Source organism: Herpailurus yagouaroundi, unplaced genomic scaffold (genome assembly GCF_014898765.1).
Source record: "Herpailurus yagouaroundi ecotype Mexico unplaced genomic scaffold, PumYag 166, whole genome shotgun sequence".
In the NCBI taxonomy this organism is placed as follows: Eukaryota; Metazoa; Chordata; class Mammalia; order Carnivora; family Felidae; genus Herpailurus; species Herpailurus yagouaroundi.
In genome coordinates, this window is record NW_024412407.1 from 23,750,061 (window position 1) to 23,894,239 (window position 144,179).

At 38.4% G+C, this 144,179-nt stretch overlaps 1 protein-coding gene across 3 annotated transcripts in view; it reads left to right on the forward strand.

Moving 5' to 3' along the window:
- Window positions 1–1,760, forward strand: part of BCAT1 (branched chain amino acid transaminase 1) — a 101,405-nt gene extending 99,645 nt beyond the window's left edge. For all 3 annotated transcript variants that reach the window (XM_040488653.1, XM_040488652.1, XM_040488654.1), the window contains exon 11: window positions 941–1,760. In XM_040488653.1, the coding sequence (XP_040344587.1) occupies window positions 941–982 (42 nt within the window). In that variant the 3' untranslated portion in view covers window positions 983–1,760. The remainder of the gene's footprint in view (window positions 1–940) is intronic.
- Window positions 1,761–144,179: the final 142,419 nt, after the last annotated feature.

Consider the following 144,179-nt stretch of genomic DNA (forward strand, 5'->3'; position numbering starts at 1 on the left):
TCTCTGGGGTTACTGTGAGGATAAATTTCGTAGTAAGTCTGTCAAGCTCCTGGCACCATAGCGTTAGCACTGTGAGAGCTCATTTGAACACAGAGATGTTTGATGAATGAATGAATGAATGAATGCACGCATACATGAATGAATGAATAAAAGAACAAATTGATCAAAACTAGCTTTCTGCTTTGGACATCTGGAATGTCTTTGTGTCAGTTAATTCAGTTTTAAGTATTAAAATTCAGGTTTGTGAAAGCAAATTACTTGGAGATGCAAATAATCAAATTCTGATTGTGATCTAGTTCCATCACTTTTGAAGGAATAAGAAAAAATGAGATGCTAACATAACCTGAATGACTTTCATTTAGAGAACAGAGCGTTTGTCAATTTAATATTTTGTCCACGAACACAAAACCCTCTTGAGAAAGGGGGCTTTCAGAGCGGTGATTCTCAAACTTCACTCTCATTAGAATCCCCCGAAAGTGCTGGCTGAAGCATGGTTGCTGGGACCCATCCCCAGTAAAGTCTGAGATATGGCTTGAGAATTTGCATTTCAGACATGCTGCCTGGTGATGCCGATGCTCCGGGTCTGGAGCACACACTCTGAGCATCGCTTCTTTAGAATAAAGATGATTGTAATTAAATTTAACTCAGTTACTTTATTTGGGGAGCAGAAACTAAATACAGAATGGTGATGAAAAGGCATTACTTAGAGACTTATTTCAGCTCTAAATTTGAGTTCAACCATAATTATAAAACTTGTGATTCTCTCCAGGTATTTGATTTATTTCTCTCTAATCCTATTTTTAACACGAATATGCTTTTACTGTTCAAAATAGGAACAGACCTTTTTGTATAACATTGGTTGTATTGCTGAACTTATTTGTAAGCGATTCTTGCGCTGGTAGTGTTTACACTTAAACATGTTTTCTTGCTTTTGTTGTAGTACGGAAGAGAAGAGAGCAACTGGACAATCATAGTATCCTAAATGGAAAATACAGGATATCATCTGTGTGCTATGGAGACAAACTGTCGCAGTTGAATTACAATAGATTTCTTTGGCTACCTGTTTTTAGTTGTGCCTAATGTAGTTTGTGTTATCAGTTGTTACCAGGTGATTGTTTCCTCATGCCAGAGAAAATGAATTGCAATCATCAAGTGGTATTTTGTAAACTCAGTGTTAAAAGCTTACTTCACCTTCTCTTCAAAAGATGATAATGTAAGCCATACGGCATAGACTTTTCCTCAATAATCTTAGTGCCTCCCTTATTAGTTTCCTCAGATACGAAAATATTTTCTTCCTTAGTATAAGTTATGTTCTGCTCCTCAACCAAATGAGTTTCTTTGTGTTTGAAAACTGATCTGAGTAGATTTCATAGGTAATGTTTCCTGTGACGTTATCTTCATCTTCAGAAAATGGCTGTGGGTTTTTGTTTTGTTTTGTTTTGTTTTTTGTTTTTTTAATAATCAAGACTGAAAAACTGGTATTTCTGCTTTCACATTTTTCTTTCCAGGCCCCTTAAATCCATCTTAAAGAGTAGATCTCCTTTCTTCCTGATGTCACAGTCTCCTCCAGGCTCTCCTTGTGCATCAGCAGGACCTGTGCACATCTCCACCATTGTCCTTTCCACATTGTATTGTGATTGGCTGTTTGTCAGCCTCCAACACAAGACTGAGGCTCTTGTGCCTTTGAGATCTTTGTATCCCCCTGCCTGGCACATAATAGGTACTCATTAAATAATGAATGAATGAACATTTAGCTTCTATAGAAGTGTACCTTCTTTGTTTCTATATTATGAAACCTCTTTATTAGAATTTGTGGTTGATTCTGACATTGTGTCCATTTACCTCACATTGTCTTTATTTTCCAGGGACTGCTAAGTCATTAGAGATACTCAGAGGCATAGTTTGTTGGAGGGATTATTTCATATTTGAAGACTGCCTTGGAATTGAAATAGCAGCTCTAGAGAGGTCATGATATCATACCAACCAAATGGAAATGACCTTTGTGAAGTGTTAAATACATATATGTTACATGTTAAATACAAAATAAAGAATCATATTTAGCTTTTGGTAGAAAGCAAAGGGGTATACTTTGATATACCTCATTTCTGTTGAATGGGGCTGGGAGGATCACATGGTTAGAGTACAGGAGAGCGATTCTAGATGATCTTTTCCTCATTTAGGAGCTGTGAGTTAAAATTGAATCCTGGTTTATAATTTAGGGGAAAGTCAGTCAAACCTTGCTAGAAAACGTTTACCCTTGGAAGGTCAACTCTCAGACATATTTTGGTTTCCCTCAGTTCTAGTAACTTTCATCTTGCTGATAATATTTCATTCTCTTTTCAGAGCAAGGGGAAAAAAGACCTTCTAAAAGTTTGATGTGTTAGAAAAATTTCCTTAAGGCATTTAGCAGCACATAGCAAATGGGGCTTTGATTCTTTTCCAAGACTTTTGGCCATAGGGTTCTTTTAGATAGGAATGGTAAAATGAAAATTAGGGAAGTATATAAGATGAAAAGGAATAGTAAAAATATCTTTTAGGGGGCTTTTAATTGGTGATCTGAAGTCTTGGAAGTCTGTTCTTTTCAGGCCTCAGGTGCTTTAACTGTCCTCTGCACACTTCACCAAGTAGTGTTCTAAGGGTATGCATTTACCTTGGCTAAATCCTGTGACCTCCTTTTTAAAGCAGTAATCTAGAAAAGACTTGCAGGTAATTCTAACCTGTCAAGTAGCACTTAATAACTAGACCTACATTTCTATGAGAAATGGAAGTCATTTGTTTGCCATAAATACATTTCACACTTTGCATCTCTAAATTTAGTATGGCAACACATGTCCCTTATAAAAGTTAGAGAACAACATGTCTTGACATTATGTCTCTATGATTTCTTTCATCAAACCTTAAGAGCATTTTAAGCCCTTTCTACCAGATGGAGTGAAAACTAAGGATATATATTTTAAAAAACTGGAGGTCTCCTAAAACTGAGAGAGCGCAGTCTGCCATTTTCTTAAGTAATAAGACAGAAAATTGACCTTGACACTAACTTGTTAAATAGATTTAAAAGGAACATCTGCACATCTTTTTTCCTTGTGCACTATTTGTTTAATTGCAGTGGATTAATACAGCAAGAGTGACACATTATAACTAGGCAATTATCCATTCTTCAAGACTTAGTTATCCTAACACTAATTGATCATTTATGGTGTAAGATAGTCTAGCATTAGGAACATGTGAGGCTAATCTGCTCAAAAAGATCAACAAATTAATATTGTTGCTGATATTTGCATAATTGGCTGCAATTATTTAATGTTTAATTGGGTTGATCAAATGAGATTCAACAATTCACATGTGCATGAATATAAACAGAACTGGTGGCACTTAGAATGATAATGATTAACTTATTTTTCATGTTCTCTTCCTCCCACTTTTTTCATGTTTTACATTTCAGACCAAGTTTGTCAGCTTTTTCCTAAACACATTGGTAGAAACCGGGATCTTTTTATTATTTTTTTAATGTTTATTTATTTTTGAGACAGCATGAGCAGGGGAGGGGCAGAGAGAGATAGAGACAGAATCTGAAGCAGGCTCCAGGCTCTGAGTTGTCAGCACAGAGCCCAGCGTGGTGCTTGAACTCACAAACTGTGAGATCATTACCTGAGCCGAAGTCGGATGCCCAACCGACTGCGCCACCCAGGCGCCCCGAAACCGGGATTTTAAAATGAAGTGTTCAGATATAAACAAAACTTGGGCATTTCCTAAAGATATTTGCTATTAGAATTTTTTTTATTGTTACAGTCATTTATTAAGGATTCAAATCATGGATGCCCCGAAAGAAGCATCAACGGCAGGGGTGTGTGCCATGCTCTGAAGGACCTGCAGCTGGCAGAAGTGAAATTAATAATACCTGTTTTAACCTTTGCTTTCAAAAGTGCAAAGGAAAAGTAAACGGGAAAGAGAAATAAGCGAATGAGAAAACTTGTTAGGAATCATGTTGTTTTTTTTTTTCCTCCCTGGTAAACACCCTCTATTCTTTTCTCAAAATGTTGCCATAAGGTAAAGGGAAAAAAAAAAAAAAAAGATGACAGACAATAGCAGCAGGAAAGTACAGTGAACGCCACTTACATGCCGTGCAGCGTCAGCACTCCTCAAGTTTGGGGAAGCCTACGTGAGATGCCCTAGGATCAGGTTTATTGCTTGATGTTATTGTACCTAAATGAGTGGTCTTGCTTCCTTCAAATTGGCACTCTTGAACACTTGAGGCAATTAATGAGTATGTTTTGGTCAAAAGAATTATAGGAGCCTCTTATGAAAGCAGTAGATTGAACTCCACGTTAGGGGGTTTTTGCTATAAAATCAGCTTCCAGAGTAAGCTTATTTGTTCTCCCTATTCCCACACAGTTACTGTATTCTTTTTCCTTAAAAAGTTCCTTTTTAAGAGCATACATTGAGTTTACCATTACGATTGGGAAAAATGTATTTTAGGCAGAAAATAACAATACTTGTTCACTTGTTTATATTTTCTAAAATATTTAGGGCAATCAATATTTGTCAGATGGACTAAAGCAAAGGGCTTAGGGGTCAGAGAAACATTGTAAGGCTCACTTATTTTATATTCAGATGCTAAATGTGATCAAAGAATTCTTCCTTGTAATGTGGATTTCTTATGTGTATATTCAGAAACTTAAGTTACCAATAGTAATGCTCATGAATAATTAGTGGATAATTCATAATACCTGTCACTTTGTGTTTTTACAAGTAGAATTTGTTCACCTGTTTTCCAGATATCTGCTCCCAACAGAGAGTACCAGCTTTTCAGTAAGGATTACCTATTAATTGACAAAGATCATAGAGATTATAGTTAATTTGATAAATGTTGGTTGAGTACCCACAAATTTGCATCTAACACAGCTGGTGGTAGGGATTAGGAAGTTAGTTTTAGAAAATAGTATATAGACATTATCCTCGTGGAGTTTATACTCTACTAAAATTTTTAGATAAAAAAAGTGTTATTTAATGCAGTTAGATAATAGATGATGACTAGAACACATCTCTTATCAAGAAATCACAATGAACATTTCCATCTCATTTTTTAAGGAAATTCGTCCCTTTTTCCATTCCTTTCTTCTACTGCACAACTACTCGGTAGGATTAGTATTTAGAGGGTTATTCAACCACCGTCTACATGGTGCGATTCCCTGTTGGTTTACCGCTTACTTCCAACCTGCCTAGTACATTTGAAAACTACATTCTCTGGAGCAATGTTAAATTGTCATGGTTCATCTAACAAAAGATCATCTGAAATTACAGCATCCTTGCTGATCTTAAACTCAAAGCCAGATATTATTGAAATAAAATGTTCCTAGAATGAGTTTTTCTGGAAAATGTCTATTATGAATCAAACTCTTTAGAGCTTTGGCTTGAAAATGATGGATCCAGCTACTCAGAAAATCACAAGTAGAGGACTAATATAACAATGACTTTTCATGATTTGAGATTTTAAAAGAAAGGACATTTCACGTATTGCAAAGAGATTCGTATTCATCATGGCCAAAACACGCTTTAAAAAAATTCAGAGGTAGAAGAAAGTGATTTTTCATCCTTAGTGTACATACCACATCAAAAGACTTCAGATATTAATTTGGGGAGCTTGATAAAAAACATATCAACATGATGTAATTGTGTTTGTGGGTAAATAATTCTGTGGGGTCAGATAGAAGTACATACATTTGCTTTCGTGAATGATTTGAATGAATGATTCAAATGTGAATGATGAAGGCATGAAATTTGGTATTAGAAAATGAAGCGGTCTTTAAAATCTGGATGCAGTTGAAGTCTTAAGTAAGCCTTTTTCTGTCTGGAAGTATATGTTTCATACCTCTGTAGACCCTATGAATAAGGCTTAAAGCTTAAGTTGTATAATGTTCCAATTTACAGAATCCACTGTTGGCATGTAAGACTTGACTGCAAGCTGTGGTATGAGAATGAATTAAAATGTAGTTTCAATGACAGATTTCTCTGCACATCCACTTTTATAATGGCTAGGTTCTACTATTAAGTTATGGGGCAAGAAACTTTTAATTAGAGAAGATGTCAGAAGAAGAACAACTGAAGGTAGAGGAAGAAACACAGGAAAAAAGTCAAACTTGCTTCTGTGTTGTCCAGAGAAGCCTTGTCCTTATTCGGCCAACCATAGGGATCTTTAGCGTTCAACATAGGTGCCAAATACCAATAGTGCCGAGGAGGAAGTGGCTAAGTATAAGGGCCAGTTCATTAGGTATTAGAATTAGGCCATGATCTCGAGATAATAACCTGATGGTCGTGTTATATGGAAACCACTGTACTACAAATTTAGAGAAGACTGTATAAATCCTTCAACTACTTAAGATTTGTGAAGCTTCTTGAGGCTGAAAAAATAAGTGACAAGGAGTACATTGTGACTTTTGCACAGCGGGGGCGCCCCCCCCCCCCGCGCGCCTTAGAAATACAGTTTACCACCATCCCCTTTTCCTTGGTGAAGGCTACCTGATTTGGAAATGAGTTGAATATTGTCATTTAGTTTTTAACTAAAATGTGCAACATGCTGCAATTTCTCCAGGTTAATTTCACAGCAGTCATTCTCAGGGTTAACAAAGGAATGCATATATCTGCCTCAATTTTTACGTCTTTGGTAAGTTTCTAAAAAGTGCAGGAATTCTCTCAAGAGTATGGCTATAAGATTTCGAATGAAGTCTTAAAAATAAGCTAGCTAATCTGTATGCATCTGTAAATTCTGCAGATGTTTCCCTGGTGACTTATGAGAATGAATGATTCTGAAATGGACTCAAGTGGCTAATAAACAGAGCCTATGTCACTGCTGAAGAGTTTGCACTTGCTTAATAACGGTGACTGAGAGAAAATAAGTAGTTTGAGGAAGTAGTTTTTAAATCGGAGTTTATAGATAGAAACAGGAGAATATCAGCTTAGCTCTGGAATTTTTAGAATATGTGCTGTTACACCTAAATCTAATTGCAATGAAAAATCCCAACCATTGATTGTCTCAAAGTTCTCTAGTTGTGTAGTCATTCTTGAAATTCTCTTTAAGAAAAATCAAGTGCAGAGAAATAAACACTTTGTAAATAAGGCTTGGCTTTCATGAAAAAATTGTTTAAAGATTACGTTAAAAGATTTAAACTCACTGAAAGTGTAATCGAAATGTGGAGAATAACGTGGGTAAAGGAAACTACCTCATTCTTTGAAGGTTTTGTAGAAGCACAATTAAACATCCTAAAATGGCTTTGTCACTTATGAACCATCTGGTGTGAAAGAACTCTATATTTGTAATGTCTAAAGGACCTGGAATAATTGTATTTTTGCTGGCAATAGACACATTCTTTATTGTTTGCAGGTCTCATGAAATCTTTAATTACGCACTTGTTCCTGTCATCAATAAAACAACTTAAAGGAATCCTGTTTGTGTAGTCTCTTGAAATTAACATTTGTTGGATGCATGAAAGTAATGCTTAATTACCATTTTCGTGACGTTCTAAGGCTTTTGGTCATGGGAAGTAAATGTAGTGTGGTATTTTTAAACCAAAATGACACTGGGAGCATGAAAAGAATTGAGCACACCCGAAAAACCTATTAACTATTCACCTGGGTAGAATCTAAATCTATTTTCAAACATTTGGCTAGAAATACAGTGGGCTTTTAAGAATTGTCCTTTCCCCTGGGTATGGATCTGTCTATAGTAAAATTTAGCTTTGTCTCTTAAATTTTGCACAAAATAAGGGGGATAGATTACTTCTTTCCATTCACTGTCACAGTGAATCTATCTCACTGATACAACACACCCATATGTGGCTAAATAGCTGCAGAATTAAAGACACTGTATAAAATGAAAGGCATTCCATCTAAACTCAGAACATCAGCGATGTGTCCTTTTAGTCAAACCAGACTTTGTATAAACTGCCCTCATGTGCACATGTCTGAGAGAATAAAGCCAAATGCATTATATCTGAGGGTCACATATTTCATACTCATTTTCTTGTGATTTGTCCCAATGATTGCCAAGTACAGCAAAACCTAAGGTTTTTTTCAAGGAGTTACTATAAACTGAAAAGTGTCGAAGTGCTCTGTGGCCCTCTTCTCCCAACGCTGTCAACCTGTGACAATATTAGCCTTTACCAAGATCTTTATCAAGGAGTTACGTGCAGACTTTGAAAGGTCCACGTGAAGGTTATTAGTCAAGTTCTCTCACGGCGTCACTGCTCAAATCCCACAAGAGTGACAAAGACCTGTCATTCCTGAGGGTGAGGACATACATTCATTGGAGCTTATATGATTTATCAGTTGAGACAGCAGTCTCCTTCAGGGGAACAAGTGTCTCTTCTACATCAGTTTACTAACAAAAAATAAAAGGCTTGGAGGAACAGGGAATTTTCAATCTTGGTAATTATTTTTCTGCTAAGCTGATTCAATTTGATTGTAAACATATTTTTAAAATCAAGAAGCTGATTCCACAACAGTTGCCTTCTACCATGATAACTTTTGATGAAATGTTCTATTATAGCCTGACTGGATAGTGGTGATGACTTACAGGATCACATTCTTGTAATCAAAATACCCACAGCCAACATGTAGACACTTGTTATGTGTATGTAAGACAATCACTGGGTTTATTCTCCAGTCATGTCTGTATGCAACAGGGACAGTGCTGACTGAAACCCATGGTCATTCTCTCCAAAGGTTTTGTCACTAAGTCAAGAGGATTTTTGAAAAACCTGTGAGAATAACTCCTGAAAAAAGTTTAGTTACAAGACTCAGGCTGAAAGTATCCCAAACACAGTGTAGCTATATATATATATGTCTTTTTTTTCTTTCTTTTTTCTTTTTTTTTTTTTTTCTTTTTGAGAGAGCACAAGTGGGGAAGGGGCAGAAAGAGGGGAACAGAGGATCTGAAGCAGGCTCTGAGCAGATAGCAGAAAGCCTGATGTGGGGCTGGAACTCAAACCATGAAATCATGACCTGAGCTGAAGGCAGACTCTTAACCAACAGACACCTAGGCGCCTCTAAGGTGTAGCTATTTTTAAACTGAACTGATTTAACTAAAAGGAAGCAACTAAACTGCTTTTGTTTTAAAGATAAGTATAATAATCTAGTAAACATTTCTCAATATTCATGATAATGATAAACAGATAATAGGTACTTTTCATCTCTGGGTTCTTTTCAAGTTATGGCTGGAGGTAAAAAAAACCTCTTTCTTAATATGCACGTTGCCTAATAATTAAGAGAATGGTTAAGGGCCATCACTGATCCTGTGACTTTAAGCCAATTATTTAAATTCATGGAAAAAATGGAGATCATAGCAGTACCAGCCTCATGGGTTATAAGGATTAATGAAGTAATATTGTAAAAAATTTACAATATTCATGAGTAAAGTATGAGCTAATGCAATTTTATTAAAAATAAATAATGAACCCAAAGACAGAGAGGGGCTAGCAAATACTTTAGAAAAATGTACAAAGAAGCTATGATGATCAGTTCTTCCTTCTATGCCTGGTGGAAGTGGTGAACATTTCTAATTCAGACCAGTGGCACAGGACAAGAGGCGTAATCCAGCTTCCCCAGGCTGCTTAGGGTGAATTAGAAACGTGTGATCTAGTCAAGCCTGGAGGTGAAATTCAGTGCTAGGCCAAGCAATGATTGATAAAAAAATTATTAAGAAGGGTTTAGATGGTTTTAGTTTTTAGAAATACAAGTTAAGCTCCAAGTTCTACACGAATACAACTATGATGGTTAATTTTATGTGTCAACTTGACTAGGCTCTAGAGCTCGGTTATTTGGCTAAACACCAGCCTAGATGTTGCTGTGCAGAAGGTATTTTTAAAGTTGTGATTAACATTTAAATTGGTAAAATTTGAGTAAAGCAGATTACCCTCCACAATGTGGGTGGGCCTCATCCAGTTGAAGAAGGCCTTACAAGTAAACATAGGTTTCCCATAGAAGAAGGAATTCATTCTTAAGACTGCAGCATAAAAACCCTGCCTGAGTCACCAGCCTGACTGGCCTGCCATGCTGATTTCAGACTCAAGACTGAAACATTGACTCCTACCGAGTTTTCTGCCTGTCAGCTTGCCCCACAGAGTTTGGACTTGCCAGACCCCACAACTGCATGAGCCAATTCCTTAAAAAAATTTGCGCTCTCTGCATGTGTGTGTATTTTATATGTGTGTGTGTGTATATATATGTATATATATATGATACATTTAAGTGTTACATATTATATACTGTATATTGTATAAGTTCTATATATATGCATATATTGGTTCTGATTCCCTATAGAATCCTGAGTGATACAAAAACAAATAACATTCTTAACATTCCAAACTTAGTTTCCTCTTCTAAGGAAGAAAATCATGTGTTTTATTATGTCCTTTTGACTCAGGTATCTAACCTAAGGCACGCCTTCATTCAGAAACTTGTTAATCATGTAAGGTGTCAACAATAATCTGCTCTAATTGCAAACAGTACTTATGAGAAGGTAAGAATTTCAGGACAAGCGATGTACAACCCAAAGCAACTAAATGAAGGCAGGTTATCACAAGTGAAATTGCAGGCACCTGTGAGGGAAATATTTGAGGGTTGGGCCTTCATCAAATGCCCATATAATATTCTTAGCTTAGTGTTTCTGGCCCAAATCTATGCCCTGAGAATGTAATATGGCCAAAAGTAGATGGAAAGAACCCCTTTCTGGTGTAATTGAGGGATGGGCTTGTTTTGACGGGTAAACGGCCTTCTGATGATACAAATCGGTTTCATACGTTTACTAGATGTATGTTTGCGATCATCATCGCAGGAGTCACCTAGACCCTGCTGACTTCACACAGCACGGCAAACAGTTTCAACCCCATATTTACTGATGCTTTCGCTACCACGTTTAAGAATCATCTTTTATAGTCATTTGGACTTTTATTTACCTGTCTTCCCAGTATATTAAAGTTGTATTTGCAAGACAGTTTCTGTAAATTCCTGAATAAAGATAATAAATTGGTCTGCTTCTCCAATGAGATTTGACAAGGCAATTTTAAAAGGCAATAGGAAGCCAAATGAGGTTAAGTGATGGACACAGAGATCATCCAACATGATCTCCATCTTCACCACTTTGGTCGTTCTCTCAGAGGAGAGGAGGACTTCATATTTCAATTGAGAACGAACAGTATTTTTCTAGGGCTTGCTTTTGTCATAATCGTGAGGTTAATGTTTGCATTTTTGCAAGAACATCCCCACCCCCCCAACCCCCCCCCCCCAACTCTAATGCAAACTTTCTTTCATGGCAATAATCCTCCTCCTCCTGAGGACAATTATTTTGCTAATCGCTTGAATGGCTAGCTTTTAGTCAAATGTGTGAAGGGCACAGTTTTACATTGGAGCTCCGTCTTTCATCTAGGTGACTTATGAGAACTTGTAATTATGCCAATGTTTGCCTCTTCCACTTGCGGAGTAACTCTTCAAAGGATTACAATTTACCGGTTCTCCTGTCTTCCCAGAGGAAAAAAATACTCATTTGTAGACAGTATACACTAAGCACCTTGCACAATGCCTAGCGTCCAGTAGGTACATAATATTTGGCAGCTTCACACCTTCCTTTATCAAAGCCCCAGTTAGCTCCAAGTATTAAAGATGTCTTGTCTGAAGCCTAAATCTCACCAATTCCTGAGTTCATTGGAAATAGGTCTGATAGTGCATTAACAGCTGAGGTTCAGGGGCATGAAATTATCTTTGCTGCCCTAACCCCAGCGTCTGGTGTTTCTCGGATGAGCCCCTGATCCCACTGAACTTTCTTCCTCTCAACCTGCCTGTCCATCCATTCTGATTAACTGGATTTCTGCCCCAGTATAGTTCTTCTCTGTGACAGACACCCTGCTCGCAGCCCCAGCCCAGCTACCATTTCAAGCCTGGGCTTTGTCTCTTCCCATCCTAACATGGACAAATCCAGCTTCAATAAAGATGGACACCTTTGGAACAAAATTACTGCTTCTTGTTCAATTATGGTTATTGCTGGACCCCATCAACTTGACTAACTCTTTGTTATTAAAAATGGCCTTGATTAGGGGCTCCTGGGTGGTTCAGTCTGTTAAGCGTCTGACTTCGGCTCAGGTCTTGATCTCACTGTCCTTGAGTTTGGCCCCGAGTGCTGCGGGGCTCTGTGTGGACAGCTCAGAGCCTGGAGCCTTTTTCAGATTCTGTGTCTCCCTCTCTCTCTGCCCCTCCCCGACTAACGCTCTGTCTCTCTCTGTCTCGGAAAAATGAATAAACCTTAAAAAAAAAAAAATGGCCTTGATGAGTGGCGCCTGGGTGGCTCAGTCGGTTAAGTGTCTGACTTCAGCTCAGGTCATGATCTCATGGCTAGTGAGGTCAAGCCCCGAGTCAGGCTCTGTGATGATAGCTCAGAGACTGGAGTCTGCTTCACGTTCTATGTCTCCCTCTTTCTCTGCCCTCCCGCCTCTCTCTCAAAAATAAACATTAAATTTATTTTTTTAAATGGCCTTGATTAGATAGGAGTTTGCCATAACCCCCTGGGCATGGTGATTTGGGCTGATCCCTACTTCTTCCACAGTGTAGAGGCTTGCCTGGCACTGCTTTGTCTGCCAGCTTGCTCTCAGGATCTCGACTTGCAAAAGCTCTCTTCTTGCCCCAAAGAGACATAACCATTTAGCATTGAAAATCATCCTAGCTTCCTGTTGCCTGGGCTTAATTTAATCTAATTTAATTTAATTTTTTCAGAGAGTGTCTTGAAAAATCTAAAATAGCAAGTGCCAGATGAGTTTAGAAGTTATCTAAAGCCTTGCTACTCAAAGTATCATTACCAGACCAGCAGCATGGGCATTTCCTAGGCTCTGGTTAGAAATGGAGAATCTCAGGCCCCCCTACAGACCTACAGGGTCAGAGTCTGCATTTTAACAAAAGGATTAATCTGCACATTCAAATTTCAAAGCACCGACCTGAATGGGAACAGAGCCACATCAAATGCAGGTACTGCTAAGAAGTCCTTGCGAGGTCAGCAACAAGATTCATTTAAAAGGTAGAGTCAATTTTATAAAGAAAGACATTCATTCTGAAGCGGAAGTGATTTTACATCACTCAAGGTAGCCTGGAGTTTTTGCTCAAACCTGGACATATGCAGGTTCGATTATGAAATGTGCCTCCTAAATTGCTAATTCCTTCTGACTTTTTTCCTGGCACTTCCTTTCTGTCTCAGCCTCATGTGAGTAAATTACCATGGTGGTCTCTGTGAAAATTACCACGCAGGAAACAACAGGAGATTCTTCATTACTGAATTCCTGCACACTATTCTTTATATTTAGAGCCATTGGAGGGCCTCTGGGCATATATACACAATTAAAAAGATAAACAAGATTCCCAGCCAAGCTGCAGCTGTTCTTAGGTTTCTTGGAATACTAAGCCAGATAAGTGCTTCCTTTTACATTAAAGTGAGTTCTCTGCCAATGACAGTTGACTGATGACCTGAGGAACTGGAGCATTCTTGTGAGGTACCACAGGTACAGCACTTGGCCCAGGTGACCTCAATGAGTTACCCTTCCTCAGTTCTGCGTGGAGAACCTTTCCTAGAATCTGAAATTAGGATGTTGAGAATCAAGTCAGTTGGGTTTAGCTCTTACCAAAAACGTGGTTCCTTGTTCTATTTGTAGAACAGAAGTAATTCTTAGATTGGGCTGGACTGCATCCAAATCAGCAAGATCTGAGGAATTTATTTCTTTTGAACTATTGCCAGAACAGGAGAAGCAGCTGACCCTTTAGGAGGTCATTCTAATGTCTAAAGTGTCAAGAATTTTTTTTTCTCTAAAGTTATAGTCCCTTTTGACACCAAAGACATTTTTATATTCTACCTGCAGACAGACATCTACAAACTGAAGGAAATCTAACTTTCCCCATATAATATCCTTCCAGATGATGTAATATTATCCAGCTGTCAATAATTTTTGCTTCTCTAGGTGAAGTTCTAATTTTCCTCTTTGTATCTCATTTTTTGTCTTCAACTGTTGTGCCTATTCTCTTAAGCCTCATGAAGCTCTCTGCTTCTCTCACCCTTCAGACTCTGCACCTGGACAAGGAGCTTTAGTAACATTCTGGTCGATGGAGAGGATACAGTTGTTACTTTCAGGGGCGTTCCTTTTGTACTCCCTGATATAAAGCTCATTTGCTACATTGCTTTGCTACATTGCTTTGCTTCATCTAGATAACTACTTTTAGTTATTTCGTCAGCGTCTCTTTCTTTTTGGCCATGGTGGTTATCCTCATTGCCCCTTATCATCTTTGTTCAAGCTACTTCCTCCGGTTTGCCAATAAAGATCATTTTGAGGTCTACTTCTAACTCACGTGTGTTCCTCGGTCACAAAAATGAAATTTGATGCCACCAGTGACTAAGCAAAAAGGAAACTCAAAGAAGTTATGTAACACTGGGCTCAGACTGCAATCAGGAGTTCTGGATTTGAGATTCGTATTCCCATCTCCTCTACCAACCCCACCAACTGGCTACATGATTGTAACAGATAAACTCTTCTAAAAAGAAGGGCTTCAACTAATTGACCCCTCAAGTCCCTTCTTGTTCTAAGCCTCCTCAATTATGAGAAATCCATCATTAAAGCACTCAATCTTTTCCACAATCCTTTCCAACCCTTCCCTCCTTCCTATTTTTCCTATTTTAAGAGGTTACTTGTTTGAAAACTAATCCTAGGAGAGAATCTGAAGGCAATTACCCATTTAAAAAAAACTACTAAGAAATATACAAAATCCAAAACATTATAGAGATGAATCCTTTATGATTCATGCCCCCACCTCACAACTTCAATAAGTGAAACATTGCTATGAAAGTATAATCTTCTGGATATCCTCTCATCTATAGCAATCCCCTCTCTAACCCTAGGAGGTCCCCTCTCTTCAGGATTGTCACATAGTTTTAATGTAAGTCTAAGTCATAGTGTTATTCCTGCAAGAAATATTATATTCAAGTCTAATCTCTAATAATAAAATAAATAGGTTGTATCTACCTGTAGCAGAATTTTGGGCAGATGGAAAACATGTGAGGAGCAAGATGTCCTTCCCACTAGTAAGAGCTGGCTCTGAGAATCACAGTATACTTACATTTTGTCCTCTGTGCATCAACAAATGGATTTCCTGTGATGTTGCTGGTGCTTTATTTACATAAATAGGGCTCTACAAATAGTGCTAATTCCAGAAAAAAGTATTGTTTCTAACCAAGTGACAGGGTTTCGTTTTGTTTTGATTAAACAAAAAAATTCATTCTTGATCTCTTTCACAAAAAGGCCTGGAGTAGTTTATAAAAAGGACAACTATAATGTCATTATTTTAAAATTAATTACAAAGACGAAAACAAGTTTAAAAGCAGATAAACAAATATATCAGCTCTTGGGGCTAACTCAAAGTTTGTAACCTGATTCTTTGCAAAGTCAACAGATTCTAACTAATTTGCAACTGGAAACATACCAATGCTTCAGAGGGAGACAAAGCGTTTTTTAGTTCCTAAACAATAAAAATTCTCATAAGGGACAACTAAGTATGCTTATAAGAGATATAGTTTTAATCATCTTCCTTGAATTACAGTGAATGTAACAACAAGTGGAGAACCACGAAGCTAATTCATTAGCTAAATTGCTACGTCCCATATGATGTTAGAGCTTATTATAGACCTCGGAGCCACTCACATGCAGTTGAAACACTCACTACTAAATTCTCAAACTTCACAAAAGCACGTTGTGTTTTTAAACTCCTATTTGTCAGTCATAGAGAATAGTCAGGTATGGTAATAATTAGAACTCTTCACAAATACACTGGTTTTCCGCCTTCTGGGTTCCTGTTAAGATTGCAATTCCCTGCCCCACTGAAGTTACACTTGGTCAGTGACTTGCTTCAGCCAATAAAATGTGAGTGGAAGTGACATGTGTCGTTTTCAAGTGGAAGTATTTAATTGGTGGTGCTCAGCTGCAAACTTCCTTTTTCCTACTTCAGTGATTCTGGGCTCATGAGTTAGCATGAAGCCTCTGTCATCCTGGGTTCCTCGGAAACCAGAGTAAGCAGAGCCGCCTGCTGACCCACGTTGGCCATGTTGCATGAAAGAGAAATACACCTGGATGGAGTCACTGAGATGTGAGGGTTGCACATTATCACTCTTTTAACATAGTCCATCTTGGTTGTTACAGAAAAAAGAAATCCCCTAAAATATATTTGATTATTCTGCAAGTCAGGTTTTATTTCTTGAGACCAGGTATGCCCGTTTCCTCCCATTGATGAGTGTAAGAAAGGCTGGTTACAGGGTCTATAAAGGGATATCACCACCAGTTTAGACATAAATATGACTTACTTCCTGTTTCCCGTGAAAACGATCCACATGTGAACTCTACATGAAAAAATGACTCTAAGCAACACACTATCATTTTGGGAGGATCTCATGACTAGTCCCATAAGGACTAGTTGACTAGTTAAAGGAGAACAGCAGATCATTAACATCCAAAGCTGGAGGGTCAAGTGCCAAAGATAGAAGAAAGACTGTGTTTGCCTCTGAGACACCTGGTCTCTGCCACTGATGTGGATGGACTGCTTCCTGCACCTCATCCTTACAGGCACTGAGCACTCTCTGGTGACAAAAGAAGGGGGGAAAAGGTATTCACACGAAGCATTTTTAATTATCTGTTAATTGGATGAAATGACAATTAAAGTGCCTAAAGGCCATATCCATATTCATAGATTGTCTTCAAAGGGTACAATTACTAAAGACGATGAACAGATTAGGAGTTAATATTGGATTGTGATTTGGGGCGGAGGAGGGTGAGGCATGTTCGTTCAGATATCTTCCTCCAAATAGCTGCTAAGATTAATTTGTCTCTCCAGTTTTATACGATAATGTGTGGTGGTACAATTTGCCTGAGAGCATGGCATGTCTGTCAAAAGAACAAGTTCCACAGCGAGCAGTCATTGGCTACTGGCACCTTTCCTGATTACTCTATGTATACACTAGTCCTGAGGTGCAGGATACATTTCTTACTCAATATAAAAGTTTAGATAATATTTTCCGTGATGTTCATGTCTCATATTATTTCCACCAGAAAGAAGTATTTCTGCTTGTGGTAAGGAGTAAGTGTAATATTCCCTTTGTGAATTTCCACAGGAACGCAAAAGCAATATTTTTGAAAGTGGTAGCAAAATTTTCTTTCAGAGTTCCCAAAAAGAGTATGGAAAAGCAATTTGGGGGTACCATGGTGCAGTCCCCCCTCTGCCTTGAAGAATATCTTGACATTTAAGATTTAGTGTTCAAGTGATGATACAGGATGCATAAGTTCAAATTCCATGGGGCTCAAGAATGGATGGAAATTACAGACACTGTATTCTGTCTGCCCTTGTTCTGCTCAGCTGCTGAGGTTCGTGCAGGGGAAGATGTGGAAGGAGGCAAAAAAGCCACACATATCCCCAGGGCACCCTCTAAGTGCCTAAGTTTTTGTCACTATTTTCCTGCCACTTGAGATAATGTAAGGCAGCTGGTGAAATATAAATGCTCAGCGACCACAGTTTGGAGATTTCCAACAATAAAGTATTTCCAGTTACTTCGTTATGTGGATCCATCTGAAAGAACAATTGACCTCTAAAACCTGTATTTTAAATTAATAGACTTTATTTTTTAGAGCTGTTGAGTTTACAGAAAAATTAAGCAAAGGTCTGAAGAATTCTCATGTACTTTCCCCCCCTTTCTCCTATTATCAACATATTGCAACAGTGTGATGCATTAGTTACCATTGATGAATCAATATTGATACATTATTATTAACTAAAATGTGTACTTTATTTAGTGTTCACCTTCTGTGTTGAATGGTTTTCTGGTATGACAAGTTTATAATGTCATGTATCTACCACATGGTATTATGCAGAATAATTTCACAGTGCTAACAATCCCCTGCAAGAGACACTGACTGTATAGCTATTTAGAAGGATGTTCCCAGCCTCATTCCCCTTGGAACACAATCTAGTTGCTCAAGGCTGTATTTTGTACACCAATAAGTGCTCTGAGATAATGAGACCTGTGGCATGACAGTTAAGTAAATTGGCTCTGCTCTGCCACTGCTGAGTCATGTAGTCTTTCTCAATGTACAATGGGGATGAGAACTGTACTTCATGAGTATTAAATGAGATTATACATGTAAAGAACTTAAAATAGTGCCAGGCAGATAGCAGGCACTCCACACATTTTAGCTGAAATCACTATTTAAAAATGAATATAGGTATAAAACTAACACACACACACACACACACACACACACACACATGCACACACACAAGTATAAGTTAAACTAGGAGGATCTGAATAAGGTCAGTGGATTGTATCAATGCCAGTATGCTGGTTATGCTAGAATCTTAAAGTATTGTAATGTAGTATTTATGACTGGGGGAAACAGGGTAAAGTGTACCCAGGACCTTGTGGTATTATTTCTCACTCTACAATTATGTCAATAATAATTTCCGTTTAAAATAATTAATGTTTATTAATTTTTGAGAAAGAGAGACAGAGTGGAAGCTGGGGAGGGGCAGAGAGAGGGAGACACAGAATCTGAAATAGGCTCCAGGCTCTGAGCTGTCAGCACAGAGCCCAATGCAGGGCTCAAACTCACAAACCATGAGATCATGACCTGAGCTGAAGTGAACCGACTGAGCCACCCAGGTGCCCCTCAGTTTAAAATAATTAAAGAAGGGACAGAGAGTGGTGTTGGAGGGGTTACCTAAGACTTATAAGGACACTAGAGGGGAATCAACAGCAATGTGAGATCCCACGCTCTGGCTGGGAACCAAAACTGGGTGACAAGACTTTTGGAAAGAGTTGGAGAAATTTGAATATGGAATGGGAGTTAAATGCTCTTAGGGAACTTTCTTTTTTATTTTTGTTAGGAGTGGTCCAGGTATTGTGGTTACGGAAGGAAAAAGAAATGAATTTACCTCCTCAACTCTCCATGGCCTGGAGCCGCAAGTCTGTGACAAACTGATTCTTGGGAAATCTCCTGAGTTAACTTTTCACTTTAGGTTTATAACCACTGCCACACTTGCAGTGTCTGCTCAAATTTCTAGAAAAGAGACTCAATAGGCCACAGCAGGCCATTATTTTGCCCAAGACCTAAGCCTTTAGATACAGCAAACAAAAATTCTTTCTCTAAGAGGATCACCAGCTCTCCAGGACACATTCTCAACAAGGGATTATTAATCATACATCATGTGCAGACTTTCTCCCCAAATGAACTACCCAGATATGAAACAGAACAACAGGCTCTACTGAGCATTTGGCTTCCTTGAATCTAGATGCCACAGATGTATTTCCTTACAAGAGAAATGAATAATTATTGCTTGGCACAGCGATGGCCTGTGTATTTTAGACAGCTTCCTTTCAACTTGACTTTAGCAGAGGCGTTTAATGTCCCTGTTTGTAAAACACTTGGTTCGCATCAACAGCTGTATCTTGGGAGGTTCCTTATCCTCCAACTTTCTAGTTCTTGCAATTCATGCGAGCATTTCCAAGTATGGGGGGTTTAGGGAACGCCTTTTCACCTGTGGAAGATACTCACGCTGCTCAGAAGTTTCACATAAGGAAACTTCGGCTTCAAAGAATTGTAGAAACATATGTTGTTTTCTTTTGTTTTTCTGCCAAAGAGCTTTTGTCGACCAAGTTCCTGGCTCCTTGATCATTTCTGACAGAACATCAGCAGCATGAACATGCTTGTGGTATTCCTGGAACTGTTACATTAAACCAAAAATTTAAGGGTCTTTTGGATTCAAATATAGGAATAAGCCCCTAAGGGCACCTGGGTGGCTCAGTCAGGTAAGCGTCTGACTTCAGCTCAGGTCATGATGTTGCGGTTCGTGAGTTCGAGCCCCGCATCCAGCTCTGTGCTGACGGCTCAGAGCCTGGAGCCTGCTTCAGATTCTGTGCCTCCCTCTCTCTCCCCCCCTTCCTACTCATGCTCTGTCTCTCTCAAATGAATAAACATTTAAAAAAATTAAAGAAAGAGAGAGTAAGCTCCTGTAGGTTTCTTTTTTTCTGAGTAGAAATATATATATATACAATTATTATATAATTATTATATAATATATATGTTTATATATATTTTTATATATGTATTTAATTTGCTTTTTAAAGTTTTAAGTAGGCTCCATGTCCAATGTCGGGCTTGAACTCACGAACTGGAGATCAAGAGTCACAGGCTTTATGGACTCAGCCAGCTAGACACCCCATCTATTCCTATTTTTTAAAGTATAATATATGTTTTTAAATGTATGCTTTACAGATCAGATATTTATGATAGGTGCCATCCCCCTGTTGTCCCAGGAGTAGCTGTGAACCCTCATGGAGTCATTTTTAATAGACTAAATAGAACAGTTAAAATATATGCAAGCAGCCCTAGCCACTGAATTTCATTTTTCTTTTGGTTAATACTGCTTCTTTCATCAGCTTTACCTATACATTACGGATTATTCCTCATTTGTTCTCAATGACAATATTGTCTCATTCATTAAAGTTGTTTCTTTTTCTTTTTCTTTTTCTTTCCTTTTTTTTTTTTTTTTTTTACATCTTGAGACTAAGGAGGTGTTTGCTTGGGTGATAGTTTAGCCATCACAATTTTCCTTCTTGTAAAGAAAGGCGGGGGAGGAGAGTGGGGAGTTGTTAACAAGTACTCTCTAAGTCCTGTTCAGATTCCATGTTCTATGAATCAACTCAGTGTTAGTCCAGGAGAATACCCATATCTATATCTGTAGATATAGATATACATCTATAGATATATCTATATCTAATTATAATTTCTATCTTCCAAACTACCTTTCTCAACTTGAAATGTTCAGTTGGTTTAGCTTCCCTAGATTTAATTTTTTTTTTTTCCTGGAACAAAGTTAAAACCATTTTGGTAAATTTTGGCTGGCTTTACCTTGAAACCCATTGGAGTTGGAAGGCAATTATTTTCAGATAAATAAAATTACCATTTTCCTATGAGTTAGTGGACATGAAACATTGCTTTGAGAGATGGAAAAGGTACAACTTACAACCATATTAAGTCAAAAAAAAGAGTTCAACAACTTGCCAAATGATAGTAGCAGCATTAGTTATGCTAAGAAAAACATGGCTCTTTAAGGTAAATCTATCTTTGGCAGATGAAAGTAGGGAAAATAACTCTATAGCTTTCTCTTAGATCCTTTCATTGAAGGCATTAAATAACTCGAGTGGTTTCCCTACATATGCATACACACACACACACACACACACACACACACACCTCCTATAGTATCACTTAGAAACTAAATACCTGGGTTAAAATATATCGATAGATGATAGATAGATAGATAGATGACAGACAGATAGACAGATAGATAGATATAATGTGGTATAGTGTCATTTATAGTTTTAAAAATATGGACCATGTCAGGGTGCCAGGTGGCTCAGTTGGTTAAGTGTCTGACTTCGGGGCAGGTCATGATCTCCCAGTTTGTGGGTTTGAGCCCCACGTCAGGCTCTGCACTAACAGCTCAGAGCCTGGAGCCTGTTTCGGATTCTGTGTCTTCCTATCTTTCTGCTCCTCCCCTGCTCAGGCTCTGTCTCTGTCTCTCTCTGTCTCTCAAAAATAAATAAATATTTGGGGCACCTGGGTGACTCAGTCAGTTGAGCGTCCGACTTCAGCTCAGGTCATGATCTCACAGTTCATGAGTTCAAGCCCCGCGTTGGGCTTTGTACTAACAGCTCAGAGCCTGGAGCCTGCTTTGGATTCTGTGTCTCCCTCTCTCTCTGCCCCTCCCCCACTCGTGTTCTGTCTCTCTGTCTTTCAAAAATAAATAAACATTAAAAAATTAAGATAAATAAATAAACATTAAAACAATTTTTTTTAACATGAGCCATGTCAGTTATACCTCAATATGACCAAATAAACACATATTTTAAAAATATATAGACCAGTTCTTTTCTCTGTGTTTAATACTGACCCTTTATGGCTTTTGTTAAACTGTTTGCTCTCATTTAAATTTCATTTGTTATAAGCTATGTGACTGTTGGCCATACATGAGTGTTATTAGGTGGGGTTTTCCCCCATTATCACTTTTATTAGATTAGTTTAGTTTGGTTTTGGATGCAAGCTCCTAAAATCTTGTCCTTTCAGCACGGTCCTAAAAAGTGCCATGTTCAGTGCTGCTGGAGTTTATCTCACAGCTCAGTATTTGGGCCTTTTTAAAGGTAAAAGAGTAATTGTGTTCTCTTCAAAGAGCAAAATCTGTCCTCATACAAAATTGGTCCTTTAGCAGGGAAATCTGCATTCTTCCATGTGAAGAAGATGACGAGCAATTTTATGGAGCATGGTTTCTGTACCTTCCCCCATGAGTTTAAATTAATGTTTGATTTTGAAGTCTTTCCAGGCAACCTCTGTTATTTTCATTTTTATCTTGTCCTTATTTTGGCTTTTCTAAAATAATCTAATTTCCATTGCTCGAGTAGCTTGAGCATACGTTTCCTGGTAAAATGCACTTTCCACCTCTTACTCATTTCACTTAATGTTTATTTATTTTATTATTTTTTTTTATTTTTTTTTCAACGTTTATTTATTTTTGGGACAGAGAGAGACAGAGCATGAACGGGGGAGGGGCAGAGAGAGAGGGAGACACAGAATCGGAAACAGGGTCCAGGCTCTGAGCCATCAGCCCAGAGCCTGATGCGGGGCTCGAACTCACGGACCGCGAGATCGTGACCTGGCTGAAGTCGGATGCTTAACCGACTGTGCCACCCAGGCGCCCCTCACTTAATGTTTAAACCCTGTCTTATCTCCAGCTATTAGAGTGGTCCTCATTGGTTTTGGCTGCCAGAATCACTCAGGGTTATTCTGTACATCAGAGTTTGCATGGGGTTTTTGTTGTGGTTGAAATAGACATAAATTACTTTTTTACTTTCAAAAAGCCATGTAGGCCTTTTCTTCTTCTCTTAAATTAGCTCTGAGACCTGACTTATTTCTATCCAATACAAAGGAATATTACTCCTGCTATATTTTCACACCTCCTAATCAGTGACTTCTTTTCACATGCTTTTTCTACCTTTAACGCCCTAGTCCTTGAAAGTAAGTCCTTGAGAATTCTTATAGTCTAGTAAACAGAAAATGATGTCTTTTCCTCAAGAAACTAGTAATTTTTATAGGAAAGAAGGCTAGGGAAAGTTAAACATTACCTGAGCTTGTTAAGAATAGGTAGAAGTAATTTGGGATGCTTCTTAGATTATGTGGATTTGCTACCGTAGTTGAGGAGTATAGTTGGACAGAGAACTTCCCAGAGATTTCTCACTTCCTTGTAATATGAGAATACTTCTTTAGTCAATTTCTTATATTTATCAGTTTTGACTTTAAAACCCTAATATGACACTGGAAAGAACTGATATGATTATGGCTAGTGGATTGCATATGGGGACCTTCCCGTTTAATGGATATGCATATTTTTTTCCTCCTTTGGGAACAGCAGAGATGTTCAGAAGATCTGGTTTTATCACTGTGATTTTGAAATTTCGTGTTAGTTGAGATGAACTCTCTTCTTTCTAGGTTTGAATGAGAAGTGATTAAGACAGAAAGGAACTGAACATCTGAGCAACAGATGTTCCACATGAAATTCTCAGCAGTAAACCAGGGAACACAGAAGGTGTCACATGCAATGCACACAGGTGGTGAGAATGAACAAATGGATGCCAGGGTGGGCGGAGGAGGAATGGAGAGGTAGGGCCAAGCGTGTGAGAAGAATGTTTCCATAAAGTGGTTGATGGATTGTGAAGAGGAGGGACTTTTCTTTTTTACTTAGTTGAGGCTATGTTTAGGTGTTAACCTAATTACGGCTTTCTTCCAGGCAGAATGAAAGAGTACATCCTTGCACAGAATGTTTGCCTAATGTCCGTAAGTTACAAGTTTTGTGGATAAGTATTTCAAAAAGAAAACATTTTCTCTATTGGTTTTTCACTAAGACCTTGTTTGAGATATTTAGGGGTTCACTTACAAAACTTAAATATTCTCTCTTTGGCATTCCTCTCTCCTTGCATCACCTAAGGCCCATACCGTTTTCTTGACTTGCTTTTGAGTACCTTTTGTATACCAGGTAGCAAACAAGTTCAGGGCTTATCAATGTATTATCTCTGTCCTCATGGCTTTAATTTTGCCTTAATTTTTTTAAATACAGAATTGGTTTATGAGGGAGTTTTAGAAGTATTTTAACTAAACACCAGGAGCATGGATTAATTTTTGGAGGCAGATAAATAGGACCCTTTTGGCTATTGTTAAGGAAAGATTAGGCGTTCCTCTTTGGTTACTGAGAAGTATTAGTTGTGATCATTGCAATGTAACAGCCACTGTCTTACTATGTAGAAATAAATGGGAATTCATTTAAAATAGAAATACTGTGTTACATAAATAATTTTAATTATAAAATTTAATAGTTGAATATTTTTACACTAAATTTGATGATATATATATCCAAATTTGCATACTATTACTCAGCTTATAGAAAAAGAAGAATAAAAAAACCAAATTCTAAAAGGGTGGGATCATACCTCTCAAGTGACTTAATAATGCTTAACCTTTGGGATGGAAACAAGGACAACTTGACCAAAGATAATGCAATCACCAATTGCCTTTGAAGCCAGCAATGATTAAATGCAAAAACAAAAACAAAGCATTATTCCTTGCATTTGACTGAAGACTGAGTGCTATAATGTTTCTTGCTCTAAGAAGTTAAACATTTGAAAAATAACATATAGTGCTTCTCACAAATAAGAATTATATCCTCTGAATCCTTTTACTAGCTAGTTCTCAAGACAGGTGTTTTCTCTTTTACTGTTTCCTTATCAGCATTTAAATCATCTTAAACTTACTATTAAATCTTTTAAATTAGATGTAGCAATTTGAAATACCTCATATGACATTATAATTATTTTTGATAGTTTTAGTACACAGGCTTTGTGTGCACATGCGTCTAGAAGCGCTTCTTTAAAGAAATGAAATGTCTTCTTTTTTAAATGTTTACTTATTTACTTTTGAGAGAGAGAGAGAGAGAGCATGAGTGTGAGTGGGGAGGAGCAGAGAGAGAGGGAGACAGAATCCCAAGCAGGCCCCACACTGTCAGCGCAGAGCTCGACGCGGGGCTCGAACTCATGTGCCATGAGATCATGACCGGAGCTGAAATCAAGAGTCAGATGCTTAGCCAAGCGCACCAGGAGCACTTCTATTTTTTAAATATTTAGTGAAAAATTTTAGGAACAAACAGATCTCAGAAATTTTTATAGAGACATTTTGTGCATATAGGTTCCTAAGTACATTTGAAACTCTTCCTAATGCTAACATGGTTCGGTTTATCCTTTTGTGTGGTTTAATTTTTGTCTATACTTTACAATACATACGGGTAATTTGTCATTTCTCAAGAGCACTTAATTGCCAACTAGCTTAATTGCCAATTTAACATGGCTCTGTGAGTTCCCAGATATATTTCTAAAGTGTGCATAGCACTATGTATCAGTAAGTGTATATCAGTCTTCTTCCAAAGGGGATGGGATATCCATTTAATTCTAACTACATTTTATTTAGCATATGGACCCAGAGACTGATAATGATTTGGACTTATTTTAAAAAATCATGGTATAGTGCCTGTCTCATTTCCAAACATGACTGTTTTGGTATGTATTTGTGTAATGGGGCAGAGTGGGTAGGGCATAGAGGAGTGAGTTAAGTTGGTACCAATTACACGTGGTCAAGAACCATCAACTCATATATCTCAAGTGTCCCGAGGCGATGTTGCTATAACATTTTCTCAAAATGGACTTCTCTTTGCCTGAGAAGAGTAAAATAATATAGTGTAAGTTAGCTGAGGAAATTACTATGTGCTCGTGAGCCCTGAGAGAAATCAGGTCATCTTCTACTACAGAAAGGTGGTAAGCCCTTATGAAACTCGATATGGTATTTCTCGCTTTTCGGTTATTTTCTCGCCAGCCTTTAATTTTGTGGTAGGCAATGTGTAAACGTTTGTCTGTGGCAAATTTTGGAGTCTTAACAGCAGGGTAAGAACCAACAAGAGGAGAGAACATGGTGGGTGACTGAGCAGAGTCAGAAGACACTGAAACGTGGGGAACAGACATGGGTACACTGGACTGTTGTTGGCATCTCAGCCTTACCACTGTCTGAATTTACATTCTTCTGCAGAGGAAATCTCAGAAAATACAATTCTCAGAACCCCTTTCCAATACGTTTCTAGGTTAGATTCTGTTAAGTGATATACATTTATATGAGGTTTCAAAGGTGCAGAAAGGGAGAGCCATTATTCTGTGGCAGCTGAGATCATCCACCGTGGCTTCCGGGGTCCCCCTAGGAGTTGCCCACTGTGGTGCTACAGGTAGCTGTAGATCATTGACGGAAGCTTTCCTGCGATCCCTGTACTTCCTTGTGTCCTGATCAAATAGCTTGGCCAAGGTCAGACAGCTAAGTGAATGACCATGAATTCAAGCTCAGGAATTGAACTCGGGGGCCCATGCTTTGGGCCACTGTATATAGTGACCTCTGTGTAGGGAAGATGGGAGGTTACTCCACTCTCTTCAAGGGCACCTGTGTTTTCTTTTAAATTTTTAAAAAAATATCTTTTAAGTTTTATTTATTATTTTGAGAGAGAGAGAGAGAGAGAGAGAGAGAGAGAGAGAGAGAGAATGAGAAGGCAGGAGGGGCAGAGAGACAGAGGGAGAGAGAGGATCCCACACAGGCTTGGCTTGTCAGTGTGGAGCCCTGTGTAGGGCTCTATCTCACAAACTGTGAGATCATGACCTTAGCTGAAATCAAAAGCCAGATACTTAACCAACAGAGCCTCCCAGGTGCCCCTTTTTAAAAATATTTTTTTAAGTTTATTTACTATCTTGAGAGAGAGAGAGAGAGAGTGCATTGGTGCTTTCTTTTCATTTTTACCAAATCCTTAGGCCAAGTTTTGGTCATTCTTTAACTGAAAAACTTTAACCTTTTTGATTGCCTCCATTTATCACATCAACCTATAACATGGTCTACTTTATTAAATACCTGAAGGGGTACATTATTTGAATTCATCCAAAAGCCTGAGCTTAAAGTGCTTGTATTGGGTAGCTTTGTTAGCACTTCCCAAACCTCATCATTCATCATGATCCCTGGGAGGGCATTCCAATAATAAATAATCCCATATCCTATATCAGACCTACTGAATGAGAATTTCTGGGCTTGGAACCGGACATCTGTCTTCTCAACAAGTATCCCTAGGTGATAATAATGCATTCAGGTAGGTATGATCTCAGGTTTCAACAGAAGAGAAGTTTATTAGAGAGGTTTTACATATTCTACTTCAACAGAGCAACTCCAGTTTTAGGTTGTTTATACATTGAGGTTCCACTGGATTTTATTTGCTAAAAGAGTTCCACTGCTTTTTTTTTTTTTTTTTCTGAATAGCTCTCTTCAGTTCTATATATCTTCCTGTCTAATTTCTCAGCAGCCACATGAAGTTGCAAATGCTTTTCTTTTGCAGCTCACCAGGACACTTTTTAACATTTTGCATTCCATTTCTTCCTGATTCTCACAGACAACTAGAATTGAGCTGTAAATACTCCCAATTAGACAGACGCTCCTTTACTTTTCTCTCAGCACTGAAATCATTGCAGGCATATAATTACAAAATGGAAACACTGAAGAAAAAAAACTCTCTCATTTTTCTTTGAACAGATTTCCATATATCTATGTGACCTTGTTTGTTTGTCATTTATATTAATATATTCTGAAAGAAAAAGGAGTATTTAATTTGCTTGACATAATGTTCATGCTCTGAGTCAGGTGTACTTAAAAGCTGCGATCACTATGCTAAAGTAATGGTTTCTGCCATTTAATGAATCTGTTAGGTTTTTTTCCCTCCTTTGTTTAATGATTATGGACTGTCCCCCTAAGATTCTATGTTACTCGTCTTAAGGAATGAAGGAGGAGAGCAGGTGAGAGAACAATACCACGTACAAATTTCTGATGATGGCTCGAGGTGTATTTCAAAGCACACATCAATAACATCATGTTCACATACAATGCATGGAATATTTCAGAATTTTTGCCCAATTAGAATTATACCAACTTGAAATAAATACATACTATTTTGAAACTATACTATGTGTTTATGTCACTTTCTTTCATCTCTATCTCTATGTCTCTGAGAAAGCTGCAGGCACCCTGAGGGGCTTTAATTTCTCAAATGCCGCACCTATTGCCATCACCGTCCCTCCCTTTCTTTGTGCACCAAACCTGCACCTTTGAGCCGCTATCTATGATGCGTCATGGAAAGCACTTGATGTGCATTGTGTCAAACTATCTTCAATATAATGGCAGGATGTAGCTATCATACCTTCTCCCGCTGTACAGATAAGGAAGCTGAGACCTAAAGATGTTAAGAAACTTTCTCAAGGCCACAGTGCTAGGAAGCAGAGGAAGTTGGATGTAAATCCCAGCTTCTAACTCTAGAAGCCACTTGTGTACCAGGATGCTGTTTTGCCCAGCCCTCTAGGGAAACCGAATGTCAAATGTCAGCTCAACAGTCATTAGCCGAATCTCTTCTACCCTCTGTCTTTTCCTTTTGCCTCCTTTCCAAGTTCAGGAGGCAGCATGCTGTGGTGGGGTAAGCACTGCCTCTATCACTTTGGCAGATATATGAACTTGGGAGCTATACTAGTTATTTTAACTCTTTGAGCTTCAAGTCTTCTGAAAAAAATGGACACACCAACCCTACAGTGTTCTAGTGAAGATTAAACAAAATAGCATGTGTGGATGTGCTAAACCCAGGGCCTAATCAATAGATGTGCAATAAATGCTAGCTTGTCTTCTTGCCTTCTTTGCTCTTTGTATCTTTGTTACTAGCTCTGCAAGACAAATAGACACAAAAGCCCTAAGCTGCTTTTCATTCTATGTTCATCGAATCTCCATAATTGGAGGTGTTCAAGTTAAAAATGAATGGCTCCTGGACTGAATGTTATGGCTAGAATTCAAGCCATCTGGGCTTAACCAACACTTAATTCATCTCAGCTCTCCAATTCTAGGATTCCATGGCACATAACTGATCACAATGTGTCATTTTATTCTTTATTGAAGAATAGTTGACACACAATGTTGCATTAGTCTTAGGTGTGGAGCATATTGATTCGACAACTTTATACATTGTGCTGTGCTCACCACAAGTATAGCTACCATCTCTCACCATACAACATGATTCTAATACCACTGACTATATTCCCTACGCTGTAACGTTTAGCCTTCTGACTTATTTATTCCAAAACTGGAAGGCTGTATCGACCACTCACCTTCACCCATTTTGCCCACCCTTCTTCCTTCTGGCAGCCATCAGTTTGTTCTGGGTCTGTTTCTGCTTTTTGTTTGTTTGTTCATTTGTTTTGCTTTTATACATTCCACATATACGTGAAGTCATATGTTACTTGTCTTTGACTTTTTCATGTACCATAATATACTCTAGGTCTGTCCATGTTGTCACAAATGGCAACTGATTTTTCACTTTTTATTTTCAAAATTTATTAAAAAATATAACTATATCCATATATTTTTTACATTTATTTATTTTTGAGAGACAGAGAGAGACAGAGAGTGAGCGGCGGAGGGGCAGAGAGAGAAAGAGACACAGAATCCGCAGCAGGCTCCAGGCTCCGAGCTGTCAGCACAGGGCCCAATGCAGGGCTGAACCCAACAAACTGTGAGATCATGACGTGAGCCGAAGTTGGACACTGAACTGACTGAGCCACCCAGGTGCCCCTATCTATATTTTTATATTGGGAGGGAGGGAGGAGAAAAGAAAGCAGCTCCTGTACTGGGTCCTATTCAGTCACAGCTTCTTGTTCCATAGGGTTAAGGAAGACTGAGGAAATAAAGGTTGTTTGGAGGAATTCAGGTGCGGCTGCTTCATTTGTTGTGATGGGTACAGGGATGAAGTGAAGTGTGAGGGTTCCTCACAACCTCGGTCTTGTCCTGGAACCTGGGGCAAGTAAAGCGCCATTAAAAAAAAAATTTTTTTTTAAAGGTTTATCTATTTTTGAGGGACAAAGAGAGCGTGAGCAGGAGAGGCGCAGACAGAGAGGGAGACACAGAATCTAAAGCAGGCTCCAGGCTCTGAGTTGTCAGCACAGAGCCTGATGCAGGGCTTGAACTCGCAAACCCGGGAGATCATGACCTGAGCTGAAGTCAGCCACTTAACCGACTGAGCCACCCAGGTGCCCCCAATTTTTTTTTAATGTTTATTTTTGAGAGAGAGAGAGAGACAGAGAGACAGACAGATAGAGACAGAGCTTGAGCAGGGGAGGGGCAGAGAGAGAGGGAGACACAGAATCTGAAGCAGGCTCCAGGCTCTGAGCTGTCAGCACAGGGCCCGACGCGGGGCTCAAATCCACAAACCGCGAGATTGTGACCCCAGCGGAAGTTGGAGGCCGAACCGACTGAGCCACCCAGGCGCCCCGAAAGCGCCATTTTTATTGCCGCCTCTTGGGACTGTCGAGGGCCACGCGGGGGTACGTGCCAGCCCAGCGAGTCTGCAAAGACGGCGAGCAGCAGCCTGACCTTCCTGGCCAGCCGGGCTCAGCTCTGGCGCGGCCTGTGCGCCAGCTCCAGGTAGGAGACTTCAACGGCGTTTTATTCTTAAAAGGTTTAATCACATGCGGCGTTCCTTGTTTCTGTTTTGTTTTATTTAGTTGACTGCGTCTTATCGTGTCAGAAACAGATTTGAAACCGAACTACCCCAGCTCAGCTGCACCAAAGTTGCAGTCAAGTGAATAGCAGTGCCTTCGTTTAATAGCCTGGTATTCAAATTGCTAATAATGAAGCAGAATGAAAACACATGCTTTCATATCTATTCTAGTTTGGCTACTACCCAGATTGTGATCAGTAAGTCATGGAACGAAAGTCTGTGTTGCAAGAAATTCACTTAACTTTGACTAATTTGTTTATTATTTGGCACCTAAATTTTGTATTGGGGTCAACTCTAGCTGCCGTACCCAAAAAATCTCAGTGTCTTAATCTAGTAGAAGTTTATCTCATTCTCAGCGTTAAGGATAATGTGTATGTTCCTGGTCAGGAACAGTCTGCCACCTGGTCATTCCAGGGAAAAAGCCAGGTTGCTACCTCTCCTACTTTCATTATCATTTCGGGCTTTGGCTTTCTTCCCTGGATTCTTTGTAACTCAACCTCAGGACGAGAGAGCGTCACTCAGGAAGTATTGAAGGACTAGAACTTGAAGCTGTTCCTATCATTTCTGCCTACATTTCATCACCCAGGATGCAGTCCCATAATCATCTCTACCAGTAGAACAGGCTGGGAAATGTAATCCAGCTGTGTGTTTAGGAGGCTGGGGAGACAGATTTTGCTGAATATCCCGCAGTTTTTGCTATAGGTTATTTCCAGTGTTTGGCTGTAATAAACAACTGTGAGATGAACATCACTTTATTTCAATCTTTGTTCATATTCTTAAACTTTTCCTTAGAATACATTAGTTACAGTGGAAAATTTGGGGCAAAGACATGTTTTAACAGTTGATATAATCAGCTACCCTTCTGAAAAGCTGGATCAGTTTGCTGGACACTAGAATTACTTAGGGAACTTAGGGAACTTTTAAAAATCCCAATGCCCAGGTTGCACTGTGGACCAATCAAATAAGAATTTCTGGGTGCAGAACCCAGGCATGAGTGTTTTTAATCACTCCAAGTGATTCCGGTGTGTAGCAAAGTTAGGGAACTACTGTCTTAGAGATTCCAGAGCAGGATACTGAAGGTGCCTATGGTGTTGACAGAATGCCAGTCTAGAACTCACTACAACAGGCCCATCACATGTCAAAGAAATAGACTTATAGCTTGTATAAGCCTGTTATTTAGAGTCTCAGTTATATCCACTGGACCTATATACTAAGTAATAAAGGTGGGTCACTGTCATTAAAACTGACTATATTCAACAGAGAAAAAAACAAGAATCTTTTTCCCACTCACATTCTATAATAGTGATCATTTCTCCATATCCTTGTCAACAAGTATGCTGTTTAGAATCCTGGTCAATTATACATGAGCATCAGTTTCTTCAACTGTAGAATAATACCTGTCTTACAGGATTGATGTCATTATCAAGTTAGATGGTCATGAACATTATTTGTAAGTTATAATTTCTGTATACATTCTAGTTATTTTGAGGATAATGATCTGATAGACCTTGAATAGTTACATTAATTTTCAAGTCCTTTTAAAAATTCGGTGCCTTTGTTTTATTATGAAATTTGAGAAATTATAAAAAGAGGCTGCTATGTTCCAAAGTGTCCATTCTTCCTATCCCAAAGTGAGGAACATCAAACACATCCAGAGTGAATACGGCCAGAACAAACTATTTTCTAGGTATTTCCTCCCCACCAGAAATCTTAAAAGTGGTCAGCACTAGTTATAAATCAGTGAGGACTATGAACAGTGTTGTCAGCCAAAAGCGGTCTTCTATATCCAACTGCCACCAGTGTATCTGGTCAGAGAGGGAATGGGTTTCAGATGGAGCGTGTCCACGGAGCATCCCTCTGGCACCTGCTCTTTGCTTTCTCTAGATTAGTCTTGAAATGCCAGAAGCATCCCGAGCATCCAATAGCTCATGCGTCCGTATTACTGTTATAAATACAATAAAACTGGATGCTCAGTACTGATTATCAAAGTTGCCTATCACTAACATACTAATATTATTACTATATAGAACAAATAATACTCACAACTAGCATTTCAGTGTTGTAAGGTAGGTGGGAAAGTTATCTATATGTTCTAAAAGAGACATTCAAAGAAGAACCCCTCAGCGGAACAGGAATCAGCCACTGGAAATTAGTGACATTGATTGATTGTGTTAATATTTTTAGATGTGTGTATGCCTCTGTGTACGTGCATGCATTGGTGACCAGATCACAGGGTGGGATGGAGTGAATGGCAAAGGTTGTGTGTGGGAAGAATAGAGGAAATAAGGACTGACCCTTCCCCTAAGGAATATTTAACTTAGTTGGAATGTTCTTAAAAGATGGTCATTTTAAGAATGCCTACCTAATAGAAAATGAACAATTATAGGCTGGGTTCATAAAAACTAAATGATAACAATGACAAATATTGTAACACTGCAATGCAGCCTTCCTTTTCTTTGCCCTCAACATAAATAGCAATATACCACTGCCAACTATTAACTCCACCAAAAGTCAAGAGACTTACAATTTGGATATTTTTGTACAAGGTTTTTAATTAATGCTCTGTCAGACTCCATGGTAAGCAGAATAATGGCTCCCTGAAGATATCTGGATCCTGATACCTGGAACCTATGAATTTGTTATTTTGCATTAAAAAGGGGATTTGCAGATGTCATTAAGGTTAAGGATTTTGAAGTACAGAGATTATTGTGGACAGACTGGGTTGGTGCCTCCAACTTAATCACACGAGTCCTTAAAAATAGAGAACCTTTTCCAGCTGAGGTCAGAATCAGAGGAGGATGTGACTATGAAAGCATGGTCAGAAAGCATGGAAGAATGCAATAGTTCTGGCTTTGATGATGAAGGAAGGGGGCTATGAGCCAAGGGATGTTGGTGCCTCTAAAAGCTATATCCTTTACAAACTAGAAAAGGCAAAGAAATGGGTTAATTCTCCCATAGAAAGAAATGCTATACTGCTAACCCCTTGATTTTATCCCAGTGAGACCCACTTCAGAATCCTAACCTACAAAATTCAAAGAATAAATTTGTGTTGTTTTGAGCCAGTAAGTTTATGATGATTTGTTACAGCAGTCATAGAAAACTGCTCTTTTTAAAAGCTCTACGTCGAGAATGACTGACTTTCCCCTTTATCATACAGTTGTTTTGTTCTTGAGCAATAGATGGTGCTAAGTATCCATGTTTCTAGTGTTGTTAGCCAGCTCCTCCAATCTAAAATAATTAGTACCATATGATAACGGTTGAAACAGTTTCTTGTGAAAGTCTACAAGTCACATTGTTTCACATTCAGAAAACCTTCAACAGATAGCAGTGAACGCCAGGATGTTGGAAAGTTGGTTGCTATAATTCATAAGTAACTACTTATTAAAAACCCAAAGAACAATGGAACATGTTTTCTCTTTGCCCTATCCAAATGCTTACATGCCCTTGAAAATATTAAAAGGTGATCTCCACCCCCACCTTCAAAAGCAATGAACAAGTGAATTGGAGATTAGAAACTACAGAGAAAAGATGTCTGCAAAAGGAGTTATGTGGCTGTTTTTTTTTTTTCATGTGTTTTCTTCATTTCATATGTGGTGTGGTGCAACACCTAAGAAAAGGCAGTGAAAGATGCCATTCACATTTTTGCTTGCAAATTATTCTATTAAAATGTTTTACTAGTGCCGACTCTGAACAAACACAACATTATTTACATATAGGTCCTAGTGGACAAGATTGTATCTGTTTGGCTATTTTTTAATAGTCTGAAGTATGTGTATATGTAGATTTTTGATATTTGATTATTACAGTTTTTAAAAGCGGGATCTGTAGTCTGATAATATTTTGTACCACACTTCTAAACTCAATTCTCTCCAGTCTAATTGGATAAAATGGATGGTTGACATATTGGATTTGGTGACTAGCGTTGTATAATCTAGCATTTTGGTACTCAAGGAAACCTATTACAAGAGAGAAGGAGGGTGCATTCTGAGGTGTTCAGGGAGCCATGTGTTGGGAAAGGTTCAGGAGCACCCAGCGATCTCATTATCAATACAATCACTACTTTTATCCCTTTCCTTTTCTAAACAGTAAATTAAATATACTCATTTTCTGAAGATAAGCAAACACATCCCTCACTTTCAACTGAGAGTGAAGGCAGGAAATATATTCCCTCTCAGAGAAACCACAGACTCATGGGAACTGAATGTTGAAAGCTCTGAAATTCTGAGACCATTGACCAGAAACATAGATAATGACAGAAATGTCAAGGGGACATCATGTAATGTCAAGGACACATTTCATTTCTGTTTAGGTAAATAACTTCTTAATCTTCTGTAAGCACAGTTCAAGACTTTATCTATTTGAAAACCTCTTCTATCACTCAAGAGCCAATCCCAGGAAGTCTTCTCTCCTATTTTAGGTAAAACTAAGGAGCCAAGGGAAAGACAGTAGCTTTGCATAGTGACTACCCCAAGCCAGTGTTTATTCTGAATATAATTGTTTTCTGCTTGAGCTGCTGAATTTGTAAAATTAAGAAAATATTTAAAGGGACTAAATCAGGTAACTGGAAAGAAATACAAGTCATCAAGGGCTATACAAATAAAAATATTCTTTAATAATTAAAGTTAATTTTAAAAATCTATTTTAGGTAAAGAAGAAGCCAGAGCTATGATTTCCAGTTGAGGAACCAGGGAATTGGCAATAATTTTAACTTTCAGCTGTGTCATAAAACATAAGAGCATTTTATTGTAAATCTTGGCAATAAATCTTTTTGTCCTGGGCAAAAGATTCTCACAACCTAATATTAGGAATTTATAGACATTATTTACATTGTATTTAAATACTTTTTAGAAATGGGGTGGGCAGCTGTGTGTGTGTGTGTGTGTGTGTGTGTGTGTGTGAGTGGCAGTGACCTAGGATGGGTAGGGTTGGGAGATAAGAAGGTGGAACAGTGACGCTGGTGGCTGAGAGGTTTTGAGAAATCAGTTTCATTTAAAAACTGACTTAAATGACCACCAGAGGGACTCCAAAGTTCACTCATCGACACTGTACTTCAGGCAAGAAACACTTTGGAAGATTTAGATTTATGAATGTATCATGCTAAATAGTTAAATATAGATAAAATACAGCAATACATATTGCCATTAATTCAGAGGAACAAACTCAGGTACTTAAAATTGAGAACTTTCAAAGACCACCAGTGGGGATAAAAAAGATCCTAGTAATTGATATGAAAGATCTATTAAACAGCTAAATTTAGTCCGTGTTCCCTGCTAACAATTTAAGACGCTGGTAGGCAGGCACTGTTTTATTTCACTACATTTCCAGTGTCTCTGTTCTGCCAGAAGGTGTTGCTATAATATAGCTGGGCTCAGAGGACAAAGTAATGTGGAATGAAATGTGGTCAGACTGGATAAAAATGTAAACCATATAAGTATATAGAATTCAGGCACAAAGATATCCATTATATGGGGAAAAGAGGGCTTTACTGTAAGTATGTGTCCCTGCTATAAATAGTTCAGCAAAATGTAAACATGAAATATTTCCCCAGTGATATTTGCAGCCATATAAACAGTAGCCCTACTTTTCTTTTCATTAACTCTCATTTCTTAATAAAGAGACTTCTGTAGAGTGAAATTTGGGCAAAAATAGCAATGATCTGTAACTTTTTTATAACAGGGTATAGCATACGTGGAATAAACTGGAATTTAAAACCAGCAGATTTTTTTTTTTTTTTTTTACAAACACAGTTTTGCTTTAATGTATAAAGTCCCATATGTTATAGAAACAAGCACAGTGGGTACATGAAGGAAGACAAACTAACAAAGGATTGAAGGAACTGGAATATAGTCCTCTTTTTATTTTTTTAAAGTTAGGATTTCTTCCAATATTGGTAAACAAAACTCAGACTGAATACTCCTAAAAATCTCACACAGTCACTCAGAATTTTAAAACTGATTATTAAAATAAATGTCTTTTAACTGAGTTAAAATGTAGTTTTACTCAGACTTAATCCAGAATATATTAATTTTACTGTCAGAATTCAGACCAGCACAACTGTTTTTTTTTTTTTTTTTTTAATTTTTTTTAAATTTTTTTTGTCAACGTTTATTTTATTTTTGGGACAGAGAGAGACAGAGCATGAACGGGGGAGGGGCAGAGCGAGAGGGAGACACAGAATCGGAAACAGGCTCTAGGCTCCGAGCCATCAGCCCAGAGCCTGACGCGGGGCTCGAACTCACGGACCGCGAGATTGTGACCTGGCTGAAGTCGGACGCTTAACCGACTGCGCCACCCAGGCGCCCCTGTTTTGGTTTTTTTTTTGTGAAGACATTTATGCCGTGCAAGACAAAATACATCAAACATTTTCAATATGGGACTGCAGTTAACCCCAACCTAACTCAACAAAGGTGAACACACCAAAAATAAACTAAGACACACACAAAATGTGTGTCCAGCCTTCTTTAAAAGACTGGGTATCAACCTTCCTTCTCTCTGATTTTTTTTTTTTTTTTTTTTACCAAATTGATAAAGTAGAGCAATGGGATTTGTTGTGAATACCCTTTCCACCTTGTTTTGACCAGTTTATACTCCACTTGTATTGAAATTCAGCCCATGTATGATTGTGTCCAGAAAGTTTTCTTTGAATCCTAGGGCCAGATGAACCTACCTCGTTTATATTACAGATCACGCCAGACCTATTTCCACCATCGCACTCATTGTGTTAAAAGCAAGGCCAGGCCTTGTTGGTCTACTGCTTAGCATTGTGCCTGCAAGTTGGATAAATGTCCATAGGGCTGAACTGAAATGATTTAAGACTAGATAATCCAAAAATAGTTCTTGGGCAGTCAGTTTTGGGTTTCCTTCAACCCCCCAATTGCAATGACCTCTGCAGAGCTTTATGGGAAACTGAGAATCCTGCTCCTGAAAAAGAAGCAGGACAGACCTTGCAGGGAGAGGCCCAGTTGAGGAGATATGCATCCAGATGTATTGGAGTGTCATGCTGTGAATCAAATGGCTGCAGGAGAGTTCAGCAGGATTGTGGCTAGGGTTTCCTTGCTGATTTCTTCTTTAAGGGCAAATGGAAAGCGGGGAACTATTAGGACTAGTCACCAGATTTCCAAGTTCTGAGAGTTCCACGGGAGAACTTTGGAAGTACGAAATACAGTCTGAGAACAAATTTAGTATGTTTTTAAATCTTAGGCTCTAAGGCTATGTAAGTGACAGGAGATAGAGGGAAGTACTCATATTATGAACGCAGTTCAAGAATGTTAAGCAAAACACCCGTAAAATTGCCATAACAGGTTTTGGTTGTAGAGTTAAATGAAGTAATTATGAGACTTAGTATTATCTTTTTCAAATCAAAGTCAGAGATATTATTTATTATTTTAAATGTTTTATTTTTTCCATCTTTTTACTTGTCTCAGGTACATTTGTTTTTCCCTCTGTTTTAGTTGTATTTGAGCACTCTTGTTTTTTTTTTTTTTTAATTGAGATATAATTGACATATAACATTATATTAGTTTTGGGCGTACAACGTAATCATTCGATATATGAATATATTGCAAAATGATCACCACAAGAGGTTAAGCACCCTTGTTTTTATCATCACCTCTGATAGGTGATGAAAAAGACTCTTGATTAATATAGAGAAAGCTTTAGTTCAAATGCTAAGCCATAAAGCATTTTAAAAGGTAATATTTGTTTGTTTTCCTAAGTAACTATTTTCTATTTTATATGAATGAGTTAAAAATTATTGAATTATTCAGTGTTCTCATGGTGGCTTTCATTGATTCAAAAAGAAACTCAATAGTAGATTTGATTCTGTTCCGGAAGAAATAAACAGCTTAAGGTTATTTCCTAACTATTTCTAGGCACTTAAGTAGTGGTAAACTAATAATTTGAACAATAAGCAAGCAATATTTCCCTCCAAGTCAAGATTGGATCCTTAAACTGAGGCAGCAGCCAAAGGAGCAGATTTTTGTATATACATGAAAGATACTTATAAGTAGCTAACTCTGTGCAGTACATAGTGAGATGGAATTTTTCTCTATCTTTATTTATTTAAGAGAGATCTGTATTCAGTAATTAAGATTGTGATGTGATCTGGTGGAACTCTACACATTAATTAGGTTCAGTAAAAATGGGCAAATCTGCACCTAGCTTTGTGTTAGGTGGTCCTGGATTATTCTTTCAACAGTTACATACTGAATGCCTACTATGTGCCAGGCACCATTCCAGGCCCTTGCAATACATGCAGGAACCGAAGAAACCTGACTTTGTGGAGCTCACATTCTAGCAGAGGAGTCAGGGGGTAGAGCCCATGTGGCAAGAGCTAGGTGAGCCAGGGGGAGGGAAGTAGGAAATAAGGTCAAAGGAGTTGTGTGGGGGGGGCACAGATCACGTGGGTCTCACATCCATTCTAAGTGCTTTGATTTAATGCTTAGCAAGATAAGAGCCACTGGAGAGTCTGAGCAGAGGAGTGATCTGTCTGGCTGCTGCATTGGGCATGGGCTGCAAGCAGCAGCAGGCCTGTTAGGAGGCTATTAGTAAACCAGAAGAGAGGTCATGATGACTTACCGGAGTGGTAGCTGTAGAGAAGGGAAGAAGTGTTTGGATTCTGTATATATTTTGAAGGTAGAGCTAATAGGATTTCCTGCCAAATTAGATAAAGTCTGTGGGAGCAAATTAAGGATAATGCTAAGGTTTCTATCCTGTTCAGTCAGAATATAAGGAATATGTCGAATAGAAAGAAAAGAATCAGTGACATATGAGTACAAACAACTCTTCTGAGTAGTGTTGGTAAAGACAGGAGCAAAGAAACGGCATGCTGAGCACAGGAGATATGGAGTCAGAAGAACACTTTTTTAGATGGGCAAAATAATGGCATGTTAATAGGCTCATGGGGATGGTACAGTAGGGAGGGATAATTTAATGATGCAGGAGAGAGGGGAGAATTTCTGTAGTAATGTTTTTAGTAGGCTTGAGACATGGGGATCCAGGGTCTAGGTGGCGGGTTTGGCTTTAATAGGAGAACAGACAGTGCATCTATGATGACTGGCAGGAAGGTAGTAGATGTAACTGAGGCAAGAGTGGAACTCAAATAAAGGTCTGCCAGACTCAGATCTCAAGCTTTATCTACTATGCTACAAGAAAGAAAGAAAAAAGTAGAGCTAATCATGGCATTAAACCTCCTGCTCAGATGATTTATGAACCCTTCATAGTCAGTGGAACACAGAGAAGAGTCACAATGTGTTGGAAAGCATAGGTGTCACAAGACCTCATTTGACCCTCCACTGGGTGTGTAATTTATCATTTAGAAGGTGAGGATAACATTATCTGCAGTACCGTTATTCTAGGGTTGTTGTGAGGATCAAATGAAACTATATACAAGAAAGTGCTCCAAGCTATAAAGAACCGTGCAAAACACACTCTAATACTCAGGAGTATTAGCTCTCCCATGTCCTTTGCACTTCCTGTTCCCTCTGCCTGAACTACTCTTTCCCTATTTCTTTTTTTTTTAATGTTTATTTGAGAGAGAAAAAGAGAGAGAGCACACAAGCAGGGGAGGAGCAGAGAGAGAGGGAGAGAGAGAATCCCAAGCAGGCTCTGTACTGCCAGCACAGAGCCAGACACAGGGCTTGATCCCCACAACTGTGAGATCATGACCTGAGCCAAAATCAAGAGTCAGACGCTTAACTGTCTGAGCCACCCAGGTGCCCCGATAAGTCTTTCTCTATTTCTTTGCATGTCTCCCTTCATTTTATCCTTTTCCTCTCAGCTCAGAGAGGTCTTAGATCACACTAAAGAGGACGCCAGACCCCACATTGACTCAGTCATTCTGTATCCCATTTTTATATTTTAGTATCTTCTAGCACTTATATTTTAAATCATCTTATGTAATTATTTGTTTATATGCATGGATATTTGTGTCAATGTATATTGGTTGTCTGTCTTTTCCTGCTGAAACATAGCCTCCATAGAGGAGGGTGGTCTTGTTCACCATATTCCCCCAGAACCTAGAATGGTGCATTGCACATAGTGGGTCTTCAAGGCATGTATATTTGAATGAATGATTGAATGCTATCATTCTAATTAGAGATAACTTTCCAAAATAAAATAGCAATGTAAAGAAAACACTGAAAAGTTGTCACCAATTTAAGTTTCATTATTTAGCTGCACAGCAACAATGAATGACTCCAATTTAGTTTAAGCTTCCGAAATAGGTCCCTGACAATTCTATACAGTGCTTTCCCTCCAGGAGAAGAATCGTATTTGATGTGCTTAACAACTGTATTAAATCCGCACTGTGATGAGCATGAGAGAGTTGTAGCAAATTGCATGTCTTAGGAAACATTCAATAAATATTAAGCAAAGAAAGGAGCTCTGTCTCTTGTTTTAACAGAGTTTGAATTTCCCTTCTTAGAGCACGTTAATGCCCTTTAATTGTTTTACTTGGTTATAGTAAAGAAATGCTATGATGCAAGAGAATGTCTAAGAATGAGAATGTGCTCAGAGTCTGGGCCCAAAACACAGTGAGCTGTCTCCTTTCTGAAAGGGCTTTCAGAGATAGTCTTTGGACCTCCCTACTCCATACCAAGAGTTCATGTGATTGTGTATGACTTTTACCATCCATGTGAATTGTACTCTCCAGAATGGGAGAATTATATGCTGTGGTCATTAGGCTTTTGATTTTAAAGATCCAGTTATTTTCCAGTGGGGCTAGCGTGTTCCACACACCTGAAATAGTTGCAGCAAAATTAACACACAGTTTTTGCTAATGGGTAGACAGGTAGGCATGGTAGGAAATGACCCAGTATAATGAATAATAGATGACTGTCCAGTTATAAATTTGAATTGTGGAAAAACTGTGGGCTAGCTTTTATTCTCAACATTTCTTTACTTCTTGTGTTAATTGATGTTGTGTGACTTCTGGTTATTTTTTGTAGCAGAAAAAATTTCCTCTTATTCCAAATACTATAGCTCTCTTGCATGCCTTTATGTCTTCTTCTCTCCCACCATTCTTTCCTTTCTCCCTTCTTTCTCTTCTTTCCTCCCTTCTAGTCTTTCTAAAATGTTCTTTCTGCATAATGAGGCCTTTCAAGGAGGCTATAGTCCATCCTTCCTAGAACTTGCCAAAAAAAGAGAGAATAAATCCAAAGTAATAGAAAGCTCACTTCCTACATTTCTGTTAGAAAGAGATTTCCATCATCTGTTTGCTTCTCTGTGTTTGCAACCAGAGTCCTGTGTGCAGCTGCAGAGATAAGAATTGTGAGTTGTGCTGCAGAGTAGACTCTGTCCATGATGATGGGCCATCAAGCAGCTATATGAGCAACAATAGATCATTTTCATTTTCTTCCCTACCTAGTGCATCAGAGACTAAAAGGGTAGACATTCTTTTCAAATTATCTTAATTTACCAAGAAGATATTTGCAAGGAAGTCCACGTGGATTTGAAACAATGAGAATCAAGTTCATTTTCTCATGGCACTATAAAATACGACTCCCTCGTCATCATCACCCATATTTCTAGCCCTTTGTATACCCTATATGGACCCTCATCTCTAATTATAACTGTTTACCCACCTTCCTCACTGACTGTGAGTTCTTAAAGGGTAAGGTATCCTAGTTGCTTTTGAATTTCCAAGGTATATATAGTGTGTATCATGTAAAAATTGTTGGCAAGTAAATGTTTGAACAGTGAATGAATCGGTGAATCAATGAATGAGTTGCATTAGAATATACTTCTTATTGAATTGTATTGAATTCTATGCTTTAAAAAAAACCTCACAATCGGTCATTATGCCTTAAGATTATATATCCTTGCTGCTGCTCCCTGAATAGCTGGACCTGGAAGACTCTGTACTGCTCGTTAGCAGAGGATGGTATGTGAAGGGTGTAAGCTACAGACCAATTCTCATCAAGTAGCCTTCCAAGAAACTTAAATGTATGACTGTCAACACTCAGTGAAAAGTTCTAGAAACTTAAAGTACATTTACATAGGACATTACTATTTCCAGACTGCTTTTATTCACAAAGAAAAGGGTTTATGTTCAGGTGTATGTCAACGTGAATGACATATTCTTGTGTAAACACTGAGCTCCTGATGACTTCTCCTTCATTTTAAAGAAGAAAAAGTAAAGTCAAGGTAATTTATGCAATTCTTTGAACAATCAGTTGTGGTTGATGCCAAGGACGCATGGTTTCTGGCAATGGAGTCAAACTATTAGAACATGGGATAGGTATGATTCAGGAGAGTTTACCATGTTACCATTTCTATTTTGTGCTCCTGGTTTGAGAAGGGTCACTACTTGGACTCTAAATGAAACCAGGGCATGCTGGAAGAAACTGGTGGATGAATGGCTGAAGTATGGCTATGCTTTTTCTTGTCATCAAATAGCAATTTGGGTGCAGACAGTATATTTTAAAAGGGAAGGGGGCAAAAACAAGCTAGGACTAATTTACAACAAAGTCACGGAACATACACAACGTGTTCATAACTGGATCATGAATTTGTTGCCTGATCTTGGCAACAGGAAGCCAGTGTGTTTCACCACCAGGTCTTCCACATTCAGAAGATGTAGGGGTGGACGCACCACTGGCCATATAAGGAATGAAAGTAATGGTGTTAAATTTTTAAAAGAGAATATATTGTAAACTGTGACTTCTTCATTGCTTTTGATGGAAAGTTCTGTTTATTTATCACTTCTGTCCAAACAAAACAGAATCCAAGTCAGTGAGGATGAGGATGGAATTCATGCACAAACAGTGCAGCTTTTCTTGAATTTCAATAGGGTAAAGCAATCTAGATTTTCCTGCCGAAGTTGGTATTTATGTCTTTCTCATAAAACTCAAGGAGGACCCTAATTTATGCAGTGCAGATTGTAAGATTAATTGAAGGATGATGAATCAGAGAATCTGGCACGGGGCATCCTGGGGAATCACGTGATGGGTATAAACTGAAATTCTATCACATGGCTAATGGTTAAAAATCAACTAATTTCCTTCTGTTCTCCTCCTTTGTTCAGTTTTACCTTGAAATAGCAGCAACAAAGTTTATATTCACCTTTCCTGAGGACAAATGATCAGTAAGGGAAAGAGTGTTCAAATATATATATTTACCCAATTTAGATATGAGTACTTTTTATTTTTAGGAAGAGCCTTAATTATGATGGTAATTTTTTTAAGCAATGGTTTCTGAAGTCCTTTAGGGAAACATATCCTATGTACATAAAGTCTTGATCAGATTTGCAGGGAAGATAATTTTATGTTAATGTGCCTCATATAGCCACAGTTATCCAGGTTATTGAATGAGCCTTCCATTTTCTTTTGCCTGAAAATAGGACAGAGTGTCTTTGTTACATGGTTCCCCTTGAGTCTCATGATGAGTGGGATAACTAAGTGAACTACACACTTAAACATTCCCTAAGCCCCATCTGCTGAAATATATATTCTAGACATTGGCAGTGGCATTCACTTGTAGTCAACTCCTGATTGGTCATTTGAGTGGGGGAATATTGATGATTAATCTAAGAATTTTTTTTTTCTCCTCACTCAAGATCTTTAATCAGAGAGAAAAATACATTGAAGTCTAGAGCATGGTCCAAAATAGCTACCATAATAGAAATTTTTTTGACATCTTTTTTGCATAGTATATGAAAATTATGCTTTTAGTTATCTCATATTACTTGCAGTTCAATGTCTAAACAGATACATGAATTTCTTTGGTTTATTGTAAAGTGCCGTGTGAATGCAGCTCAAGTCCATTCCAACTAGATAGCTCTCCTTAAGTTCAAAAGCAGAGCCTGAGACAAGGATTTCGGTACAGGTAGTTTATTTGGTAGGCAATAGAGTAGTGAGAGTGAGACAGGAAGAAGAAAAGCGGATACAGGATGAGTCACTGAGCCATTTGCTGTTGCAGGCCATAGGGCTCAACCCTTCATGAGTAATACTCCTCAGAATTGTTCCTCTGAAGGACAGGGAGCTGGTGCACGTATCCCTTGTTAGTTGCAGATTCTTCCCAGGGGCATTAACTTCCCTGCACTTCTTGGTTTGCCCTGCTTGCAGCTGATCAAGATCCTGAGGCTTGGGAAAGGTCTTGAGACATAAAATTGAGAGATGCGGTGGGTCCTTAGTCCAAGATGCTATTAGTTTGCATGAGGGCTGTCACTTGAATTCCAAGGTGAGTTCAGAGGATATACTGGGAAATACCAATAGCACGTATTTCATCCTCCTATGTAGAAATTTTGAGCCACAGTTCAAAAATAAAATGAATTTTAATGTATTTTTCTCAGTGAACATTCTAGTAAAATTGATGCTCCTGGGAGCATGTTTATGCTGTGGTTTGAGTAGACCTGGCATACCTATTTAGAAGCCCAGAAGTAAATTCTAATTTGGAAATCATAGTAGGAGATATGCAACTTGTCTAGGAGTTCTCCAGCTTGGTGGGGACAGGCAGTGCTCAGTGGTTTCAAAAGAAGAGAAGGTAGCGTCACACTTGTTTTTCATCTGTTTTCCTAGCTTCTCCAGATTTCATTAATCTCTGTTTTAGCTCTTCCTGTAGAATGGAGTCATTATATTTTCTTTATGTAGTTATCACTTAGAACTCTGAAGTGCTTGAGACATGACTGTGCATCACACACTCATAGAACAGCAGGAGCTTGGCTCACTCTCTGTAATTCCAAGTCCAGTGCATTTTCTGCTAACCAGAGCAACCCCAGAGAAACAAAAATTGGTTGAAAGTTGGAAAACTTATGTCCAGTTGAAGATCTCTTTGATCAAATAGTGTATTACACACATTACAATTTACTTACAGGTGGGGGAGCTATGTCAAACATAAAGAACCCAGGAAATGATTCTGAGGAAAGGATTTTGGGTCTGATCTTTATCTATCACTTAAGAGCAGAAGAGACAACATTTGCTGAGTGCTTGCTCTATGGAAAGCATTAAGTCTTTTATATACAGTTGATCCTTGTTATCTTCAGTAGTTACATTTTATAAAGTTGCCATGATCAGTGAATTTGTGAATACTGAATAATTTCTCCTAGGGGAAACACAAGGTTAGGTTCCTATGAGGCTCTGGCCACAACACTTTTGTCAATTGGTAATATGTAACCTTGTTTTATGTGTGTTTCTGTTTAAAGATGTCTTATTTAATATATGTTGTTGATTCACTAACATGAAAATCATGGCCAACAGCACTATAATTCATGCCTGAATGAAGCTTATCTAATACATGTATTTTCTCTGTGAGGCACATCACAGCCTTCTTGTGTTTAGGAACAGTAGACAGCACTTCAGCCCTACACTTCGGCAGGAGAGAGTTATAAATGGTGAAATTACCAACAAAAACCACACAAATGCAAAAACATGGCATTAAATAGACCATGGGAAGGACACTTATTGAAAGAGAGCTAAAAAGGAGAAAGCAGAGCATTGCCATTTTGAACTTCAGATGGGAACACAAGCTTCAGGCGACTCGAATTTTGTGCTGCTCTGTGCGTATCTGTCGATGATCACAGAGCTACCATGAGTATTGGTTTTGGTGTTATAAATACATTGTAATGAGTAGGGAAATCCACAAATAATGAGGATCACAAATAGTGATTGCACAAATAATGAGGATTGAGTATACATATGTCATTTAATCTTCACAAAAACTCTGGGCAATATGTTGCCTTTCCTCAGGTTTGTAGGAGAATAAAGTCCACCAACTGGCCCCCAAAACACAAAGCTACTGTGTGGGAAATAGGAATCTTACATCCATTGTATATTATCTTTTCAGCTCAAATTATTCAATATGCATCTTAAAGATAATATCTCTTTCAAAAACATGAACACAATAAATTATCGCACTGAAAGTACTTACCAGTTCCTTAATACACAAAAACAGTGAGTGTTAACATTTCTCCAATTGTTTTAGAAATCGTTTTTTACAGTTGGTTTGTTTGAGTCAGGATCCAATAGGGTCCACATGTTGCAGTTGGATGGCATGTCTCTTGATTCTCTTTTATCCCATAAGTTCTACCATTTTCTTTTTTTTAACTCCCTTGCTATCTAGTAATTGAAAGAGTGTTACTTTTCCATTTGCGTTTTTTCGCTAATAGCCACGAATCTCATAAAGGATTGGAAACTCAACTTTAGTAATTATGAAAGATCTTGTTAACATAGTTAGCACACATGCCTGTTCTCTGATTTGCTGTTTGTTTTCAGTTTTCCATTCTACTCTTGTCCCTTCATTAAGCTTCTTTCAATCCATTTATATTTTTTAATCTCACTGTATTACATATATTATTATAAACGACCTAAATTTTTTTTTTTTCATGTGCAAGGATATTCCCATCAACATGTATATGTGGAGACAAACCTGAGTCTGCTTGGCTTTAAAGGCCTGTTTTGCTTTTTTTTTTCCTTTTCTTTTTTTTAAGTTTATTTATTTATTTTGAGAGAGAGCACATGGAGGGGGCAGAGAGAGAGAATCTGAAGCAAGCTCCACACTGTCAGCACAGAGCCCAGCTTGGGGACTTGACCATGAGATCATGACCTGAGCTGATATCAAGAGTTGGCTGCTTAACCAACTGAGCCACCCACACACCCCTAAAGCCTGTTTTTCTATTCTGCCTGTTTATTGCTGAGCTTTATTTTCCCCCCAAATTCATCTGGTAAACAGGTATGCTAATATTTGCTCTCCTCTCAGAGTTGCACTGGGGAGAAAGGAGATGATATATGGGTCTGACACACGTAATTAAATAATAAATTCTTGCTGAGTGAATGACTAAATGAATGATTAAATAGGAATGCTTCTGAAACTGTAAAAATGCTATATAAATGTTGTTAAAAATTATAAATGACTGGATGAAGCAGCCTGAATAGAGGAAAGAAAATTCTCTCTCAGGCTAAGATTTTGATTGCTCACTTGGAAAGCTAACTTTATTAATGAAGTGGATTATGTAAGGTTTTGGGTTCTTTCCTCTCTTTTGCCATTTCCCTGCCAATTAGTATGAATAGGAGAGGATGAGCAGAGAAAGGAGGTGAAAGGTCAACTTGCTTTGACCTCTTGAGGATCTGGATTTTTTTTTCTTTAATGATTATTTAATGTTAATTTATTTTTGAGAGAGAGAGAGAGAGGTGGAGGAGGGGCAGAGAGAGAGAGAGAGAGAGAGAGAGAGACAGAAAGAGAGAGAGAGGAGCAGAGGATCTGAAGCGGGCTGACAGCCGATAGTACAATGTGGGGCTCAAACTCACAAACTGTGAGATCATGACTTGAGCCAAAATTGGATGCTCAATAGACTGAGCCACCAGGCTCCTGGAGGATCTGTTTTGTTGGAGAAAACATATACATTTATTGAGATTGTTCGTTGTTGCTCTCTTTGAATTTTAACTATTTACTTTTTTTCTGTCATTTACACTAAATGCAAACTCCATGAAGGCAAGAGTTTTTGTCATTTTGTGTGCTGCTCTATTCCTTACCTAAAATAGGGCTTAATTCATAGTGCACAATAAATATTTGTTAAATAAATTCCTACCTGATACATTGATTAGAATTAGACCTGTTCTTAAATGCTGTCTTAGCCAGTTTGACCTGCTGTAACAAATTACCATAGACTGGGTGGCTTAAACAAAATATATTTAGTTCTCACAGTTCTAGAGGCTGGGAAGTCCAAGATGAAAGTGTGGCAGATTCAGTATCCAGTGAGGGTCTTCTTCCTGATTTACAGATGGCTGTCTTCTCATTGTATCCTCATGTGGCAGAGAGCAGAGAGAGGAACAGACTCTTGTATCTTTTATCAGGGCACTAATCCCATTCATGAGGGCTCCATCCTCATGACCTAAACACTCCCCAAAGGTCCCCTCTTCTAATACCGTCACATTGGGGGTTAGGATTTCAATACAGTAAAACCTTGGATTGTGAATAACTTATTCTGCGAATGTTCCACAAGATGAACAAACATTTCTAATAACTTTTAACTTGATAAAAAAGCAATGTCTTACAATATGAGTAATATGCAACACATACTGTCACATAATCACAAATAAGTCAATCGTTTTTTTCTCTGCGGGATTGTGGGTGATTGTCTCCCATGATCTCAGGCCGCAGAGTTTGGCAGTAATCAGTGAGTTTTCAGAACGTTGGAAGGTGCCCACAACTGGCACTAGTGTATTTTTTGTCACTTCAAAGCACCTGTGGACAGTGCTTTGCTCTTCCATACAAGAGGAAACATAAGAATGCTTTGCTTCCTTCTAGGTCAGGCTGTCTGTATATATAGACCCTTCCTCTGCTGCCTATTGTCAGTTCCATTAAATACAGTATATGACAAGAGTTTGTTACCACTGTACTATATTAACACATCCATGAGAGTGGCCTCCATGCAGAAAAAGATTCCATTGAGCCAATAGATAGCAGTGATTCTGCTAGCAATATGAAAGTCTTCTTCCACAATAACCCTCTTCTTATGTCTACCTTATACTAGCCAAGAGGGTTTTCAAAGATAAATACAGATTAATTTGTTTATTGTTCTTTATATTTTGTATTTTCTTTATTATTTTGTATTATATTACAGTATTGCAATCATTTTTATATGAATATTTTTGGGTTGTGGAACAAATCATCTGAATGTCAATCATTTCTTTGGGAAATCCACTTTGATAAACAAGTGCTTTGGATTACAATATATTATGCTTGTAAACCAAGGTTTTACTTTATATGAACATGGGGGAGACACAAACATAACAGGACATAACAAATGCAATGGATGGGCTAGTCACAGTGCCAGCCAAGTCTACCTTCCCTGCTAAGAGAAATTGTTACATCCATGGTTCTCTCTACTGAAAAAAATAGTTTGAGCTTTTTCTTAAGCAGGGGTGGCCATATTTTATGCCTTATATCTCCTCTACCTTCCATCTAGACAAACCAAAGATAGGTACCTGAACCAAAATTAGCCAAATCAACAGTATTGCCAGTGACACATGAGATGATGATCTGTGACAACATCTCTTTCTAAAGGAGATTGATGGCAGTCAAAACATGACGGACCAAGAAAAAACTAGAGCTATGAGTAAATCAGGTATGTGTATGCAGAAGCCATCAAAAATTGGAGCCATGATATGGAAAAAACAAAACAAAACCAGCATTTGTTCAAGGGCAACAATTTAAGTTTGTAATGACACGCAGAGGAAGTAAAGGCAGAGAAGGGTTGAGTGACTTAGAGCAAGGTTTTGATAAACCTCTGGCTTTAGAGGTGGGTCTTAGGTCAGATTCCTGGAAACACTGGAGATGATTTGTGCCATCACAAATGACACAGATGGAGGGTTAGTGGGGAAATCAGCTATAAGGGAGAAAGGAAAGCTGTGTTAGATAGAGGAAGAGACTGAATTCAGATAGAGTGGCACCAGGGCCCCTTCTGATCCGATGGAAGCTCTGGAACTGGGGTGACGCATCAAAGTTGTGCCTAAGTGAGGCAGGAGGGCGAGCCTTTGAATCCTCCCGTGGACCAATCCTTCCATAGGTGGGCTACTTCCTAGAAGGGTGTGTAACTTTGAGCAACATGGCTCTCTTTTGCCAGGGGTGATTTCTGGAGAGGGACTCAATTATCAGCTCTCAGCAGCCAATGTAGAAGGGGTATGGGAATGAGAACCTCAGTCCTAAAAGCGGGGTCTAGGCAGTGAATGCTGGCATCCGCAACATGAAATGACAAAATAGTTCTAGTTCTAGAGCTGTCTGAGACCCTTTTGGTTTTCAAATTATGCTTTCAACTCTGTGAAGCCCAGGTACAGGATTGTTTTGGGATCCCCCAAAGATTCAGTTTTTTAGTATGTATCTCCATATAACAATGTCTCCTCCCATTTCTTCAGGTAACTTGGCTTTTACCTAACGGAAGGAGAGAATCCAATCTATTAAGTACTAAGGGGGGAAAACATGGACATTAAAGGCTTAAGGCTGGAAGAATATAATTAATCAGCTTTAATATTAATAGTCCCACTAATATTAAATCAATATTAAACTTTCCTAGTTATGAATGAATTCACTGAAATCTATGAATCCTATACCTACATAATGGAAATTGATTCTTTCTTTATAAGAATTTCAGAGTGTGGAATATCCATGAGGGCAAGGTTTGGATTAATTTCTGTGAGTAAAAAAAGATCATTCTAAGATAGTTGCCAAGTCCCTGAAGATACACAGAGTGAAGCAACAAAATAGTTTTAGGAGAAGACTGTCAGTACGGCCTCCAGGCACTGGGATGACCTTTAGATTTGGGAAGGCCCAGATGTGACTTCTGGCTCTGCCACTGTGTCACCTTGGGTAAGCCTCTGAACCCCTGTAAATCACCATTGTTCATTTCTAAAATCGAGATTGCAATATATTCCTCAAAGCATTGTTGTGAGAGCTCCATGAAGTCACACTAAATTTCCCAAGATAGGACTCCCCCTGTGGTAGCCAGTTTCTACAGGCTAGCCATCCTTTCAGATTTAGTGCTGTCCGTTCTTACTGCCTGGGATCCCGATTCATCCTGTTAGCAGTTGAATGCAGTTAATACTCAGAAAATTGATTTTTTCTTATCCTGCAACCAGATTCCAGTGGCTCTAGAGTTGCTTTGGGAATATATGGTGGGAGGGAAAGAGGACCAAGCTAGAATCTTTACTTAAGACATAGCCTTCCTGTAAATCAAACCCAGCCGAGGAATTTCCTTGTCTGAAGCAATCTCTTAAGAGTGGATCAGACTGAGGGCTTCTGCTGATGGCTCAACTCTAGGAGGATTCGGTTGCTTCAGCATCATGTATGGCATTCGGTAGGTGCTCAAAACCTATTGGATCTCCCTTTCCTCTTTTGGCCCAGGTATACTTCTTGAACTCTTCATAATCCCAGGAAGCTTCCTTGAAATTTTACTGAACTCACAGAGAGTTCTTGAAAGCAGAATACCAATGATTGATGGAAATTCCATAAATTGTCAGCTTCTAAGGTTTCCCTGCTGGGCCCTCCAGGTGCTAAATTATTACAGTCCTGTAGTCAGAGTTGGATCCCAAGGAGTGGGAACTTCTGTTGCAAGTTCAACTCCAGGGAATAATATTTCTGGTTTTAGGTCAGTCCTGTAACAAAAACTGTAAAACCCCCAGCAGAATGTGGTGGCAGGCACCGGCACCCTGGGGGGCCATTCCAACTGCCTGCATTCAGGTCTGTAGTCTCCAAGCACGAAAAATAATCCTGAATTAGATGTGTTCTTATAATCTAGGGAAGGCCTTTAAAAAAATGTTGGAACAGATAGTGTCCCAAATTGGTTCCGTAATTAAGGTATGCAGAGCTCGGCTTCAAAGATCCCTTACGTCTGTTTTAGGGGATGCTGTTAGTGAGCAGATAATTGTATATAGTAGCTGTAGAGCCATTAGAGGAGCTTAATCTACACAGAAAGCTTTGGATATTAGGTGCTTCTGGGACATCGCTTCTACAGTAATGTCTCATCTGCAGATATTACCCCAAATGTACACTTTTCTCCATTATATTTTATTTTTTAAAGCCAGAGAGTTTGCATTTGGGTACAGTTTTGTAACAGGATGAATAGGTACCCAAAAGATACTTTGATTGCTACGAAAGGTAGAAACATAATGAGAAAACTAATAAAGATTGCAAGGATACAACTCTCCTGACCTGTTAAGCTTGTGTGAGGGGTGGAGAAACAGTCCCAGGATGGCCTCAGAGAGGGAACATTACATTTGGTTCAGAGTCAGCCATGTGTCAACCACTGTTTTAGGCCCCCTATCTTATCCTTAAGAAGTCAGGACAGTAGAAGGTGCAAAATTCAAAATGAGTCTAGGAGTTCTGTTTTTGCTGAGGGTTTTGGTAGAGAAGAGATTAAACAAACATGGGACTATGGCTAAGAGAAAAAGATTGAGGACAAGTATTCCTTTTGGACACTCAGCTTCCTGCTTATATCAACCAAAAATGTTTATCCTTGATTTGTAATACATATTCTCTTATAACTAATAATTCTCAAACAGCTGAGAAGTAAAACCAAACCACCTCAAACAGTGACAGGTTTAGTGAGAAAAAGAATCAAAATTCCCTTCTCAGCTACTTTAATTAGTATCGGAATTTATTATTATTATTATTATTATTATTATTATTATTAGTGTCTGCTTGTGTTCAACTTCCTCCCACCCCCAAAGCACATATACACTTTTAACTTTTATAGTCTAATCTATTGCAGAACGGGCCACATACAAAGACTTGGTTAAAAAACCTCCTCCCAGCCTGTTGCAATATTTATAAAGCCCTTGCTTTTTAACACACTGTGAGAAGGGCTTAGTAAAACAAAGGGCATCATAATTTATTGTTTTAAGATTATTGATTCAATAAATTAACAGTAATTTCCATGAAGGTAGGAACTCTGGTGCCATAAAAGTTTATTTATTCCTACTTTAACTAGCATTGATTAGAGTATTCAAATCGTGCCAGCGCTCTATAATCACTCTTTATAGGTGAAATGCCCTCCGCTGTGCAGGAGACAGTAAAATAAACATTCAACCAGAAGTGACAATGGCTCCTTTAAAAACCAGAAACACTAGATTTTTTTTTTTTCAAGAGGGAAGGAATAGTTCAGATAGCGCTTTTAATATGTGCCGTGTGCATGTTAGGCCCTGCTCCCTGATGTATTGCAAGGACATAGTTTTAAGAGGCTATTACAATTGTTAGCAAACAGGTAGAAACTAAATGGTGATATTCATATCCATACTTCAAACAAAGAGATCTTTTTGTTGTTGTTTGGGTATAAGGTATCATTATATATTGCATTTAAGAACTAGGTGGATTTTTTTTTTCCCCCAGCAAGTATTGTTTCAGTGCTTTTGTTCCTCAAGCAGTGTGACTAAACATCCAAGGTGACTCGCTGAGGGCATTATAAAACTGTTAATAACTTGAACAAACAGGTACTGCCTTTTATTCCGCAGCCACGGGGCAGATTAGTTTGAAGTAACTTATCTGAAGAAATGAGAACAATGGGCAAGCTCGCTCATCAGGCACCACAGACCTGAACTCGGATTTCTCCTGTCCTCAGGATCAGTTCTTTATAGCACACCAATAGGATAGAGTCATGTTTCCCTTTCACGTACTCACCCATGCTGTTTTGTCCTTTCCTTTGACTTCTGTTTAACGTGTTTTATTTTTGAGCTTTCATCCTATATTTTCCTATGTAATTTCTTTTCTTTTCCACCAACAAGAAATCTTTAACTGAAATATGATTTAGAACCAGGCATTTGCAGTAATTAATAAAACGAAATGAAATAAAATACAAGAAAGCTCTTAGTAACCAAAGGCTTATGATTTACATAGGCTTTAAATGATTGTTGGTGTTAAATTGTTTCTCAGAATGCAACTCAGGAATTTGAAGTTGTCAGATTAACTGCTGTATTTACTGGTCTGTTTGATTAGGTGAGCATAGTTTATATTCCCTCTTGGAAACCTGAATAGCAACCATTTCCTACCAAAACAGCACTGAGAACAAAGGCCCCATTCATAGGGCAGTGGGCATTGCTCTATAGGCCTTTGTATCTGAAACAACATGGTTACTAAGCACTTCGAAAGGAAAAGGTGCAACTAATTTTTTAAATGTACACGTAATAGGCGGAAAAAGAATCACATAGCACACCAAACCAATACATTCTATCACAAATGAATGGAGTGCTTTTGGTGCTTCTGGCCTTCTTTCCAAAGCAATAATAATAAAAAAGGCACTGTGGTCATTTTTGAAGGACAACAGAAAAGCAATATTGGCAGGGATAATCTGGTCTCATCATTTTAAACACTCTAAGTAAGGATTGATTAACGTTCTTGTAGTCCATAACCATCTCTTTGAGAACCTTCCGTAGGCCAGGCTCCGCACTGGGCACTGAGGGGCATAAAGGCCAGTAAGTTCCCTCTCTTCCTTTCTCCATAGTCCTGTAGCTCATATTCTAGAATTTGGACAACATCATGACATTGATTATTTCCATAGCAAAAATGAAGTGTAGAGGAGGGTGGCTTCTTGGAGATGATGACCCCTAAGCTGATTCCTAAAGGCAGGGGCTGGGGCACGTAGAGGTGACAACACCTTCTAAGGTTGGGGAATGCCAGGGTCTGTATAGGAAGCTGCAAGAGGTTCCTGATAACTGAATCATCAACAGTAGGTTAGGACTAAAGAAGATGAAGAGGAAGGAGAAAGCTGAATCCACAGAGCACCTGCAGTGTGTGCTAAATAGTCTGGAATTGATCCTGTAGGAGACTGTGAGACTTTGAAGGGTAGGGAGGAGGAGAAAGCTAGCCAGGCTGTACAGTTCCAACTCCAAATCAATTAACCGGTCAGTTGTGCATTTAGGGTCCCAAAGCGAATCTCATCACACTGATAATATATATTTTCTTGACCTGCCTTTCCTGCCTTCATTGTCTACAGTGTTTGAATTCACCTGATAGCCACTCAATATTTTACTTGTCTTGAAAAGTTAATGCATCATTTGTTGAGAGAAGTCATTTGTCACCCACAAAGACACACACCAATCATTTTATCAAAAGGCTTTCAAAAGGATAAATATGTGATAACTCCAAGTCCTTAGCATCTGGGGAATGTAGCTGTATGGAGTTTAAAGGAAACTCAGGAGCATCCCTCTGGGGCATGGGGGTAATGCAAACTTGCATAATGGAGGTTCTCAAAACCTAGGTAAACACAGCCTAGCCTCCTCCATTTCAGCTGCCATATCCTGGTGGCTCTTTTCCCTTTCAATTGCATGGAGATGAAGGAGATATTTGAGTGAAGCAAATGGTCTCACAGTTACATATATTGGAAAAACACATTCCCTTTGCATATCTGCTATGTCATTCAGATGTAAAGTATTTAACTTTTGATCCCAAACTGATCACAGCAGCTAGTCTAGTGGCTTGGCAGGACAGCTGTGTGCAATTGCCAAGACTTCCAAGTTTTTAACCTCTTTAGCTGAATTGTCACTCTGCAATAGAGAACTACATAGAGAGTAGAATGGGAAATTGCGCATTAGTTAGGACAGACTCGATTTACCTCTATCTCATGGTACTCGCCACTTCCATGAGGATAAGATCATCCCCAGGGGCTTGTTAGGTATGCAGATTATTAGGCACGCCCTCTGTAAATTTTGGTTCAGTGGGTCTGGTTTGGGGTCCAGAAATCTGTTTTTGTCAAGCACTCCAGGTGTTCCTGATCTTCAGGGAACTTTGGGAAACATTGCAAAAATGATTAAGTAAATTGAATAAAACAGCATTCTTCAACTCACCGTATACTATTTAAGCTTAAGAGGAACACTGTAATATAGGACCTTACCAAGCATCAAAATAATGAGGAAATAGTTGGGGCTGCATATTCTATAATTTTGCAAGCCACTTTAGTAGAAGGAATGACGACAATATAAAAAGCAACTGTGCCAAATTTTTTATTGGGTCTCCAGATTGCTTCACTAAAGTAAGTACCGCCAATTAGGTCGGGGTAAAAAAATGTGGGTCAGGCTATATTTTCCTTTCATTACAAAGTGAAATAAATTTGTTACTGGTACTACAGTTAAGAAAAATAAATCTTTTGTTTCTTCCAAATATACTTTATTACATGCTTATGACAATGAAGGTCTTCTTTTGGGTCTGTGGTACCCACCATGTAATCTTCCTCGTGTACACCATCTCTCCATACAATCTTGTAAAAATCAAACTCATTTAAGGCAGAAAAACATGCTTTCCAGGAATGGTTTTCAAACTGTTATTCTAGCAGCTGGACATTTTGCCCAAATCCAGATATATAAATGAGTAGAAGCAGCTATGTTTTCACCAGGGGCTGGAGGAGTGGGGGGCTAGGAGAGGTCTACAGGCTTCCCAGCTCTAAATCAGCACTTTCCAAATGCACCAGCCTCCCTTGGTAGGAGAGGAGAATTCAAGGCATTAGGATAAAACAAGTTGATATTACATGAAAAACGACGTTTTGGTAGCTTCTGAAGTGCCTCCACAGACAGGGCAGAGCAGAGCTTGAAAACCTCTGCTAGGGTTTTTCCTCAAGGGTGGTAGCCTTGGTTCACTCAGTCAACGCCATGCCTACCACATGCCAGATACTAACGAGAGGTCTATTGTAGCGCATTTCTATCATATGCTATCATAGAAATTTTCAAAGTTTGTATCCTTTCACAAAGAATGATTATGATTTTCATAGAGCACATAGGACCTGTGGACGGAAATGGAAGAGAATGTTTCTGCTCAATTAACAAAATGTGCATGCACTTTCAGAATAATGTCCCACCAGTAACCGCGATAGCCTAACTTTGTGTGTGGGCAGCCTCTGGTGTGCAGCAAGATGGACTGGGATTAGAAGGCATGACTGTTTCTGTTTAACTTGCTCTGCACAGCGCTGTCTGCAGGTGGGCACTCAACAAAAGCTGCCAGTCTTAGCATCCAGAGATGTGGTTGCGATCAGTCATCATATTATTAAATTATTCATCTCATATTAAGTGACCACAATTTCAACATTGGCTTCTCTTGATAGATGTACAATTCATATAGACCATTGGAACTATATTCAGGGCGTGCTGTGATTTCGTCTGCAATGTCACTCATAGTGGAAAAAATATGCCACACTTTTTTAAGCAAACAGGCTTCTTTTCACAGTGGACAGAGAATACCGTTAAACAGAGGAAACACAATATCCCTTTTCATAGCAAGAGATCAAATGTCTGCAGAAGAGTTTAATTTATACTTCTCCATGTGCCAGAGCCCAGTCTGAGACATAGCAGCATTTCAGTACTTTCAATCAGGTCATAGTTTCCACCATGAATTACTTCATCCCTTTTAAAATAGAATAAATGGAATTCCACAGTATACTATGGGTAGGGATTATAGGAAATTAAAAGACGTATAGTGCTCAGCACACTAAATAATTGTGACATTGAGCTGGGAAAATAACACTTATGCGGCAAGTCCTTCTTGGGTGTTATTTGTTAGATTTTGCTCCAGCTTTCCAGGAGAGCGGAAGAGAAGCATTGCAGTGTGGGCCAGGAAGAGAATTCTAAGCCGTGCCTGCTCAAAGTTTTCCCTTTTGAAAATATATGTGAGCATGAAGTTAGATCAGCGGTGTGACTTGATTTTGTTGTCCACCAGCCCTGCTGTCTGACTCTCTCTGGATTTAGTTCTCTGGTTTCAGTGTCTTGGTGATGAGGACACTACGGAATGAAGCCCAGCGGCCTGCAGCTTGGGGTAGATGCAGTGAGAGAGGGGCGGGAGGAATCCTGCTCAGCCACAAGAAGGCCCTGCAGTTTAAAGATGACAGTGGACTCTGTGAATGCCCTGAATGCAACCATCGTATGTGAGCTGGTATAAAAACTAGAATTTGTTGCTTTATATAGAAACTACCTAGAAGAGAAAGCGAGGGTGGTCAAAAGTAAGAGGGAGGCAGATTCTTCTCTGGAGGACTTTTTCTTCCCAATGTACTTTCAGGCTGACTTTTGACCTTCTTTAATATGGTTTTGTAAGTGAAGTAATTTGATGTGTTTCTTGAACAAATGAATATACACGCTAGACCCGCCTGCAGCGGTATATTACACATAAGCTTTCTGTTGATGAGTGATGAAAATACAATATTTTCATTCTGTTGTGCTCTCTTTACAATCACGTTTGTGGCATTAAATGGTTGCGGTGTTGAGATTTGCACGCCTTTTAAAAAGAGCCCAGTGAGCAGGCCTTCCCTTTGGGAAGATTACTGCTGGAAAAATGGGGGTTCTGAGAGAGAGTGAATACAAATCCATTGCAGGTGAGCCAGCACAATTTAATCACATAATATATTTATAATATATCCCCAGGAATTCATGTTTGCTTTGAATCTGCCTACCAGTTAGGCCACAAGGAGATAGAAATGACTTACGGTGGTTTCTAGTGCCTAGAGCTGAGTGTATGCTATGTTTCTGTTCACACATAATCAACAAACAAAGGAGGAGGTGCAGCTGCTCAAAAGAGTTTAAGGGAGGGCCGATGTACAGGTGGGAGTTTTTAAATCTTGACATACTGATAAGATTTCTGCATGGCTTCAAAGCTTGTTAAAAAAAAATGACCTACATTGCCAGTATTTCTTTGAAATTCCTAATCTGTTGCTAAAACAGAGCAAACCAAGTTCTCTTTTGTGAACTTGAGTAAACACATTCTTCATCACCATCAAAGATGTGGCAAGAAGAGGGAAGGACCTGCCTTTGTGATTCAAGAGTCCTCTACCAGTGTTCTGTGCATATTTGTGGGTACAGTCATATCTTTCAAAGAACGACCCAAACCAAATACTTCTGGTAATCTCCAGGCTTTTAATATGTGACAAAGCAGGGTAATGGGTTCAGGCGTGTTATTTGGAGCCTTTCTGTGAGTGTAGTACCCGATCAATAGCTACACTTGCTCTTCTGGGGCACCTGCTTATGGAAGGAGTTCAGAATATTGGAGAAATAAGCATTACACAAACAGATGGGGAAGCTAAAGCAATGAAAAGCTCTTGACCTGGCCAGAGTCAATATGAATGGTCAATAGAGAAGCAGAGAGCTTGCATTGTCAAGCTCTTTGTTAGGGTATCATTTACAGAATCTGATGCCTTTGAGTTGGTGAGAAGGGTGATCAGGGAGAGTTTTAAGGCCATAGAGACTAATGTGTTCCACCTCAGAGAACAGAGTCTCTCCATTTACCCATATTACAGTTATTCTTACTCTGTGAAAGTTTAAAACAGGAGAAATGAGCTTCAGTCTTGTTAGTAGTGTCTATGGCACTCTTAAAAAAATGGGAATCAAATTGAAAATGGGTTGGTGATGGAAACGGTGTTAGTCAGAGTCCCCCTGAGAAAGAGAAGCAATAAAATAATTGTGTGTGTGTGTGTGTGTGTGTGTGTGTGTGTGTGTGTGTGTGTGTTGTGGGAGAGAGAGAAAGAGATTCATTTTCGGAAATTTATCCATGCCATTGTGGAGGCAAGTTCAAAATCTGCAATGTAGGCTAACACGCTGGAGACCCAGAAAAGAGGTGATGTTGTAGTTTGAGCCTAAAGGTAGTCTGCTGTCAGGATTCCCTTTTCATTGGGGGTCAGTCTTTTTCTGTTAAAGCCTTTAACTGATTGGTTGAGGCCCATCCACATTATGGAGAGTAATCTGCTTTCCTTAGAGTTTGCTAAGTGAAATTTTACTCTCATCTTAAAAACCTCCATGAAAACATTTAGAATAATGTTCAACCACATATTTGAGCACCATAGCCCAGCCAAGTGGACAGACAAAATTAACAATCACAGAAAACAGGCAGGCTAAGTATTGAAGGGTGCCAGAGACCTGGCTGCAGGGACAACACCCTTATCTGATCACATAGGACATAGGCAAATATATTCTCTGATGGCAACAGATACAGATACTTTTCCTTTTTATTGATGATGGTGGGAAGTTTTCTGAAAGTCACTTGGAGTAAATTTCATACCCAAAAGGAAGTAATATCATGAGGAAAAGGAATGCTATAAAATATAGCATCAGAGAATGATTACAAACTCTCATATAGTGTACAAACACATATATAAATCTACAAAGCATTGGCCCAAAATTTGAAGTAAACAAGCCATATCCAAATGAAACCAGACAAGTGAAAAAATAAAATTCAAATAAATGTTCAAAACATATAAAAATCCATTAACAAGTATATGATTGGGCTTCTACTATAATGTGACACATTATCAGGTCCTAATCAATCATTCCCCTTGATAAGGTTGGCAAAGTTTTAAACATTTTTTTAGTGTTGTAGGTAGAAAGATAAACGTTGGAGGTCATTGTTTTAAGAAATCCCATAGCTAAGTAACTAGCCCTAACTAAGTGCATCACTCTATGTATGTTATCTCTGTATCACCTTTACCCCAAAAGATGCATACGCCTCAGCCACTGTCTCATTGGGTAGGTTACATATGCTCACAGAGATATGTATTTTTCTTTTTCCTGTACACATATATATCCATATCAATATATAAACATATGAGGATATGCACTTGATTTCTATTATGATTATACTAATCATCAACAGATTATTTTTTAGTGCCTACTATGAGCTAGGCCCTGTGCTAATCTCTAGGAATATAACAAGGAACATGTTGACCATGATTTACTTTGTGGACAAATTGGGGTTTATACTCTGGTGAAAGAGGCAGTTAAAAACAGACAAGTAAAACAGTTACAATTAGCATTTAAGTGTTATGAAGATAAAGGAAAGAAGCTTAAGATAGAAAATAAGGAGACATACTTTTAGTAGGGAGTTCAAGAAGGAAATCTCAGAGAAGGTAATATTTAGTTTGAAGTCTAGAGGATAAGAGTATAACAGAAGAGAAAATAGTCATTTAAAAATGTAGGATACTAGAGTGGTTGGCTCATAGTAAGTGCAGGGGAAGTAAGAGCTGAGACTGGGGAAGTAAACAGGACCTCACAAACCTTGAGAAGGGCTTTGGATTTTGTTCTAAGAGCTATGGGAAGATTTGAAAGCAGTGGACTGACATGAGACAAAATTTGCATTTTAATAAGATGACCGATTGCTGCTGTATTGAGCATGGCTTGGTGAGGGGTAAGTATGGAAGACGTAAGATCAATTGATCTTTAAATAGTCACTTTAATGAGATGACAGCATACTAGTCTAAAGTGAGGGCAGAAGAGATGTAGAAAACAAACTGATTAATATGTATTTTGGAGATAGATTGGACAAGACTTGCTGTTGTATGAATGTGGTGCAGGAGGAAAAGGAAAAATTAAAGATGACATCTGTATTTCTCAGTTGAGCAGCTGAGTGATTGGTGGTACCATTTACTGAGGAGAAGATTGGAGCTTATGATGAGGGAACAGGTTTGAGGAGGAAATCAAGAATTCCATTTTGGATTTATTAAGTTTAAAATGTCTATAAGATATCCTATTTAAGTAAGCAATGTTGTGTGTGTATATGGAGGTCAGAAGTAGGGTATCATTTTAAAGTCATCACAATTAAAATGGTATTTAAACCCAGGAAATGATGAGATATGTGAGTAGATTAGAGAAGGTAAGAGGCTTCTCATTTAGCTTTGAGTTTTATTTAGAGAGTAGTTACAGAAGAATCCAGCAAAAGAGAATAGGAACAGCCAGAGAAAAAAGGGCAAATCAAAACAATGTGATGCTTCAAAAACTAAGAAAAGAGATAATTTTGGGACAATGGCAGTATTTACCTGTAACAAATACTGCTGCAAAATTGCATATATGGAGAATACCTTGTAAGAGTTCATTGAATTTGGAGTCATGGAGGTCATTGATGATGTTGACAAGTGATCATGCCCTTCCTTCAAAAGTACTTGGAGCAGAAATCAGATTGCAGAGAATTAAAGTATAAATGGGAGGTAGGAAGTGGAGAGCAATATACATAGATCATTCTTTTGAGAGATTCAGATATTCAGAAGGAGAGCAGAAAAATGGCGTGGTAATTGTAGGAAAAAAGATGCAATTTCATTCATTAATGGTAGATACCAAGAATGTATATTTTCACTAGCATTGATTTCTGATGCATAAAAAACTATAGCTGAAAGAACCAACAATTAACACTTGAGATTAAAGAAGAGAAAGAATCAAGGGCACACATGGATAAAATGATGGCAATATGTAATATGACTCATATGGAAAAAACCCGTAGTAAACATTCTAATATACTTTTCCCTTTCTAACTCAAAGTCATTCTAATCAGGTTGTTCAAAGTTTAATAGAATAACTCAACCTATGAAATGATTTCATGTCATGTGGTATAGCCTTTCAGGGAAAGAGAGATCATTATTGAGAAAGTAACTCAACTATAGTATTTCTTTAAAAAACGTAAATGTATCTTTAATTTCCTGATTCTTTCCTTCTAAGTCTGGAATGCCCAGTTGATCCGCCTCAAGAGGCATAAATGGCAGAAAAATCTCTCCCCATCCTCTGTAAAAACCAGCCCACTGTAGCCTGTGGAATTCAGGATCTCAGGCTTTCATGATTTCACATGCTGATTTTAAAATAACTCTGTATTAGACAAAATTTCAATCTCCCAACTCCGTTCAATCAATGTAATTTATTTGTTTAAAACTGAACTTGATACTTCATCGGGATAAAAGGCAAAAGACATACTCAAGTCAATTCAGGGTCTCCTTCATTTGCCTTGGGATTGTCTTTAGGATCAGGAAGGATTATGTAGCTCCAAAATGTGGGGATAGAAGTGGACATGTGCTCTTCTTGTTTGCAGTTGATTCATGTGATGTTCTCCTGAGGCACCTTCATTGCTATCCAGCTAGTGCTCATTAGACCACACAGATCACTCTATAAACACCTTGTACCTTTTAGGCCCTGGGCTTTTGGTGCAATATCTGAGCTTCTCTTGAGTACTGGGAAGCATTCCACTGATGCCATATAACTGAGCTGCAGCAAACTCAGTGGGGCTGCCTCACTGCCAAGTGTAGAGACACCTGTATAGGACTTTCTGCACTGGGGTGTTGGACTATAGGAAACAGAAAACAGATTTGTCTGTGTTCTCACATTCCTCAAATCTATCTGGGGATTTCTACCTACTTCCTCCTAAGACTGACTTGTGTTAAGTAAGGTAGACAAGCCAAGAGGCCCCTTTATCTAGCACTCTGTATCTAAGCCCTGTATTTCAGATTCCTCTCTTTTCCGAGTCAGAAAAATACTCATTTAGTTGGAATGCAGGGTAGCCTTGGTCTTTTTCTTCCAAATCTGTGGTTTATGGCCTAATCTAAACTTTGTAACTATTTAAAAACAACTTTATTGAGATATAAGTCCGGGACCATATAACTCATCCATTTTCAGTGGACAATTTAGTGTTTTTTAGCATATTTATAGAGTTATACAAACACCACCACAATTTATAACCTAAGTGTTTGAAACTTCCCAAAGCCAAGGTTTTGATTCCTTTTTAAATTCTTTGCATTACCTTTCCTGAGGCACTGGAAAGTTGCCTGAATGATGGAAAGAAGAAGCAGTAAGAGAAAATGTGAGTGGGGAAGCCTTGATTAATATACGAAAATGTTAATCTGCCACAATACGCATGGATCTTGGAGGTCCGCAGTTGGACCTCGTGATGTTCTTTGGTGTGGTTGGAGCTAATCTGTGTAACTACTTGTGTCATATGCACATAGAACTGTGCATACGACATGGTTTGGCTTGTTTGCGTAAGATCTTCATCTTTCTCTACTTTTGCTCATTCCGTCTTTAAGTTTATAGATATTTCTAAATTCAGAAAAGGAAGTTGCACACTGAGCTGTCATTAGGACGTTTCTTCCATCTGTATATTTCTTTTTTTTTTAATTTTTTCAACGTTTATTTATTTTTGAGACAGAGAGAGACAGAGCATGAATGGGGGAGGGTCAGAGAGAGAGGGAGACACAGAATCTGAAACAGGCTCCAGGCTCTGAGCAGTCAGCACAGAGCCCGACGCGGGGCTCGAACTCACGGACCGCGAGATCATGACCTGAGCCGAAGTCGGACGCTCAACCGACTGAGCCACCCAGGCGCCCCCATCTGTATATTTCTATAACATTAGCCCCGATTGTATCTCATATGGCATCTATTCCAAGTTCAAATTTAACTGTGTTTTCTTCTACATCCAGGGGTTACCACCATGTTAGAAGAGTAGTTTGGCTTGGGGTTACTTTTGCCTCTGTGATAAGGATTTGGGGGTACCACTGATTCAAGGCACAGTAAGATTTCAGGAGCCCGCAAGTCATGAACACAACACGTGTGTTGAAAGATATGCCTGAAATGTAATGTGTTTTTTAGTTAAGCAATTTCATGCCATGGCTCAATCACGAAGAGCCACAGCAGAAAATCTTGCCCATACCTTTACAGTTTGTTAATTTTCATAGATCCAGGTAAATCCAAGTATAGAATATATCTAGAATACATCTTGATGATATAAACTGAAAAACTGGAATGCTGTCACAAAATTTTGCTTACCTTGTCTCCCATCACAATGTGGCTGACAAAAAGAAAGGAAAAAAAAAAACAACAACTTTCTTTCTATGGAACTTTAGTGCTTAAATTTCTCATTTTACTTGAAAAAGGAAAATGGAGAAAGAAGTGAAAAGAAATCTTGGAAAAACTGCCCATCCATTAGCATTTTCTTGGATCCTAAAGAAACTTCTGGCCACATTCAGTGTTTTGTTTTTGTTTTGCTTTTGTCAGAGGTAGAGGCCAGCACTGCAGGTAAAATATTTTGCTCTTTGTTTTGCCAATATTTATTCCTTATGCCTGTTGTGCCTCTCTGTCATATCTCAGGATAGAAATTCCCTTATGAGCAACATGATTAGAAATGCAATGAGCACTATTAAATATATTTGAATACAGGCAGCAAAATTGCCATGCAGCCCATCTCAGGAGACCATCCAAAAGTATTATGTGTGCTCACGAATGAATCCTGCCTGTACACAGTCCCTTCATTTGGGCTCCTATTTTGTCCTGCCTTTCATGACTAACTCCTTCAATGTAAGTTTAGCTTCTTGGTCCCCCAGCAACCTGACTGCTAAACTAATGCCAGCATCAGGAAGCAAGCACAGATGGGAAAGTGAGGGGTGAGAATGAAGAATCAGAGAGACCAAAAAGAATGGAATGAGAAACAAAGGGAAAGCTGAGGTTTGATGATCTTCTTTCCTGTGGTCTGTCTGGAGACAGGCCTCTGACATACATAACTACTCTGTCACAGTGGCTCTGACACTGAGGGTTCAACTTTCACCAGTGAAAACAATTGCCAGCGTACCTGTGGTTATTTGAAGATTATGTGTGATATTTGATGATCTTCTAGCATGGGCAGCCAGGATTCTATTTTTTATAAGCCCTGTGCGATGGAAAAATCCAGATATTAAGTTGAAAACTGCTGAAGAGCAATAATCTAGTAACAATAGCCAACATTTACTGACTACTGACCGTGCTTTGTGCCAAAAGATAATGACCTGCTAACTCTACTACTGTCTCATTTAATGCTTACAGCAGTTACATATAAGAGATGCTCTATTATCATCCCCATTTCATAGCTAAGAAGCTAAGGCTCCCGGAGATGAAATATTATGCCCAAGGTCACACAGTCACTCAGAGGCCCTAGAGCCTACAAACTCTCACAACCGCCCCCTTGCCACTTCTTCATAGCTTGCTGCTTCTCATTCTGAAGAATTAAAAAAAGAAAAAAGAAAAAAAGGAGTATTCGTTTCAGCCAAAGGTGCTACAGATTGAGCAGTATAAACTCCTGGAATGGAAAATTTTTGAAAGCTCCCAACTAATTTTCCATTTATCTGACACTGGAATGCCACATGGGAACCCATAAGCATGATAAACTATGGGAGAGCAGCAGAGCCACTGTCCCGCTTTCACCTGCCAGTCCTTCTGACACAGCAAGGTCCTATTTGAGCCTGTGGGCAGCCAGGGACATATCTTTCGAAATCAAAGCACTCTTCCCTGCCTATATTCAGCCCTCTTGTGAGGTATTAGCACAACATAGCTTCATTATTTATTTAAAAATCACTTCTTGCCCCCAACCAGCAAGATCCCAGACTTCAGTAGCTTTTGGGCAGCTGAAAACTGGATGTGTATCTCCAAAGATATCATAAAAATGTGGATGACTGAGGTTGGAAGTGTGCACACATGCGCACACATACTTTGCCTTATGAAAGTAATCTCTTATGAGTGTCAAATGGTTGCTGGCCAAGAGAAACAGAAATGAGGAGGTATCTAGGACAGATAAAACTGAGCTGATTACAATGGAAACATTTATATGTATTTACTGAAAAATGCTCAGGCCACTTCCTAGTTGTAATTTTTTTCCCTTTTCATTAAAGTATGATATCCATATAAAAAAGTGTGTAAATCATGAATGTACAGCTTGACAAATTTTCACAAAATGAACATACCAATGCAGCCGGTACCCAGATTAAGAAAGCAAACATTGCCAGGGCTCCAGAAAGCTCCCGGTCCCCCTCCCAGTCACTGTCTACCCAAAGTAATCACTGTCTTGACTTCTAACCCATAGATTAGTTCTGTTTATTTTTTGACTCTACCTAAATGGAATCACACAGTATATACTTTTTTTGTGTGTGCCTGCTTTCTTTTGCTGAACGTTAGGCCTATGCATTTGTATGTAGAAATAGTTTATTCATTCTCATCTTATAGTATTTCATTTTGTAAATACACCCCAACTGTTTTGTCTATTCTATTGTTGATAGGCCCTTGGATAGTTTTCAGTTTGAAGCTATTATGAAGAGAGCTGCTATGACATTTTTGTACATGTCTTTTGGTAAACATATGTTTCCACTTCTGCAGGGAAAGCCATAAATGTTAAAAACAGATTTCTTACCTGTTTTATACTATTTTCTGGGTGATATTTATCCCATGCGCTTCTGACTCTATTATTAAAGCAATACAATTGTGTTCTCCTCTTTTTCATCTTGCCTCCTTCTGAACTTTGTTTTCCCTCTTCCTGAACTTTCTTTCTTCCTAAAACAAAACTGACCTCAGACACTGGAAAAAATCTAAAATGCATAGCTCCAAGCTCATCATCTGAGCATGTAATAATGAGTGTGTTGTTTTAAATTACTTTTCATCATGGTCCATGCTGCCTTCAAAGGTCAGGCCTTCATCCCTTGTGTGTTCTGTGGGAGTACATGGTGCATGTGACCCAAAGAAGAGCCGTTTCCAGAAAAATTCAAAAACATTTCTGATCATCTCACAAAATTTTTTTTTCCTAAGGTAAAAGAATCTACATTTGATTCTCTGAATCTAGCTCATTTTAATATGAGCCATTTTTGTATGCATAGGACTGCTGACACTAGCAAGTTTTATGGTACTGATTACTATGGAAACATTTATCTATAAATATAAAATCCTTTAAAGCTTAGCCTTTTATCTTTATAGAAAAAGGCCTGTTTATGTCACTTCTAAGATTCCAGCTTTAATGTAGACATGAGCTATTCTAATGCCAAACAAGATAACCTCAGCGTTGGAGCCGTGTGAGCTTTGAGAAGTGGAATTTGTGCTAAAACTATTATTTTTTGATAAAATATTAATAATGAAAAAAATATTTAAAGAAGCTTACTTAAACCCAGAGCTCTGGTTTGCTAAATTCTTTTATTGAATTGAACATGTCTCTTATTTTTTTTCTCCTCTGATGTGTTCGCCTTCATTCCTTGTGCATGGCTATGTTGTTTATACGTATGTGTGTTGTAATGATGGCCAACACGGAAGTAATTCATTCATTAACCTTTTCCTCTGACACATTTATGGATTTTTCTTCTTCAAAGCTCATGTCAAATCAGATGTGATGAGGTAATATCTTTGTATCATTATCACTTTCTTTCTTTTTCCTCTTTTACTAAAAAAATCACTTTAAATAACTAGAGATTTCTAATAGGAAAATGTAAAATGAAGGAGTAGCGATGGCCATAAAGCATTCTGTGTTTCTTGTTTCTTTGTGGGGATAGGTAAGTGAATTGAGATGGAAGTTGGAGATCCTTGGGTCTGTCTCCTTCCAAGTGCATCTACCTCTGAGCAAGGTAATTGTCCTCATGTTTTTTTCCATACGAATTGGAAAATCCAGGAATTATGAGTCTTGCTCATTGAGAACATCTCTCTCTATCTCCACCTGAACATCTAAATTTATCATTATTATTTCTTAAATATCTTTAGGCTTCAAGTCTGCCTCTAATCCACCAATTCAAGTTATGCCTAAGTAATTAGTGTCCAGTTAGTTAAAACCTTCTGAGACACTTCCAAATCTCCATTCTCTAACAGAAACCCTTATTCTTAAAAAGTTACAATACAACAAAATATATAATTGTCAAGCTTTCAAGCAGTGCTTTATCAGTGCAGTTGCACAAAACCCTAGAAAACACAGAAGCAAAGAGGAGACGGGGAGAGAGATGTGGGAGAAAGGCGTGTTCTGAAATCTTGCATGCCCACCAGCTGTCACCGAGGAGTTCAAGTGCTACATGACAGACTCCAGAGGAACCACTTCTCATCATGGCTCCAAGGATGGGGATGAGATGCCAAAACAATGTGGCCATCACAACTGACCCAATTAACATTTTAATGGCCAAATTCCTACTTATTTATCTCGGTGGTATATAAATGTAGGGTTAAGAAATTTCTTTGAGACACCATCAACTAAACCATTTTAGATGTGGTCAGGACCAGTTTCATTGCTACATGAATCTTCAGTCTGAAGGAAGGCAGAGCCCATTGACAGAGTCTAGGGGAAATTATTATGGCAACATGGAACTGTAGAATCACAGGGAAGAGGGCCAGAGACTTATCTGTTCTGACCACCCATGTCTTAGCTGTAATGTTTTAGACACAAAGGGAAAGAACATATTTAATAGATACTAAACAATGAGGGCCACAGAGTCAAATCTCTTTTCATCATTTTCCTTTGATCTGCTACTTTGTAGCACCAGGAAGAGGGATTCCACTATGGAATATTTGTCTAACGCTGCAGATAACAACACATATGGGCTGTGAGTTGCTATTAAGTGGCATAGAAAGGGCTGACTCTGAAAAAGGATTACAACCCAAAGAATGCTCACTGGCACCCTCCTACCTTCCCTGTGTGTCTTTGACCTTTCCCTCCACACTCCTCACCATCCCCCCTTTCCCTACTCCACACCGAGATTTGCAGTGCCCCAGGCTTAATCCAGTCCTGAGTTCTTTACCTATTACATATAAATAATAATTTTATGTGCTTCCCACTGTTGAGAAAATTACATAAACTAATGTCTATGATGTTTTTAGTTATTCCCACATCCGACATATATTAAGGCCTCAATGAGGGATAGCTTTTATTATTTTTGCTAGCTGCTTATATGTAACCCATATAGGGTATGTTGAATGTGAACTAGGACTTGAGGGCAGGAAAGGCAAGTAATAAAGGGGTGAAAACTTGTAAACAGTGAGCTGCCTATTCAACAATTATTCATGGGGCATCTACTGGGTAACAAGCCCTCTGCTTCAGGGCTAGGAATAGAGGATTTAAAAGCATTCATTTTTCGGGGCTCCTGGGTGGCTCAGTCAGTTGAGTGTCCGACTTCAGCTCATGTCATGATCTCGCAGTCTGTGAGTTCGAGCCCGTGTTGGGCTCTGTGCTGACGACAGCTCAGAGCCTGGAGCCTGCTTCGGATTCTGTGTCTCCCTCTCTCTCTGCCCCTCCCCCACTCATGCTCTGTCTCTCTTTCTCTGTCAAAAATAAATAAACATTAAAAAAATTAAAAAAAAAAAACATTTTTCTTAACTTGATGGAGCAAATGGCATCATGAAGGAAACCAGCCATGACTGATAACCACGTGAGTATATGTATAATTACAATTGTAATAAGGGCAATGAAGAAAAAATATAAGGGGCGTGTGTATGTTCAACATGCAGCTCTATTTTCAAAAGTGAGGATCAGAGAAGCCTTTGTGACAAGTGCCACTGAAGTTGATTTAGGCACAGAAGAGGTGGTGGGGTGGGAGAAGACTCTTCCTGGGAGCCGAGATGGGTACTCCTTGGGAAACTGGCCTTGGGTAAAGTGGAAGGAATCATGGAGAGAATTGGCCTGTGTGAGGACGTGTACCGGCTTCCCTCCTCTACCAAGTAGGAGTAGCCCCAGTATCATGCTACAGTGACTCTCAGGTTGAATTGCAGAGGACCGGGGCCCTTCTTTTCCTCCTCACACAGCAGGCAACTGGTCCCCTTCCCATTCCCTTGATTCAGAGACACTGGCTGAACTTCTGGGCTTCTGAGGACAAGCTTTGACCTGAAAACACCTTTCAATCCCAAACCATATGAAATTGCAAGATTTGCTAAACCTGCTCTGAACCTGACTTTATTGTTATTTTTTTAACTGAACTGTGAATGAAATTAAACCATTTCAAAGAAAACCTGGCTCTGTTTGAGCCAGACCTAAGCTCATGTGTTTTTTTTTTTTTCCAAAAACTAATAAACCAGAACTAAGTCAGAACAATGAAATATTTTATAACCTGAATCTAAACAATGATTTCATTTAGTTTGAGCACCTGTCCTGAAGAAATAGCAATTATGGGGCAATTGGAAGATTTTTATGTTTGGATTCATTGCCATCAGAATCATGCTACTTGTTGTTTGGGAAGTTTCAGAATTAGCTTTCATTTTTCTGAAGAAATTTTTGGCAAGGAATATGTATTTTTTGTTGTCAGTCTAGGAATTCTACAGTTTCCTCTGTAATTTTCAAGAAGCTCTAATTCCTGCATCAAGATTTATGTCAAAGTTAAAAAATAAAAATTTAAGGTTTGATTCCTTCCTGCCGATCCTTCTTGCTTTCCATAGTCATTGTGTTTTGATTTTGATCTGGTAAAGGAAAAGGATTTGCAAGTATTTTATTTCTAGTCAAAAGATTCTTCTATGTGAAGGGACATGGAAAAACCAGATATGTGGCAGTGTAGGGATATGGAAAAAAATTTTGACCGAAAACATGAAGTCCGTGTGAGAAAGCCATGACTGACAGTGACAGCCCTTCTGGGTGTGGGTACCACAGTGAGAAGCATCTTCTGCCTTCGGTGCCAGTAAGAGCTAGTTCTACAGAGGCAGTGATTTCCACTTAATGCTTCATCATTTGTGAGGCATTTCATAACTTGCCTTCAGGTTTTAAATGCTGTGTCTTGGGTAAGAGCATGCAATTTCCCCTTCCCGTAAGCCTCAGTTGACTGAGCCATACGGCTTAATGACCACTTCTCATTTACTAATGGTGACAAAGAAATTTCAAGTTGAGTTACTTTGCATTTCTAATGATGTAAACTAGTTTTTGACTTTTGAACTAAGTGGAGTTCTGTGTGGGATTTCACAGATTCATTTGGATTCAATTGCCAACAACAAAACCAGTTACACAAACACAACTCTGCCAACCCCTCCCCCCCACCCAGAGTCTCTCATATTGAAAAGAAAAATAATGTTTTTTAGTCCATTAAGCTCTAGAATTTTAAGATATTTTACCATTTAGTCATCACAATAGTGTTGTGACATGAATTTTATTATCCCAATTTTTCAAATAAGGAAACTGAACTTGTTTGGGGTGCAGTATTTCTTTCCATATCACAGCTCATAAGGGGAAGGGCCAGGGTTTGCCTTGTTTTTCTGATTCTGCAGTTTATTTTTCAAGAGGCCATATGCATAAATAACACCAGTACAAAGCAAATAGCATAGAAAGTCTTTTATCAAAAGTTTGCCACCATCACAACTGTGTCCTCCATCTGTAGAATGTGGTGTCCCCATAGCATGTTGTGTCATCTTGGTTTGGAGTGCTGATAAGGTTGGACTTAGATTTCCTCTGTCATTATCTTCTGTGTTAGAGAGGACCAGAGTAGTAGGAACTTATTCCAAAAAAGTGTCCTCCTCACCCCCTCACTTCAGTTTGAACTCTTAACCTTGTGGCAATGTGTGGATACTTAGATGGAGACAACTGTGTCCTGGGGCAGGGAAGTCTGAGGCTTCTCTCCCTTTGTTCCCAAGCTATGTATGCCACCTGCTTATTGTCAGACCTGATGAGCCATCACTTTTTGGTTCTCGTTTGCTCGATCTCTTCAATGAAGGTCATGCTTCTCAGGTCTTACTGCATCTCAGTGACGTGGTGAGCTTTACTTAGGCAATCTCTGAAGTCTTCAAACATCTTAGGTGGGACCAAAGTGCTAAATAAAATCTAGCATTTTATTAAAAAAATTTTCTGGGCAGTTAGTTAAATGCATAAGTCTAACGCAATAATCTCATGACACTCTTCACTCACCTACAGTAATGAATTGAAAATTTTTATAGATGATTAACATCAATTTCACAAACTCAGAACTAAAAGAAATTTAATATTTGCCTTTCCAACCTTTGTTGTTTATGTTTGTAAATCCAACGTTATAGTGATTGGAAAGTAAAGTTCCCAGCCTTAGTAATGTTTGGGTTAAATCTTTCTTTGGACTTTAAAGTTACCACCTGTTTGAGATGAGTGGACTGGGAAGACCATTTATGCTCCTGCTAGTAGAGAGATGGGGACATTTACATGAAACTGTCTTAAAGGATTTTTCTGTAAACATTGATATGAAGTGATTATCATTTCCTCTCCTTAGGTATTTTATTTTTAACATTTTAAAATTTATTTTTAATAACATTTTATTTTATTTTTTAAATATCTCCACAATTGGTGTGGGGCTTGAACTCCCAACCCCCAATCAAAAGTCACATTCTCTGCCAACTGAGAGCCAGCCAGGAGCCCCTGTCTTTTAAGTATTTTAGGTGTGGGTTTTGAATGATAGCTCTGAGGCAACCAAGAGAATGGGCCACTCTTCCACCACTGCTCATGCACAGATGCCTACATATTAATTCCACTGGAATATTGAGAAGGTGAGGTCTCCTTCACTCAGTAAAGTGTAAGTAATATAAGTAAAAGCATTGCTTTTCATTTGGGGTTGCCAGATACTTTTCCAACATCACGTCCTCATTAAGAATGAGCCAGTCAAGAAAGTACAAAGAGTTGAGTTTTTAAGTGACAAATATAGTCCTGAACTCCAATTTATACACCCTGTCCCCTCCCATTCAGCTGACTTCTAAAGCTCAGAGATACGTGGTAATGAGACAGGAAAATTAAAAAAAAAAAAAAAAAAAAGATAATGACTTACACATATCACATACTCAATAAAAGTTTTTTTGAGTTAAATTGAATTAAACAGTGACCAAACTAATCCAGATTAAAACATTCCATCCTTTAGCAGTTTCATTTTTGTTGTTGTTGATTTTGGACTCACTTCAGAGAAAAAGAACAAAGTATCCTTTTAGGACCTTATTTTTTAAAGTCTTTTTTTTTTTTTTAATCAAATGTAGAGGCTGGAAGAGTTCGAAATTGTGCTTCTGTTGCCTTCAGCTCAACAAATGACAAATCACTCGATGAGAAATTTATCAAAACCACCAAAAAATCCCTTCTCTTTCTCATGCTCCTTCTGTCCACATCTTTCTCATTCACTGCAGCATATCACGTCTAGTCTTAATGGAAAAGACTTCTTTCTTTAAAATAAGCTTGGTGGTTTTGGCTCCTACCTTAAATAGGAGAAACATAAAGCCTTTTGTATTTTCTAGGGAAGTTATCTTCAAGAGATGAAAAGTTAGTGGCCAACGTCGCCGGAATTGGTGGTAGTGTGGGGTCAATAATGACTTCTTGAGCATCAATTTTCTCATCTGTAAAATAAAGGATTTAGAATAAAGTCTGCTCATGCCTTATCGTTCACTGAGGTTAGGTCAAGATTGTGAAACCCCAAAAGGCTGAAGTTCAAAGGCCTCCCCAGGGAAAAATATGCAGAGGAAATGCCACTTGGTATCCAAAGCCGCTGCACTCCTAGGAGGGAATTTGTTGGGGTATTGTTTATTATTGGAAAGAGGATTGTGAGACTTGAGAAATCTGAGAGAGATCTGAGGTCATATCTATGCACACAGTTGGATATTTTTAAATAGCAGGATAGGGATTTTTTATTAGTATTTTTTTTTTTTTTGTAGTGCCATTCATTGGTCTACTATGTAACAGCAAATCTATTTGGCTGACATATTCATTTTCAACTAATTAGATGACATCGTGTGGACATAACCTTAGACTTGCCTAATTAAGATTTGCTTTATACAAAAAAACTGAACTTTTTATTTATCCTTCTCTCTTTATCACACAAGAATCTCAGACTGTAGGAATTTAAATGTACCCCAGAGATTTAGTCCACTCCCATCATTTCCTTGTTGAGGAACCTGTCAAGAAAGAGAAGTAGAACTTAGATTTCCTTTCACACAGTTTTAAGCTTGATTCTGTAGGTGACTCTGCAACATGTCTTAAGTTTATGGTGGGAGATTTTTATATCCACAAAACTGTCAGATTGAATTCAAGCATCCTTGCTTTAGAAAAATTAAATTCTTCATAGTAAGAAGTTTTAGTTGAAACTTTCAGATACTTGATTCTAATAATTAACTCTATATATAATCTATCATTTATCATCTATCATACTTCGAAGATTAAATGAGATCACATTTTTTTTGATGTCTACTAGTAGGCACCCAACACATGTTAAGTTCCCCCTTTCCTGCAAACCACCCATGCCCTAGCATGTACAAATGAGTGTGTTCCTTCCTTCATTTAAAACCACAGAAGAGATCTGATTCTTAGTATCATCATAAAGACAGCAGCAAATATTTAGAACATGTTTCAATGGTAGCAGGCAGAGAAACGTATTGTGAATTGATCCTATTTCTCAGATATCTTGGTCTTCATTTTTGCTTTGTGTGTGGAGAGATCATGGCTTGCAAAAAATTTAACATATGTTTTTTGATTCATGTAAAGTGTGTAATGGTTAATTGAAGAGTTGGGGTATGGATAGAAAATTATTTTCTTTGGCCAAACTTTGCCTTTCACTGTACTATATAATACTTTTCCCTTTTGCATTCCTAATAGCAGCCTGGACATACTGTATAATTTACCAGTCAATTCTGAATACTAAAATTTGTTCAGACCTATTTAAGATTTCAATCTCATATTCAATTCAAAGCTCTTTCCCTCCTAGTTGCACCCTAGATTCTGAAGTAAGGAGTGAAGTGAAGAGGAATAGATGGTGTGGTACTGGATAGACCCCCTCTCCCTCTTTCAAGTTAGTTCCTGAGATCTGCATGCAGTAAGGAGGAAGCACTCAGGGGAAGAAGTAAGTCTCCACCACAGTGCTCTCTCCATGAGATTTACTGCCCATACCCTCCTTTTATCTTCAGTTATTTTCCTGTATGGACTGGGAGAGGAGAGGTTCTGGTGGTGATTGTTGGTGAGAGGGCCAGTTCTGTCTCTCCTACTACTCCCAACTCCAATTGTTAGGAGTTCAATAGCAGCTATCTAGGGACTGAAGGGTATTTTACAGACTTACCCTGAGCTTTGAACCTTAGCTACAATTCTGTACAAAAAAGTCCTTCCTTCCCACTCAATATCCTATGAGAAGAGCAAAGTAATTCCTGAGACAAATTTATATTTATGTGTACCTTGTGTGCATCTGTGTGTGTGTTTCCAGTGGATTATCTATAGGATAAAAGGATATAACTTAAAATGCTTGATGAGACTCTGTTATTGAGGACTATATTGCATATGAAGGAAAGTACAAGATCTGCACATCTACTGGGTTTCCTGAGCCCAGTATTTCCTATAGTTCTTAACTTTTGATTCTCAATCTCTCTCTCTCTCTCTCTCTCTCTCTCTCTCTCTCTCTCTCTGCCCAAATTTACTATGTAACTCATCTTCAAAACCTGGTCAAGAGTGGTTCTTAGGAGCACAGTTGAGAATTGAGAATTCAATAGATCAGTCATACTGAATCTTCCAGCCACTTTATGTTTATGGTTTCTGCATCTCTAGGGATGCAGAAGCAGTTTGTCTTTAGTGACTGTCCACTATCATTTTGTTGTGGTTTTTCTAGGCATTTTACTCGAAGTATGTTTTACAGTCCTGCATTCTGACCGCCAAAAGCAGGTGGTATAATACAGGCTAAATATTGCTCTAATAGTACTCTTTCTTTTCCTTTTGTTCTGCCTCTCTTTACTTATCCCTCTATAAACACATGAACTATGAAACTATAAACCCATGGAATTATCATGATTTCTGGGTAATTCTTATAATTAGATGGAGAGAGGGTATTGTTTTGATTACCTTGAAGTATGAATGACCACTGGCTGCCTAGTGTATTCCATTTCCAGGAGCACTTTTGTTTACAAGTCAACCTTTTAAACCTAAAATGAGGAAGCTCAGATGGTGGGATTGTCAGGCAATAGAACAAGAGAAGCTTCAAATCTTATTCCAAGAGAAAAGCTGTATTTCATTGGCATTTTCTCCCTTGCTATTTTACTTACCTTAATGAAATGTTTCTATCTTAAAAGTAGTTCTAGACATCAACAGAAAACACACATTAATCGTGCATCTATTCAAGTTCTTACATCCTTACAGAAGGTCATAAATGTGTGTGGTGTCAAGAACTGTGAAGAACCTGAGTTTACTTTACTTGCAAGCTAGCAATTTAGCCTATAACAGTTCCATGGATGCTGGTAGAAGACACAAAACCCTGGGGTGAGAAACGAAGGACAGTTAATACAGCAACATGCAAGCCAGAGCATCAGCATTTTTGCATTAGCTTCCTGAGCTCCAATTCTCACAGAATGATGCAGAGGGCCAGATGACACCTTCAGGTCAGTGAGTTGTGTTACAGAAGAGGAGCCTGCGCATAGAGAGCTTGGATATTTTGTAATGGGAGGTAAATATTTATGCTTTTGTTCTGGAGGGAGACATTATCTTTCTTATGAGTCTTCACTAAACAAATTTCTCATGTTTTTTGCTATACCAAAAGCCCTATGTCAAGTGACAAGGCCATCATTACTGGTACCTTCTATTTCAACTTTAGGCACCTGTTGAGTCTGCAACCACAGACACATTGCTTCCCAGCTGGAGCTGCAAGGTTTGCCTTCTCTGGGTAGTTCAGCCTTGACTTGTACACCATCAGCCTTTGAGGATTCACCTTACTCTGGAGAAATGGCTGGCCGTTACTAAGAAAACATCTTAAATTCTTTGTTCAGATTCATTCTAAGGACTAGGGGGATTTTCCAAAGCAACAATATTGACCACAAGAATTTGTGTAGATTTCTTGGGTCAGTTTCACCCTCTCCAGGGGGTCATCTTCAACAGCAATGTAAAGGCAACCTGGGCAAAAAGAATCCAATTCTCCTGGAAGTCTGTCTCAGGGGAAATCTACCTGAAAAGGTCAAAGGTCCCCATTATCAGTCAGAACCTACACAAAAAACTCTGAGACATTTACTGTCATTTCCAAATAGTTTTAATGTTGTTATGATGGGGGGTGGAATGGACTGTCTGATGGCCAACTGTTGCCATTCTTCCTTAACAGATTTTAGGCAACCTGCCCCTCTCCCCGCCATTCCTTTCCAGATTTTCAACATATTGGGCCAGGTGTTAATGATGTGCCTGACATCTATCTATATGGTCAAAAATTTCCCTCCTTTCACGTTTAGTGTAGTTGTTATATCTCTGTAATGTTTGTCTGAAAGAGGGAACACCAGGATGAGTCTTAGTGCTGTTTGTTACAATATGGAGAATCTGAGGGTGACTGTTAAATAGGATAAGACGCCCTCCCTCACCCCCAGCCTAGAAGAGAATTAACAGTAAGCAGAGCAGCATTTGGGCAGCTCTTTTTGAACCACTTCCTGTATGCAGCCTTCAGTCACTTTCTAAATGCCCCCTCATTTACAGTCAATAAAGAGAAAGCACATTTATTGCCCTACACATCATACAATTTGGCCAATGTATTCACTACTGAGGATATAGACTCCCTTGGGTCCCTTGACTTGGGCTGTGAAACCCCCACCCTTCCTCTTCTGTGAAGCCACCTCTCATTCAGCATCCTATCCTCATCTCCGAAACTGCCAAACATTGTGAAAGGTCTGGGATTTTACCCCACTTGCAATTGAACAAATTGGCCTGCCACTGTATTATAGATGCTGGTAGAAAACACAAGACTCCTGGGTCAGAGATAGAGAACAATTTGTTGCTCATCTTAATAGAAGTAGTCAGAGTATTGGCATTTTTGTGCCAGTTCCTCCAGCTCTAATTTGCACAGGCTGATGTGAAGAAGGTCAGATGACACCTGTACACGCAGTAGGTTATGTCACAGGAGAGGAATTCTGGGCTTAGGGAACCAAAATGTTTTATAATAGTCAGTAAGCAAACCTGCTTCTTGCTCTGAGGAGAAACACTGCTTCTATACTCAAAGCCTGTTTGGGATACAAACTTCCTTGAAAAGGTAGTCTGGAACAAAAGTCAGTCAATGCTTCTCTTTCAAGATGTTCAAGATATTCAAAAATGCAATAGACCCATAGAATATTGTTTCTCTATCTTAGGAAGGAAGGGGAAATAGTTTAAGCACAAGTAGACCTTGTTTCATGATTATGAAGACCCAGCTGAAAACAATGGCATAGGAAAAAAGCCTTAGAACACATTAATGGTTGAGTTTTTCTTTCTTTTTTGATAGTTGGAAAATGCATTTCAATAAACAATATATTTAGCAATTTATTATTAAGTTACAATTACAGGTTTATGAAAGATTTGAACTGAGATTTCTTCTGACAGTTTTCATATGACACATTCTCATGAATTGTCAGTCTTTCTAATGAGGGAGATGAGATCATAACAATTTAGTGAATGAACCTGGACTCAACCTTAGTGTATTGCTTAGATTGCAAAGAACCATTGAACTTTGCAACAAAAGTGCGATCAGTACATGTGCATTGTACGTATTGATTTTGGCCTATAGGGCAGCAGTGGCAAACTGACTCTTATTTTCCTCTTAAGAAACATGATAGGTTACAATCTGATTTGTCAATTATACCTTAATAAAACTGAAAAGAAGAATAATGATAGAATTTTGTCTTATGAATAAAAAGGAGAATACCTTTTCCTCACCTTGAGACCTCAAACATGTATTTGTTTATATTCAGAAGGGACTTTTCAAAACCTGGATAAGTCGTGAAAGATTTAGATAATGGCAAAGTGTAGGGCAAGTATTTGTTTGCCAGGTAGGTAGATTTCATGCACATTCTAGCCATGTTGCTTATAGGGAATTTCCCATTGCTGGGTTAGAGTCTTATAGTACTAATTTGCTTTGGGTCATTCAAATTTGAACATTCCTAATTCCTTTGTAAACTTGGGCAAGTTATGTAAGCCCTGAGCCTTTTGTTGTTATTGTTGTTGTTGTTGTTTCTATAAAAAGAGAGGTTTTTTTTTTTTCTATGAACCAGTGGGTACATAAAGTATTTTTTAAATCCTTGTACAGTGCATAGTATATAAGTTCTCAATTATAAGTCTGTCCCCTTCTTTCCAATGGCATTTGAATACATATAGATAGAAGGTCCTCATTCTTTCCTGTCATGTTATTCATTGGCTCACATATTTCTCACTGATCCAGGAGCAGAAATGATTTCTCACTGAAGGACCTTGCCTTCTACCAGAGAACAGACTTTTATGCTCACTTATTTGATATTCTCTTGTTTATCATGACCCCCAGGATTGTATCCGTGTTGAATAATGAAGACTTACTATGTAGACACCAGACAAGTCCTGGGATCGATTCCATGTGAGAGTTTCTAACAGAGGGGAGTGTGTCAAAAAGCTAAAGAACAGATTTGAAAAGCCTAAAATCCTTAGAATCTTAGCTTCAGATCCTGGCAGGATTGAATTAGCTTTTTTCCTCTGGAGTAGTTAAACTTAGTTTCATGTGTTTTGTCTGAGTACTGCGTGTGGGAGTGGGAATCTATATCATTCAGATGGAAGCTTTCATCTGTTTCAAGCCTGTATGTATATTAAAACAGCCATGAAATTTTATATGTGCTCAAAGCCTAAAAATATCACCACAGACCTTAAGAGAATCAGACAGTGGGCTGCAGAAAGATTTAATATTCAGTACTTCTCCTTTCTATCACTTTTTGCATTATTTTTATAAAAAGTTAGGTTGACAGGAGCTCTAGAAATGTACTTTGAAAACTGGCATTTGTTCACTTAATGCATTGCATTAAGATGACAATAACACACACTTTAAAATAAAACAAAATCACAACTTTTTCCTCAATAGCGGAGTTTTGGGCCCAATTTGCCCAAACAAGAGCCCGAAATCTCCTTTTTATTTAGCTGCTTTTAAAAAGAACAAAACCAGGGGGGCCTGGGTGGCGCAGTCGGTTAAGCGTCCGACTTCAGCCAGGTCACCATCTCGCGGTCCGTGAGTTCGAGCCCCGCGTCAGGCTCTGGGCGGATGGCTCGGAGCCTGGAGCCTGTTTCCGATTCTGTGTCTCCCTCTCTCTCTGCCCCTCCCCCGTTCATGCTCTGTCTCTCTCTGTCCCAAAAATAAATAAACGTTGAAAAAAAATTTTTTTTAAAAATAAAAAAATAAATAAAAAGAACAAAACCAAAACCTGCTCCAGTAGTGTTGTCAACATAATCTTGAGTTCCTTCAGTCTAAACACACAGAGAGTAGGAGGAGGAAGGATGCTTCAGAGGGACAAATGGCCTCAGTGGATGGACGTCTGTCCTGAAAATAGGTATTTTGGTGTCTTACATTGAGGTCGTGTTCTAGTTCCCAGGATTCTGTATCATTGGTACTTTAAGTAACTTATCAAGTTCAGACTGCCTTGTTTGCCACAGTGCAATGTGTAAGTGTCTGTCAATATTCTAAAGCAATAAATATGGCTTCATGAAGTACAGCTGAATGCATGTTTTCCTCAGAACAGGTTTTCAGTATGCTGGAGAGCCACTTTTTCGCCATCCGAGATATCCTAAAGCCATCTACACATGAATCTTGTGCTCCCAGGCCAGTGCCTCATGTGGAAGGAGCTACAGATATGTCAGTGAACACATCTACCCCTTTGCTCCATGATCTTGGGAAAAACATGCCTTTGCTGCACTCAACCCTATGACCCCCACATCTTCCCTTTCTGTCTACTCCTCCCCATGAAAGCAACAGCTACAACATATTGATACCTATTTTTGGTAAATGTCATGGTTTTTCACATCACTAAGCATGAAAATTTCTCTCTCAATATTTGAATCACTTCATTTATAGTCAAGGACACTTTCTCAAAATGAACATTTTAAAGCCAACCAATTTGACTATACATCTGGGTTTGAACCCAAGAGAGGCAGAAACACTATAGCTAATCAAACTAATTTGTATTACTATTCTTGTCTGGTGGTCTCACTTTGAGGAAACCACAAGGATGTCATTTTGGGAAGTCACAGCTTTAGGGGAGGGGCCATGTTAGAGATGCTGGATGTTTGGGTGGTCAATGGTTGTATAAATCACAAAATTATGATAAAAGACATTTGGCATACTTTTTTTCAATATATGAAGTTTATTGCATACTTTTTTTTCTTAACACATTTGCTTTTTCAGAGCAGTAATTTTGAAGCATGACAGTTGTAAAGAATGAATTCAATGTGAGTGACATCATCAAAAAAAAAAAACCCACTAAATTTAGGGATTAGGAAAAATCCTAATAAATGGGACCTAGTCCTATTTATGCAATTTTTTGGTTTTGTTGCGTTGGGAAAATTAAATACCAATATGATATCAATCCCTTCTCTATAAAATAAGGAACTGGCTTAGATCAGAGTTCTCAAAACTTGTACTTTAGGCTTGTCAACTTGTCTGCAAAAGTAAAATTATTAAATAAAATTAATTGAAAAATGCTGCATAATATGTGCTCCAAATTTATATTAGTACAATAAGGAGTGCGATAGGTTCTTTGGGTAAAGACCCCAGCTTAACTTTGGTTCAGTATTTTCCAAACATTTTTTTTTCTAGTGGCACACACATCATAATATCTTTTGGGAATAGAGTATAACAAATATCTTTTGAAAGTTCTGGATTCAGTAATCTCTAAAACCCTTTCCGGCTAGCCTTCAATTATACTAGTAACTCTGCTTTTGTTATTTGTTTATTTTTTTAAAGATTTTGCCAGTAAGCGGGTTTTTCTTTCTTGATTTTTGGTAATTACTCAGATAAAGAATAACAACAGATGAAATACTTTGGTTGCCTAAGGATTCATTAGAATGAGTCATTGGTCCCTCTGCTTCATGTAAGGTACTTTCCAGTATTAAAGTTTATGATTCTAAGATTCTAATTTGAGACCATGGACAATTTTTCCTATCACTTTTAGGTGAAAGATCACTTTACTTTTTACCTTCTAGATACCTTATGATACACCCATTAGCCTGCACAAATGTTTACTTTCCCCCCCAAACAATGATCTCAACTCAATGATAGCTTTATCTCTGAGTGATGGAGACACTTTGTAGTTTCATGGCTAGTACTTTCAATGTTTCTGAAAAATTATGTTTCTCATTACATAGTATCTTTAACTAAATTTTAGGCTATGTGTTGGTGGTACAAGGTTACAAAGGCATTACAATTTCTGGTTGCTTTTTTAGGGCATTACATCAGAGTCTATGTATTGGTGATTTTATTTTTTGCTGGAACGCTTTTTTGTCTTAACAACTAACATCTTTTGTTCAGACAAGACAAATGAAAAGGAAAGAGCGCGTGTCTGCATCTTTAAGAAGATGTAGCATTCATTTACAAATAAGTGCATTTTGGTATAAGGATTCTAACAGTTCAGCATCAAAAAATAAATGCGATGTGTTTTATGTACTGTTATAAAAATTGTTGAAAATCTTTCTAATTACTCCTTCTCTAATTGGTCACTGTTTCTCTAGTTGTACATTGAGGCTGGTAAAATACTCCCAGTACCCACAAGGTGGCGTGGCTTTCTTGTGTAATTCAGTTTCATTTGGTTTATTACTGCTTTAGCTGCTGCTATATTTTAGATTCTAGTCTTTTATTAAAGTTTTGAATTGCACTTTATGGTTTTATTTCTCCTCGCTTGGAGCCAATGTACAGGGCTTGGATTTTTAGAGTGAGACATATTTTTCACAAACAGGAATATTCAAGTAAAACTCTTCAGCATTTTCTATTTCTTTGGTACACTTTGGAGCTGAATTTAAATTATTTGACTTTGTATAATGCTTCGTGCCTGATAAATACTAGCCATTCAATAAATATTTGCTGTGGAATTTAATGACTTGCCTTATTGAAAAAAGTATTTAGATACTCAGTATTACCAGATAATTTGTGGATACCTTTTACTATTCTACTTGCTAATGAAAAAGATCTGCTACCACTCTCCAGGAAACACTGTTATTTTATGGTATTATGACAATATGTTACAGATTAGGGTAAAATTTCCATCCTTTCTCAGTTGCAGAAAAGACATGGTTAATTCAGTTTATCCATCTACTCTTTTCCTTGGTAAATATGAAAGGATGCCTCTAGCACTGTACTAAGTGCTAAAGAACATATGAGAAAGAGCAGAGCACAGATAAGTGGGTAGATATATAACTGCAGTAGTATAATAGTCACACATTCATTCATTCATTCATTCCACAAATATTATTGAGTGTTTACTGTGTGCCAGGGGTTGTGGTTGGTGAATAGTGAATAAAATGACCAGAAATCTTACCTTAGAGTGGGGAAGGCAATCAATGAAGTAGATAAATAAATAAAATGAGTGAAATACATAGTATGTTCAATAATGCTTTGCACTAAAGAGAAATGATAAAGCAGAGAAAGAGCTAGTGGAATTAAGGGTCTTATACCCTTAATTTGAGTAATCAGAGAAGGCCTCTCTAAGATGTGGGCTTTGCAGAAAGACCTGCAGAAGGTACAGAAATGCAAAAACTTCAAGGTGGGAGTAAGCCACTACTTGAACATGTGCCACCACAGAGCCTTGTGGGAAATGAGACGGGAGGACAGGGGGAGTGAGGGGCTCCTCACAGGAAGCAAAGAAGGTTTATGACAAGGAAGGGAAATTTACTCAGGACCAAGTGAAGAGAGAGGCACTCTGGTGGAGAGACCAGCAGGAACAAAGCCAGAGAGGCGTGAAGATGTGTTTGTATGGGAAGTAAGAGAATGAGACAATAAATGGGACCAACGTGCAATAGTCACACATGTACAACTCTATTTTATATCTACTTGGTAGGAAAAACAATGATTTTACCAGACTTAGTTTGAGAAAAAGAAAATAGCTCCAAGTTTTAATTGAGGCAAGTCTTGAAAAAAAAAAAATGAACTGACAATATTACATACAGGATAATCTTAACCAATAATTTGGATGTGTTTTTTTGCTCCAAAAAATTTATGTTCCTTGTCATTGAGATCAGGAGACTCTGAGTTCAGAATGCCTAAGAGGACAGACAGTAAAAGTTTTGAGCACCCTATATTTTTGAGATGTCAGTTCTCCTTTTGAGATAAGGCCCCCAGTAAGCAGCGTCTACCTTGGAATGCACTAAATTTTATATATCTGAGATCCCTACAATAGATAGTGTAAGTCTCTTTTATGAGAGGTTTCACCACAGGGAGAGCTCAAGTGATTATATCTGATGGCTTCTTCTAGGTTTTAAACCTTTAGCAGGGATCAGATATGGGGATGGAAAAACATCCCTTGCTTGTTTTAGAGAAATAGAATCTGACACATTCAACTGTAACAATGATACTTCTAAATGAATGTATATGTGTGCTATTGCCATTATGTTTCTTTTCCTTTTTGGGGGGGGGAGTATAAATGTTTTTATTTTTATTTATTTATTTTTTGTTTATTTTTTAAAGGTTTTTATTGAAATTCTAGTTAGTTAACACATAGGGTAATATTAGTTTCAGGCGTATAATATAGTGATTCAATACATACATCACTCTGCTATCATAAGTGCCCTCTTTAATCCCCATCGACTACTTCACTCATCCTTCTACCTGCTAAACCCGCCCCCCCCCCAAACTGGTAACCATCAGAGTGTTCTCTGTACTTAAGAGTCTATTTCTTGGTTTGCCTCTCTTTTTTTTCCCGTTTGTTCATTTGTTTTGTTTCTTAAATTCCACATATGAGTGAAATCATACGGTATTTGTCTTTCTCTGACTCATTTTGCTAAGCTTTATACTCTCTAGCTCCATCCATCATTGCAAATGGCAAGATTTCATTCTTCTTTATGAATGAGTAATGTTCCATTGCATATATATACCACATCTTGATTATCCATTTATCAGTCGATGGACAGTTGTGCTGTTTCCATAATTTGGCTATTGTAGATAATGCTACTGTAAACACTGGGGTGCATGTATCCCTTTGAATTCGTGTTTTTGTATTCTTTGGATAAATACCTACTAGTGGGATTGCTGGATTCTAGGGTAATTCTGTTTTTAACTTTTTGAGGAAACTCCATACTGTTCTCCAGAGTGGCTACACCAGTTTGCGTTCCCACCAACAGTGTAAGAGTGTAAGAATGTTCCCCTTTCTCTACATTCTCACAAATACCTGTTGTTTCTTGTGTTACTGATTTTCTTTCTTTTTTTTTGTTTTCTTTAGATAAAACAATGGGTTTAAATCTTAGGCTACAACTTCAGGTGTTCAAGATACATTTATTTTTCTAAAATTTAACTTAATTTCTACTTTAAGATATTTTTCCACTGGCATGGCAGAAAAATTCAGGAATTTTGGTGGGACCCTTTCTTCCTGAAGTTGTGATAAGCGTTTGAAGGTTATGATGAAGTTTAAGGCCCTATATGGGGTGGGATCTGCTCCACACAGAATGCCATAAAGAGACTGCCAACCATCTATCCATATGGCAGCTTCAGGCCTGTGGGTCACTTGCTGGTTTAGTAACAACTCTGGAGGTGAGAACTTGTTGCTGCTTCTCTAGCACAGTAGAACCATGAGTCCTTGCTAGGCCACCGTTTGTCCCGTGTGCCTAAATGCAAATTCCCTGCCCAGGTTCATGTTATCTCTCCTGGACTCTGCTCTAGACATTCCCAGCCTCTATATTCTCAGGGCTAACTTGTCTGCTCTGCCTCTCCTCCCCACAATCCAGAATAAACTGTTTAGAACTCTTGAAGGGAAATCTTTCCGCCTTTCTCTTTTCTCCACCAACTGGCTTATACTCCAAATCATCAGAATTCTTCTAAGAGTTAGGGTCTTTGAAACCAGGTATAGGAAACTCAGAGGGTGTTTTCTGACCCCACCCACCCCCATGTGGTCCTTCTGAGCCTGTGGCTGGAGATTGATTCTCTGCTCCAACCAGTGAAGGGAAAGAGAGAAATACCATAGGAGGAAAGAAGTTATTATTTCACAAATATTCACATGATTTCATACACATAGTTGAAGTATTTACTCCTATCTGTATGTGTGTTTTTTTTGTGAGAAGGCAAGGTTACCGGTCTCTGCTGGACAACCCCTTTAACATCTTAGAGCATTAAGTTTCCTCCTATATGAACAGTGGATGCTAAGGCTACAAGTCCTAACTGGAAGATTGTAGTGTGGAGTAAATGAGGCAATTGTATGAACATGGTTAATCATTATGCATGTATACATACATCTGCAACACCAAGGGCACATTTCTGTTTTTAGTTCAAAATTTTGTGTTTTGAATCTCAAGTGACCTATGTTCTCAAAAGTAGTAAACGTCATGATGAAATGAAACAAAATTATTAGACTTATTAGATAAAATATTAGTTTACACTCTCTTTTCTAGAAAGAGTAGGAAATCTCCCTATTGCTACAGATGCCCCTCTTTGCCCCAACCATAAATCTTTTTCCATTCTGCCCATTTCCTTTTCAACACAAGTAGTGGCCTTGTGCGGGCATTATTTTGTCTGGACGTCGGAGAATGTGGTAGCATGCTCAGGGCTGAAAAATGGGATGATGTGTGGAGGTTTCTGTACCAGCCTTGGTTGAGTAGAGGAGATGGGGTGCGGGGCTTACACCTGCCCTGTGACTTAGCACAGCACTGAGTACAAGCCAGCTTCCCCATTACTGTTCCTCAGATGATAGGACCCTGGAAAGCGAGGAAGTCCTGGACATCTGAACGGATGCCCACACAAAGGAGCAGCAGGAGTTGGGCAACAAACGAGAGCCTGGCATCCCAGGCATGCTGGCTGCTGGTCCTTCTGTGTCTGTGCTCCCCCTGTGCGCCAACAGATCCATGTGCATACACATACAGCCTGAGTCCTGTGACCTACAACAAATAGATGAGCATTTTCAGACACTGTTCACCCCCATGATCATGAACATGGTATTTTTCAATTTAGCCTTATTTCTTTATCTTCTGACACTACTTAATCATTTCTCCCTTCCACCATTTCTCTAAGAAAGATAGACATCAGATTTAGTTGTATTGTTTTTACATAGAAAAATAATAACTATCATTTATTGAGCACTTACTATATCCCCAGCATTGTGCTAAGCACTTTACATTCATTACGTCATTTGATCCCTACAACAAACCTCTGAGGTAAGAATTATCATTTTCTTATTTTGCTTATAGAGGAGGAAACTAAATCTTAGCAAAATTATGCGGTTTGCCCCAGGGTCACACAGTAAGCGGTAGAATTACCACTTTGAATTCAGATTGTCTGACTCTAGAGCTTATACTTTTAAACACAACAGTATACGGATAAAGAAACAGAGACACTGATGGGACGCCTGGGTGGCTCAGTCGGTTGAGCGTCCGACTTCGGCTCAGGTCATGATCTCACGGTTTCTGAGTCCGAGCCCTGCGTCAGGGTTCTGTGTCTCCCTCTCTCTCCACCTCTCCCCTGTTCACTCTCTCTCTCTCTCTTTCTCTCTCTCTCAAATATAAACAAACATTAAACAGAAAAAGAAAAAAAAAAAAGGGTTCGTGAGTTCAAACCCCACATCAGGCTCTGTGGTGAAAGCTCAGAGCCCGGAGCTTGTTTCAGATTCTGTCTCTCCCTCTCTCTGCCCCTCCCCCCCACATACACTCTGTCTTTCTCTGTATCTCAAAAATGAATACACGTTTAAAAAAAAAAAAAGACGGAGACGCTGAAAGTTTCCAGGAACTCATTCAAAGTTGTTAAGTGAAGATCTGATCATAAAAAGTATTTTCTCCTGATCTTCCACCCAGTATTCCAAATGCACAGTGAACCAGGAAGAACCAACTGGATTCAGGAGCACATTGCACAATCATCTTTCATCGGATCTGGAGCCCTGGTGTCTCAGTGGGGACACACTGCCGGCTTTTCCCGATCAAGTGCCTCTACTCTTGTTCTACTTACTGTCCTGCAGTGGTGACTCCATGGGACCTAAAACTTAAACATTGTGGAGGGACCACTTTTAAAAATACACAATTATGGATACAAAGTTATGAACATTTATTCATTTACTATGAGAAATAAAGTCATATCGAATAATAAATGTCAGGAAGCTGACAAGTACCACGATATCCTAAAATCCATAGAAATAATATAATATTTTTCTTAGTGAAGTGCCTGATAATCTCTACAATCCTTTGTCTCCCTATATTTTCCCCTTCATAATTGCCTTGCTTTCACATAACAACCAAAAAATAAGTCAGTTATTTCTTATTTTTGTTGTCAATTTCATTTCATTTTTTAAAAAATATAAATTATTGTCAAATTGGCTAACACACAGTGTGTAAAGTGTGCTCTTGGTTTTTGGAGTAGATTCCCGTGGTTCATCTCTTACATATAACACCCAGTGCTCATCTCAATAAGTGCCCTCCTCAATGCCCATCACCCATTTTCCCCTCTCAGTTGATTGATTTTGTGTTAAAGTTAACAGTTGAGATGCACAAGACATCAGTGACTTCACAGACATACTCTGGTTAGTATCACTACAGGTTTACATCATACAAACACAGGGATTTTAAAAATTATTTTTCATGAAATTCACATCAAGAAAGAAAAAATGTGTAGTGCATTTGTAATTATATACACAACATTGTCAAGTATATTCTTGACATGGAAGAACCTCTATTATGACTGAGTTCGGCTATCACAGAGAGCTCAATTTCCTACTTAACAAATTTACGTGTTATGGAATTGTTCACAGACCAACTTCTGTCTGATTCCACATATTTGAAATACTGACTATCCTTTCCATTCCACATATTTCCAGGGCTGGGTGTCGTGGGACATGTTCATATCATAATGTAACCTCTGACCTTGTATCTTCATGGTGCAATGGAAAAGTCAGCACAGTGGAAAGGAGGAAGCTTGGAACCCAACATTACACTGAGATGGTTGGCCAGACCCCAATTCTGCATGAGTGTGCCTGCAAACTACATCAGTATATCCCACTGAGCCAAGACACAGGCATCTACAACCCAACTTGACCTTTGCCAGATTTGAGAAACACCTGTGGCTATACCAACATCATCTGAATGGAGGGAAGCAGAGTAGAAAATTGAAGTGGAAAGAGACAGATACCTTCAGCAAAATGTCTTTGGTTAATACCTTATTTTTTCATGCTAGAAAAACTCATGGCCATGCAAACATGTTTCTAGAGCCTCTTCCAGAGCCTCAGGTATAATCTGTATAAATAAGCAAAGCGCCCTAAAGTTTAAACTTCCAAGAGCCTTGTTGTGCAAAGGAAGGCTTTCCATCCATTAGAACCTCTCTTTGCCCATGAATGTGCTTCCCTTCTGGATCATATATAACTATCAAGGTCTCAACCTCCTTTGTAACAAAAGCCTTGACTGCTCAAGATTTATTTGCACTTAGTCTACCATTAGCTATAGAAGTATCTTTTGCATATCTCGAGCTTATGAACATAGACAGCCTCATGAGAATTAAGTAAAGAATCGCAAGACCTTTAAGATTCTCAATTTATTTCTCTGACCGTAGGTTTTAAAAAAGACAGAAGCAGAGTTGGAACTTGGCAAGCAGACAACCACAGCCACAATTATAATACAGTTTAATTATGATATAAAAATGCAATGAGTCACAGTGGGACACCAACCTAACTTATTAAAAAGTGAAAAAAATTGTTAACCAGTTGTTTTGTTTTTCTATACAAACAACTGGCTTAATTTTCACATTGGATAAATCCATAAGTTTTCTCATCCATAAGGAACATAATCCTACCTCCTTCTAGATTGCAAGCTTAATGGAACAGAAATCATGTCTGTTTAGTTACTCCTATATCCCCAATGCCCACAGTAGCAACAAACATGTGATAGCATGGAAATATTTGGTAAATGAGTCAACTTAAAAGGCATCAGTTATTCAATTTCTGCTATGGCACATACTAATACAAATTTCCTATTGCTGTTGGAACAAATTAGTGCAAACTCTGGCTTAGGACAACACAAATTTGTTATCTTATAACTCTGGAAGTCAGGTCCAAAATGAGTTTTATGGGGACAAAAGCAAGGTGTCAGCAAGGCTGCCTTCCTTCTGGAGCTTCCAGGCGAGAACTGATTGCCTTTTCCAGCTTCTAGAGGCTTCTTGCTTTCCTCGGTTCATGGATCCTTCCTTCATCTTCAGAGCACATCACTCCAACCTATGATTCTCTCATCCAGTCTCCTTTTCCTGACTCTGATCCTATTGTCTCTGCCTTAGAAGGGTCTTCGTGATTTCATTAGGCCCACTGACATAATTCAGGAAAATCTCCCCATCTCAAAATCCTTAATTCCATCTGCAAGGTTCTTTTTGCCATGTAAAGTAAAACATTCACAGATTCTGGGAACTGGAGGATTATTTTGTCTACCACATGTAGAAAGACAAAATATTTGTTTTTTCAGAATAATTACTGGAATCCGTAGTTTAGACCTTCTGACTTGTAGGGCTAGTGTTTCTTCATTGAAACAATACCTTTATTAAAGTGGAAAATTTTTAAAAGCTTTTCAGGTCCAGAAAGATTTACTGGACACAAAGACCACAAAAAGGTTTGTATTCATACCAAGAAGTAGTATAGATGTTGGGAAATTGGCTCTGTAGAAAGACTTTCTGTTTTAGCAATTTATAATTCAGATGAGTGGATGTAGTTGATTCTTACCACCCCACCCTATCAGTTTTTCCTTGTTGCTTATTCAATTCTAGGAGAAACTCAATATGCTCTCATAGTAAGTGCTTATTCCATTTTTTTCTATTGTGTCTCCTCTTCTCTAGATGAGTTACACAGAAACTAGCTTGACTCAAGTGATAAGATTAAGATTTGTTTAATGATGCTTCTCAGAGAGCTAATAGCAACTTAATTTAAGAGGGCATATGATAATAACTGAAAATGTTTTCAGAAGACTATGGATTTCAGACTGCCTCAATGTGAACTAATAAGCAGCAGAATTCTTGACACTTTCTAGGTGCTTGATAAATATCTCCAAACTAATTACACATTTATAGATAATGAGGGGTATATGAGGATCACTTCAGTTTCATAGCACAGCTGACTTCTTGTAGACAGCCTGCCTAGGATGTAGCAGTGACTCTGAAGGCACAAATTCCACAATTCAATGATGAAAAGATATAAACAAGAAGAACAAGTAGGAAGTGGTCCCAGAGTCTAACTGCACAGCTTGTAGACAATGGACATGAAAAACCTTTTTTGAAACTTGGTGTCTACCATTGCACAGTGAAACATCACAGTATCAGCTCTCAAGCCTGACTCAACAAAGTGCCACCATTGAGTCATCTGACCACTTCCTGGGTTTTCCCCCTTGAAATCTTCACACCCAGGGTCCACTTGTACTCCACCCAGATGGGTGATGATCTCAACAGGGTTCATTAGCTAAAGCCTTGACAGACCATACTTATGTAATGGTCCCTGTGGAGACCAGCATCCCATCTCTGGAGACTTACACTGAGGAGGGTTTAAACAACAGCAATTAATTGGGAATTTTCCCCTACGTGTCATCTGTGAGAACCATCTGACCTCACAAGCAGGACTCTCTGTGGTGAAAAGGGGTGGTATGGGCCTTACAGGAAATGCAAAAGTGACTTCAGGGGGTTATATAGATGATTAGCCAAAGACTGAAGTGTAGCACTGGAATCTTGCTTCAGATTTGTAGAGTAGAAAGAAATGTGGGGAAGTCGAGGGGAAGACAGATCACTGTTGAAGGGTGGAGTTGATGACACATTTTAAGGGAAGAAGCACTCCTGTGGTCTTGTTCATTCAGCAGATACTTAACCCGGCACTTGTTATGGGGCAAGCCAACATTCTGGCCCTTCCTCCTCACCCCTATTTCTCCTGTGCCAGCTCTCTTTTTGTTGTTCCCAATTTGAATATTTTTCATACTCAGAGCTGTATAAACTTCTCTTCATCACCAGATTCTTTGATCTATGAACAATAGCAGCCCTTTGAATAGCAGAATAGGAATATTTGTTTCAGAATTTTACTTTTTCCGAGACTTTGAACATAACCAAGTCAGGAGAATTTCAAGTCAAGGGTTCCCATGGTTTGACCACACCCTGACCTCTTTTTGGTTCTCCTATTTCCTTTTCATAGTGTTTTTATTTTTTTTACCCAATTTGGTCACACTCTTTTGAGGCTAATTATATACTGGCCTTGCAATCTTCACAAGATTTGCACATGACAAGTTCTGATTTGCTTGTTAGTCAGTGAAGGCAATCTTCAAAATGAAGCTTCATAAATAACCAAAAGGAAGATTTTATACTCAACAGTAAAGCTAATTTATACTTACAAGGATTTTTCCATGATGCATTATACAGTGTTAGGCATAATATTTTAATCTCCTACACTTTAACACACATTTCAGCCATCCTGACTTTGATTGACCTATGGCATCTGGATGCTTCATAATGTATTGTGAGGCATACAGCACTACATCATATTATAGGCTGTAATGTGTTACTATGTGATCTCTTAAGACTCTGTCTCTTTCCCTTGCACACACTTGCATGTGCACGTACATGCATGCATGCACAGACACACTTAGGTGCTTATATTCAATGGTCCCCAAACTTCAGTGATATTTCTCCCTGTTCTATTATCCACTAGTTATTCTGTTAGTGGAACAAAAGCAATTCCTTTCATTTCTGAGAAATTCTGAAGATGTGTTTATATAAATAACAACACATGCCAACAACCTAAATATAGAATAATTTTTTCTAGGGTTCTCTCAGCACTAATCATAAAGTTCCACGAATGACCTGACCAATAAATAACCTATCAGGAGAAAATGTGTTGTAATAAACAAGGTGCATAGTGATCTGGGTTCTGGAAATAGTTCTGCTACTAATTAGTATTGTGACCTTCATGAGATCATTTAACCTTTCTGAACCTCTTAAACTGACTCTTACCTATCCTACCTACCTCTCAGGTTATGAGGACAAAGTAGGGCAATGTATTCGAAAGCTGCTTGAACAAATTAATCTTCTGCACTGACAACTTTTATTTTTTAATAATCTTTTCTTTAACATTTTATTTTTAAGTAATTTCTACACTCAACCTGGCCCTTGAACTCACAACCCAGAGATCAAGAGTCACATGCTCTACCCACTGAGTCAGCCAGGTGATCCAACACAGACACCTTTTTTTTTTCTTTATTTTTTAAAAATATTTATTTTTGAAGGAGACAGAGATAGAGTGTGAGCGGGGGAGGGGCAGAGAGAGAGGGTGACACAGAATCCAAAGCAGGCTCCAGGCTCTGAGCTGTCAGCACAGAGCCTGATGTGGGGCTCAAACCCATGAACCATGAAATTGTGACCTGAGCTGAAGTCAGAAGCTCAACTGACTGAGCCAGCCAGGCGCTCCCAGCACAGACAACTTTTAAAGTCAACTTTACCTTAGGTTGTGGAGCTGCTTTCAAATGAAAACTGTTTCCTCTGTGCTTAAATATATCACTTGCAAAACTATTTTAGAAACGAGGCCTGGTAAACTTTTTTTTTTAATTTTTTAAATGTTTTGATTTATTTTTGAGACAGAGAGAGGCAGAGCATGAGCAGGGGAGGGGCAGAGAGAGAGGGAGACACAGAATCCAAAGGAGGCTCCAGGATCTGAGCCGTCAGCACAGAGCCTGACGTGGTACTTGAACTCTAGGACTGTGAGATCATGACCTGAGCCGAAGTCGGATGCCTAACCGACTGAGCCACCCAGGTGTCCCCTGGGGCTTGGTAAACTTTTAAGGCAGTCATGCTTTATTAAAAGAAACCATCTGAGTCACACTGTATTAGGCACTACGAAATCCTTTGTTTTCTGAGATTTGAATTCAGGTCCCTCGTATCACACTCAAAACTCCCCACCTCTGTACCTAATCAGACTGGGACATTTTGCACAATGCTGACAACTTGTGATGGCTGTAAGTATAACTATCCTTCAAAAATCCAGGTGGACAGAAACTTCGCTTTTCATCTGATTTCTTGCATACACAACCAATTAAGAGATTAAAAGGACATACCAATTTTAAAATGTGTTATTTACTGACACTGGCAGTGTGTTGGCACTGTGTTTTGACTGCACTGACAGGAGCATAGTTATAGGGAAGAATTCTACCTAGATTCTTTTGTTCAGCTCATTACAATTGATTTGTAACTGGTATAAACTCAGGGTTATTATAATAATTAGCACAGACATTAATGTAACAAAATAGTGTTTTCCACCGAAACTAATATCCAAATACAAGCCTGGTTTTGCTCCACTGTTACATGAGGTTCTTACGATGCTCTGATACCAAGGAGGTTCTTGATGCTCTGTGTCAGGCTGGGCTTCTTTTACTTTTATTCTTTTTTTGGTCTCCCTATTGAATCTTTCCAGGTCACAATTATGCCTAGTTTGTATCATTCCATGCCAATGAAGTGACAAACACTCTCATATGAGTCAAAGGCAGGATTTGAAGAGTGCAGGTGTTCAGAAGATTGCACGCCATGCCCTGTTTGACTGTGGGATTCATTACGGCTTATGGAAGGATGGCAGCACTTGAAGGACTCACATGGCAGAAACACATTTGCAGCTTGCTGCCAAGCCATACAGATGTGGAGGGAATGTTTAAATTCATCTAATAGAGACATGTTCAAGACCACCTGAGCCACCTCTGTGGCTCTCGTCCCTGGTTTGTCAAAGCCACAGGCTTACACACCTGCCGAGAAGTGTGCGCACCCCTCTAGGTCTTTGTAAAATGCATCTGTGTGCAACTCTTGATAGCTTTTACAAAACATGCAATTACTGCTCAGAGTAAGCTCCCTTCAGCTGCTTTCTAGTCAAGGGAAGTAGGTGTAAACATTTCTCAGCAGGCTGGAATTCCAAATGCCACTTGGATCCTGGGCTCTGGGCCTTTTTATATTGTCTGTGCATGTATTCCAGGCATGCTCCACCTGAGACAGTTAGGGTTCAGAGGACATGAAGCTTAGAAAAATCAGTGCCGTGTTAACAATTCACCTTTGTAATAATTTGGAGAATGGGATTTGAAGTAAGCAATAATAAAGCTTTCAGTTGTGGTGGACAAAATGGCAATACGTTTTGATATTCCTATTAAGCAACACCAATTGTCTTTTCCTGTACAAAAGTCATAAATAAAGAGATTTTGGGGGAAATTGGAATGATATGTTGAGTTGCAAACTCATTAACACTTGGCTTTTGAAATGGAAGAAAATGGTGTTGAAGTGGTTGCAGTCGTCTTTGGGGTGAAGAGAATGACAGGGCTTCACACAAGCTCTCTCTCCCGTTGCCTGAGGCCCGAGACCCTGGAACACCAGTGCCATTATTCCAGGGCAGTCTCCTGCCAGCCTGGCCGCCTGAGCCGAGGGACTCTGGGCCTTTCATAGGGTCAGAGACTTTGGAGTTGTAAATCAAATTCTTCACACTCAGCCATCTCAGAAACATTCATCATTTTCAGAAAAGTTGAACAGGAACAATGGTGACTATTTTATATTAATTTATTTTGGTCTGTGGTCAATTGATTCTCTACCAGCTTCCCTTAGTGCTGGAGTCTTTTAGTTCCATGAATCCTTTCCTCTGTTGCAGAAACCCTCTTTTCTCCTTCACCCTCTAGATCTGGCACTGCCTTTTCTCAGATGTTCCCTTGTGGGCCCTCCTTTCCTGCAGGAGCTTCTCTGTGATGGTTCTAAATATAACCATAGTTATATTTGCACCCAGGCCAGAGGGTGTGAAGTGCTTTCTTAAGGTTATCGTCTTTGCTCTTCTCCTCTTCCCATCCTTCCAGGAGGTTAGAGCTTGCGACGATCGCCCTGTGCGTTTTTCACAAGTCACTCTCCCAGACGTGGTAAAGAACAATGACAGCACCCGCTGGCCGTAGTAAACCGTCACAAATATAAGAGGTGCTTAGGGAATCCAGCTCAGGAAAGATCTTACTTAGAGACGTTACTGTTTTTTTCTCTTTCCCTTCCTTCATTCCCTCCTTCCTTCCTTGTTTTATTCCTTTTTCTTTTCCTTCCAAAATGGTTATTAAGTTACTTCTATGTGCTGGTAGGTCAGAGATAGGTATATATTTAAATGAAGTGATTTGACTTGAGCTTAATAAAGAGGATATTTGCAAAGGTGTGGGCTAGGGTAAGGACACTGGCAAGGTAGAGTGCAAAACGCTGTCTTGGTAACAGTGGGGCACCGTTAGCACTCCCACGCCTGAAAGGGCAACAGTCCAAAGGGGTTACTACAACCCAGGAGGGTAAACTATATGGAGAGGACCTCCTGAGAGGGACCATGGTCTCAGAGAGAGGGGGCACAGCCAATTCACAGCAACCTAGCTTATTTTCAGATCTTATTCTCTTCTAACTTCTAGTCTCCAGCAGGGGCCTCCCATAGGCCTACACAACTGGCAGCCAAATGCAAGAGAAACTTCATTGTGGCCTCTGAAGACACAAAACTAGGAGGGGGTGAAAAGTGAATAGGTGGGGACAACCTGAGGATCTGCAGCCCAGCTGGTCACCAGAGCACACCTGTCATATAAACATGACAGAGGCAAAGGTCTGCTACTCAGGAACTTTACATCCTTGGCGGGAGCAATAGAAAGCATAAGAGAAGATGACAGTGTGGACACAGAGAAGAGAGGGAGATTGAAAACTGCAATGGCTAGGGGCTGGGGGAGAAAGGCTGAGCAGAACTGTCATCAAATGCCTCTCAGAGGAAGCATGGTCTTGGCTGAGTCTTTAGTAGGATGTGGGCAGAGAAGGATGGGGAAGCATAGAGCTGATGGAGCAGCATGTACTAAAACCAAGAATTGAGAGGCTGATGATCTGTTGCAAACCATGGGCCATGTAATGGAAGTGAAAAGATGTTGTAGATGGAGCTGACAAAGAGGACAAGGACCAGGTCCTGGAGCTTGAACTTTATGTATAGACAATAGAGATCTATTGCCATTATCTTCGAGGCAAGAGGCACAACCAAATGTCACTTAAGGAGATTACACTGGGGGCAGCGAAGCAGTGTATGTGCTGTTTGAAGTGAGTTCAGATTGGAGCCTGGAGCCAAGCTAGGAGTCTAACATAGTAAAATAGGGCAGTGGCATTCAAAGGAGAAGAGTTCAGTGTACATTTGTCCAAAAGCCCAAGTCCACCTACATCCATCCTGGCTTCCCTTTTCTGAGTACATAAAATACACATATTCCTTCCCTAGTCTAAGCTCTCCTGTTCCTCCCTGTTAAGGAAGGAATGTGCCTTCCCATCTATAGAATCTTCTGAACTAACTTCTTCCTGCCTTCCATTATGCCTTTCTCTGTGAATGCTGGGCTAATGGGCTCCCTTGGGCTTCCAAAGGACTCAGTCAACACCTGTCTTCTAACGTTTATTTCATTACGATGAAATGGCCTGTTTATGTTTCTGTTTTATCCACTGAAAAGTGAACATCTTGGAGAATGAGACCTCATCTTATTTACTTTTGTATCTGTAGTCTTTGATCCACAGTAGGTTTTCAATACGTATTTACTAGATTGGCTTGAACTGAACTTTTGACTTTCTTGTCCCAGTTTTTGTGAACTCCCAGTTTTTGGAAGAGTGGAGTTGGTAGAAGGAAAGCACAGCCTCCTGACTGGACAGATTCACTGAATCTACATCAGGACTCAAAGTTGTGACAGATGGTGCAACCAGGTCACCATCACATCTGAGTTTCCACCCAGATATCTAGTTCTCTAAAAGTCTTTACCCTACAGTTATTTTTTTCTTACAAAGACCCAAGAGCAGCATCAAGTGAAATTGTGTTTTGGAGAAACTTGTAAACTATAGGAGACATACCACAATAATTTTAGGTGTATCTAGCTATATGTAATTAATAGTTAAGTTCTTGGATAGCTAGTTACAATCACTCTACACATGAAAGCAGGAAATACACAGAAAACATACAAATGAGATCAAGCAAAGTCTGCAGCAAAGCCTGAAGGGCTAGGGATACAAATCTGTCATATGGGCTCTTCCAGTCTTCTAACCTAAGTAATCCTTATGAAAAGATGAAATAGTCCAAATAGCATGGCCTGGAAATCCTAAGGGACACAGAAGACATAGTAGAAGGATGGATCACAAGGAGAGAATTGCTAGGAGGGTAAAGGAAAGTTCCAACAGTCACAATGTACTTGGCTAGATAGCTTATCTACACTGCCTTTAATGCTCATGATAATCCGTAGGCTAGATGTGATTCTTACCCTCACTTTATAGATAGGTTCACTGAGGTTCAAAGCAGTTCTTTCGTTCAGCAGACATTTACCACCTCCCAAGTAGGTGCCAGGCACTATTTCCAAAGCCACCCAGCAGATCTGGATTCTGAATCCACATCTGTCTTGAGTCAAAATACTGATCTTTTCACGATGCAGTTCTCCTTTTCCAAACCACTTAGTTGTAGCTTTGGAGCAATACTTCCCCGAACCCATTGTACTAGTTTTAGAGCAACATTTTTTAAAATCTATTGTTTTAGCAGAACAGTTACGTTTTGGAGTGCTGTGTTGCTGTAATATGCTTGCTGTAAAAAAACCTCAGACGTCTAGGGTTCAGATAGTATCTAACCTAAACCTCTCAGCATTTTAACATCGTGCTTGCTAAAGCTTCACATGATCTAATGCAGCCTGGAGTGCAGTTTTCTATGTGGGCAGAATGCATATGTGGAGGCTTTCAGTGGGAGAGCTTTAATTCTCAACACCGTTAGTTCTGTTGTTACTGGGAGTTTAATGTGTCTTGAGTTGTGATAGATTATAAAATGCAAGTTAGTTATTTCTGTAACAAATACAGGCACAGTGGATTCCTGAAAATTTTTCTTCCCTTCATACTGTACTAACCCCAGATCTCCCCTTCGTGGCTGTCTGTGGTCCGCTTCAAGGCAATTCATGAGAAAAATAGATTTCCTTCTCACACGTCCCACATGTTTTTGCTTGCATGCAACTCCCATGACTGGAGGCCACCAGTTTTGCAATGCTCCATGCTGTTTTCAAAGATGGTTGAGGTGTTCCTGGGATAGCTCAGTAGATCAAGCATCTGACTCTTGGTTTCGGCTCAGGTCATGATCTCATGGTTCATGAGTTCGAGCCCCGCACCTGGCTCTGTGCTGACAGTGTGGAGCCTGCTTCTGATTCTCTTTCCCCCTCTCTCTGCCCCTTCCCCACTCGCTCTCTCTGTCTCTCAAAATAAAGAAATAACTTTTAAAAATTAAAAAAAAAGAAACAAAGATGGTTGAAGAAAGTGTGGAGAAAGGTTACAATGGCCACTGCTGCATTCTTAGCAGGAAATATGACCAGGCTAGTTGCAAGCCATACTAGAGAGAACATTTCAAAAGCAGAGAGTAACACATTGGGTTTGATGGCATCAAAGATGTCTCTCCTTCCTCTGGGTCTCCATCCTCCCCTACTCTTATTTCATCCCCAAAGATAGCTCCCTGTGAGCAACGCAAGGTCTTTTCTTGAAGCCATAATTGAAGAATTGGATTAAAAATGTGTTTGAGGGGCACCTGGATGGCTCAGTTGGTTAAGCACCTGACTCTAAATTTTGGCTCAGGTCATGATCTCACAGTTTGTGAGATGGAGCCCCGCATTGGGCTGTGTGCTGACAGTGCAGAGGCAACTTGAGATTCTCTGTCTCCCTCCTTCTCTCTCTGCCCTTCCCCTGCTCGCACACACTGTCTCTCTCAAATTAAATAAATACATTTTAAAAAATTGTGTTCACTTAAAAAGTGATTGGCGATGAGAAACTGGTTGTCAGGAAAATTAAGAAGTTGGCAGAAGAGGTCTTCAGTAACCCAGGTGTCTTAGGATGTCCCAGTGCACCTTGCTTCAGACATTCTTTGCCCTTAGAATGAATCTCCTGGACTGGTGCTTCAGAAGCTCCATATCCCATCACCACTATTTTGCTTCTTTTTCTCTCCCTTTCCAATATGATCTCTTATCTTACTCAGAAAGTTACCTAGGCTCAAACTTATGCCTTTAAGTCACCGCATGTTCTCCGGAGTTACTTGATCAAAAAAAAATCTACTTATAAAAATAACAACTGAATTTTTTGCTTTCTCATTGGTATTTTTGAATATTTGCTATGTAGTAAACAGCATGCTAAGTAATATACATGCATCATCTCAACTTGTCCTCAGAACAACTCTTATACTGTAACAAAATCCAACCATTCATTCATTCAATCAGTTACTCAAACAATATGCTCTGAGTGTCTACTCTATGTGAAGTAGTATTCTAGGCCCTGGGAATATAGTATTTAAGAAGACACTGGACAGATTCAGCTTAAAGTCTAGACAAAGAAACAGATAACAACAAGCAGATAAATAAGATCATTTCAAGTAGTGATAAGTGGCATCAGGCAAATAAGATAGTGCAGTAAAGAGGACATTAAATAGAGTGATGAGAGAAAACTTCTCTGGCGCAGTAATTTCTTTTTCAGTTTATTTATTTATTTAGAGAGAGACAGAGACAGCATCAACAGGGGAGGGGCAGAGAGAGAGGGAGAAGAGAGAGAATCCCAAGCAGGAGCTGCACCGTTAGCACAGAGCCAGATGCGAGGCTCGAACTCATGGAAACCACAAAATCATGACCCGAGCTGAAATTGAGAGTCGGATGCTGAACTGACTGAGCCATCCAAGTACCCCTGAGCGGTCATTTTCAACAAAAATTTTTAATATTTACTTATTTTTAAGAGAGAGAGAGACAGAGTGCAAGAGGTGGAGGGGCAGATAAAGAGGGAGTCACAAAATTCAAAGCAGGTTCCAGGCTCTGAGCTGTCAGCACAGAGCCCGATGAGGGGCTCGAAATCATGAACCAGAAGATCCTAACCTGAGCTAAAGTCCAACACTTAACTGACTGAGCCACCCAGGCACCCCTGCAGTAATTTTTTTTTAATGTTTGTTTGTTTGTTTGTTTATGAGAGAGAGAGGGAGAGACAGAGCATGAGTGGGGAGGGGCAGATAGAGAGGGAGACACAGAATCCGAAGCAGACTCCAGGCTCTGAGCTGTCAGAGCCCAATTCAGGGCTCAAACTCATCATCAGCAAGATCATGACCTGAGCTGAAGTCAGCCACTTAACCGACTGAGCCACCCGGGCTCCCTGGGGCAGCAATTTTTAAGTTCAGACCTAAATGATAGAAAAGTTAGACATACAAATACTGGGAGAAGAACATATTAGAAACAGGGAGCAATGCACATATATAAACGAAGCAAAACAGGAAGAATGTTTCTGGTCCATAGTGAGCAAGGGAGAGAGTACCAGATTAGGGGATTTAATTATGGCCAGAGCCAGCATCTATAAAGTCTTGTGGGCAATAGAAGGAGTTTGTATTCTATTCTGAAGATTAGAGTAAGAGAGTGGTATGATCTGATTTTTACTTTTAAAAGATCACCATAGGGGGCGCCTGGGTGGCTCAGTCAGTTAAGCGTCTGACTTCAGCGCTGGTCACGATCTCGCGGTCCGTGAGTTCAAGCCCCGAGTTGGGCTCTGGGCTGATAGCTCAGAGCCTGGAGCCTACTTCCGATTCTGTGTCTCCCTCTCTCTCTGCCCCTCCCCCGTTCATGCTCTGTCTCTCTCTGTCTCAAAAATAAATAAACTTTAAAAAAAAATAAAAAAAAAATCACCATAGAGAATGGATTGTATGGATTGTAGGGGTCCTAGATTATAGAGAGGCATGTAACAGGAAAATTTAATAGTCCAGAAGAAAGATGCTGGTGGCTTAGATGTTAGTGGTGAAATGATTCAATAGTCAGGACAGATGCAGGAGAAGTTTTGGAGGTAGAGCTACTAGGTATTAGAATGAATGTGGGTGAGGGTGATGAGAAGAGAAATGAAAGTTGACTCATAGTTTTTAGCTTGGGCAGTTAGGTTATGTCATGACCGAGCTGGAGATGAAGGGGAGCAAGAGTGGGTTTTTTTTTTGTTTTTTTTTTGTTTTGTTTTGTTTTTTTTTTTGGATGGGGGATTGAGTTGAGGCAAATCTAGAGACTTGTTTGGCATACCTTTTAGACATCCAACAAAAATGCCAGTTTGGATATGAGTCTAATACTCAGGAGAGTAGTCAGAGTTGGACATATCATTTTGGGAGTTGTTAGCCAGGATTGGCTAAATACATGTTGGAATTTGCTGGTCAGAAGTAGTGTTACAGGGTTCAAAGAAAGAATTCTTTAATTCGCACTGAAAGAGGTGAGATGGCTTCATAGAAATACTGCCAGATTGCCTTGGTGGATTCTAAAGTAAAAGATTAGGAACAAGGAAGGGCAAGTGTCACAAGATGTTTAGGGTAGATTCTTCAGACAGGAGTGAAATGAAGGTGGATTCTTCAGTAGGGCATGGAGGGGTGGAACAATATTGGCATGCTTGTGAAATTGCATTAGCTTGGCATGGCTGAGCATAGTTTGGAGACAGAGAATGAGTAAAGTGGGAAAAGAGGTTAGCTATTATATGCAAGACTTATTTCTCTGAAATTTTAGACAAACCCAATGATATATATATATATATATATATATATATATATATATATATATAATATTACCTCATTTTACAGATGTGAGAATTGAGGCATTGAGATTTTAAGTAATTTGCTCTAGATAACAAAGCTGACAGGTGATTCAATTGGAATTTGATTCCAGGAAAACTGGTTTCCATTCCTGTCCCTCTGATGCCACATTGAGTATCTATCATGCAATTCTGAAACATCTGGGCTTTAATTTCTGGGAAACGGAGATCTGGTGGAACTCATATGCCATCACTTTCATAGTATCTCATTGTTCCTTGGATTGAATTTAGCCATTCTGTGAATGGATGGATCTATGAATTTGGATGGAAAAAATTAGACAAATGTCTAAATGTTTGGTAGCATTTCCTCAAGTTAAGAATTTAGGTAACAAACCTTAATAATACTTGTGGATGAAATGTCTTCACATCACATCCAATTTGTTGCAGGTATCTTGAAGTATCATTTACATCCCTTGCTATTCAAAATTACCAGAGTTATTAGTTAGACCTGCTGTTAGATTTTATTATTTAATGCATTATGAAGACACTCATCACAAATTTGTTTTTACATTTTGATAACTGCCTTTCCTTATCCTTGGAGTTATTTTGTAATCTTTTGCACTTAAAATCATTTTTAGGAAAAGGGATCCAATTAGGCTTCTCCAGACTGTGAAAGGAATCAAGGTGCACACATTTTAAAAAGATCTAAAAACTTTGATCTAGTCCAAATTCCCATCTAATATAGGAAATATCCTTGGTTCTGTTACTCACAAGAAGTTGTGTAGAATTTATTTAATACTTCCAGTGACTGGGGAGTTCACTATCCAATAAATGAATATTTTTGTTTTGTTTCTTTAAAGCTCAATTAAAAAAAAAGCCGTTGTTATATTGGAAGTAATAACTGCATTAAGTTTCCTCCCCTCTCCCTCTTTTTAGAACTGCCCTTCCCTCCTGAACTATGTTCCTTTAAAAAATGTGAACTATTTCTGTCTGGTTTCTTTGAAATCTGTTTTCCTGAAGGCCAGGGTATATTGCTGACGCTTCCCAGAATTCCTACCCCTCACTCTTACAAATCTGCAAAATATCGGGGTAATCATCTCACAATTTCCTATCAGTGACACATCCCCATCTAGTCCTTCCCTGAAATTCATAATTAAATTTAATTGCAGTTCTCCTTATTGCTTCCTCAACCATCTGAAAGATGAAACTATTAGTAGAGCAAGTCAAGAATTTATCAGATACATGCTTTTAGCAGAATGGAACTTTCAACAGCTGTCTAGATAAAGCCCCAGCCCTACCTCCATCACTTCTGGATGCTGTTTCTTTGCCAGCATTATTGGCTGCAGTCAGAAAACACCATGCTTCTTCTGTCTTTGGCCATTTAATGTGAAGTTTACTTCCACAACAATATCAATTCTGTTTCTCTCCTTTTCTCATCAATGGCCAAATGGTCTCCACCATATTCCTACACTTTGCTTCATGAATTTTCATACAGGTGCGCGCCTTCCTGACAAATGAGATCTATTTCTTTTGAAAAGTATATCTTTCCACTGCCACCTTCCAGTTGGCAATTGTCTCTTTCTTCCCATCAAGTCACAGTGATTTCTGTTTTTCTTGGCTGCCGCTGTAAATTTGTAGAAAGGAAAGAATTTGCAGTTCCTGGGGACTATCTATGCCACGTTGGGTGTAACCACAGAGTTAGAAAGGGCCGCTGCAGGCACCACTCAAAGGAAACTTGGCAACAGAAATCCACTTCCCATCCCCTTACCACAGCTGTGAATGCCATTGTCAAGCAATTTATATTGAACTTTAAAAAAGTGTTTAAAGACAGAAAACTGTAGTGGGAGTTGGTACAGTCAGTGCTGTTTTTACACTTCTCATTTGTTCCTTGGTGTCTGGGATAGAAGTTCACTCAAAAGAAAATGTTAAGAACCAGTTTTACTCCAAATGCCAAAAGAACAGCACTCTTAGTTATTTTCTGACTGTGAGGGCTAGAATATTACATAAAAGGAATTTATCAATACTACTCCTTTCTCTTCCTCAAATCTTTTGTTTCCATTTCTAAGTCTGGGATCAAATCTTTCAGGAAAAAGAAAGAAAGAAAGAAAGAAAGAAAGAAAGAAAGAAAGAAAGAAAGAAAGAAAGAAAGAAAGAAAGAAAGAAAATCACAGGGTAAAAATGCAGAGTATCCAGTTCTGGAGTCTCTGACCCTAAGTCTATATACTTTTTTTTCATAGTAATAATAGCATTTCATAATATTTTTGAAGTTATATTTCCGGAGAACAAATCTATCCATAACATGATTATCTTATGTATGCATTTTTGGTTGTTGTTGTTGAGACTGGAATAAAACTAGTATAATTTTTAGAACTCAGGAGCCCAGGGGTGCCTGGGTGGCTCAGTCAGTTTAGCATCCGACTCTTGGTTTCGGCTCAGGTCATCATCTCACGATTCATGAGTTCGAGCCCCACATAGGGCTCTGTGCTGACAGTGCAGAACCTGCTTAGGATTCTCTCTCTCCCTCTCTCTCTTGCCCCTTCCCTGCTTGTTCTCTCTGTCTCTCTCTCAAAAATAAATACATTAACTTTAAAAAGTTAAAATTAAAAAAAAGAAGTCAGGAGCCCAAAGCAATAAGAGCTCCTGTGGCTGGGAACACCTACGTGGCCGGGATGTTTGGGCATGGAAGGTAAATAAACATGCTGCAGTGCTTACTGTCACTACTGGATAAAATTCTGTGGTTGCCTATTTGAAGGGCAGCGGGAAGTAGATGCCCAGCAAAGATCACAGAATAGATGTTGAATAAGCTATTACTCTGAAGTAGTGAAAGGCTTCTAACTTAAATGTAAAGACTTAAGGATCTTAGACATCTTCTTATCTAACTGGTGCATTCAAAGGGTGAGAGCTGACCGACCATAGAACTAGACGGTTATGAAGTGAGGCAAGGGCCCAGGGCTTTTAACCGCCACTCCCTTGCTTAACAGACTGCCTTGAAGGAATTGCCAGGTTTGACACCATTGATCACACTCCTGCCCTTGAGCTTCTACAACACCATTCCTTCTTGGGATTCCTCTGGTCTCCTGACCATTCTCTCCACATCTCAGTCATTCTTTCTTCAACCATATAATCTTGCTTTCTTAAAAGTTCATATCCCCCAAATTTCTCACCTCTGGGTTTCTTCTATTCTCAGTTGACATGCTCCTGACAGGCACACTTGTCCATTGCCACTGCTCTAATTATCAAGGGGAATGGGGGAAAGTGAGCAACAGTATCAAGTACAGTAGGAAAATCCACTAAGGATGATAAATACCCACAAAGCTTGGCAGATGGGGAGTTATTTATGACCAAATTTCAGTGAAGTAGTGGGTCAGAAGATCCAGACAGGAAGGAAAATGGGGGGGGGGAGAGCAAATGTGGGTTATTTTCAATGTAGAGAAATTTGTCAGTCTATTGAAAGAAGAGATTTTTTTTGTTTCGTTTTTAGGATGAGAGGTATTTGAGCATATTTATAGGCTGAACGTAGGAGCCAATTATGGGGGAGGCTGAACATGAGAGAGTAAGATTGGAGTGATGTCCCAGAGGAATTATGTCCTCAGGATCAGGGGACAGATAGAGAGGTGGGCCTTGAGCAATAGGGGCACCTCATGCTCTGAGAGTAGAGAAAAGAGATAAAGATGTGTGAATGGAAGTATATTTATACATGTGTAGGGGGACAGTTGGGACAACTATGCCAGGCTATTTCCATTTTATAAATAGGAGGCATGGTTTTCTGCTGAAAGCAAAAGAAACCCCAATATTTGAATGGGACTGGTATTTGAAATAAAGAAGCCATAACTAAGAACATGTATAGAGTTCATACATGGCACTGAGCAACCAGTTGAAACTGAGAAGAATAAATTTGTAGTGGCTCAAATCTGTGTGCTGATCTCCTTTTTTCCCGTCCAGAAGTACTTTTTGACTAGATATAGGAGAAAAAGATGTAAGTGATTGATCCAGCACTTTCCTGAGAAGAACTTGGTACAAGGGAATTTCACTAGAAGAGACCAAATTAAATGATTACCACATATCCAAGAAGTGGATGTACTAGAAAACTTGAAAAGCATTTACATTCAATGAAATGCACCCACTTAAGCATCTACTTTATAGTTTGATGACTTTTAACAAATGTTTAGTCTCATGTAATCTTCACCACAACCAAGACATTGAACACTATCAGTCCAAAATTATTATTTTTACACTTACCCACGTATTTATTACTCTTCATTCCTTTGTATAGGTAAGTTTCCCTGAGGTGTTGTTTTCCAGCCACTTAAAGAGCTATCTTTAGGGGCGCTTGGGTGGCGCAGTCGGTTGGGCATCCGACTTCAGCCAGGTCACGATCTCGCGGTCCGTGAGTTCGAGCCCCGCATCAGGCTCTGGGCTGATGGCTCAGAGCCTGGAGCCTGTTTCTGATTCTGTGTCTCCCTCTCTCTCTGCCCCTCCCCCGTTCATGCTCTGTCTCTCTCTGTCCCAAAAATAAATAAAGGTTGAAAAAAAAAATTAAAGGGTTATCTTTAACATTTCTTATAGTACATTTCTACTTATGACAAAATCTCTGAGGTTTTCCTTTTCTGAAAACTTTTTAATTTTGCCCTCATTTTTAAAATTAAATTAAATTAATTTTATTTTTATTTAAATTTTGGTTAGTTAACGTAGTGCAGTATTGGTTTCAGAAATAGAATTCAGTGATTCATCACTTAGATACAACACCCATGCTCATCACAAGTGCCCTCTGTAATACCCGTCACCCCTCTAGCCCATCTCCCACCCACATCCTTCCATCAACCCTCCGTTTGTTCTCTATCATTAAGAGTCATTTATTGTTTGTTTCCCTCTCTTCTCTTCTCCACACCCTTCTCCCATTTTCATCTGTTTTTGTTTCTTAAATTCCACACATGAGTGAAATCATATGGTATTACACTTAGCATAGTACATTCTCGCTCCATCCACATCATTTCAAATTTGTCTTTATGTTTTGAGGAATATTTTCATTGGATATAGAATATACTGAGAGGGAAGTCTTTGGGGTTGCTGGTTTCCTTTCAACACTCCAAAGATGCTGTTTCATTATCTTCTGGCTTGCAAAGTTCTGCCAAGAAATTAATGGTCACTCTTAATCTTTAGTCCTCTATTCAGACTCCCTTTGTGTCAGAATACACAAATACTGTGTCTTTAGCTGCTTTTAAGATTTTCCTTTTTTCCCTAAATTTCAGCAAGTTGATTGTAATGTGCCTTTGTGTGCTTTTGTTGTGTTTACAATATCTGGGACTCTTTATACTTCCCAAATCTGTGAGTTTATAGTTTTCACCAGATATGAAAAATCTGGCTATTCTTTATTCAAATATTTTTCTGTTCCTTCCCCCCAACACACACACTTCTGAGATTCTAATTGCACATAGGTTATACCACTTGATATCATCCCACAGGTCACTGAGGCTCTGCTAATTTTTTTTTCAGCTATTTTTTTCATATTTTATTTTGAATTGTTTCCATTGATTTGTCTTCTGGCTCACTGATTTCTTATTCTGTAGTTCCTAATCTGCTGTTAATTTTTTGTCTGCAAATTTTTAATTTCAGGTACTGTAGTTTTCATCTATAGATGTTTCATTTCATTCCTTTAATATCATCTATTTCTATGTTATATTTATGTTTGCCTTTAAATATGTTAACATATTTATAATAACTTTTTGAACATCCTTGTCTGCTCATTTCATCATGTTGGGCAGTTCTGGGAATGTTTCTACTGATTAATTTTTCTTCTGGTTGTTGGTCACATTTTCCTGTTGCTTCTTATGGTGAGTACTTATTTTTTAGGTCCTGAATATTTTGAATTCTATATCATTGTGCTTTGAGATTTTTTTCTTCCTTTAAAGAGTGTTAGACTTTCTTCTGTCAGGCAGTCGAGTTTCTGGCTGGTGGACTGAATCCATTCAAGATTTCATCTTTGTTTCTTTTTGGAATTGCCTACTCTTTAGGACTAGAATACCCTACTTCTGAGGCATGAGCTTTCTGAGATCTCTAAAAGTCTGGGGTTTCAACTCCATTTGAGTATTGAGAGTTGTTTTTTGTTTGTTTTGTTTTCCCAGACTTACAGAGTTTCACCCTAAACATCCATAGCTTATGTTCAGCAACAGACTCAAGGAGAGCCAACTTCCCTTAACGATTTCTGGAACTATTTCTCAATACTCTCTTTTACAGTCTGATTCCTGATTCACAAATACCACTTGCCTTGGTCTCCTTGAACTCCAGTGTCTATCTTACTTTAGCAAGACCACTGTGCTCTGTTTGGATTTGCCTTCCCTGCATCATTGTCCAGAAAGTATTTCTAGGCAGAAAGCCAAGGCTTTGGGCTCATCACTGGGCTCATCTCATTTGTTTCCTTTCTCTCAATGATCACAGTCCTGACTTGCCTGTTATCCAATATTTGAAAACTATTGTTTCATGGATTTATCCGTAGTTGGTCATGTGCAAGAGTAGATCGGGTCTCATGACTAGCAAAAGAACTCTCAATACATGACACTTTTGAAGAAGGTGATTTGACACAGCTCTTTGAATATGACAAAACATTAAATTATCAAAATTATACATTATTGTCTTTACCTAAATATTACCAACAGGAGGAAACACACATCTCCCCATTCTGGACATTCTCCTATCATACGGTTTATTGCTGAAGAGTAGGATGCCAATGCCTTGAAAAATGGAGTGGGAATTAGAGTTAGTGTGAATAATAGAGTAGGATTTAAGCAACATCTGGCTGATGAACCAAATTTAACCAAGTTATTTATTTTCCGCTTATGCTCGTTTAAGAAAGTGTCGTCAATCTCTTTAAGCCTTTTAAAAATTGAAATATAATTAACATACCATAAAATTTACCTTTTTAAAGTGTGCAATTTAGTGGTTTTTAATATATTCACAAATCTGTGCAATCATCACCACTAATTATAAAATGTTTCATCACCCCAGAAGGAAACCCCATACCCTTTAGTAGTTATTCCCCATTCTTCCTTCTCTCCCAGCCCCTAGAAACTACGAATCTACTTTCTATCTTTATGGATTTGCCTATTCTGGGCTTTTCAGATAAATGGAATCATAAAATAGGTGACCTTTTGTGTCTGGATTCTTTCATTTATCACAGTGTTTTCAGGATTCGTCCATGTTGTAGCATGTATCAGTACTTCATTCCTTCTTAAGGCTGAAAAATATTCTATTTTATAGATATACCACATTTTGTTTACACATTTATCTAATGATGGATATTTGGATTCTTTTGGACTTTTTATTTTGAACAATGTTACTATAAACATTTATGTACAGGTTTCTGTGTGGCCATATGTTTTCATTTCTCTTAAGAGTAGAATTGCTGAGTCATATGGTAACTCCATGTTTAACTTTTTGAGAAACTGCCAAATTGTTTCCCAAAGTGGCTACACAATTTTGTATCCCCATCATCAATGTATGAGAGTTCCAGTTTCTCTAAATCCTTTCTCACACTCGTTATTGTCCATCTTCCTGGTTATAGCCATCCTGGTGCACGTGAGGTGGTATCTCATGAACATTTTGTTTTACATTTCACTGGTGACTATACTTTGAAGTTGAATATACTTTCATTGGCCATTTCTATATCTTTTTTGGAGAAAGGTCCATTTTCAGTCCATTGCCCATTTTTTTAAATTGGGTTATTTGTCTTTTTATTGTTCAATTGTAAGAATACTTTATGTATTCTGTATACTTGTTACTTATCAGATACAGGATTTGTAAATATTTTCACCCATTATGTGGGTTGTCTCTTCACTTTATTGGTGGTGTCCTTTGAAGCACAAAAGTTTTACAGTTTAATGAAACTTGATTTATCTATTTTTTCTTTGTTGCTTGTGTTTTTGTGTCATATTTAAGAAACTATTGCCTAAGTGAAGGTAATGAAGATTTGTGCCTATGTTTCCTTATAAGAATTTTATACTTTTAGCTCTTACATGTTAGTTTTTGACCCATTTTAATTACTTTTTATACGTGATGTGAGGTATTCTTAGAATTTTTAATGTCCTATATTGCCGTGAGTATTTTGAATGGTCTACATCTTAAATACTCTGAATTATCTCATAAAGTTCTGAAGATGATATTACTTTCAGTTAATACATAAATCTATCTGTGTAATAGTCAATTTTATTCTCCTCTCTCTTAAAAATATAAAGAATAAACAACTCTGTATTTTTTATGCTTTCCCTCGCTGGCGTGTTTCTTTTTTGGATATAGACTAAATAGTAGATCTGGCCATAATATGCTTCCTAGTCTCTGCTACAGGAAATCCTCAATTAAATTTTAAATAGCTTTCTTAGTACTCTATTGGAAGACAGATGTAATAATATTTTTAGAACCTAGCTCTAGAAGATCATTACCATATATATATATTTTCTAGATATAAAGGATATTTATATACCTATAAGAGTCAAATAATTGAAATGGAATCCCCAAACCTCCTTTAATCAGGGTAGATATTAAGGATGAACAGGGTCATTAGTGTCTGCTTTAAATATTATTTGGAGATTTTTAAAAAATGAATTATTTTAAATGTGCTCTTTTACCATAGTTGCATCAATATGGCTTTGTGGAAATAATCTTCATGAGCAATAAGACTTTCTTTAAATGTTTTTTATGAAGCTCATTTTAAATAACTTTAGTATATTCCATCAAATGGACATATCATTCTGTACTTAATTATTTTCTTTTTGTTTTAAAATTTTATGCTTTAAGTGGGTTCTAAATTGATTTATCTTATCTTGCATAAGTATGTCTAATATTTCAGTTAGCTCTAGCCTAGTTTATTGGCTTGATATATTTTCTCTCTCTTGTGGTCAATTTGTAATGCTCTTTATGATATGTAACTATTATGTAACCAAAAGATATTTGGTTGTATTAAAAGATCCATTTATAAAAGTTGTCATTTGTCTAAATGTGAGTTTCTATATGGTTTCATTTAATCATTTGCATTCTCACTTTCCAAAGTGAGTGAACCAAATAGAAAAATTTTATAAAAAGTGGGTCTTTTAGCCTAAAAGAACAAAACATTATTTGTGTACTTGGTAAAGAGACATAGAGATATTGTTTATCTGGATGATGCAGCAACTAATGAATGTAAAATAGTGATTTTTTTGAAAGTTTTACCAACATGCCATTCATTGCTCTCCCGTACTTTCTGACAGGCTCTCCTGTGACTTTGACCTTCACACTGCTCTTTGGTCCACAATGCAAATCATAGTTGCTTGGACAGATTGACCTGTGAAACTATCCAGTAGAAAGAAAGCAATGTAAATGCCTAATATATGGGAAGGAAAGAGTAAAGAAATACTTAAGCTCTCAACTTAAAATGTGCGGGACATTTGCTTATTTGCTTTGTCAATACTAGAGAATTTCATGTTACAGGGTGTTAGTTGAGGCTGAGAGGCCTTAAGAGGCCCAACTAAGATATTAAAATCAGTTAACATCTAAGAATCACTAAGAGCCTTTTTCCTTATTTTTAAAGACATATGCTAATCATCAACTGGAATCAAGAATTTCCTCTCATGGAGTACTGTTCCATAGTTAAGTAAAAGATAGGATTTCCTTTGAAGTATATGATCACTGCTTATTAGAGAAGAACTGACAAGGCATTCATTATTTTTTTTACCATATAGAAACTTGATTTAATGGTTTATAAAGATAACATTTTAAGCTATTGTAGTGAATATAATATTCCCCTAGGACTGTGTTTTCATTCACTCTTGGTATATCATCCATTATTTTATTTAATCAGTCAACTCTTTAATTCAATTTCTCTCATTCACTCAATAAATTTGCTCAGTGAGCCTTTATTGAGTAGTAAAACCAGTAGCAGGACTAGGGTCCATGTTGTTCTCTGAGACCTTTGGGTTATTTGGGGGCTTAACATGCAATTTGATAAAGGTATAGTGGGCCACTGTATTCAAAACACAGATTTTTGTGAACTCTTATACCGTATCTTTATATCTTCAGTTATATTGTAGGCATTCAATTACATTTTTGTCAAATTGAATAAAATAGAATCCTAGAGTGTTAGACTTGGAAATGTGTCTGAGCAGTTAATAGAGGTGCCCCAGGGATTGCCAATAGGTAGGGTGATGAGGCAGATTCCTGGGAGTTCCCTACTTATAATTAACTAGAATATCCTCCTTTTATCTATTGGGCTTCTATATAAAGTTTCATGTTTTAAAAATGTGTCTACTGCTAAAAAATATTGGAAAGGCATTGATAATTCAGTTGTGTCTTTTACAAATGAGGCTGTATTTTTTAGTAATCTACATCAATTACAAATTATTTAATCTTTCTAAACGACAGATATGGTTCAGATCATGTCGCCTGCCTTTTTTTTCCCCCTACAGGGTTGAGGGGGGGAGGGGTTGCTTGTTGTTGAAAAAAGAAAAGGTGGATGATCTCAACAGCCTAAAACTAATTTTCTCAAGAAATGATGAAGCAATAAAGTACAAAAGCCTTTGAAGATCTCTAGCAAGCTATGTCAGTGTCTGTAATGTGAATCTGCTTGAGGTCTCTTCAATGCTATGTGCCCTCACACTGTGAATGAATTCATTAAAACAATGCAGAATTCATCTGGGGCAGCAAAATAAGGAAACTAATTTTTAAATGACTAAAGACTGAGGATACAATTCTCTCTTAATTTCTCTGGCCTAATGGGGAACAGATACATATGCTATCAGCTCATCTCTAACATTAAAAATAAGTTAGAACTGACAACATGCACAATCACATCAAGGATTGTCAATTAAAAATCAACCCAAGAAAGATGTTGTGGATATTACTGGGACTGTCAGCTCCTATCAAAAGTGAGAGGAGATCCAGAGAGCAAAGTATTGGTTAATGTTGAAATCTCTGTTAAAAAGCAGAGCAAAGTTGCCCCCTCAGGTAACTTGGTATTGATATCACCTGTCTTAAGATTAACCTGTCTTACTTCTAGATGATCAATCTGATTATGTGTCATACACCTAAACCTTTGCTACTTTAGGTATAAGTCAACAAGACTGATTCAGAAATGTGAGAGCTAAATGTCATGAGAGGTATGTCTCTCCCTTTCAAAGTAGAAAATTATAGAAACCACTCAAGCACTTTTCCTACAACTGAGATTGTGGAGTTTTTGTTTTTTAATTTCAGAGAATGGAATGTCACTCTCTGATGGACTTTTGTCTTCAATTTCAAAACTGTTTCTTAAGCTGAAAATTTCAAAGGCATAGTTGAGAATAAATGTTATTTACAAATTCCAGAAGCCTGTGAACTACCTTTCTTTGCAAAATGATCATATTGACCCCAACTGAATATTTGGAGCTCATGTGTCTATCAAAAATGTAGATGAAATAAATTTCTGAGAGGTCAGCTGAAGGCCATGTGATTGTTTAAAAACACAACATGGAAGTAATGAAATGAAGGCAGTCTTCATGATACCTTGTGAAATGACAGGCCAGCCAGGTCATGTTAGGTATTAAAAAGTCAGTATGATGGAGGAAAAAGGCTGGGGAGCCTACCAAAACCGAGGAGATAGCAAAGCCACAAGCAAATGTCATCAGTCTTCCAGAGACAGAGAGAGAGAATGGCTGCAAAACTGATAAGGAGGGAGGAAATAGGGAGTGAGGGCAGGACAGCACATTACAGTGGCAGAACTAGGCACTGTGAGGCAGGACTGGGGAGAAAAGCAAAGAATGGCACATGGCCAGGGACAGCGAAGCTGAACTGGGAAGTGAGGGATCAGACATATATGAGACACTGAGCATTTATCCGGATGGAACTAAGTAATACAAGTAATAGGTAAAAGGGAAAGGGGAGGAGTAAGTGTAGACCCTCTTCCTTTTCTGTGTTCTGTCACAGGAGAGGGGGAGTGGAAACGAGTGAAGTGTTTTATACAATGAAGAAGACCACCTATGCAAGGTATTTGTTTGCTTTGAGTGTATAAAATGCGTGCTATACATGTGTTGGTGAAAAAAGCTATTTTGTCCTTGTTTCTTAAATAAATTCCAATTCTAATTGTATTTATAGCATAAATATTCCTCATAGAATAATGCATCTTTGGTTGCAGAGCCATAATATTTAAATTTCTTGTTAAGATTACTCTGAGTTTTATTTGGTATCCTCCTCTAGGGTGGTCATTTTGTAAAAAATAAATATTTATGCTTTAAAACATTGCATAGTCCTATAACAAGCCTAAAACAAAGCAAAGCAAAACAACATCTACTATACTCTGTCAAACTCTGTTGTCTACAGAGGTAGCTACTTTTCAACTCTCCATTTCTAAATACCATGCTTATACACTGTTGTACTTCTGTTACACACACACACACACACACACACACACACACACACACACTCACTCTCACACACTTGCCTGGAAAAGGAATAGGCAGTTTTTCCCATATAAACTATCTAGACTTGACCTTAGAGCTCTCTCTGGATGGTGTTCCACTAAACAACTAGAAAGAACACTACCCTTATTTCTCCAAGAGTTCTTTTGATACGTGGCACTGGCCCAAACAGATCTGAAAATCAGTTGGAGCAAAATTTAATGCTCATAACCCTGGACCCTGGACACAGTCTCCAGCATTTCTGGGAGAAATTTTAGATACTACTTGCTAATTTGGATGGTGTTATTGTTATTCAGAGTTCATCCTTCTAATTTGAGTCACATCTGTGACTGCTTAGCTGAACCGGGAGCCTCAGCATTAAGCTCTATCTTCATTTGCTCAGGGGACACATGGTGTGTGTAGGAGCCATCATGCTTTGTTTTTACAAATCAAACTCTTAATTAATTACTGAACATACTGCAATTCACTAATCAAGCTGTATTTTTTGAGACATTTCTGACTGATAAATATCTAGTCATCTGGCTTTGCAATATATCCTCTTGTCCTTGCTTTAGACAAAAATGGTGGGAGTCATTGGAAATGTTTCTTTTTATATGTGATTTGTTCACGATCATTCGTGGGCTTGGAAGAAAACAATTTCCTGTAGAACTTTGTAGTCTTCTGGCCCACGTTAAGAGACAGTGTTTTCAAGTGAGAAGGGGCTCTGTATGTAAAATCATGAAAGACTTGGGTTCAAAATCTGGCCATCCCACTTCCATCTGATTGCACTTTAAATTTCAGTTTCTTATTTGTAATATTTATTTTGAAAATTAAACAAGAAAACCACATAAAGCACCTACTACTGTGTTAGCAATGAAGTTTCCAATCATTCATTCATTCCCACAAATATTCATGGGGTATCTACAATTTTCTTGGTTCTTCAGCATGGAGAAAACAATTGTGGGCAAGATAGAGATAGCACCTCTTCACGTGAAGTTTGCCCTCTGGGGGAGGGGGTTTCCTGATAAACCAGAAACAAATAAGCAAAATAATCACATGTTTATTATAATAGCTCTCTATTTTTTTATAAATGATTGTGTACATCGTTCATTTTCTGTCAGGTGGAAAGTTTTATGAGGACATTATCTTATACCCTTTTCTGGATCATGATCATTACTGCACATATTAGGAAACATATGTGTGTTGAGTCAATAAGTGAACAAGTGTAAAAAAATGACAGTATAATGCAAAGACTAAGAATAATGAATGTCTTGAACCCATGTTTCCTGGGTTCAAATCACAGGGCAGCTAGTTAAACTCTCTGTGCCTTAGTTATTTTCCGCAGAACATTTAAGGATGATGGTACATGGCAAGCACTGAATAAATGTTGACTATTTTTCTTTAACTGGAGAGCTACTTCTCAAACTCAGCTCTATCAGCAAATGGAAGTTCTTGGGAATATACTCAGAAGTGTTGTACATAAGAATTTTGGATTTTGTACTTTCATTTTGATAAAAAATTTTATTTTATTTATTTTATTTAAATGTTTATTTGTTTATTTTGAGAGAAAGAGAGAGAACACACACAACTGGGGGAGAGATGGAGGAGAGAATCCCAAGTAGGCTCTGTGTTGTCAGAGCAGAGCCCGACGTGGGGCTTGATCCTACAAACCATGAGATCATGACCTGAGCTGAAACAAGAGTCAGGCACTTAATTGACTGAGCCGCCCAGACACCCCTAGATGAAAAATTTTTAAGTATTAAAGTTAGCTTTTTGGGATAGCCGCCAAGCAATTTCAGTGCCCATTGGCCCTTATACTTAAAAGTTGTTTTAAGTGATCATGTGACATGACAGTGTTTAACTTTTAGTTTCTCACACTGGAACACCATATTTTGGGGAGTTTAAAACTTCTCAATATTGAAAAATACTATTTTAGAGCATCGTTCATGTATCATAAACCATAATATAAATGTTTATGAAGCAAAAATCTGTCAGTGAACATATTTATTATGGTCATCATTCATGATTTTTCTCAATTCTTTTGGGTTCTCTGTCTTCAGGGCACATGGTTCATGGTAGGATTTCATGTCTTGGCCTTGTTTGTGTTTGGATGATGAGGGGGACCTGTGACTACTTCTGGCCAGTGAGTGGTGAGCAGAACTGACATGTGTGACTTTTGTAGCAGAGTGTTTAATTACTGGTTCAGGACCTTCAGAACCCGCTTTTTGAGTTTTAGCTGCTCATTGGCTGCAACCCTGAGCCTCCCTGCCAATTTCCATTGGACACACACCGTGCCTGAGAAATGATGTATTTGTTGATTTAAACTACTGAGATTTGCACATTGTCACCATCACATTCTGACTGGTAGGTACCCTAATTGCACCTCTTGTGTCTAAGACGTGATGATAGTTGCTGTATAAATCAAAAGTCAGCCAATTTCCTGGCACAGCCTTTTCCTCTCAGTTTATCCCCTGCCAGATGATATTCTGAGAGCTCAGATAATATAAGCCTTCTATTATCTTAAACTTTCACTCAACTTGTAGTTCCTTCAGGTTCAGGTTACTGTCCTTCATCAATGAAGACAATAATAAAACACTTACTATCTCTACCCTTCTCACCAGATGCTATGCAAATAGTAAGGATTTAAACTTCATTCTCTCTAAAGACACTGAGAGCTGCTACAGAAAAAATAAATACTGCTTGGAGAGATGGTCTCTCTCAGCCTGCTGTGCTACCCCAGGCTGCATCTCTGTGGAGTTGCCTAGCAGTGGTTCCTAGCAGCAGCTTGAGCCAGATCCAGAGAGCAGTGGTTTTTGTTAATAGTGGTTCCTTGATGCTCCATTTCCTGGTCATGGTTCTCAGGAAAGCCTCAGAGATCCTTCAGAAGTCATATTTCCCTCTATTACTCTCAGTCAGTCATAAGACCCAACTGAGTCTATTGGGGCCAATTTGATGCTCTGTAAAAGATCGTTTAAAGAATTACCTATAGTGTTGTTCTGGCAGCGAGCTTAGGTCCAGTGAGCTAGTGGGAAACGCAAATGGTCTTTTTGCTTTTGTTATCATGCAGCCGAATAACATCTCTGCTCTGCCCTAAAATGAAACTAGGGCCCAATGTCCCACAGACTCTTCCTTGTCTCCAAGTTAATTGTCTAATTCCCTCAGAGATATTTTTCCAAGGGGTTGGAGTTTATATCCCAACGTTTTCTTGTGGCAGGACCTGAAATCAAAGAAAGAGATTTGATCACAACCAGAAAATGTACTTCATAAACCACCCCCTCCCATATGTTCAGTCCAGATTAGGTACTTTAAAAAATTTCCCCCAAGACATAAATAAAAAGAAGTCTAGCTCATATTTAAAACTCCAAAGCATGAATTTTGAAGTGAGATACTTTCTCTTTTAGCAACATTTAGACCTTATGCAACTTTGATTAATACATTCAGGATTTTTTTTTCTGTATATGCAAATAAGCCACCATATTGAACAAAAGGGGGAAAGTGGAAAGAAATAAGGCTGGAACATTTCATGGGAACATGATCTTGAAGGATTTGTAAGATATGTCAAAAAGTTTGGATTTATCCTAAGACCAATGGAAAGCCATTGAAAGATTTGGGGTGGGTAACATGGTAAGATTAGCATTTTGAAATAATGACTCTGGCTATAGCAAGATGGTGGAGTCAAGACTGAGAGTAAACATAGAAATAAAGATGTTGTTTTGGACATTCATGTGAGAGAAGATGGTGGCTTATGACTTGAAGATCAAGAAGATTTGGTTTGGAGGCACTAATTTGGCAGTCAGCATAGACATGGACATTAAAGCTCCATGAGTAGTTAATAACACAGGGAGTGTATAGAGAGAACAAGGTTAAGAACAGAACCAAGAGGGATATCAATCTTTAAGGACGTGATAGGAAAAAGAACTGTGAAAGAAACTAAGAAGTATCAGAGAACAGATTATACCAGTAGAGCGTTGTATCACAGAGCATAGGACAGAGTTTATTTCAAAATCTAGTGTTATTAAAGCTTATATGTGATGGGAACCAAAATATTTCTATTAGATTTAATAACTAGAAGGTTTCTGTTGGAATGAGCAGTGTAAAAAAAAATCGTGTTGTGGTAAGTTGATGAGTAAAAAAGAAAAGTAAATAGATGAGAATAAATGTAGATCATTCCCCCAAGAAACTTGTCTTTGAAAGAAAAGAAAGATAAAATAACTGGAAGGAGATATAGGCTAAAGGAAATTTTCTTTGGTTTTACTGTTAATTTTAAGGAGACTATAGAAAAGGAGAGCTAGAAGATCTAGAGAAAGCAGATAGAAGGGTTTTTTAAGTTTTTCTTTCTTCATTTTTTAAAGTTTTTATTAAAATTCCACTTAGTTAACATAAAATGTAATATTAGCTTCAGGTGTACAATTTAGTGATTCAACACTTCCATATAACACCCAGTACTCATCACAACAAACGCTCTCCTTAATAACCCATCCCGAACTCATCTCCCCTCTGGGAACCATCAGATTGTTCTCTATAGTTTAGAATCTGTTAATTGGTTTGCCTCTCTCTCTCTCTCTCTCTCTCTCTCTCTCTCTCTCTCTCTTTCTCTCTCTCTCTCTCTTTCTCCCCTTTGTTCATTTGGTTTTTTCCTAATTTCCACATATGAGTGAAGTCATATGGTATTTGTCTTTCCCTGACTGACTCATTTTGCTAAGCATTATACTTTCTAGCTCCATTCATGTTGTTGCAAATGGCAAGATTTCATTCTTTTTTATGGCTGAGAATTGCTCTTTATCCATTCGTCTTCTTCAACCATTCATCAGTTGATGGACAGTTGGGCTGTTTCCATAATTTGGCTATTGTAGATATGCTGCTATAAATATTGGGGTGTGTATATCCCTGTGAATCAGTGTTTTTGTATTCTTTGGGTAAATACCTAGTAGTGTGATTGCTGGATCATAGTGTAGATCTATTTTAAACTTTTTGAGGAAGCTCCATACTGTTTTCCATAGTGGCTGCACAAGTTTGCATTCCTACCAACAGTGCAGTAGGGTAGATGGAAGGGTTCTTTTAAAGAGACAAGAAGGAATGGGATCCAGGGTTTGGGTGGAGAAATTAAATTCAGATATTAATGCCATCTCTTCCATTGTAACTGGACAGAAGCAGAAAAAAATGGCTATGAAAACAGCTAAATATCTAGGTTTGGTAGCATGCAGTGAAGGGAGTTCTCGTCTCTTGGCTATTTTCCTTTTACAGTTGGAGGACAGATCCTCTGTTGATATTGAATGGGGAGATTGAGGTTGGAAATTTGGGGAGGGAGAATGGAGATATTTGAAATTACTATTGTAAAGAATTAGAACTGATTATGGAACTATAAAAATCTTCTTTTCTAATATGGGGGTGATTATACCTTGCTCGCAATTGGGAAGTTAAATGAGATGATATATGGAAAGTTGTACATGGTTGGCTATTATTAATAATAGTAGCTATTATTATTCCTGGTACCACCATTTTCCTTCTCCTGTTTTTTTTTTAATGTTTGTTTGTTTGTTTATGTGTGTGTATAAATAAATATATATATTTATTTATTTATTTAGGGAGTGCATATATACATGACCATGGGAGGGACAGAGAGAGAGGGAGAGAGAGAATTTCAAGCAGGCTCTGTGCTGTCAGTGCAGAGTCTGACATGGGACTCAATCTCACTAACTGTGAGATCATGACCTGAACAGAAATCAAGAGGTGGACACTGAACAGATGGAGCCACCCAGGCACCCCATCCTTCTCTTGATTTATATCACATTACTAATTCTAGCTTTTATTTATAGTTCCAGCTCTTCCTTGAAGTTTCATCTATTTTGTTTCTCTTAGTTAACTCCTTCACTCCACTTCCAGGCTCTTGTTTTCATCTCTTCACTTTCATCTTTTTCAACCCTTTCTGCGTGGTAATTTTACATAATGTCTTCTTGACACTGTCCCTCCTAAGATGGCCTGGCCCCAGGCATATCTCTGTCTGATTCTTTCCCTATAGGACAGTTCCTTACCTCCATCCTGAGCTCATCATCAGAACTCAAACAACAGTGAGGCCAGGAAAATCCATGTGCATTCTGTAGTTTACTAAAGCTTATTTTCAAGTGAAACCCTAATAATGGCCCTGAGTTCTCGTGGTATGAGTCTATGATGTTAATCAAATAGTTAGAGGATCAGATTTAATCATTTATATATAGGCATACCTGGGAGATAATTGCGGGTTAGTTTCCAGACCACCACAATAAAGTAAATATCGCAATAAAGGTGAGCCAAATGAACTTTTGGCTTCACAGTGCATATAAAAGTTATGTTTACACTATACTATAGTCTATTAAGTGTGTAATAGCATTTTTTTAAAAAGACAATGTACGTAGCTTAATTATAAAACACTTCATTGCTAAAAAGTGCTAACTATCACCTAAGCTTTCAGAGAGTCATAATCTGTCTGCATAGTCTTTTGGAGGGTCTTGCCTTGATGTTGATGGCTGTGGACTGACTGATCAGGGTGGTGGTTGCTAAAGGTTAGAGTGGCGGTGGCAATTTCTTAAAATAAGACAACAGTGAAGTTTGCTGCATTGAATGATTCTTCATTCACAATTTCTCTGTAGCGTGTAATGCTGTTTGATAGCATTGAACTCTCAGTAGATCTTCTTCAGGATTGGAATCAATCCTCTCAGACCATTCTAGATGCCATTAAGAATATTCCTGATTCATGGGGAGAGGTCAAAATACCAACATGAACAGGAGTTTGAGAGAGGTTGGGTTAATCCCAACCCTCATGGATGACTTTGAGGGTTCAAGACTTCAGTGGAGGAAGTGACTGCAGGTGTGGTGGAAATAACACGAGAACTAGAATTAGAAGTGGGGCCTGAATTGCTGCACTCTCATGATAAAACTTTAATGGATGAGGAGTTGTTTTCTGGTGGATGAGCAAAGTAGTTTCTCGAAATGGAATTTACTCCTTGTGAAGATGCTATGAAGATTATTGAAATGACAAGAAAGGATTTGAGAATATTTTATCAACTTGGTTGGTAAAGCAGAGGCAGGATTTATTTGGTGCCTTTCTCCCCAACTTGAGCTCTTAGCTTTAGCTCATGACCTCCCCTCCATGCTCCGTGACTGGAATCCTGGTGTTTTGGCTCTGATGATAGTTTGTAGTCTGAGAACATGGTGCAACCATCCTGCCATCTCAATTCCATCTCCTCATTTATTATCATGGCTAATCTTTCCTCGTCTCCCACCCTCAGGGCCCACCCATGTCCTCACCTGTCACCACTACCAAGTGAATAATATGAAACTGAACCCTTCATAAGCACCAGCGAAAACACCCACACTAGATGATTACTGGTGATCCAGAACAATATTTCATTAGGTTTTGCATATATTGAACCCTGAAAGTCTTAGAACGCACACCTTAGCTGCATTCTTAAAAGCATCAAGTACATATCAATGTTTATTTATTTTTGAGAGAGAGACAGAGCACGAGTGGGGGAGGGGCAGAGAGAGAGGGAGACACAGAATCCGAAAAAGGCTCCAGGCTCTGAGCTGTCAACACAGAGCCCGATGCAGGGCTCGAACTCACAAAGCGTGAGATCATGACCTGAGCCGGAGGCAGACGCCCAACCGACTGAGCCACCTAGGCGCCCAATCAAGTACACATTTCAATTTGATTATTAAGTCAGTGCAGCGTCATCTCTGTTCCCTGCACAGGAAATCAGATGAAAGTCTGTTACAACTTTAAAAGTATGTGCCGCATGTGTTTTTGAAGTCTAGTAGAGGGCACGCACAGCCACACCAGAAACATCAGCAGCTTCTTTGTCCCATGGAAGTTTGTTTGGAAGAAACTGAGGATACAGGTACAAAATGGCTGAGTGAATTTTTTTTTTTTCCTGACCAACAGTGCTGCTCGTTAGCAGCTTGAAAGGACGCCTAGATCCAAAATAGTATTAAACAAGTGTTTCTTCAATATGAGATCATTATGTTTCTCTTCTAAATCCAAATACTAATTGCAACCTTGCTGTGAGCATACAATATTAAGGCCATCATAGCCATGGCAACAGAATGCAACATGAAGTGGAATCCTATCATCTGCACAGCATTGCTAGTGGTTTGGGTGGTGGACGAACACTTTCTTACAACATCTCTAATGTTCAACTCCAAAGAGGGGATTGCATTGCATACCTTTAGGCAATTTTGCCATACGGATTGTGTTATCTTTGAATGTTTTGTATATCTCTATAATTAATTTCAATACAGGATGGCTTGTTAATCCATAGACAAAAATGCAAGCACAAATTAAAATTTCAACAGGCACTTTACAATGGCCATTTACATTTCAAAATTAAACCCATAATAAAAACTTTTGTGTACTTATAATTGGACTGATTTTTAACACCCAATGATAAACATCTATGTAAATAGCCTCCCAAAGATTTTACACTTAAGAAAAAAAGCACTTTAAATGAGCTGCTTAAAGTCACCTTCTCTGCTTTGCATGATAATTGTAATGCAAAATAATAAACAGCACAGGGCAGGAGTACAGCACTTCTAGGATGATAGGGTGCCATTTATATGAAGATAATTAGGCATTTAAAACCTACCAATACCAATTTTAAAACCTACCAATTAAAAAAAAAAAAGTGTGCTTACAGTAAACTCATTGAAATAAATTTCCATTTGCCTCTGCCTTGCTTTCATTACAAATATGTCCACAGCTTGTACAGCACAAGGACTCTGTTTTTGTGTGTAGGAAGTGAGGTGACGATTAAGAGTTCATAACCCAGCCTATCTTTCTATAAAAACAAAGAAGTATTTTGTAGAGATCTGCTGTAAACATATGAGCCATATGCCATTGTTAAAAAGAAAGGAAAGAGTTGTGTTGGCAGAAAGACTTGTTACTATTAGAAAGATTGATGCGTGAACAGAACTCCATACTCCTGTTCTCCTAGATTATTCTGGGAAGAGCAAAATAGACAATGGGATCTGTTATCAACATTCAGAGACAGATGCATGGGGCTTTGCTTTCACAGTCAATGAAACAAAATTCATCTTCTGAAGAATTTACCTGAAAATGGACCATGAACTCACATGAAAGCAATAAAGAAGCCACGTAGCTTTCCCAGATATATAAAACATGTATCATTTAGACCACAAAAACATGTTAACACTTGAGCAATGAAGAAATTCCTAACAGATTGGTCAGTAGATTATCAGTAGATTATCAGTAGATAATTTTTACTATTATTAGTGCTACATTCATTCATTCATTCATTCACTCACTCCTCCATTTATCAGACATTTATTAGTCACCTACTTAGGCATTCTACTACATGCTGACAATTCAAGTGAGAATTCAACACTCAAAAGAGATGAAACACATGTTTAAGCCAATAATTTCGGTAAAATAGGGGAAAATTATGAGTGAGTCCTATACAAAGTGTAATGGAAACACAAAGGAGAAAATGACTTTGTCTGCTATAAAGGAAGATTTCAAAATAGGCAGTGTTTGAACTACATTTCGAAGGGTAAGCAGGTGTTTGTTGGAGAATGAAGAGGAAAATAGCTAGAAAAGTCTGGGAGGGACTTCAGAAGCTGGAGACACCAAAGTGGTGGGTTTTCATGCCTGCAAGTAGTTATGTCTAAAACACAGTGTTCATATGGAGGGCGTTCAATGTTACCCTATTTACTTTTCCATTACGTCTTACTCAATGTGGTCAAGCCCTTCAGACTAGGTTGGAAGGACTATTGATTTAAATAATTATAAAACTCAGGAGAATTATTTCAGGCATCACTGAATTTAAGAGCTGAGAAGAATCTGTGTCTCTCTTGAATTTGCCTTCCTCAGTGTTGGTTCTTCTCTCAAGGTTATACTCTATGAACCTGGCAAACCCAGCAGAAATTTGGATTGGTAGAGGGGATGATTCTTCCCCAAGAGAAACTGGCATATTGTCCCCAAAGTATTCACCAATTTCCCAGAACTATTTATTGAATAGTCAAAACTGTTTATATATACCAAAAACTTTATAAATTAAAAAAATAGAGGAAAAGATAGAAAGTCATCATAAAGAGGAAAATGGCCACCTATTTTCTTCAGTGTTTTTTTTCCCCTCAAATATACACACATGTAGGCTTTTAACGGTGTGAAAAAATCACTGTCAGGCATGAAGATGGGAGAAATCGACATTTTCTTTCACTGTGCATCTCAATACCACATGCTTTGCCTTGGTCTTTTCTGTTACCCTCAGAATTAATGCATACCAAGTGATAAATAATATATCAGACAAATAGAAGAATAAATCTTGACATAATGAAAAAACTGAACTATTTTTGCAAGCCAAAATATTTGGATATTAACAATGCTGTAAATATTAATTTAGCAGAAAACAATAAATTGATTCTAGCAGGATTTACTTAAATTATTTTTATATATCTTCATAACTGTAATCCAAAAGAGGAAAATATGGGACAAATTAGAAGTGGAAGTTTTATTACAATGTTAATAATAGTTCATACTTAATTGCGATCACATCTTTAATCTTATCTTTCTCCCACCAATGGCTCGTTTTTATTCTTATTATCTTGTTTTCAGTACAGAATTATCACCCACTGGTTTTCAATTACAGAGAGGCCCATATTGATTCTACTCTTGATTTTAACTCACAACTAAAAAATTACTCATTTTGTTCTATAAAGCTGTATTCTGTATCTAGTTTAAGCTCTTCTAAAAAATTATGTGGACTCAAAATACAGAAAGATAAAACTCATAAACAGAACTGTTCAGTTATATAAAGCTATTGGGAAACAGACTTTAAATTATTTTAACTCAAATCACTATTAAAATGTAAGAAGACAAATAGTAATCAAAAATGTCATCACCATATGGAGGAAAACTTGATGTCAGTCACAGCATTTATAAAGAACAGGTGGCGCTTAAGCAATCAGAAACCCCTTATGGAATTATACAAATGTAACCTAAATTCCATAGATCTGTAGTAAAGTGATGTACATAAATTAGACAAAAGATCTTTCATTAACACATATATTCTAAGTTGTTTGACTGTGATTTCCAAAGTTTCAGAAGGGATGAAAATATTCTCCTGCACATCACATTGTTTACTTCTACATTTTCTAAGGAAATAATTGCATCCTTTGTTTCCTCTCAAAAGCTGTGCATATTCCTTCTTTGAAGAGGGACCCACGTCTCTGAACCCACCATAGGTGTTCCAATACCTTCTGTCCCCAGGATCTGGCAACAGGAATAGTGGGTGGGAGGAGATGGATACTGTGTTCCGTCTGGTCTTGAAGATCATCAGCTGAGTCATTTGGAGTCTGGCATGTCTGAAACTCTCCAGCCGTCGCATGTGCTGTCCAGAGAAGAGGTTCTAAAGCCCCTCAGTGTGCGAGCCATGCTGAGTGTGCAAATCTTAAACCAGAACCGATTTTTCTGAACTCAAATTTTACACAATTCATAGAAAGCCATTTGGGGGGTAAAGAAAGCTTCTCGGAGCAAGTGAAAATGTTGAGGCAAAAGCAGAGCTTCAAAATGTTTTGAGGAAGAGCAGATTGATATTCTGAGCTGTGCTTTTGTAGTAGTCTCCTAAGAAAGTATCTTTATACTTCAGCATTTTCAAATCATATTAGTGGTTATGCCCCTTGATAATTGGAATAAAACTCTCATTTTTGAAAAAAACATCCTGAGGTTGTATTTCATTTGAGGTCTCCTGTCTGACTTGAGGAGAGCAATTACTGGCTACAGATTTTCCACTGTTAATAGGTGAGCCTTGTAATTACCTCCGAAAGGAAATTCCCCTTTCTGAGTTCCTCCATATTAATCTAATTTCTGGAATCGACTGAGTAGTGCAAAATCCCAGATGGCGGACTAGAGTGCTACTGACTCAGTTTGTTTCACATTTTTATTCAGAATTCACACAAATGTCCATTTTGCGCTGGTTTTTTTTCTTTAATATGAAAAGAAATTCAAGGTTAAACTTTCTGAAGAAAACAGAGTTTATTTCAACTGCACAGGTATACTAAGCAGAACTCAGGCATACAGATCACAACTAAGCTGTTTCCACTTTTTCTGCATTTTATGACTTTTATGTCCACTTTCCTTTCAGAATCCGTTAAAAATATGTTAACTGCTGCTGAACCACCTGATTTCTTAATACCTTCTCTGTGCTTGATGCCACACCCAACCATAGATTTACAAGTAGTTGGTATCACGGAAAGCCGCAGATTCAAAAGTTATTTCTCGCATACAAAATCAGGCATAATTAATACCAGCATTTCCACATACTGATGCTTTTACCTCTTACTCTGTACCTCTCTTGGGATGCTTGCCACTTTCTATTTGACTCGGTGTCCATTTGCATACCTCCAGCTGAATTTCTGTCAGTCCCTTAAAAGGATCAGGACCTTGCTTATGATTCCACACTCTACACTGCTTCTCACAGGACCTGGTAGGAAAAAAACTCAGTAAATATCTGTTGAATCAATGAAAGAAAGGATGAAAGAAAGTATATTACATTAGTCTTCTGATATTTTCTCCAGGGTTCTATTTTTAAAGTTTATCGAATCAGATATAATTTCTTCAGTAGTGAATGGATTTGTTATTCAGCTTCTGACTTGGGAATAACACTGAATATCAGTATTTGGGTAAAAGTTCTCATGTCAGAAATACCTTTATTCATATTTATAGGTTTATTTAGGTGGATTCAGCTTTAATTTTTTTCATTGGTCAAATGAGTATACTACTTCCTACCTAATATATTCATAGTAAGTGAAGAGATAAGGCCTGTTCCTAAATTATATCAAGCATCTTTAAGTACCATTTATAGTGAAGCAAAGGATTGCTTTCCTTTTTTTTTTTTTTTTTTCAGAATTTTCTAGGGCACACTGAGTTGTTAAAATATAAGGAAATATAAAAATATAAAGTATGTAAAAGAAAAAGAAAAATTAGAGACAGGAATATGCATTCTCCTGTTGAAACATATAACAAAAACAATAATAATGCTGATATTTATTTAGAGCTTACAGTTGTTCAGAATGCATTGTGCTAAGTGCTTCATATGCAGTTTCCAATTTAATCCCAACAATCATCTTACGCTATAGGTACTATTATTATCCTTTTCTTCCAGGCAAGAACACTGAGGTTCGCAGAGATTAAATAACATGTCCAGAGATGATAAGTGATGAGCAGGACGATGAGGATTCAAAACCAGGTGTACCTCACCCAATGCCTTCATTCTCTACTTTTCTATATTGTCCCTGTACTGGTGGGAGAGGCCGCTGAAAACACACTAGCATGACCAGTGGGGGCATCATAGCCAATCAAAGGTACCTGAGTTGATTTCCTATGTTAAATCTTTTCTTCCTTCCCTCACTCATAAGCATGGGGCACTCAGTGCCTTTGGGTGGCCAGTGAAATTTCAAATAAAAATCTCTCTCTGGAAAGGGCATTGAGGTTAGAGATCTGAGTGTCACCCCCTCACCTAGAGGAGGTAGAGCTGGTGCTCTCCTCTGAAAGGCAGGAAGAATTTGAATCCATCTGCAAAATAACCTCTTTCTGGTAATCAGGGGGTCTTCCCCCACTGGGTTCAAAGGGCTTCCCTCTTCTTTGTTGTGCAATTTCTAAAGCATTGTGCAATACATAAAGAAAAGACCAAGAACATATCATTGCCTTGGAAACTGCTATGGAATTTGACAGACTGTAGGTTGTTCAGAGCAAATGTTCTGTTGCTGCACAGAGTCCATGCAGTAGCGGTGACTGGCAAAGTGGATGAATGCTCATCTGCTAATCTTGATGTCAACTTAACCCGTCATCCCTGCCCTAAGGATAGGGCGGGAAGTTTGTCTGGTGCTTTCTTTAAATTTGGACTTTTGAACTATTTCATTCCCAAACTGTCAATGATGGAATAAAAAGATAGGAGCTGAAGACAAAACAGCAGCTCTCTGGAGTACTTATCCACAGCTCATGGAGATGAGAATGTGCAACCTGTGTTTTCAATAGACGAAATTCTTACTGCATAATCTTGGGAAACGATACTGCTTGTTTTCAAAATGATTGTGACTCTTATGCCACATTTATAATAGCAAAAGGTAAGGGGAAAACCTGGATTTAGAATGCCGCTCACTGTGGTCCTTTCGAATAAATGTCTGGGAAAACAAATAAAACTCTGTATAAAATAGGAGGGAAAAAAGTAAGAAATGAAGGTAGGAAGACAGTCCTTGGAAGCTGTTTACCAAGAAGCAAATGTGACTCTGGCTAGTTGTAGCATTTTATTTATTTGTTTGTTGGTGGAAGCATTGAGAAGAAAAATAAAAGTGATCCTTTTGTGATCCTGTTTGGCCGTGACAGATTCCTTCAGCATTGCCATAGTAACTGAGAGAAGTGCATTTATGAATAGACTCGGATTTCTAAGGCTTGAGTTTCCTGCCAAGAAGAGCACACAGGGTGGAGAAAACAGAGGAAAGTCAAGGCAAAGGGAAAGAAAACAGACTGAGGTGTTGATTTCCAAGCGCTCTCATTCGGAGAGTGCGGGCACACACCAGGTCCGGACACTCTTACCTTTCTGGGCTCTCTTCTTCTCAGATTCAGAGATGTTGAATTAGTCCTCTTTCAGCAGAATAAGTTTAGGCAATTTCTACAGCTCTTTTTGATGCTGAAAAGGGGAAAACAGTGCTCTGGGTTACCAAAATTTATGCATGAGAAGAAGGAGAATCCCCTCTGACGTGGCTAGATAAGGTCATGGAAAAGAGATGGCGAACATGGAGGCTTATTGGGTGAGGAAAGTAATATTCAAACTTACTAAGTGAAAAGACCTCGGCTGAAGAGAAAGCACCCAGCCACCTTGTCCGACTTGTCATTTTGCTAAGTGTCTTGGCAAGATTACCTAACCAAGAATAACAACAACAACAGTGAAAGAGAGGGGATCAATGGAAATGGACACTCAGTTCTGTTACAGGGAACAGAGTGGTGGGGACAACATGGCAGACAGAGCAGGCCTGAGATGCACAGCCACGATGCTATCTCAGCTAGTTTCTGGAAAGAAGGAATGAGAGCTCAGTGTTGCCAGATCTTCCTATTTTTCAAGAGAAACTGGAAGATTGTTATGTGCAGTCTTCTGATATTTTAGTTACGCTCAGAGATTTTAAAATACCATTAAGCCAAACAAAATATGCCTAGAAATTACTTAGCTCCTAGATGAACAGTTCCTGACTTCCAGGATCTGAGTCTAAATGCATAGCTGTATCTCTGGAGCACAAGCTGAGGGTAACAAGGAAGTGGCCAGAGATGAGAGAAATTCAGGAGATGGAAATGGGCAGAGGGGATGATGAACTGTGACCAGACCGAGAGACAGGCACTACCTAATCTCCAGAGCTTGAGGTAGAAAGCAGATGCTTTGGGCTTCACATTTTATTTTATTTTGTTTAAAGTTTATTTATTTGTTTTGAGGGAGGGAGGGGCAGAAAGGAGAGAGGGAGAGATCCCAAGCAGGCTTCCTGCTGTCAGCACATGTCAGCTGCTGACACGGGGCAGCTTGATCTCACCAACCATGAGATCATGACCTGAGCCAGAATCAAGAGTCGGACACTTAAGCCACTGCACCCCACAGGTGCCCCCAGGCTCCCTATTTTAATATTCAATATTTGTCTAGTGCCTTATCCATATTAGAAAATGTGCTAACCAGAAAACTTTAATAGACCACTTGATTCTCCAGATTGATTTCTTTTATTTCAGATATAATTTTTACTAAGAAATAACACAGAAGATTAGACATATTCACACATATAGGATTATAAGTAGCATATGCACAAAATTTAAGGAATAGTAATAGAATGAATATCCATCTATCTATCTCCCAGCTTACTTAACAGACCATTATGAGGACTTTTGAGGCACTTTGTGTGCTCTTCCCCAGTTGCATCCCTCTCCTGCCCAGATATAATCACTATCCTAAATTTTGTAAAAATAGCCTCCTTGCTTCATTTTCTTTTAGCTGCTATGGTCTTGTGTGGTTGTTTAAATTTGTTTATATATGGTTATTACTACTACCATTGCTTATAATAAGCATACTATGTATACTATATTTATTATGTACTTTATACAATATGTATATTATATAAAATATACTACTATTAGTATATGCAGATAGTGTATTTGTTTACAGTTGCTTTTTAAAAAATGTTTTATTATTTATTTTTAAGAGAGAGACAGAGTGTGAGAGGGGGAGGGGCAGAAAGAGAGGGAGACACAGAATCTGAAGCAGGCTCCAAGCCCTGCACTCTCAGCACAGAGCCCCAGGTGGGGCTCAAACCCACGCACCACAAGATCATGACCTGAGCTGAAGCTGGACGCTCAACCGACTTAGCCACCCAGGTGCCCCCATAGTTGCTTGTGATAGACATTTGGTGTCTCTCATATTTAAATTCTACATAAATACAATCATACTTAATGTATTTTTCTAACGTGATTTTTTTGGGTTCAACAGTACTTTATTTTTTAAAGTTTTTACTTTAATTCTAGTTAGCTAACATACAGTGTTATATTAGTTTCAGGTGTATAATATAGTGATTCAACAATTTCATACATTACCCGATGCTCATCATGATAAGTGCGCTCCTTAATCCCCATCACCTATTTAACCCCCCCGCCCTGCCTCTGGTAACCCTCAGTTTATCCTCTATAGTTACATCTGTTTCTTGGTTTGTTTCTCTCTCTCTTTTTCCTCTTTGCTCATTTATTTTGTCTCTTAAATTCTACATATGAGTGATATCATATGGTATTTGTCTTTCTCTGACTGACTTATTTCACGCAGCATAATACTCTCTAGTCCCATGTCATTGCAAATGGCAAGATTTCATTATTTTTTATGGCTGAATAATATTCCAGGGGTGTGTGTGTGTGTGTGTGTGTGTGTGTGTGTGTGTTTGTGTATGTATCATCATCAGTGCATCAACCATTGGACACGGGCTGCTTCCACAACTTAGCTATTATAAATAATGTTGCTATAAACATTGAGAGTTTTGTGTTTTTATTAGTGTTTTTATATTCTTTGGGTAAATACCCAGTAGTGCAACTGCTAGATTGTAGGGTAGTTCTATTTTTAACTTTTTGAGGAACCTTCATTCTATTTTCCACAGTGGCTGTACCAGTTTGCATTCCCACCAACAGTGCATGAGTATTCCTTTTTCTCCATGTCCTTGCCAACACCTGTGGTTTCTTGTGTTGTTGAATTAAACCATTCTGACACGTGTGAGTTGATATCTCATTGTACTTTTGATTTGCATTTCCATGGTGGTAAGTGATGATGAACATCTTTTAATGGGTCTGTAGGCCATCTGGATGTCTTTGGAGAAATGTCTGTTCACGTCTTCTGCCCAGTTTTTAGTTGGATTATTTGTTTTTTGGGTGTTGAACTATATAAGTTCTTTATACATTTTGGCCACTAACCCTTTATTGGATATTTCATTTGCAAATATCTTCTTCCATTCTGTAGGTTGCCTTTTAGTTTTGTTGATTGTTTCCTTGGCTGTGCTTTTTATTTTGGTGTAGTTCCAATAGTTCATTTTTGCTTTTGTTTCCCTTGCCCAGGAAACGTATCTGGAAAAAAGTTCTATGGCCATTGTCAGAGAGGTTACTGCCTATGTTCTTTCTTAGGATTTGTATGGTTTCAGAACTTGCCTTTAGGTCTTTAATCCATTTTGAATTTATTCATGTCAACAATACTTTAAAATTCACCCACACTGATGTTTATAGCTATAATTACTATATTCTTATTGCTGTGTATTTATTCCATTGTATTATGGAATGTAGATATTTTTTCTACTGTAAAGAGCCATTTGGGGTGTTTCTATTTTTTTACTGTCATGAACATTTTCATCCATGCTTTCTCTATTAGTCAGGGTTCTCCAAAGAAACAGAAACAATAAGATAAGTATATATCTAATTATATCTATATATCTATATCTATCTAGAGATAGAGATAGATTTATCATAAGGAATTAGCTTATTCATAGTTATTGCTTATACATAAGCAATTATGGAGGCTGTCAAGTCCCAAAATCTGCTGTCAGCAAGCTGGAGACCCACGAGAGCCAATGTGTAGTTCCAGTTTGAAAGATGGCAGGTGAGACCCAAGAAATGCCAATGATGTTGGAAAAGAATAGTGTGTTAACTCAAACAGACAGAAGGAGTTCCCTTCTACTTGCAGGAGGGTTAACCTTTTTGTTCCTTTTAGGCTTTCAACTGATTAGATGAGGGCCATCCACATTAGAGAAGGCAATCTGCTTTATTCAGTCTGGTCTACCAATTTAGATGTTAGTCTCATCCCAAAACACCTTCACACACACATCCTGAATAATGTTTGACCTGGGTACCTATGGCTCACTCAAGTTGACAGATAAAATTAACCATCATAGATTCTGATCCACTTGTGCAAGAATTCGTACAGAAAATATATATGGGAAATATAATGAAGGATCATAGAGTATGTACCCAATAAACTTCAGTTTGTTTTCGAAGTGGTTGTGCCAATGTACATTTCTATTAGAAATTTGTAAGAGTTGCCATTGCTCCACATGTTTGCCAATGTGTTTTTTTTCTCAGTCTTTTTTGACAATGTAGTGAATGTGAAATAGAATCTTACTGTGGTTTTTACATGCATAAGCTAAGCATCCTACTAACGAAATAGAAAAACAAAAGCAGAATATGTCCAAAAAATGTAAAATGGAGGAAATAATAAAGATAGGGGTAGAAATCAATACCAGCTCTAGATCTACATCTATCTATGTATCTATCTAAACATTGAGAAGAAACAAAGCCAGAAGTAAATTCTTTGTAAAGATGTCCAAAAACAACCTCTAGCCAACATGTCCCTGACCAGCAGATGAGGCAATAAAAAGATTCAAATTGTTAAGGAAAATAACTGCTATTATTCATGTATTATTTTATTATTTACATAGAAAACCTAAAAGACTCATTGACAACTTATTAAAATTAATAAGAGAGCTTAGCAAATTTTCTAGATGTAAAATTAATACAAATGTCAAGTCTTTTTATAAATTATGTAAAAATAACTGCAAAATGCAATAAAATAAGAAAATAGTAACAAATTTGTGGGGTTCCTGGGTGGATCAGTCACTTAAGTGTCCAACTCTTGATATCAGCTCAGGTCTTGATCTCAAGGTTGTGAGTTTGGACACTGCACTGGGCGTGGAGCCTACTTTCTTTGATTTTTATTTTTAATGTTTATTTAGTTTTTGAGAGAGAGAGAGTGTGTGTGTGAGGGAGGGGCAAAGAGAGAAGTAGATACAGAATCCGAAGCAGGCTCCAAGCTCTTGGCTCAGAGCCTGATGCGGGGCTTGAACTCACAAACCATGAGATCATGACCTGAGCTGAAGTTGGATGCTTAACTAACTGAGCCCCAAATGTGAAGCCTACTAAAAAAATTTTTTTTAAAGTAACAAGTTTGTAAGCAATAAAGGAATAAAACTAAAAAAAAGTTCACAAATTTTAGGTAGATAAATTTTAAACTTTATTTTTAAATATTAAATAAGATGTAAATAATGCAGAGACACATCATGTTCTTGGACAGAAAGACTAAATATTCAATATATGGGTTATATATTATTCCAGTCAAAATCTTAATAGTTTTTCATAAAACTTGGTAAACTGATTCTAAATGAATATATAAGAGCAAGGGATCAAAAATGGTTAAAATGCTTTTAAAATTACTTTCTCCACCAGAAGTCAAAACTTATTATTACTAAGTGTCTAGCATATTCTCTAACTGGCTAAAACTGAGTGTCTCCTACATGTATTCCAGCTCCAGCAACATTCAGGTCACAACTTCCCAGTAGTTATTCTTTCCCTGCCTCCCCATGCCCCAGAATCCCACCCTATGCATATGTAGTTTAGTATTCAGTTAGGTACTTAGAGATCTCTAAGCATATTTCTGGAGCTCTTTGTCTACTTAGCCACTGTCTGGTACTCTATCCATCAAATTCCAGCTTTTTTCATCTATCTAAACTCCAATCTCTGTGTTTTAAACTCAGAGAAACTACTGGGATGTTCTTGGACATCCCCCTTTCTGTACTGTCTGTGGTAAGTGCATCTAGATAGAATGCTTGGGAAGCTCATCTTGTTTATATCCTTCCTCTCAGGGATCCAGTCCTGTGCTGCTGCTGTCTGATATCTGAAAACAGAGGTTCAAATATTTTGCCCTGTTTTTTAGTTTTATATAATAGGGGATTTAGTATGGTACTAGTTAGTCCATGATGATCAGACTCTCATGAATCCTTTTGACACAAACCTAGAAGTGTAAAAACTTCTTGGCTAGTTTGGTATGACACAATGCCCTGGTTAATCTTGTATATTTTGGGCAGCAGATCTGACATCAGTTTCTTCTCTAAGAAGTCCTGATTCCTTTTATGGGAAATGGTATCTGAAGACCACAATCAGAATTCTGAAGAAATTCATAGCTACTGAGCTATTTCTTTGTTTCTAGATTCTTGCAGTTGCCAGAGGAAAGATTTACTAGATCTGTATCTACAGGTATAGCTACATCTAGATACACAGTGAATTCACACTATTCTCTCTCGAACTCAATCTATCAGGTTCTACCCTTTTTCTCTACCAACACTTATGTTGTCAAGATCACCAATGTACTTCTGTTTTCTAAATCCCAAGGTCAATTCTCAGTCTTTTCTTTTTAAATTCTTTTTTAATGTTTTTTTTTTTTTTTTGAGAGAGAGAGAGCACGAACAGCAGGGGGTCAGAAAGACAGGGAGAAAGAGAATCCAAAGCAGGCCCCACACTACCAGCACAAAGCTCAATGTGGGGATCAGACCAATGAACTATGAGATCATGACCTGAGCTAAAACCAAGAGCCAGGCACTTAACCAACTGAGCCACTCAGGCACCCCTCAATCTTTTAACTTTTTAAATAACAGAAGCTTTTGACACAGTTTATTCTTGTCCTTCCACTTTGAAATACTTTATTCCCTTATCTTCCAGAACACATCATTTTCTACTCAGCATCTCCTCTTGGATAGGCCAGAGGCATCTTATAGATAACATGTCCAAACCAGACTCTTTATTCCCCTTCTGAAATTTTCTCCTTACATAGTGTTATCTCAGTAAATAGTAAGTCCTCCCTTCCAGTTTCTAAGGTCAAAACCTTAGAACAATCTTGACTCCTCACTTTCTTCCAGACTTCAGAAATCTCTCCATCAAATCTAATCCTCTTTTGGGTTATCCATAGAGAGGATCATGTCATTTGTGAAGAGTGAAAGTCTGACCTCCTCCTGGCCGATTTGGATGTGTTTTGTTTCTTTGTGTTGTCTGATTGCAGAGGCTAAGACTTCCAATACTCTGTTGAATAGCAGTGGCAAGAGTGGACATCCCTGTCTTGTTCCTGACCTTAGGGGGAAAGTTCTCAGTTTTTCCCCATTGAGGATGATATTAGCGTTGGGTCATTCATATGGAAAACCCAAAAGATTCCACCAAAAAACTGCTAGAATTGATTCATGAATTCAGCAAAGTTGCAGGATATAAAATCAATGCATAGAAATAGGTTGCATTCCTATACACCAACAATGGAGTGACAGAAAGAGAAATCAAGGAATTGATCCCATTTACAGTTGTACCAAAAACCACAAAATACCTAGGAATAAATCTAACCAAAGAGGTGAAAAATCTATACACTGAAAACTGTAGAAAGCTTTTGAAAGAAATTGAAGAAGACATAAAAAAATGGAAAAATATTCCTGGATAGGAAGAACAAATATTGTTAAAATGTCAATACTACCCAAAGCAATCTACATATTGAATGCAATCCCTATCAAAATAACACCAGCATTCTTCACAGAGCTAGAACAAATAATCCTAAAATTTGTATGGAACCAGAAAAGACCCCGAATAGCCAAAGCAATCTTGAAAAAGAAAACCAAAGCAGGAAGCATCACAATCCCAGACTTCAAGCTATACTACAAAGCTGTAACCATCAAGACAGTATGGTACTGGCACAAGAACAGACACTCAGATCAACAAAACAAAAGAACCCAGAAATGGACCTGCAAACATATGGCCAACTAATCTTTGACAAATCAGGAAAGAACATCCAATGGAATAAAGACAGTCTCTTCAGCAAGTGTTGCTGGGAAAACTGAGCAGCAGCATGCAGAAGAATGAACCTGGACCACTTTCTTACACTAGACACAAAAATAAACTCAAAATGGATGAAAGACCTCAATGTAAGACAGGAAGCCATCAAAATCCTCGAGGAGAAAGCAGGCAAAAACCTCTTTAACCTTGTCCACAGCAGCTTCTTACTCAACATGTCTCCGGAGGCAAGGGAAACAAAAGCAAAAATGGGACCTCACCAAAATAAAAAGCTTCTGCACAGCAAAGGAAACAATCAGCAAGACTAAAAGGCAACTGACAGAATGGGAGAAGACATTTGCAAACAACACATCAGATAAAGGGTTAGGATCCAAAATCTATAAAGAACTTATCCAACTCAACACCCAAAAAACAAATAATCCAGTGAAGAAATAGGCAAAAGACATGAATAGACACTTCTCCAAAGAAGACATCCAGATGGCAAACGGACACATGAAAAAATGCTCAACATTACTCGTCATCAGGGAAATACAAATCAAAACCACATTGAGATACCACCTCACACCTGTCAGAATGGCTAACATTAACCACTCAGGCAACAACAAATGTTGGTGAGGTTGTGGAGAAAGGGGATCTCTTTTGTGTTGTTGGTGGGAATGCAAGCTGGTGCAGCCACTCTGGAAAACAGTACGGAGGTTCCTCAAAAAACTAAAAATAGAACTACCCTACAATCCAGCAATTGCACTATGAGGCATTTATCCAAGGGATATAGGTGTGCTGTTTCGAAGGGACACATGCACCCCAATGTTTATAGCAGCACTATCAACAATAGCCAAAGTATGGAAAGAGCCCAAATTTCCATCAATGGATGAATGGATAAAGAAGATGTTGTATATATATACAATGGAGTATTACTTGGCAATCAAAAAGAATGAAATCTTGCCATTTGCAACTACATGGATGGAACTGGAGGGTATTATGCTAAGTGAAATTAATCGGTCAGAGAAAGACAAAAATCCTATGACTTCACTCCTATGAGGACTTCTAAGAGACAAAACAGATGAACATAAGGGAAGGGAAACAAAAATAATATAAAAACAGGGAGGAGGACAAAACAGAAGAGACTCATAAATATGGAGAACAAACTGGGGGTTGCTGGAGGGGTTGTGGGAGGGGGGAGGGGCTAAATGGGTAAGGGGCACTAAGGAATCTACTCCTGAAATCATTGTTGCACTATGTGCTAACTTGGATGTAAATTTTAAAAAATTAAAAATAAAAAAAAATAAATAAAGGTAAGAAGTTGAATAAAATGACCACAAAAAATGTTTACTAACTGTGAGGATATAGTTTATAAAATTTTAACATTATACAGAGGAGGGAAAATATTTGAATGACATTTAAATGTTATAGCTATGTATGCAGATGCATTTGTTGTTTTCTCCACGAAAGGAGAATGTCTTGTTCTAAATACATGCAAGGATAAGTTAAAAAAAATCTAATCCCCTTGGCTCCACCTTCAAAACGTATCTAGGATTTGACTATCTCTCGCTACCTCCACCACTATATTCTTGTACAAATCTTGAAAAATTGTTTCCTCAGTTGAATGATTGCAATAATATCCAAACCTGTCTCCCCGTTTCCCCACTTACCCCCTAAGCATAGGCACAAATAGCCCACTAAAATATGTCACTTTATTCCATAGCACCATTCAAAACTCTTCAACATCTTCATATCTTTACAGATTAAAAGACCAACATTATTAAAATGGCCCATAAGACTCTGCATGTATCCTCTCTTTTGACTTTACCTTCTTTTACTGTCCCTTTACTTACTCTACACAGCCACACTGTCCTTACTATTTCTTGAGCATGCCAAGGATGTTCCTATATTAAGAGTTTGTAGTTGCTATTCCTACCTCCTGGAGTACTGTTTTCCCAGGTATTTCCATGGCTCACTCCCTCCTTTTTACCCTCACCATAGCATTTAGCACTTGTGATTACATATATTTTACTTATTTATCGGTTTATTTTATGTTCTTTGTCACTAGACTCTTAAGTTCCATGAGGTCAAGGAGAATGCCTAAAATACTGCAGGAATTTAACAAGACTTTGATTAAAGAATGAATAAACAAAATATTTACTGAATACCTACTGTGTGCCAGGGACTCTGCTACTTGCTAGCACATGTGTACAGCATACAATCCCTGCCCTCAAGAGAAGTGAGAGAGGCAAATGACCAATTTCCTTATAAAGTCTCTGACACTAGCCTCACACTTCCATGCACCTACTCTATTGTTATTCCCATACACTGCTTAAAGTTTCATGTGTGAGTACCCTTGATATATGATAGCCCTTTGACCTTTGAGAAAGTCATGCTCTAAAAATAGTCTAGAGGGCCAGTTCTGAGAAAGCCAAATTGGGAATTGATGCCACCTCTCTTCATGGCTTTGGGCAAATCTAAGAACCTTTCTGCTTCTGTTTCCCCAGCTGTAAAATAGGATTAATAGTTCCTGCTACACAGGAGTCTTTTGAGGATTCTTTCATTCATGTAGTAATATTTATTGAAAATGGTAAGTGCTAAGTGGTATTATGCCTAATTAATTAGGTCCTCATCTCCCTGGTGTGGGTTATGGTGTCTGGCTGGTCATTAATAAAATATGCTGGAAGCTTTGCAGATTTTCCTTTCAGAGCTCTCCTGATGGCTGCATAAGCAGTGCAGGAATTGGGCATCCAACCTTGTAGTTAAATACATACAGCTGTTTGAGTTCTAGCATGCTCACATTTATTTAGTTCTCAGACAATGCACAATTGGAAGGTGCCGAAAGCGCCAGTTAAGAAAGAGAAATACTACAAAGGATCCTAGGGTGGTTAGTAATAAAGCCAGGAAATAAAATTAAGACTCAATTTGGATTTGCCAGATAATACCAACGGGAATCCTAACACCTCCTCTGAAAAATTCAAGTGGGAGTCAGATAATAGTAAAATAATAAGCAATATTATAAGATGTCATAGATGACATTATAGAGGAAATTATAGAAGATGTAGGATAAAACATCAACAACGGGTGATATTAAAGTGGTTGTTATATCACATCACAAGAGACTTTTTTTTTTCCGAGACATACTTATGATAAAACTGTTAAATCTAAATTCCGCAGAAGGCAGTCTATGTACTCTTTATTATCAAGGGCAATCTCAGAGAGAAGGAATGAGGCATAAGCAGAGTGAAGCAGCTGGCTATTGTTACATGTAATTGATTGTTCAGTTCATGGGACCACGTCCTTCTGGCTCTTCTGAGGAAACGTAGCAAGGTTGTGAGGTGTCAGGACTTACACCACTTATCCATTCAAATAGTTCCACCTCCTTGAGTCACCTCTTTCTTCCATACTATACCAAGGAAGATCTGATGTCTCCACTTCATTTACTGTTGCCTGTTATTGCATCTAAGTTTCAAGGGGACATACCAATAAACTGTTAGGGCTGGTTCCAAAAGTCCTTCACTGAATATTGACTTCTGCTGCCCCATCAATAAAATCTCTCCTGTCCAGCCTTACATGTCATCCCTTTCCAACCCTTTCTGTCTCCCTGAGTGAGAACATACTATCATAGTCATGTAAGGACAGACTAAAAGGATTATTTAATGCAGTCTCCTACCTAGTAGAAGAATTCTTCCTGAAATGCTGTTCAATGGCAGTCACTGAGTCACTGTTTGCATAATTCAGTGGCAAAGTATTCATCTCATAAGGAAACCTGTTCCCTTTTTCCATTGTTCCTATTAAGTAATTTTTTATATTGAGCAAAAAATCTATCTACCTATCATTTCCAACCATATTCTCACTGTTATCTTTCCTATTCTTTGTTTATTTGGCCTCTGTCCAGCTTTTGACATCATGTCAGAATTTTCTTTTTCCTTAGATTTCTATCCACCATCAGTATCTGTGATAGTTGATTTTTTTTCTCCTATCTCTATAGCTATTTCTTATCAAGTCTTCTCTTTCAGTTTCTCTTCCTCAATGTGTCCCTTACATGAGCATAATTCCTAAGCTCCACCTTTGGTCATCTGATTTTTTCCTTTCAACACGTAAGTTCTGTGTGTCCTTATATAAACCTCTGATTTCAACTACCCACCCCCAATTCTCTTTCTCTAACCCAGAAGACTCAGAGAACTATAACACTGTAATTTCAATTCTCTGATGACCATCTCTACGTGGATGTCTCATAGGTCCCTGAACCTGAATGTGTTCTCAAATAAAATACATCTTCTTTTCCTTCCCAATCCCTTTTTCCTGTTGTTTCTCTAGCTTAGTGAATGGGACTATCAGACAGTCATCAGTAGCCAAAGATCCAGCAAAAAAATCTAGATGCTTTTCTTTCCTCACCAGTCTGACCTCCATGTAAACCTCCAAGGGATTCTAAATCCTTAAAAATCTTTTACTCAGGTCAATGCTCACATTTCACAAACAGATTTTTAGGAGTAAATTTATTATGCCTCAAAAAAACCTTTTTTTTAAAAAATGTGAAATTTATTGTCAAGTTGGTTTCCATACAATACCCAGTGCTCATCCCAACAGGTGCCCTCCTCAATGCCCATCACCCACTTTCCCCTCCCTCCCAACCCCATCAACCCTCAGTTTATTCTCAGTTTTTAAGAGTCTCTAATGGTTTGGCTCCCTCCCTCTCAAAAAAACCCATTTTTTCGAGTCCATGCCCAACAGGTAGGTATCCCTGGTCATTAATCTTCTGTGTTAACACCACTCCTATGTTGTTTTATGTTTTCTTGAGCTGACCCAGACCTACACTTATCCCCCATCCTCTAATCCACTTTTCCCCCAACATGCCCTCTAGGACTGAGCATCATCAAGCTCTTCTGGAAGTATTCCCTATGCCTTCTTTGCCATATCTGATATGTACCTTTGCCATATCTGATATGTACCATATCTGATATATATGCCATATCTGACATCTATATGTACTAAAGAACATACTTTTTGGGGCGCCTGGGTGGCTCAGTCAGTTAAGAATCTGATTCTTGATATCGGCTCAGATCATGATCTCCTGGTTAGTGAGAGCAAGCCCAGCGTTGGACTCTGTGCTGACAATGTGGAACCTGCTTGGGATTGTCTCTCTCGCTCTCATTCTGCCCCTCCCTGGCTCATGCTCACATGTGTGCTCTCTCTTAAAATAAATAAATCAACTTTAAAAAACTTAAAAAAAGAAGACATGATTCCTGAAATTTTTCATCTACCCTACAGTTCTCCCTTGTTACCTACACACCTCAGGGTCAGAGGCTACACCATATTCTTGGTTCTTAGCACTAAACTTTGTTCATAGCTGAAATGCAATAAATATTTTAAATGAATGGACTCATCTCTTTCACCTACCTCACTATGCTGCCTCAGTTCAGTTGTTCATCAGCTATAACTTAGTTTACTGTTAAGAACAGTTGATTCTTATAATTTGTTGATTCCATATTTTGAAATTCTCCTACTTGCTTATTAGTAACCCCAAAAGTCAATATTTGCAGGTTTTTGAAATCATTCCTGGACATGCTCAGAGTAGTAAAAAATTTGAGTCACTCAGCAAGCGTGTTCCCAGATAAGGTCAAACAAGGCAATACTTTACTTTCTGGTTTCAGCCCTCATATTGTAAACAAGTATCCTTTTGGCAGTCTATTTAGTGCTACATTTTTCTCATTTTTTGTGCCTTTTTTTTTTTTTTTTTTTTGGCGATTCTGCTGTTTAAAATCACCACCAAGTGTAGTGCTGAAGAGTCGTCTAGTGTTCCCAAGAGCAAGAAGGCTGGATGTGCCTTATGGAGAAAACACGTGTGTCAGATAAACATTGTTGAGGCATGAGTTATGGTGTTGTTGATCATAATCTCAGTTTTAATGAATCAACAGGAGGACACATCCAGAGAAAGGAAAATGAAATTTGGTGATCTATATATGAGACACTCCAGAAAGTGCTAAAGCAATATCTATAGTACATGATGAAGTTACAGAAAAGATGGAAAAGTGGCTAAATATGTGGATTCATAGAATTATGACTGAATTTTTTTTAAAGCAAGGTTGTGAGGGTAAATGACCATGAAATTAATGGTCTTGTTGCTCAGTCAGGGAAATGTTAAATCCTTCTCAGTTAGAAATACTGCATATAATTATTTATAAAACATCTACATAGATACATATGACATCACATCTATATCTATATAACAAAGTGTCTTTAAACATAAAGATAGGTTACATATTGGTCAGTTGATTAAAATATTGTGACCAGAGGCTTGCAGGAACATAACCCTGTACTTCCCCCAGAAGCAGTGACTCAATATCCACTAATTCAGCGTTTGCACATCTTTACAGAGAGTAAGTGCCACAAATAATGAGAATTGACTGAACCTCCTAACAGGTCCTAATGCCTCCAGCTTGGCCTCACTGTTGCTTGAGGAAACCTTCTAAAACTAAAATCTAATCCTGCCATTGCCCAGTTTTAAATGCTTCTAGACTCCATATAGATTTCAGGATAAAGTTCAATTTCCTTAGTTTAAAATGTAAGTCAAGCCTCATTTCCTACCAATGCTCTGCACATGTCCTTTTTTCCAATTTCC